Raw genomic sequence first — 144,179 nt, forward strand, 5'->3', positions numbered from 1 at the left:
CCCCAGAGGAAGTATTATATCCCTTAATAGCAACACTGGCCCTGCCTGAGACTGAACAATCACAATTAACCCTTGTAGACCAGGCTGTTCTTGAGGTTGTACCGAATGATTTATGGTCAACATCAAAAACAGACATAGGGAAACTCCCCATGTCTCCAATCACTGTGTATCTTAAGCCAGGATGTCATCCCCCTCAAGTGTAGCTGTACCTTCTCAGTCGTGCCCAGGAGATAGCAGTGGCCAGTCAAATTGATGCTTTTGTCCAGGCCTGTGTATTGATAAAAACTGTATCTACCGCTAATACCCCGCTGTTCCCAATAAAGAAGAAACCAGTTTAGGGACAGCCTGTCATTTACAGGATGGTTCATGATCTTAGAGAAGTTAACAAGGTGACAGTTTTACAAACTCCAATAGTGCCAAACCCACATAAGTTTCATCCACTGCTACGTGTTTCACAGTGACAGACCTGGCAAATGCTTTCTTTAGTGCCCCTTTGCACCAAGAATGTCAGTATCTGTTTGCCTTTACATTTTATCAAATCTCTTTTTATTAAGATTTTCAGTTTCTCAAACAAAGTGATACAAAGATGAAAAATTCACTTCTTGCCAATCAATAAAAGCTCAATATATCCGGGGAATGAGTAGGAGTATGTTGGGAGAGGGAAGGGGTGGGGGGGACACACATACTTTGAACAAGGGGGGGGGGGTGTAACAGGGACAAATAGTCATGGACATTTTTCTTTTGCAGCTGATACATAGCCATATATGAGGTGACATCTTCGTTAAGGCCTGGACAAAGGCGCAGACCTCAGAAAAGGCAAGATTCCATGACATAGGCAAATGCGGATGCAAAGGCAGAGGCAAAAGCGACCAAAGTGGACACAGGCACACATCTCCCACATACTGTGGTGGAGCTAAGCTAATGAAGTTGTCTAAAAGCTTTCCAGGGGTTCCAGAGCCTAACATACTTAGCGTGTGTTCTGTTGGCCCAGCCAGCTAACTCCTCCATCATACATATCTGGTCCACTTTGTCAAACCACTGTTCTAAGGTGGGAGGGTTAGTGCTCAACCACTGAAGTGGAATTTGTAGTTTAGCTGCTTGGATAAGCAAAGTGGGCAGATCTGCAGATGAGGGATGCCAACCTTCAGAAGAGAGCCATAAAAGCACCAACCAAGGTGATAGTCTGATAGAGGTTTTACAGATCTCATTGACCTTCTGTTCTACCTGATTCCAAAATGTGTGAAGCCCGGGGCACGACCACAAAATGTGGGTTAACGTACCGCTGTGTTGTTTGCATCTCCAACATGTGTTAGATTCAACATGTGTTAGATTCAACATGTGTTAGATTCAACTCTTTTTTGAAAAGTTTCCTAGGGTCATTGTACCACCTTTTCATGGTTATATAAGAATGCTCTTGGATCTTTATACACCTCGAAAACCCATGGGACTTTTGGTGGATTTGTCTTATGTCACTCGAGGAGAAAGATTCCCCTAGATCTTGCTCCCATTCCTTAATATAAGCCGGGGGCACTTCCCCAGGGGCGGTGTTTAGAGATTTATACAAGAGTGACATGATATGTCGTGGGATTTTTTCTCCCATAGCTAGTTTCTCGAACCATGAATGAGGTGAAGTGGTGGTGTATTTTCTGGCTAGTAGCTTGCAGCTGCATGTTAATTCTATCGTAGCTAGAAAGTTTCCCTCCCTGGCAGCCCAGGTACATATATGGGGTAACCTACCCTGTTCTCTGTAGAGTTCTAATATTGTTGAAGTTGGTATGTGGCTTAAGCGTTTCCAAAATTGTGGGATGGGGTTTTTTGGTATTTGAGCTAGGTACGGGATGAGATCAGCGGTCAGATGTTTTGGCGGAACAGAGAATAGGGGTGTCTTGGCGTGTATAGAGCGCGTCATCAAGAAGACCCCTCTAGTGAGACCTCCTGGAGCATGCGTCTGATGGCCTAAGCCCCATAGCCCTGCTAATTGGTTATCCGTTAATAATGCTAGTTCTATGTCTGCTCCTAAGGCTCTATATCTAGGAATACAGAGTTGAAACCACCTTTTGAGTTGAATGGCCCTATAGTAGATCTTTTTGCCTTTAAATTTAAGGGTAACCAGTATACTTGGACCATCCTGCCTCAGGGAGCTCAGAACTCCCCGACCATGTATACACAGGCTCTGCAATCTGTTCCTACATCATAACGGGTGTAAAGCCTTAAAACAGAAGCTGCAGTTTTGTAAAAACAAGGTTGTATTTCTAAGACATTGCCTCTCCCTTGGAGCTCGCCACTTAACCCGAGAAAGAAAGGAGGCTGTTGAAAGGATACAAGTGCCCAAAGGAGCACAAAGCCTAAAGGTGTTTTGGGGGCTGGTGTCATACTGTAGCCCCTGGATTAGACATTCCTCCATGTTAATGCAGCCTCTGTATGATTGTCTGTCATCTGACCCATTTCACCTTACAGAAGAGGCAGTGAATAATTTCCATACATTGAAGCTGTGCATAACCTGGGCCCCAGCCCTGGCTATTCCAAAATATGACGAGGAATTTAACCTGTTCTGTTCAGAAATGCAGGGTCACAGCATGGCTGTGCTGACTCAGAAACATGGTGACCGCCAGCGGCCAGTGGCGTACTTTTCACCCAGATTAGATCCTGTCGCCAGAGGCGCCCCCTCCTGTGTCAGGGCAGTAGCGGCAGTGCAGGCAATGATAGAAAAAGCCTCTGAAATTGTGTTAGGCTACCCGGTGATTGTAGAAACACCCCATGACATACAGGGCATATTAACACAGGTTTAACCTAAGCATATTTCTATGGCCAGGCAACTCAGACTTCAATGTGCACTCCTCATGCCTGCTAACATTTCTTTCAAAAGATGTACTACTCTGAATCCTGATACTTTGTTACCAATCACAGATTCAGAAATGGGGGAAGGGAACATAGGAGGTACAGGCAGCCTCCTAAATGACATGATGGAACATGACCCCAATGACTGTGTACAATTAATGCAACAAGAAACAACCGGATTTAATCATGTACATGAAAACCCCCATTGTGAGTATTTTGTAGATGGAAGCAGGGTTATGGGAGAGGATGGCCAGTTCCACACTGGATATGCAGTGGTCACACAGCATGAGGAAGGGATAGCTGAACCACTCCCACCTCACATGTCAGCGCAAGAAACGGAGCTGAAGGCACTCACTGAGGCGTGTAAATTGGCCAAGGGGAAGAATGTGAACATCTACACTGCTCAAGGTATGCTTTTGGTACTGCATATGACTATGGACCCATACGGCAGGATAGAGACTTTTTAACATCAGCAGGCCAGCCAATTAAAAATAAAGACTCTGTACTTGAACTTATGAACTCTCTGTTATTACCAGAGGAGATTGCTATTTTTAAGGTAAAGGCTCATACAAGATGTACCATGGTGGAAGCAAAAAAAAGGCAATGATCGAGCAGACAAGGCAGCCAAACAAGCTGCACTCCAGCCACTGAATGCTGCACCCCGGTGAGAGCCTTGAGACCTGAGCACATTTCTGTAAGTACATTTCAAAGAATGCTCGAACAAGCCCCTCCTGAGGAAAAAGAACTTTGGGCAAAACAAGGGGCCAAACCTGATGAACATGGAATTTGGAGAAACAAGGACAAAATTTGTCTACCCCCCCTCCCCCCCTCTATATGCAGCTATGGCTCAGGAGGCCCACGGGCCCACTCACCTATCAAAAGGTGCCATGGTAAGTGTGGTTAATGCAGGGTGGATTGCTCCAGGATTTTCTACAGTAGGCGGTCGGTTTGTACAAGGATGAATGGTCTGTGCATTGAACAATCCCGGTCAAGTGGTGAAGACTCCAAGCAAGCACACCCCCAGGCCACTTTACCTGTTCCAGAGACTGCAGATAGACTATATACAACTGCCTAAGGTAGGAGTATATAAACTTGTCCTTGTGTGTGTTGATCTTTTTTCAGGGTGGCCGGAAGCCTTGCCAGTAACAAAAGCAAATGCAAAGAACATAGCAAAGAAGCTGGTCAGTGAACTGGTGTGCAGGTATGGTGTCCCTGAAGTTATTGAATCAGACAGGGGTTCCCACTTCACAGGAGAAGTAATGAGGGAAGTGATGCAGACTTTAGGGGTCACCCAACCTTTCCATACAGCATACCGTCCCCAAAGCAGCAGCCGCATTGAGCGCCTAAATGACGCACTCAAATTGAAAATTCAGAATGCCATGCAGGAAACTCAGCAGCCTTGGCCAGAGTGTTTGCCTTTGGCCTTATACTCAGTCAGGACCACTCCAAACAGAAAGACAGGATTATCCCCATTTGAGATTCTGTTTGGAAGCGCCCCCAGATTAGGATTGTATTTTCCACAACAGTTACAAATGAACTATAATAGCCTAACAAGCTACATGCGGGCCCTCACAAAGAGGCTTGAGCACACCCATAAACAAGTGTTTGCTTCCCTTCCAGATTCAGTAGAAGGGACACACAGTCTGCAACCGGGAGACTGGGTGGTGATAAAAAGACATGTGGGGAAAGGCCTGGATCCCAGATTTGATGGTCCTTTCCAAGTCCTGTTGACTACTCATACAGCAGTAAAGGTTGAAGGAAAGCCTAACTTGATACATGCTTCTCACTGCAAGAAAGTTCGGACACCCAAGGATGAGGATCCTCCTGCTGATGGCCGCTCCAATCCTGGGAACAACGGCCCTGTACCAACAACTGAAGAATAACTGGGACAATGCACTTATCTGACACCACCAGGTTCTGTTAGGAGGACTCAATGACACTGACAGTAAAATTAAAGACTGTTGGATCTGTACTCACAGTCCCATGAGTTCAAGAACTCTGCCTTATCTGGCAATCCCTTTGACTTTTAATTATTCATATGTCTTGTTGGTTTCAAGACCAGGGCCTGATGATCAAAAGTAACTCCACTGCAGTCCCTCTTCCCATAGCAGGGTGTGTGGCAGGCGCAGTACTATGAAGTGCCTTTTGCACTGTGGCATCAGAAGAATTTTGGTATCTCTGACTTTTAGTCTAACCAGACTGTCTATTACTCTGTAATTCCTCTAGTGCTGTTCCATGCAAACAGAAGGTTTAAAGAGCACACCAAATGCTTGAAATAACTTCTTTATTAACTTCAATTTTTCTTCATATATAACACTGCCGCCTCCGTAGCAGATAGTCCATGTATATAAAATGTGTTGAAAATATATCACAAAATGGCAGTATGCATAAGATGGTTCAACTGTTCAATCTTGTCATTCAACATAAAATGGTAGATATATTTATCTTGAGTATCTGTACTTTGTAATATAGTAATATATACTTTAAGTTATTTAAGCACTTTATTTTCTCTCTGAGAGGTATATCTGAGGTCTAACTAATAGTTCACTTGCTGAATTTGGTTGCAATTTGCAGTTAGCAGTAACTATTTGCAGATTGGTTGAGTATGATCTGGTATGGTTGTATGCAGCTTGGATTGCAATATGGAATTTGAATTGCGAACTTTGTAGTTTGTAATTGGTGGAACTGTAAGTAAACACATATAACTGGTTCAGTATACAGTTCTAATCAGTATATTAAAAGTAGGAACATTATATAATTGTTTTTAAATGCCTATTTTGGCCTCTCTGCTTCCATAAAACACAGCTCTTAGTGGAGTGAATGTCTGTTCAGCTTCTCTCTCTGGTGAATAATAATTTCTAGCAGCTCCTGCTAGTGAATTTCCCACACTGGCTGTGATTGGTCTAGACTCCTGCCCAGCAACAACAGTTTAACAGTTATATGACATCCAAACATGAAGTCACTGTAAATAACTCTGCTTTTGTCTTTAACACACAAACATAGGAACTGTATTAAGGTTATTGGCAGGTCTAACTGTATAAACATATAAGCTATGTTAGCAACCTAGGACAGGTCTTAGCTGGCCAGCTACAGGGTGGGGTGAGGCTCCCTGGTGGCAAGACAAACAATAAGGCTGGGTTCACACCTGAGCGTTTTACAGCGCGTTCCTACGCGCTGTAAAACGCTCAACAGGCAAAAACCAATGATCCCCTATGGGCATGGTTCTCACCTGAGCGTTTTACAGCACGTACGAACGCGCTATAAAACGCCCTACACCCCAAGAAGTACAGGAGCTTCTTTGGGGCGTATGGTCGCGCGTTCCCACACATAGACTTCCGGGAACGAGCGACAATGGGCGTTTGCTTGTTTCCCTCCCGCGTATGTAAACGCCCGATAAAATCGCGCATACAGTGTACGCTCAGGTCTGAACCCAGCGTAATGCAAGTAGTGTTTATTATAATAGTAGTATATGCTGTGATTAAGCTTATGTTTATGTGCACCAACAGGTTTGGTACCAAAAGGAGAAACTACCAAGATTATTGAGAGGTCTTGGGAACTGCATCAAGACATGAGGGAATCTGGCCTCCGGCTGGCAGATGGACCTATCCCAACTAAAGTACCTCTGGGTTAATGGCGGAATTGTCAGGGATGAGAATCCATTTTGTATAAACATGTCCTCCATCTTGTGCATATGTGGAAAAATTATAAACCAGCTGGCAGGATGTAGGGAGTCTCTGTGTATATAGATCAAATGTGTTCTAGCTACAAGGCCAAGGTAAGCAGCTCCCTCTCTCCCCTTATCAGAGTTTGACATACAAGAGAGAGTTATGTTCCTTCTGAGTTCGGGATGCGCTGCTAACGAATACTAACTTTGAGATAAGATGCTGCAGAAACCTTTTAATTACTATAATTCTGTTAGTATGGTGTGGAAGTATTACCTTTTATGAATAACCAATAAAATCATTAGTTTCGCTTTCCACCCCTTTGGTGGTGTGCCAGATTTGTCTGTGATTATCTGTAGTGTTATAAAAACGTATGCTTGTGTGGAATAAATTAAAGAGAATTTGATTCAGCAAGTGTGTCTGTGTCAGATCTCCAAACGCTCATAAAGAAAACTTCAATTAGGACCCCGACAATCATAGAGGTGAAGGTTTTGCCCCAACACCACTTTTAGGTTATTTTTCCGAGAACCACTTTAAGTTCCCAGCCCACCCCTGCTCACCAATATATGTGTGCATACTGCATGGACAGCATCTAAGCCAGTGGTCCCCAACCTTTTTTACACCGAGGACCAGTTTTATGCAAGACAATTTTTCCAGGGTGGGGGTGGGGCTTAAGGGTGCTGGTCGGCGCTGACTGATTCACGCGCATAACAAAACACCAGGTGCATCCCCCATTCACAGTATTTATTTCCCTCTTTCAGCAGCTAGCCACCCATTCACAGTAGTTATTAACCCTTTTCAGCAGCCAGCCACCCATTCACAGTAGTTATTTCCCCCTTTCAGCAGCATTCCCCCCTTCACAGTAGTTATACTCCCCTTTCAGCAGTAGTCCCCCTTCACAGATGACCAGACAGTAGGAGTACCTTGGACGGACCTGCGCACTCCGCGTACCAGCGGTCCTCACAGTCTGTTCCCGACTTGTGTTCCCGCGCCTGCACAAACCAGAATTGACTGGCGCATGCGATGCAGGCAGCGCCGGACATGTGAGTGTGACGTCGGTGCGCTGTGTTTGGGCGTGTGATGTATTGTGATCCAGATGTGACAGGGAGGCCTGCTAACTTACTTAAGAGCCTGTACCCGCCAATAACCGCAAAAAAGGAGGACTTCTGGCCGTCCGTCCTGGCCTTGTGCCGGACGGAGGACCAGGAGTCTAAAAACCGGACGTCTGGCCACCCTAATTGCCGCGGCCCAGCAAACAATCTTCCAGGGCCCGGTCGTTGGGGGCCGCTGATCTAAGCCAGTGAAGGCGCAGTCATTAGGTCCTAGAGCTGTGTATACTGGAGCCAGTCCCTCCTTTTTCTGTCAGCAGTCCCTTGGAAAGGTTTTGTTGTCTCTCTTGAGCTCCCTCATTTCTCTCCCACTCACACCTCTCCCCAGATCCCCTCCATTCTCCTCATTTGCCATATCCTATAAATAATCACACACGGCTATGAGTCACACACAGTCCCCGGAGTCAGCCTCCTCCCCCTCTGCCCGGTGCCAGTGCCTTGTACTATCCCTGGCATATAGACCCTGTCATGACTGGCACCAACCGGCAAAGGCTGCTCATTAGCACAGCCATATGGTATTCACAAGCATATAGCTAGCTGTACAAGTCTAGGAGTTAACTCGCTGTATACGCCTCCCCTCCCTCCATTAGGACACACGGAGAATCTTCTCCTCTCCCCCCTCCGGGGCCTGTCACAGTCACGTGCCCCGAGAATGGGCGGGCTTTCTTCTTCTGGCTTCATTCATAAATCCTGAGGCCGGTGACTGAGCTGCAGCTTGAAACCGGACCGGTGGTGAGACTCGGGCATCGGGCGCCAGGCCAAGTCAGGGAGCAGCGCACCGGTGCCAGCTGTGGGGTGTGTAGAAGAGCCGGAAGGTTAGAGGTAGGCACTGCCCGCCTGTGATTTTCCATCACTTTGCCCCAGCATCCTATGGGCACTCCCTAGGTATCATCTGGGTACCGCATGTGGGTTGCTTCAGCATGGACTGAGCTCATCGTGACAGAAGGATGCACTCTGTGGACATGTCATCCCTGTGATGTAGACCTTGCCTCCTCTATGGATACTTACCGAACATCATCTGGGCATCACATTAACTGGGTGCCACCATGAACCAAGGCCATACTTGGTGGGTTCTGTGTAATATCTATGTGGCAGGAGGTAGGTGGGGCATTGTTAATTTACCTGATGGCAGTAGTAGAATGTGTAGATTTTGAGATTTTGCTCAGTGATTGGAGTGGGCACTGCCCTGGTGCCATCCAGACATCACACCAACTTGGATGCTGGCCTGTAATGATGAGAAGTGCCTGACGCCAGTGCTGCCTGTTTAGCAAGCTGGTTTAGATCATCTTACACTGTACATAGATGTTGTTTGATTGACTTTTGTTGTGGACAACTCACTTGTCCTAAAAAAAAAAAAACTGGCACCAACTGGGCACTGATTCCATACAGCTTACTGGAGAAGTGGAACTCTGCTTGTGCCCATCACAAGATCCGGCAGGTCCTACACAACAATTTTACAATGAGAACATGTTACAGTTTACAATGAGATTAAACGTTTCTCTAGGTCTCAATGCTGGATTCTCCAACCCACCCTACTTTTTATTTCTGCAGGTGCCAGATCATGAGCGATGAGTCACCTGTATGGGAAAATATAACTGACAGTTCTACGGTGAGAACCTATACTAATAGTGCTACCTACTATTGATCTAGCCACAGGGGTTTGAAATGTGCCATTGATTCCAGCCATTTGATCACTTGCACAGTTCTTGTTTTCTTTCATGTTCTTATTAGTGATTTACATTATGTAACTTGTATTCACACTTCTACATTGCCGGTCTCACTTTTATTGTAGATGTTTCTATTCGGAACCTGTCAGGTGGAACATGGTATCTGAGCTGCAGGCAGCATGTTATAGAGCAGATTTATATGTAGTTTTATGGGAAAAGATTCATTAAAACTTATATTTCATTAATTTAAATCCCTGCTCATTCTGGGCTTTGACATCAAGGATGTGGTCCTATCAATGATTGACAGCTATCTCTGTATATACAATCATAGAGGGAAGGCTGTCAGTCACTGACTGAAGACAAGGAGGAGGTCCTATCAGTGACTGACAGCCTTCCCTCTATGACTGTGTATACAGAGATAGCGGTCAGTCACTGACTGAAGACAAGGAGACAGTCCTATCAGTGACTGACAGCCTTCCCTCTATGACTGTGTATACAGAGATAGCGGTCAGTCACTGACTGAAGAGAAGGAGACAGTCCTATCAGTGATGACAGCCTTCCCTCTATGACTGTGTATACAGAGATAGCTGTCAGTCACTGACTGAAGACAAGGAGGAGGTCCTATCAGTGACTGACAGCCTTCCCTCTATGACTGTGTATACAGAGATAGCTGTCAGTCACTGACTGAAGACAAGGAGACAGTCCTATCAGTGATTGACAGCCTTCCCTCTATGACTGTGTATACAAAGATAGCGGTCAGTCACTGACTGAAGACAAGGAGGAGGTCCTATCAGTGACTGACAGCCTTCCCTCTATGACTGTGTATACAGAGATAGCTGTCAGTCACTGACTGAAGACAAGGAGGAGGTCCTATCAGTGACTGACAGCCTTCCCTCTATGACTGTGTATACAGAGATAGCGGTCAGTCACTGACTGAAGACAAGGAGGCGGTCCTATCAGTGATTGACAGCCTTCCCTCTATGACTGTGTATACAGAGATAGCGATCAGTCACTGACTGAAGACAAGGAGACGGTCCTATCAGTGACTGACAGCCTTCCCTCTATGACTGTGTATACAGAGATAGCTGGCAGTCACTGACTGAAGACAAGGAGACAGTCCTATCAGTGACTGACAGCCTTCCCTCTATGACTATGTATACAGAGATAGCGGTCAGTCACTGACTGAAGACAAGGAGGAGGTCCTATCAGTGACTGACAGCCTTCCCTCTATGACTGTGTATACAGAGATAGCGGTCAGTCACTGACTGAAGACAAGGAGGAGGTACTATCAGTGACTGACAGCCTTCCCTCTATGACCATGTATACAGAGATAGCGGTCAGTCACTGACTGAAGACAAGGAGGAGGTACTATCAGTGACTGACAGCCTTCCCTCTATGACTGTGTATACAGAGATAGCTGTCAGTCACTGACTGAAGACAAGGAGACAGTCCTATCAGTGACTGACAGCCTTCCCTCTATGACTGTGTATACAGAGATAGCTGGCAGTCACTGACTGAAGACAAGGAGACAGTCCTATCAGTGACTGACAGCCTTCCCTCTATGACTATGTATACAGAGATAGCGGTCAGTCACTGACTGAAGACAAGGAGGAGGTCCTATCAGTGACTGACAGCCTTCCCTCTATGACTGTGTATACAGAGATAGCTGTCAGTCACTGACTGAAGACAAGGAGACAGTCCTATCAGTGATTGACAGCCTTCCCTCTATGACTGTGTATACAGAGATAGCTGTCAGTCACTGACTGAAGACAAGGAGGAGGTCCTATCAGTGACTGACAGCCTTCCCTCTATGACTGTGTATACAGAGATAGCTGTCAGTCACTGACTGAAGACAAGGAGGCGGTCCTATCAGTGACTGACAGCCTTCCCTCTATGACTGTGTATACAGAGATAGCGGTCAGTCACTGACTGAAGACAAGGAGGAGGTACTATCAGTGACTGACAGCCTTCCCTCTATGACTGTGTATACAGAGATAGCTGTCAGTCACTGACTGAAGACAAGGAGACAGTCCTATCAGTGACTGACAGCCTTCCCTCTATGACTGTGTATACAGAGATAGCTGGCAGTCACTGACTGAAGACAAGGAGACAGTCCTATCAGTGACTGACAGCCTTCCCTCTATGACTATGTATACAGAGATAGCGGTCAGTCACTGACTGAAGACAAGGAGGAGGTCCTATCAGTGACTGACAGCCTTCCCTCTATGACTGTGTATACAGAGATAGCTGTCAGTCACTGACTGAAGACAAGGAGACAGTCCTATCAATTACTGACAGCCTTCCCTCTATGACTGTGTATACAGAGATAGCTGTCAGTCACTGACTGAAGACAAGGAGACAGTCCTATCAGTGACTGACAGCCTTCCCTCTATGACTGTGTATACAGAGATAGCTGTCAGTCACTGACTGAAGACAAGGAGACAGTCCTATCAGTGACTGACAGCCTTCCCTCTATGACTGTGTATACAGAGATAGCTGTCAGTCACTGACTGAAGACAAGGAGGAGGTCCTATCAGTGACTGACAGCCTTCCCTCTATGACTGTGTATACAGAGATAGCGGTCAGTCACTGACTGAAGACAAGGAGGCGGTCCTATCAGTGACTGACAGCCTTCCCTCTATGACTGTGTATACAGAGATAGCTGTCAGTCACTGACTGAAGACAAGGAGACAGTCCTATCAGTGACTGACAGCCTTCCCTCTATGACTGTGTATACAGAGATAGCTGTCAGTCACTGACTGAAGACAAGGAGGAGGTCCTATCAGTGACTGACAGCCTTCCCTCTATGACTGTGTATACAGAGATAGCGGTCAGTCACTGACTGAAGACAAGGAGGAGGTCCTATCAGTGACTGACAGCCTTCCCTCTATGACTGTGTATACAGAGATAGCGGTCAGTCACTGACTGAAGACAAGGAGGCGGTCCTATCAGTGACTGACAGCCTTCCCTCTATGACTGTGTATACAGAGATAGCTGTCAGTCACTGACTGAAGACAAGGAGGAGGTCCTATCAGTGACTGACAGCCTTCCCTCTATGACTGTGTATACAGAGATAGCTGTCAGTCACTGACTGAAGACAAGGAGGCAGTCCTATCAGTGACTGACAGCCTTCCCTCTATGACTGTGTATACAGAGATAGCTGTCAATCACTGATAGGACCGCCTCCTTGATTTCTAAGCCCAGAATGAGCAGGGATTTAAATGTATAAATTACAAGTTTTACAGAATCTTTTCCCATAAAACTATATATGAATCTGCTCTATAACATGATGCCTGCAGCTCAAATACTATGTTCAACATGACAAGTTCCCTTTAAAGTTTGATGGCTACATTATTTAGAGTTATGAGACATCTATCCAATGGTTCTTTCTGCTGGTCCTGTACTGAAGTGGACTTGTCATTTACAAACATTGGGTGCAGCCATTTTGGATGGTTAGAACAGCAACAAGTGAGCTTTGACCAAATATCTCTCGGGGCTTACAGTTTTTGCCAAAAACCAGGACCATCACTGAAGTCTTTTGTATATCAATACAATCCTGGTCACCACTGACCTGGGCATTTGTGTGAATATTACTGTGGCATAGTCTCTACAAGTAAATTTTTCCCTGGAATAATGAATCTGTATTCTGCATAGCAAGTGGGTAATAATAACAGTACCCTCTGCGGTCCTTTTACATACACCATTTCTTCATGGAGCATTTGTTAGATCTTGCACTCCGCTACTACAGAGTGGTCTTTATCAAAATGGGTGGCAACTGTAAATATAGTAGAACAAAGATTTCAAAGTTTCTTCATTAGCAGTTGATAGAGACATGTCAGAAGGTTACCTAGGCCTCACACTGATCGCCAAAACAAAGGGGACCCCGTTGCGACTCATAGCTAATATTGTTGAGGCTCCCAGATTTCAGTGGTATTGTAATGCACATTACAGTGTTATGACTTCCCATGGCAGGGAAGTCATTAAACTGAAGGAACCTTAAGGAATGTTCCAGGAGCCACTTACTGAGTGATCACTAGTGATGCACGTACATGGATATCCACTGATGGAAACTTCTGATAAGTCACTCACAATTAATGTCAAAAGGTTTTTATTTTTAAATTGAAGGCATGCTTTAAAAACCTATTTGAATTAGGTTGAGCAGGAGCACCTGAAAAGCACACCCTGTGTGGCCACGGTCACAGGACATTTCGTTTGTTATCCCTAACATACAGGGAGTTCAGGAGGACACTCAGTGGGTAAAAGTGCAACCTTATGGCTTGTTTTTCCTTCCGTTAGGCTTGTATTAGACCAGCAGATATCTTGCAGGTAACCATTATAGTACAATTGCGATAACTACCTTTACTTGTGGGGGGCAGCTGATGCTGCCACCCTGCCTGATTTTTTAAAATATTACTGCCGCCCCCCGCAGTTTTCGCGCTCAGTATGCTAATACTGAGCATCGGTACAGGGAGGAGGAGATGCCAGGGTTTCTCAATGGGCGTCTCAGTCTCCCTGGCTGTGCCACAATCCAATCACATCGGAGAGCCTCACAGCCATGGAGAAGTTGAGGTTTTTTTTTCTCCCCGACTGTGACGCTCTCCACTGTGATTAGATCGCGGTACAGCCAGGGAAAAGGAGATGCCCCTTGAGAAACCCTGGCGTCTCCTCCTCCCTGTACGATGCTCAGTATTAGCATACTGAGTGGGAAAACTACAGGGGGTCACAGCAGGGCGTAGGAGCGATATTTTAAAAAATAATAATCTGACAGGGTAAAGGTATTTATCGCAATTAATACAAAACCATGAAAGGTCCTTTTTAAAGTGGTATTCCATTACAAAAAGTTATCTCCTGTCCAGTGCATAGGGTACGACTGTTCGATCGGTGGGAGGGGGCAACCACTGTGACCCAACAATCACATAAATGGGGCCACCGTCCCGTTTTAATGGAGCAATGGTCAAGAATGCCCACTGCTGCGCCATTCAGTCTATGGGTCTGCTGAAGAAAGCACAGCACATAGAGTCCTATAACATTTGAATAGAGCAGTGGTGTGCATGCTTGACTATTACTCCACATAAACAGAAGATAATACTGTGAATACATCAACAGCTCTAGACAGAGTTGTCATGGGATTATTATGCATAATGGCCAACTATCACTTCAGAGAGCCAACAATCCAAAAGTAACCTTTAAGAGTGACACTCTCATCTATCCCTGCAGGCTACACCCGGGGCACCCACTCAGGATGGGTACGTCTTGCTCCTGGTTCTGTTGTCCATCTTCATTGGAGGAACACTCCTCCTCATTATTGGGGTCTTGATCCTTTGCAGGCGCTGTTGTGAATCACGTCTTAGACTATCCAGGTACATAACCTGTATTTTGAGATACGTTGATGTAGATTTTTGCTATGCAAGTTGGTTATTATATACTTCTTTTTTAGACCCAGTGATGATGCAGAAAAAACAAACACTTCCTATGTGGATGAATCCCAACCCTCACATGGTATGAAAATTATCCAAAACTCTTTCAGAGCCATTCCACCCAATTACAAAATTCACACTGGATAATATGCATCGTGAAGTGGTTCAGTAGTGACTATTCTCGTTAAGTAGTTATCCATTTTTAAAGGAAAATAGAATTTGACATATTTGTAAATTCATCCATAAATGCTCATTTGGTAGAACTGTCCTTTTAGTATCAGTCTGGTTTTTATACTACTTCTCTTAATTTGACAGATATAACTATCAGGATAGAGGATGCAGAATCTCTTTCAGCATCAGGCACCCGGGATGTGGAGACAGAGAGATTCCTAGGCACTGTGTCTAGTGGTCGACGGGTCTCATTCAATGAGATAGCATTATGTGGACAAGAAAAGAGAGCACGTGAAAGAGGAAGGAGGTAAAAACACGCTCAAAAATGAAAATATACTTAGATATGGGCAGATGTTTAAAGGGGTTATCCCACTAATTAAAAGATCTGGAGTAATGAACACCATTATTTTTATTATATAAATGCCAAAAAATATGCTGCTCTCTGCTGTAATTTTTATCTTTTTCAGCTTCTTTACTCACCCCTCTGCAGTTTTGGTCTCCTCACTTTCTGTGGATGGCCACCTGCTTTAAGTGCACTGCAGTCAGCTCTTTAACGCATTCCCTATCATCCTTCCCTGCATAGAGAATACCCCTTAGCACACAGCCCCAGTGATTCCACTAAGGGCTCATGCACACCAACATATTTTCTTTCCGTATCCGTTCCTTTTTTTTTTTTTTTTTTTTTTTTTGCGGACCGTATATGGAACCATTCATTTCAATGGGTCCGCAAAAAAAACAAAACAGAAGCTACTCCGTGTGCATTCCGTTTCCGTATGTCCGTTCCGCAAAAAAAAAAATATTTGAACATGTCCTATTATTGTCTGCATTACGGACAAGGATAGGACTGTTCTATTAGGGCCCAGCTGTTCCGTTCCGCAAAATACGGAATGCACACGGACGTCATCCATATTTTTTGTGGACCGCAACATACATACGGTTGTGTGCATGAGGCCTAATAAATAGCACTATGGTATGTAATCACCCCTCCCCCCCCCCCCCCCCCCACACACACAATTCTTTTCTGCATTGTGTACAGAGTGAGGGCTCATGCACACGACAGTATTTTGCGTTCAGTATACTGGCCGTTTTTGTAGTTCAGTATGCGGAACATATACTGAACCATTCATTTCAATGGTTCAGCAAAAAATACTGAAGTGTCTCCGTGTGCATTCCGTTTCAGTATTTCCGTACCGTGAAAAGATAGAACATGTACTATTCTTGTCCGCAAATCACGGTGCTTGGCTCCATTCAAGTCAATGGGTCCGCAAAAAAAACTGAACACATACGGAAATGCATCCGTATGTCTTCCGTATCCGTTCAGTTTTTGCTGAACCATCTATTCAAAATGTTATGCCCAGCCCAATTTTTTCTATGTAATAACTGTATACTGTATATGGCATACGGAAAAACGGAAACAAAAAAAGGAACAACGGATCCGTAAAAAACGGACCGCAAAACTGAAAAAGCCATACTGTCGTGTGCATGAGGCCTGAGACACACCTAAATACATCTATGAATTTCCCACTTAACTATAAGATTACTACACCTGCAGTGAGAGGAAGCAAGGAAGCTACTGAGCATGTCTAGTCCACCAGTGACTGCAGTAGAAGCTAGACTACAAGAGAGACAGCTACCAGAGAGGAAAGCTGTCATTTACTAAGACCAGTATTTCACATCAACCTTCGTAAAAACCCTTTTTTTAAAGGATGAAGGCAACTTCTGCTGTTTGTGTGCCAGAAACTGAAATCTACTGCACCTAGGAGCTGGAGCAGATTTCAGTTTTAATACACACCAGTTTTCTGGCATAAATGATAGTAAATGTGTTGGGCAGTGGTGGCCCTGCCTTTTCTGCTAAGTCCCGTCCACCTTTTAAAAAAGCAGTGAGGCGCTGGAACACAAAGTTGCTAAATTTTTGCACAAAATGTCCAATATTTTTTATCACATGCTTATTCCAGTAATGTTTCATTTGAAATACCATATTCATTGCATAGTAATACTTTTGTTGGGATAACCATAGTTAACTTAAAAATAATTAATAATGAGCCTTGTGACCCTTTTTTTTGTTCCAGGTACACTTTGACAGAGGGAGATTTTCACTATCTAAAGAATGCCCGACTGACACTCCCCCCTCTTCCTTCATTCCCGCCAACTGCCCTGCACATTCTAACAATACATGAAAGCGAAGGCGGTGAAAGTAGCAGCAGCGGTGGAGCATCAGACATACATCCCACCTCTCCAAGTAAATCCAACATTTCCATATACCAGGTTAGTTTTGTACAATGCACTCATTCAACCTAAACCAATTTGGAGACTTCATTTTATTTTTTACCACTTTCTTTATTAGCCTCCTCGAAGTCCTCCTGCACCTCTTACTAGACTTTCACTCAGCTTAACATCTGCACTTCCTGGAGATTCATACAACTCTGTTGCAGATACAAGTTTTATGGAAACTGCAACCCGTAGTCCATCATCCACTAGGCAGAGCCCTACCAACACCAGGGTAAGTGCAAACAGTTGACGAAAGCTATAAGAGTACGGCCACACGGTCAGGTTTGCTGATGCAGTTTTGTAAGCCAAAACCAGGAGTGAGTTCAAAAAAGAGAAGTCATAGCTGTCCTTTATAATGACCCATTCCTGATATTGGCCTCCAAAACTGCATCGGGCAACCCGATCGTATGTCCATACCCTACAAGTGCCCAAAAAAATTGGCCAGAGATATCACTGGAACTTAAATTTTACACCTTCTTTCCATTTTCCAGTTTGACCTCAGCAGTCATCTCCCTCAGGGTGGCACTAGCTTAGATGCAGGTGGCACACGAAGTCATGGTGCTGTGCTTCACTTCTTCAGTCGTTTACGGCGTCATGCAAGCTTAGAAGGAGCGAGCCCCTATCTAAAAATGAAAAAATGGAAACTGGGCAGTGTCCAGAGAGCGAGCAGCCTAGACACCAGAGGTGAGGTTGAGGAATGGTCTGGATGCACAAGATGAAATAGAAGCGGCCTGTAACCTGAGTCACGGATGGGGGCAACCTGGATTCCTAAGGTGATGGGAGGGGTGTAATTTGGATAATAAAAAGTATGGTGGTAGCAGGATATCAGTCAGGGGTCAGAAATGCAGTGTTTCACATAAAAAGACAAAAAGGCTAATTAAATGTTGATTCATTAGATGAAATGGAAGGCGGTATAACTGAGTGGGTGGTGAGACAAAACACTGTAGATTTTTTTGTTAGACAGCTCTTTTACTCAAACCAGCAGAAAGAGTTAGACTGTGGCTGTTGATCAATAGATGTGTGATTACTGATAGTTTATTCACTTCACAGGTTCTCCAAAGCGGCATCAGTTTCAGCGACAGAGAGCAGCAAGTGAAAGTGCAGAACGTGATGACATCATACAATACATAGCCCACACACAAGATACTGGTTTCACCTCAAACCAAGGAACTTTCATCCAGCAGCATGGCACTCCACCACATTCTCTCGGCAGGTATTCTTCTATTACCCGCTCAACTAAAAAACTAGGACTCCCATCTTACACACAATAAATAAATGTAATTCCTTTTCAGATTCCTCCTGGTCTTAGATGTATAGGAAAACATTTACCACTTCATTGTTCTCCTTACCATCTTTTTTGTTTAACCAGGCTAGACCATGGAGATGATGGATCACTGGCTGATGTAGGAAGCACAGAACATGGTCAACTTCCTCCTCAGTGTGACATCTGGAGCCTACGTGCATCACTGGAGCTTTGTGCCTCTGATCAAAGTAGTAGCAACAATGATCGTGATTCTGTTCGCAGTGATGCAGAAAGCATTAGCTCCCTGAGTGGACTCCCTAGCCTTCCTTCCCAAGATCTGCCTCATGTTAAGTCAGGAAAGGGACAAGAACCAGAAACTGGATCTCGAAAGCTTTTACAGATGGACAGTGGCTATGCCTCTATTGAAGCTCCTTGTCGTCCACCAGAGGAGTCATGCAGCCCCCATCGGGACAAGACTGCATCTGAAAAAAGACTGTTTTTCACACACACAGGGCGAAAAGGGACAGTATTTGAAAGTCTGGAAGGTCGTTTATATGACCAAGGTGCTTCAGGTGGAGAGGAAGACAATTGGTTTCCACAACACACTCCATCCCTCAGTCCACGTGAGACACTTTCAAGACGAGATTATAGCATAGATGAAAAAACTGATGCCTTGTTTAATGAGTTCCTTCGGCATGACCCACAGTATGATGATTCCCCCCTCCGTATTAAGCATCGTTCTCGTGCTCATGTGCGCAAACAGTGGCAGAGGACGAAGCAGTACAGTGATCCAGGTATCCGTTTCCCTCCTGCTTTGGACAGACACCGTGCTTCCCCTTTACGTCGAGGAGACAGCACTAGCTACCTTCCAGACACACGATACCATAGTACACTACCACGAATTGCAAGTACTACAGATGAGGAAGGACCAGATGGCTGTCCACTAAGCCCAGCCTCACTCACACCTGAAGACAAAATTCAGGCTATTGAGGAGGAGCCAAGTGAGCATGGGCCTGCCCCTGAGGAACTTAGGCCTCCTGCAGAAAACCCTGATCAAGATTATGGCTATGGCCCTCAAACTACAGAACTGCTAGACAAAATAGGTGCAGGACTTGAGGAACGGTTGTACCCAATTGTGCAGAGGACAGCACATAGTCCTGAGAGGCTTTGCACAGTGGCACATATTTCACCTGATCACAGTCCTGTGTAGGAGGAAAAATGTCTGTCTTCAGATGACGGGAATACGTGACTGAGCTGTAAAGCGGAACACTTCCTGTATAGCGCAGTGCCAAATGATACCAACCCAGTCACTCATTTTATCCACTGCTACATTATGTGCCATACAAACACAAGCATGGCTGTAAATACAGGCAGCACATATAGAACACACTTCCACAAACAGCATGAGCATACACACTACATTATTCACAGTAACATGTACAGTTATCTTCCAAGCAATATGAAGTTTCTTCTTGAAAGCCCTCAGGGACCCTGCATTTGGAGGAATGGGGGCATAGGATTGATATATTGGCTTTCAGTGTGGTTGCTGCAGATCCATTACTCCCTACCCAAAAACTGAACGTACAGGCACAAAGAGTGAGATTGATGTAGGGTCTATGAAAAGTTGTGTGGATCTTAATATTTATTCATTAATTTATTTTATTTATTTTCTAAAGCTGCTTTGTTCCTAGGAGATGGTGCAATCTTGCCTTTGTATTCCAATGTAGCACACAACAAGGTGCAAGAATTTTTTCTGCTCTCCCCATTACTGCTGTGCATTTCCCCCTTATTAAAATGAGACAGCACATACTAATTGACAATGACTGAGCGTACACCGCGTGTATCACAGAGACAGGCTGTATCGATAAGTAAGAAACCACCGTAGTTCTTCAGATTTGCATTCCATTGTGAACTGTTATACCGATCCTGTTACACCTTTCAAGTTTGTAAGATGTAGCAAGCAACATCTAGGAGTGTTTTTTATGAACTACCAGCCCGCCATCGCGTGCTAGTCAGTCATCACCTTTGGTTCATACCCATCGCTCAGGAACCAGAAACTAGTGGAAACCAAATAAACGTTTAATCACTAAGGAGAAAATAAACAACCCGTGGTAGGTAACACATGGCTCCTTTTCTCCGAATGCGCACACACAACTGATGGGTTTGGATAAAGGAGTATGGTGCTCCCTTTCCTTCCCCACTTTTGCATTTTATTGTGTATGAGGGCTCAGATAGGGCTGATGATGGGCTCTCCACCTCTTTTATGTATAATACATATGGTATGCAGCCAGACAAACAAAGTGGAGCAAGAAGTAAGTTCAAGTCATAAAGTGCAGCAGATGCTGGACACTGTGCAAGTCCTAGAGGTCCAGAAGGGATAAGGGGAGAGGAGAACAATTAAAGGGCATTTCCCTTTACTGCAGCAGTTCGGCTGTAGCATCTGTTGGGTACAATCTCTCAAGGGTGAAATTTGGAGGAGGCTGCAGGAACGGATCACTGTATTAAGAAAAAGAAAAAGCAGTGAGAGTAATATTTTTATACAATTATTTGCACCGTTTTAATAAAGTAGTGACAAGAATTGTGAAATCAATCGGAAAGAAGACCAGTGTAAAGCATGCGGTACTTTTAAAGGGCATCTGTCAGCAGATTTGTACCTATGAAACTGGCTGACCTGTTACATGTGCAGTTGGCAGCTGAAGACATTTGTGTTGGTCCCATGTTCATATGTGCCCGCACTGCTGAGAAAAATGAATTTTTAATAATTGCAAATGAGCCTCTAGGAGCATCAAGTTACACCTAGAGGCTCTGCTCTCTCTGCAAATGCTGAGCCCTCTCCACTTTGATTGACTTTAGGAGAAGTCAGGGAGAGGTGTGACCATGCTTACAGTGCCTGGCCCTGTCAAAGTGCAGAGGGTGTGGCAGAGGAAGAGACAGCAGAGCCCCTAGGTGTAACGGCAACGCCCCTGTTGCTCCTAGAGACTCATTTGCATATATAAAAACTTACATTTTTCTCAGCAATGTGGGCACATGTGACCAACACAGATGTCTTCACCTGCCAAGTGCACATGCAACAGGTCAGCAGTTTCATAGGTACAAATCTGCTGACAGATGCCCTTTAAGTAAACATGGCTGCCATTGTACTGCATTTCAGCCAACCACCATTTGGAAAATGATTTTACACAATGGCTGACAGCAGACTGTGTCTGCCAAAGATTTGATCAGCCTGGTTGTACAATTAAGTCCGAAACGACATGTTTATTGTATGATCAGATCATTTGCCATTTTAGGCCTCCTGTTCATGACCCTATCTGTTTTTCGGCCCGCAAATCGCAGATCCGCAAAATATAAATGTCCATGTGCATCCCACAATTTAAAAAAAAAAAGCCTATTCTTGTCTGCAAAACGGACAAGAATAGGACAGGGTCTATATATATGCGGCCTGGCTGCACGCCTGCAGACAGAGCAGAGTTGATATCCGCGGAAAAAATGCAGATCGGACACAAACAAAAACAACTGTTGTGTACATGAGGTCTTACTCAAGGAGCAAGGAGTCTGTTTAGTCTGGCACACAACTATATATATCACATATGACCGGTTGCGAACCAGCTCTCCTTTTTCAGCGCGCATTTCTGTCATCCATGGCGTGTTTTATGACTGTGACAACTGCAAAGACCCTTGAAAAACTAAAAGGGGTTGTCTGGTTTAGAAAGCCTATTTTCAAAAACCTTATTAGGAAATTCAGAGTTAATAGGATGGATCACATGGACAGCACAAACCATACCAAAAAACATAGTGCTCATACCATTTGCATCTGTCCCCTCTTTCAATCCCATGGTAAAATAAACTTTCAACTAATGAAGACGTCTTGAAAGGGTTTTTCCCATCTCAACATTTATGGCATATCCACCTCTGGGACCCGCACACATCATTAGGATGAAAGTCTCTGACCCCCATCTCGTGGCTACCGTGGAGAGGTGGTGGCAAGCATGCACAGCTGTGGATATGCCATAAATGTTAAACACACAGAACAGGGACAACCATCATTTGAAACAGGCAAGACTTATATACCAATTTTTTAGAAGACAACTAAAGAACATAAAAGAATATCCATCTGAATAAACAAAAGAGGCAGCAAAGATGGCTGAAGCAGTAGCGTGTACAACATCTTAAGAGGTCTTTGCACACGACCATATTGTGTACAAGTTGATTAGGTGCAATTGTGGCTTATCAACTCACGCATGACCACGTTTGATGGTCTGTGTCTGCCAAGTCTGTTTGATGTGACTTCAATTACAATTTTATTGCTATATTGAGGAGTAGTTGACGCATTTGTTTTTCTTCAAGGCCAGTAGTGACTAGTTGTCTGATACCGCGTACAATCTGATGATTTATTCCTGACTGTACTGTAGTGCAATGCAGTAAAGCAGTTTTAGCATTTCACGGTAAAAACACTGTTGAACCAGAACGTCACATTGCAGTCAAAGCAATGAGTAGGTGCTGTATTACTGAAGTACACGTGCGGATTTACTTTCTAGCAGTGCCTCTCTGGGGTAAAGTACAGTTCTATGTGTATTTGACTACCGTCTACGTGTGCTAGGATGAGCTGCAAGATCTCCTTTTTTTGCACTTGTTACGTTCTATATTTTTATTGGGGGGGTGTTGATGTTTTGGCGCTTTTGAATTATTAGTTTTCCATAGAATTATGGTCTAAAGTTATAAAGAAGGCACAAACTACTTAGGGCTGTTTCACACGAGCGGATGCCGTGCGTGACATCCGCTCCGTGAATGACAGCCAAGACCCGATGCAGACTGCAGAGGCACGGAGCATTAACATGACTGATAATGCTCCGTGCCTCTCTGTGATCTCTTTACTACGAAATCACGGTGACAACTTTATCTCACTCTGATTTCGTAGTAAAGAGATCACAGAGAGGCTCGGAGCATTATCAATCATGTTAATGCTCCGTGCTTCTGCAGTCTGCATCGGGTCTTGGCTGTCATTCACGGAGCGGATGTCACGCACGGCATCCGCTGTTGTGAAACAGCCCTTAAAGGGAGTCTGTCACCAGGAAATTCACTGTTAAACCAGGCACAATACCTTTTAGGGCTAGCTCAGCTGAAAGTAATGATACCAGAGAACCCTTGCTTCATTCTGGAGAAAAAGCACTTCTAAGCCATAATCAATTGAGCAGTTAAGTGCACCTAGGGTGGACCCAAACCGCTATGTGCACTCTTGCTCCTCCTGCTTCCTCTGCCAGCTCTCTTTCTTCCTGGTGGCCAGGTGAACTGACTATGCAGGAACCTGGCTGGCCCTGTCAATCAGGGAGAGGGAAAGGCTGGCAGAAGAAGCAGGAGGAGCAAGGGTGGCCTTTGATACACCTAAAGGGGTTGTCCGGGTTCAGAGATGAACCCAGACATATCCCCAGTTTCACCACTCCGGCCCCCCTGACATGAGCATCAGAGTATTTCACGTAGAGCAAAGGATTTTTTGTTTATATTATTACACTGCTACATGGAGGCATCCGCCTAGCAGTGTTCCCGGCTCTAATGGGCGGGCTTTAGCGCTGCCCTAGCCTAAAAAAGCCCGCCCATTAGTGCCGGAGACGTCACTGGGCTCACTGCTAGACGAAAGCCTCCGCCTAGCAGCCCCCATGGAGAGCCTGGTATGTCACCGGATCTCCTAAAAATTCCTCTCTCCTGTGTGATCCAGCACAGGGCAAAGGAGAGCATTTGAGCATGAAATGCTCATGTTAGAGGGGCTGGGGATATGTCCGGGTTCAGCTCTGAACCCGGACAACCCCTTTAACTGTTTGTTTGCATGTGAATTCACCACTTAATGGCTGCCGATATGGGTTTCTATGGCAGTCATTACTGGGCTTTATTTTAGGCCGCTGTGGAAATACGGTGGCCTAGAATAAATGCTACACAGGTCTACAGTGCAGCAGAGAGAGGGGACTTGGCTTTCACATGAGAGCCAGACTCCTGCTCTAACAGCCTGGACTGGCAGAAGTGCCGATCCGGGTCCTTTAGGCTGAGTTCACACGGACGTTGCGGGAACATGCATGTTATAAGGGAAAATAATAATGATCGGGTCTCCATCCCGATCGTCTCCTAGCAACAGTGCGTGAAAATTGCACCGCATCCGCACTTCCTTGCGGATGCTTGCGATTTTCACGCAGCCCCATTCACTTATATGGGGCATGCGTTGCGTGGAAAACGCACAATATAGAGCATGCTGCGATTTTCACGGAACGCATAAGTGATGCGTGAAAATCACAGCTCATGTGCACAGCCCCATAGAAATGAATGGGTCCAGATTCACCTCCCGCATTGCACCCGTGCGGAATACTCGCCCGTGTGAACTCAGCCTTAACCCTTTAGATGTCAATAGTGACCAGAGCATCTAAGTGATTTCAAGAGAGGAAGCTCCCTCTGTCTCTCATTGCCATCCCGTGAATGACATTGATGTCTTCATGAAGGCACCAGGCTTGCCTTATATGCACATCAGGCTGCGCCCCGATGGTGTCTGTAAGTATAGCAGTGACAGGATAATACTCTGTACTGCATAAGCAGCGTTATATAAGCAATCAGATCGCCTGTTGAAGTCCCCTTGAAGGACTAGTAAATGGTTAAAAAAAAAAAAAAAGTAAAAGTTTTATTTAAAAAAAAAAATTTCACTTTTTAACTATAAAAAAAAGTTTTTTTTATGAAAAATAAAAACCCCTCGAATTAGGACTCGACCGTGATCAGCCAAGGAAATGCGGTCTCTGCATCTGCCAGATCTCCCGGGCTGACCTCGGCTCCCATGAACTGACTTTATCATAGTGTTTCATAGTCAATTCATATCCGATTGCGGATCTACTGTTCTGAACTTTCCCCGGCCCATCATGATTGTGTGCATGAGTTCTTATCACGCAATTTATCTTGCACAGTGAACGCCGTACAAAAAGTATTATACAAAGTATTATTATTAGTGTTTTATTTCCATTCCTCCCCCAGAAAGCATTAATAAAAAGTTATGTGTACCCTAAATTAGTGACATTAAAAACTTGTCTCTGGTGCAAAGTAAAACTGGCTTGGTTGCCCATAGAAACCAGATTCCACTGTCATTTTTCAGAGCTCCTTTGGAAAATGAGAGGTTCGACCCGATGGGTTGTTATGAGCAACTAAGCCAGTTTTCCTTTGTACCAGTTTTGATAAATCTCCCCCCTGTGCCTGGATTAACACTGAAATTCCTGGTAACAGACTCAGACTCCCTTTAGGAGAAACACTAAAAGTAGAAGTGAATGATACAAGTAATCAGCAGATAATCTTAACAATCCGTGAAATAACTAAAATTTCAGAGGTCTTGGAAAATCTTCCGCTGATATGTGTCAATTTTGGCAGGGGGATGATGGGATGATCGGCAGCCCCATAGAAATGAATTGAGTGCGCATGCGCAGTGCGCCCTCTGTTCATTTCCCCACTCTGTTCTCATTGTAGGTGCGGGTCCCAGTGGTGGGACCCGCACCTATCACACAATGGGGGTATATCCTAGCGATATGTCCCCATCGTCTGAGATGGGAAAACCCCTTTAATGCATTACCAGCAGCGTGCAGTAAAAGTACAGTCTGATACCAGCAGCATTGACTGGACAGAGTAAGACACACCCACTAATGGTAACGCCCAGAAATAACTTTACTGCAGACTGCTGGAAATGTATTTGTAAATTTCTAGCAGGAATAATACAGGAATGGCACAACAAAGAGTCATAAGAATAGATGCTCCAGAATTGTTATTACATGGTGAATGCAAGTACTTCCTAAAACTGACATCTCAGGAGAGGCGGCAGATCCTCCTTAATAAAAAATGCAACAGGGCACTTCCAAATAATGCTTCACTTTTATTTTATGAAATCCTTATTTAAATACCCCATCTTGCAAAAGGATAAAATCTGCAAAGGAAAAAGTCTGCATGTGGACTTGGTGCAAGCCAAGTCCAAAACTTTAAACATGTAATCCACAGAGGAGAATCATGTGTGATCACAAGCAGTGTGACGTTTTGGGGTTCGCTCATTCCTCAAGCACTTGTCTTGCAGCTTTGGACTCTGTTGACATGTGGACTTTTTCCTATGTGGATTTATGCTTTTCTAATGAGGGATATTCAAAGAAGGATTAATTAGGGTACTTTCACATGCGGCAGGACGGACCCGACAGGCTGGTCACCATGTCGGATCCGTCCTTCCGCTATTTCGCCATGCCAACGGACCGCCGCTCCGTCCGGCGCAGCACGGCAAAAGCCGCCGGACTAAAAAGTCGGACATGCAGGACTTTAGTCCGGCGGCTTCTGCTATGCTGCGCCGGAGCTCCGCCTCGTCCCCATTATAGTCAATGGGGACGGAGCGGCGGTCCGGCGGCATGGCGAAATAGCGGAAGGACGGATCCGACATGGTGACCAGCCTGTCGGATCCGTCCAGCCGCAAGTGTGAAAGTAGCCTTACATAAGCGATGTAATGGTTGGAAAAGTCCTGTTGCATTTTCTAGGGGTTTTATGTACATGAGTAAAGGTAATCTTGGTTGCTGGTGTTCTGATTTATTTGTGAAAGGAAACTATACTTCCCTGCTCCCCAACTCTTGGTTCTGGCTGTGTGGGTCTTGTGCTGACTTCTCTACTCTTTCGTAGAAATAAAAATGCAGGAACAGCACACAACGGTCCTTACTTCTAACCGGAAGATGCAACAGCCCCGCACCAGCCGTGGATCCAGTAAGCCAGAAAATATGTAGAAATCAAACAGCGGTGGCAGCATCTCCCATTAATGGGAGATTCTGCCACCGCTGTTTGATTTCTTCACTACTCTTTCGGTCCACCCATGTAAACTTCTTGAATGGATGGGGTCACGTGCACTGCGGCAGCTAAGGCTCCTTTCACACAAGCGAGTTTTCCACGTGGGTGCAATGCGTGACGTGAACGTATAGCACCCGCACTGAATCCTGACCCATTCATTTCAATGGGTCTTTGTACATGACAAGTTCCCAGGCAGCACATGAGGCCAGTTATTGGCTACAGCTGTGTATGTGACCCCAGCCGTGCAGGAAGTTTACTAGAAGGGACGGAAGTGGCAGGGAGCTGGAACTAAGTGACGGGGAGCAGGTAAGTATAGGTCCCTTCACAGGACTCGCTGGCTGGGGTGGAAGTACCCCTTCAATACAGGACAGTGAAGAGGAGGAGAAGAAGGGTGGGATGGCTGATCTAGAACACAGAGAATTCAGTCTTTTATACCATTATCAGTTTTAATTGTGATGGGAAGGAAGAGACTAGGAAAGAACATGCTGTGATTTTGGTTTTATTGATTTTTTTTGCATTTTCTATGTTTAGAGTGCCTTTAATGGTTGCCTCAGGCACACACAAGGGCATGCTCCACTTATCTAGAAACAATAAAGCACAGCAACCATGTGGGCAGAATCAGATCAAGGAACTGGACATACAGTCAACGCAGAATAAAATATAGGGTGGAGGTTAGGCTAGAAACGGACAGTGATTGCAGACTGAGACCGGGAATGTGCGCTTCAGATAGATCAGAGGAAAGGGAGAATGGAGAGAAACATCACATGAAATTGCACTGGATGCAGAAAGTGAGAGATAGCGAGAGAGGATGGGAAAGAACCCACGTCAGAGGAGACCTGCTGTCATTGGCAAAGCCTATGACTCATTCACTGCAGGATATGAATGAAGACACCTCTTTATTCAGCCCTCATTATCTCTCCCAATATCTCTCAATTCTCCTGCCGCCCACACGCTGTCTCTGCGTTGGGGCACAGAATGTAACCCTCCCCCACACTGTGGATCTACTTGAACAGTAAGGTGATACCATCATCAAGTGCACATTAACTCGTAAGCCATTCAAGGGGCGTATATAGGAAGGGCCACATTACAATGGGGGTAATCTCATCTGTGCTAGACTGAGAGAATGCAAATGAATATTAACCATTATATGATGTGCCAGTATGGAAACCTGTACATTTTTGTGACCATGTTTTCTTGTCGTGTTCTGAATGGGATACACATAAAATAACCAAAACCATGACAGAAGTAGATTATGTAATGTCTCCTTATTTTAAGGCATCCTTTCACTCTGGAAAATACAATACCTTGCAGCGTAGACTCCTCGGTCACTGTTGTTTGCAGGCTGACAATTTACGTACTTTGCCCCCTGATGTGCTAGCCTTGCGCTGGGATGCAGAGCTCACTCTCCTTTCTGACTTTAGCTGGTTCTCTGTGCCATTCATACATAGCTGTTTAGTAGGTCCAGTGGCCTGTGTCTGTGCAAACATGTCCTCTTCAGGTACCTGCCCTAATTTGGGAGGAAAATGGAGCTCAAAATAAACTTTCATACACAGGTCACATACAACATGAGGAGACCCAAGCAGGCATTGCAGCAACAATGTAAGACATTCAGTTCAGTTTCCTAAATTGTACTGGAGGAGTTTAGCTAACTGATGTCGGAATGCCTTCATTTATATATGGCTTCCACTAGAAACTAGAATCTCATTGAGGCTGAAGTCCGGAATGTCCTATGTGATAAAAACAGCATGACAAAAAACTTCATACCCTCTAGAAGATGACAACTATAGCAACATGAAATCTGGGTCATCTTCACCTTGGTATCAAGGTTGGTTTACATTGCCCGATATTGGGGCCAATTATCAGGAACTAATTTTCCGATGAACAATTCTGCTCCAGAATCTGTCCATCAAAAGGTGCTGCAGGTCACCCGATGAACGGGCGAAACGCTCGTTCATCGGGTGAAACAATCGTTCGTGCAGACACCCAAATGATCTTTTCTGGCCAGAAACAATGCAGGTGGATGAGGAGGACAGATATCAGTAGCCATCACTTGTACTCATAACTGTGGAGGTGATTGCTACATGTAAATGTAGCGCTTCACCGCCAATGATGAGCTGGCGATTGTCAGGAAGAAGGCGTTGCTTGTCGCCCCTGTGTAAATCCAGCATTAGATCACGGTCATAATGAAAACAGAAGTATGCATTTACTGTCCAGCAATTTCCTAAAAAGCATGGGAAATATCTGACACTCACCATTACAGAAGTTGGCAACAGCACCGAACTAGCAGATTGTTCCTGCAAATCTGGATTTTCCTGGGCCAAAAATGGATGGCACTTATGCAAGCCCCACCCATAAATGGGCAGTCGTACTCAATTTGGGGGTTTTACTGGGAAAAGTCTATTTGTCCCTAATTTACCAACTGCAGTGTTGGTAAGTATGCACTGCCAGTACCATAAATTACTGGGGATATCCAGTAATCAATATTGGTGACCTATCTTTAGGATGGGTCAACAATATGAGATCGGCGGGGGTCAAACGCCCAGGACCCCCACTGGTCAGCTGTTAGAAGAGGCCGGCACTCCATGAGCGCTGCATCCTCTTCCTAGGCCATGAGACATCACTGTACATCGGTCACATGGCCTAGTTGCAGCACAGCCCCATTGAAGTGAAAGGGGCTGAGCTGCGATACCCAGCACAGCCACTATGCTATGTATGGCGCTGTGCTTGGAGCCGACTGCACTCATCTGTCATCATTATCCATTCCTGAATAACCTCTTTAACAGTGGCAATATAAACCAGTGTGAGTCTGCATGCTCTACCTGGAACTGTAAAGTCTTGAGTATAGATTATTTCATCCTCCAAGTCACAAAGATCTTCATCCTCACTATACCCGTGTAGATCCTCCAGGTAAGGCACAACTGTCAGGCTTCTCCAGCGGTCCTTGGTTTCTGAGCTAGGGGGAATGGGTACAAGACGATCCAACTGCGGGTGCTTCTTGCGGAACCAGCTGCAAGAAAGTGGAAAATGTTGGAAATTAGGATTTTAGTGAGATAAAAAAAAAAAGTCATATTAAGTCCGCAAGACCAATTAAAACTTTCTTTAATTTCTTAGACCACAAAATGACTCTTAGCAGGACCTTAAGGCTTCAATCACATTTCCATAATGAGATCCGGCAGGCTGTTCTGGCACAATGCAGCCTGCCATATCCTCTACTTCACTGCCAGATCCACATTGAATGCAATATATAAATGCTGAGTCTCGGCCAGACAAAATCAGTTTTTTGTCTGGCCGACAGCTGGCATTTGCACCGGATCTCCGAAACAGAGATGTGAACGCCGCCTTACCACCATGCCTACCAGTATATTGCATGATTCCATGCTATTAGTAGCCTTTTTACATGGGAGTAGGAGTGGGACTATTATCGAGGATGAACGTTCATACAAACGCTGGTTCCCAATAATTGTCCCCTGTAAAGGTGCAGCTGATCACCCGATGAAAGGGTGATCTCATCTTTTAATCAACATTTGCAGGCAGCACATTTAAAACCGGGATGCGTGGCTGACAAACAATGAATCTGTATGGAGATGAATGATTGCTTCCCCTATACAGAAGCAATGATTTTTCCATGCAACTGCAGCTGAACAAGTGGGCAATTATCGGGAACAGGGAGTTTGCTCCTGATCATTGCATTAAGTATCAATTAGGGTCCTTAGTTTTGATATCATTTGACAAAAATATTCATGCATACCTTTCATTAGGGAGTACGATTCTTTTTTTTTAAAGTTTCCCTTTAATCACTGACACCTTGGCCACTTTGACTAATGGTCTATGGCCATCTATTTTACATCAATGTCTTGCATTTGCATGTTTTCTGACCCCTATTTTTATTCAACCATCCTTCGTTCGCCTTTCACTAACTCTATTTCTAGGCCTCACTGTCTTCCTTTAGTAAGCAGCCCCAGTGTTTAATATCTATCCCTCGCCACAATAATAAACTAGTGGCTGCTGACCTCATTCACATGGTCCTTTTGTAGGTGTGGAGTAGCCAGCTCTAGACATTCCCGTTTCTCGTTACTGCTCATTTTGTCTCTGATGGAGTGCAGCACATACAGAGAGGTGACCCAGTTGCTGTGGCAACCAGCTGAGGATGAGGGGGGTGCGCGGTTACTCTGCACATCCCTCCACACTCGGTGGATGAGTCACACAGTGTCTTATAAGCACTCTGCCACCAAGGGGGAAGAAAACCATAGATAGCGGGAGGGTGAAGGCTTCACAAAAAGGTGGGGTGTGGAGAGAAGCTAGGGACAGGAGAGCGGAGAGAGATGTGGTGAAAGAGATGGCATATGGCGAATATAAGAAACTCCTGAAGAGGAAAAAGAATATACAATAGAAGAGAGAGAGAACACAGAGTAATTAGCTAGCAGAAAATGGCGTATAAGAGGCAGCCCAAGCTGTTGTGATATACCAAGAACGACAGTGCCTGCAAGCACAGCAGGCAGAAATCCTGGCAAGGAGGAGTCAGGGGAAACTAGAGGGAGAATTTAGAGCCGCGGGCGCATGTAACACCTAGCGGTGGAAGCAATTATGTAAAATCATCACTGACCCACATGCTGTAATTACAGGACTGTAATAAAAGAAAATGTATATATTGTATTATACCTACGCAACTGTGCGCATCTGTTGTCAAATGGAAAAAACGGAGGAGAGGTCACCAAGGCACGGTGCGGATGAGCATCTCCCCCACAGTTAGAGGTAGGACATGACAATATCTCTTTCTATTGGTTCTGCTACTACTACTACTATGGGCTGATGTCCACCTTCACAGCTGAAGAAAAAAGGCCCATTTTAGTAACAGGTTGGACATCAGGGGCACAAGCAGAAATGATAGGGCCCCATAGCAAATTTCCTAATGAGCCCACCCTTCCCCCCCAAATGAATGCTTGTTAATGTGGACAATTTTTGACTTTCGGCTTTCTTTTTTTTAGTCTGCATTGCAATCATTTGCACCAAACCCCCCCCCCCCCCCTCCCTCGGTTTAGAGAATAGAAAATGAGAAAATAAATATTTTCTACTTAATAAAATTTCCCTGGTAGTTTAATGATATGGTGGGGTCAATGTCAGTAACATAAAGAGTCTAGGGTAGAGAGGGTTAATAGTTTACAGTCAGCTCCTGTGCCATCTTTTGACCATTGAAGCAAACAGCAATGGCGCATGTGGTGACCATGATGGGACATAACCATACACATTACTAGTTACAGTGTACAATACAGTACCCACTGTGTAGTCCTCCTCTTCTTATTGGTCTGACCCCTCCCACTGGTGACATCATCAAAGGGTCTTTAAAAGTTTTTTTAATACTGATGATCTGTCGTCGAGGTAGGTCATCAGTATCTGATCAGTGGGGGTCTTACACCCAAGACCGTTGCCAATCAGCTGTTTGAGAAGGCAGTGGCGCTAGTAATAGTGCTGCGACCTTCTCTCTGCTTTTCCTAGACCAGCGACGACGCGTTCACCGTCCTTTTCATGAGCTTAACAATCGTTCATTCTCCTCTCTTGCCTGCACGAATCACCTGGATCGATGTCGGGCAGGGGGAGGGGGAGGGAGAGAGGGAGGGAGGGACAGAGAGACAGAGACAGAGACAGAGAGAGAGAGAGAGAGAGAGAGAGAGAGAGAACAGTGCAACTGCACACCTCTTTTACTGATCCAGCAAAGTGCTGTATAAGAACTCTGCTGGATCATTAAAGAGGTTGTCCCACAAAAAATATTCAGCAGTTTTCAAACCAGCACCTGGATCTGAATACTTTTGTAACTGCATGTAATAAAAAATGTATTATAGGTACTGAGTTATTCAATGAAATCTGTATAGCGCCACCTGCTGTTTGCTCTTTTTCTAATTTCTCACTCCTGCTCACAGAGATGAAATATGCTTAATTCCATCCTTCAACGGTCACAAGCTGCAGTAGAAAGGACACACCTCTGAGAACAGACATGCCCCATAAGTTTGGAGTGCCGGGAATTTTCTACCTCATAACTTTGGGATATTCCCCATCACTGAGCACTAAAAGTGTATCCATAAGTGGAGTGCTAGCCATTTGATCGCAATGCCCCATAAGCTGAGTAGTACTGCAGATATTTTTTATTTTCCTCCCCCGCTGTCAGCTCTGAGAGCTGCATTAAAATACATGCATGTGCACACAAGCCCTTTCTATTATGTTAGAATAGCACAGCAGTCCAGACTCTGTATTTCAGTGCAGCTTTGAGTGCTGACAGCAGGGGAAGCAAGGGCATTAGGAAAAAAAAAAAAAAAAAAGTGATCTGGACTCCTTATCGGAAGTACTACACATGTATTACTGTAGACTTAGAGCTGGCAAAGGCCACTGAGCCAAAAAGCACACCAAATGTGAAGAAAAATACCTTAAAAGGGGTTGTCTTATCACAAGAACATATGCCCTATCCATAGCGGGCATGGGACCAAGCCTCTTCCAGTCCAGCAGGAAACAGAAGTGGCCGAGAAGAGGGCCGGGGTTGTAGACAGCAATTTGATCTACAACCAATTATGGCCACAAAACACACTAAAGGAGTATTCAGGGCTATTTATTTTACCCCTTTCCAACATGTGCCAAACAGCCCAATAGTTCTTGCAACACGCCGTACGTGTACCAGGCAGGCACAGAAGTTGTGCTTGGTAGATCACGACAGGGGCCTGGCTGTGACTGACAGCCATGCTCCTGCTGGAACGTCAAGGATCGGAGATAACTCCGATGCAAGCCATTCAACCCCTTTGATGTGGTGGTCAATGCGGACTACCGCCTCTAAGGGGTTTACAGAGGGAGAGAGCTCATTCTCTCACCTCATCGCTTTCTTACGATGCGACTGCAGTGTGCAGATGGTTGCTATGGCAGCCAAAAGCCTTACTAAGGCCTCCGGGTCTGCCAGCTACAGAAGCATTTAAAGCTCTGGCACATGCATAGTCTGACAGGGTTAGTGTCAGTGTAAGGGCTTGTTCACGCGACCGTGCTGTATTTTGCGGTCCGCAAATTGAGGACCCGCAAAACACGGATGCCGTCTGTGTGCCTTCCGCAATTTGTGGAACGGAACAGGAGGCCCATTATAGAGATGCCTATTCTTGTCCACAAAACAGACAAGAATAGGACAAGTCTCATAATTTTTGCGAGGTCACGGAACAGAGCAACGAATGCGGACAGCACATGGAGTGCTGTCCGCATCTTTTGTGGACCCATTCAAATGAATGGTTCCGTACACGGAATGCAAAAACGGCCCGTATACGGAAAGCAAAAAACGTTTGTGTGAACAAGCCCTAAAACGGACAGGTTCAATGCATTACAATAAAGTATGCATTGTAATGCATTCTACCAGCGATCATGCCATCAACCAATCAGTTCCACCTTTCATTCTTGACAGCTTCTTTGGAAAATGAAATGAGGAATCTGATTGGTTGCTATGGGCAACTAAGCCAGTTCTACTTTACACCAGTTTGATAAATGACCCCACAAGCGGTTTAGAAAAAAATAAAATAAAAAGTCCAAGTAAAAAGCATTTTGCCATTGTAAAATTATTTTATTTTTAAAAGGACATATTCGGCATGCCACATCTGTAACGACATGCGAATATCATATGATCTATTCTGTCAGGTAAATGTCAAATTTATAAAAAATAAATTTAAAAAAAACATGCCAGAACAGCCCCTTTTTTAGTCACTTCGCAAAAAAACATATGAAGTGATCAAAATGTTGTATGTACCCCAAAATGGTACTAATGAAAACGTCAAGTCCTCCCGCAAAAAACAAGCCCTCAGACAAGACCATTGACAGAAAGATAAAAACAATATGGCTCTCAGAAAATTGCAAAAAATTTTTTGAAAAAAATGCATTGTAAAAGTAGTAAAAATGACAAAAAAATAAAAATAAACAAAAATAAATAAATAAATTGTGGTGAAGTCTTCCGGTTCTACCCCCCAGAGATGTAGGAGCAAAGTGCAAGATGCTCCCTTGTAGTTATAGTATATATAGTTCTTCTCTCTCCCCTGCAATCCTGACACCAACACCTCCAGTGGGTGGCATGGCAATTCCTTACCTGAGAGGGCATCTTATGGATCATTTTGTTATCAAAAAGGGGTCTAACTTAGCTTCTTCCCATCACCACTCTAGATAATCAAAGACACCCAAGATGGCACTGCCTACCCAAATCAGTATGGCAAAGCTCCAAGGCGGTCCTCCATGTGGATTCCAAAATGTCGGAAGTGGGCGGTTAACAATATGTTCCCTTAAATTATAAAAACTGGAGATTTCATTCGCCAAACAATTAACACTAGACATCCAAGACACTTTGGCCAAGACTGTGATGTCCACCCTACAGTGCATGCAGCGTGACGTGCAAGAATATTGAACACCGAGAACAATGTGGAATATGCCAGCACCAAAATACATGACATCCTAAAAGATAATCGAAAGTTATGGAACAAGGTCAATGACTTAAAAAAAAATGATCCTGCCCAAACAATCTCCGGCGGAAGATACGAAAGAACTGTACCTGCTAATATCACCGCTGCACGGTCTACAAATAATCACGGCACTCAGCTGATGTCATCATCCCCCAGCGCATGCGAGCTAACAGAACATAATACCTGAGGTAAGATCGCTCTAAGCCGAGTGACACGTGGGATGCCACGGCCGGCATGAGTCAGATCCCTCAGCAGCTAACTGAGTCAGTGCGTATAAACTTATGTGGATAAAAGAAATGGGAGATTGCCGAAATATATGAATGAATGCAGCGAAAATATTAATAATAATACTCTAGGCTGGAAGTAAACTGAAAGTAAGAAGGATTTTGGACATAAATTAATTTTATTGTGAATATCCCATATTTTACTGATTATATATATATATATATATATATATATATATATATATATATATATATATATATATATTACACATATACACTGCTCAAAAAAATAAAGGGATCACAAAAATAACACATCCTAGATCTGAGTTAATTATATTTTCTTCTGAAATATTTTGTTCTTTACATAGTTGAATGTGCTGACAACAAAATCACACAAAAATAAAAAAATGGAAATCAAATTTTTCAACCCATGGAGGTCTGGATTTGAAGTCACACTCAAAATTAAAGTGGAAAAACACACTACAGGCTGATCCAACTTTGATGTAATGTCCTTAAAACAAGTCAAAATAAGGCTCAGTAGTGTGTGTGGCCTCCACGTGCCTGTATGACCTCCCTACAACGCCTGTGCATGCTCCTGATGAGGTGGCGGACGGTCTCCTGAGGGATCTCTTCCCAGACCTGGACTAAAGCATCTGCCAACTCCTGGACAGTCTGTGGTGCAACGTGACGTTGGTGGATAGAGCGAGACATGATGTCCCAGATGTGCTCAATTGGATTCAGGTCTGGGGAACGGGCGGGCCAGTCCATAGCATCAATGCCTTCATCTTGCAGGAACTGCTGACACACTCCAGCCACATGAGGTCTAGCATGGTCTTGCATTAGGAGGAACCCAGGACCAACCGCACCAGCATATGGTCTCACAAGGGGTCTGAGGATCTCATCTCGGTACCTAATGGCAGTCAGGCTACCTCTGGCGAGCACATGGAGGGCTGTGCGGCCCTCCAAAGAAATGCCACCCCACACCATTACTGACCCAATGCCAAACCGGTCATGCTGGAGGATGTTGCCGGCAGCAGAACGTTCTCCACGGCGTCTCCAGACGGTCACGTCTGTCACATGTGCTCAGTGTGAACCTGCTTTCATCTGTGAAGAGCACAGGGCGCCAGTGGCGAATTTGCCAATCTTGGTGTTCTCTGGCAAATGCCAAACGTCCTGCACGGTGTTGGGCTGTAAGCACAACCCCCACCTGTGGACGTCGGGCCCTCATATCACCCTCATGGAGTCCGTTTCTGACCGTTTGAGCAGACACATGCACATTTGTGGCCTGCTGGAGGTCATTTTGCAGGGCTCTGGCAGTGCTCCTCCTGTTCCTCCTTGCACAAAGGCGGAGGTAGCGGTCCTGCTGCTGGGTTGTTGCCCTCCTACGGCCTCCTCCACGTCTCCTGATGTACTGGCCTGTCTCCTGGTAGCGCCTCCATGCTCTGGACACTATGCTGACAGACACAGCAAACCTTCTTGCCACAGCTCGCATTGATGTGCCATCCTGGATAAGCTGCACTACCTGAGCCACTTGTGTGGGTTGTAGACTCCGTCTCATGCTACCACTAGAGTGAAAGCACCGCCAGCATTCAAAAGTGACCAAAACATCAGCCAGGAAGCATAGGAACTGAGAAGTGGTCTGTGGTCACCACCTGCAGAACCACTCCGTTATTGGGGGTGTCTTGCTAATTGCCTATAATTTCCACTTGTTGTCTATCCCATTTGCACAACAGCATGTGAAATTGATTGTCACTCAGTGTTGCTTCCTAAGTGGACAGTTTGATTTCACAGAAGAGTGATTGACTTGGAGTTACATTGTGTTGTTTAAGTGTTCCCTTTATTTTTTTGAGCAGTGTATATATATAGCAGAGGAATTATCTAAATGGTCGTTATAGTTTTCTTTTAGTTAACGGTGGGAGAGTGATTTTCCTATGTAGATCTTATATTATATTAGTCCTTGGCTATTATGTGGGGGATAGAGGATAAGATTCTTTGACTTTAATTGACCATCATATAGATTAAAGATGTCATTATCTTTCTCTTTTACTAGTATGCTCTTCTTTTTTTTTTTATCTTATGTAGGGAACTGTGGAGAGGGGAGAAATTGGTCCAGACCCTGCTAATACATTGGTTATTACTAGTATTAAGTGAAGTGAAGCATTCAAAGCGGAATTCAGTAGGAAAATTTAGACTTGTAAACAAAGCCAAATTTCCTCACGCTTCATGGTAACTAGCATGGTAATCTTGCTGAAAATAACGCGAGACTTGCTTTACCTCACGTCTAGGACATTGCACTTCCGTTATGTACAAATACATTATATAAATTACTCTTTCAAAATCTCAATAACGAAGCAGAGTTCAGCTTCGGATTTTAAAACAGTAATTTATGCGCATAATCGAAGAATAACGTCATAGACGCGAGAGGAAGCAAGTCTTGCGTTATTTGCAGCAAGATTTTCAAAGCCTCAGCAGAGCCCATACATTTTAGCGCACTATGGAGGACATATTGCAATGAAAGTTTTCAAACAAATCAGGTTCGGATAGAGCAATCTGAATCCAATTCGCTCAACATTAGTGGTAACTAATCAGGTTTTCCTAAAATGGCAGCTGCACGTGTTATAAAACGAAAGTAAGAAGCCCGGGAATGCCAGATAACCCATAATGCCGTGCAGATAGGCATCCCCTGTGATGTAACAGCCCTATAAAACCCTCATTCAGTGCGGTTGCTGCCATTTCACTGTGAGCTGAGCATAGGGAGAGATGTGGCAAGCACTCTTGCTCTAGTTACTGACAGCGTTGCTGAAAACGGTTTTAAAATGGAATAGTGGAGAGGTAGAGTGCGGGGAGATCGTGGGGAGAGTTATTTGAGACTGTAGGGAGAGAGCATAGGGAGACAACAAGACTGCAGGTTGAGTGTAATCGCTATGTGCAATACGTTCTGAGATAATGTTATTTTAGTGATACAGGTAGTGTGCCTAAGTATTAACCCTTTCGCTACCAGCACCATACATGTACAGCACTGGAGTGACAGGCAAACATTGCGCCCGCTGCACGTGCGAGCGGGCCCCATCTTTGCCTGTCGCTCCAGCGTAGTACATGTAAGGTGTTGGTAGCGAAAGGGTTACTACGTACATGGCCGGCAGGTCTCTGCTGTTTCAATAATGCTGATCGCGGTAATTAAAGCCTTTAGATGCAGTGATCAAGAGTGTTACCGGCAACCCCTGCAAACAATGGGAATGCCGATAATTGGTTTGAATGTGCTCAGCATTGCTGAAGAGGTTGAGAACATTGAAACTTAAAATTCTTATTTTGGCCACCGGGTCGCAGGCCAACATAAGAAATGAGCAATTCTCAGTAATAAGTCCTATTTAAAAATCCATGATTCTTCAAAATAAAAAAATTAAAAATGCATTTTATATGCTCATATATGAGCTTCAAAATCATTACAATTTTTTTTTTTTAAGACATATAAAAGTTTAAGACATCCCCCTTTCCGTATAATAAAATAATAAATACCTAAATAACAAAAAATAAAAACATCATGAGTATCACCACGACCGAAAACGCCCGTACTATTAAAATATAAAAAAAATTCCAATACGGTGAATGGCGTAACGAAAAAAAGGGTCAAAATAGCCAATCTGAAATTTTTTCGTTGCTGGTCTTACCAAATTTTTTTTATAAAATGTGATCAAAAAGTCACACACACTCCAAAATGGTATCAGTAAAAATTACAGATTGTCCTGCAAAAAATGAGCCCCCACATAGCTCAGTAGATATAACAATAAAAAAAGTTATGGGGGTCAGAATAAGGTGGGAGCATGCACATAAGCCAGCAGGGTGGAAGGGTGCCTGTAAGACAGCAGGGTCGAAGCAGTGGGAGATCTGTAGCCAAACACGCGACAGGTACACCCATCAACTTCAATGTCGTCTATTGTTCCTGATGCTCCTCCTTCTCCTCGTCACTTGTTTCAGCAGCAATTGATCACCGAGGCGATTGCAAAAAGACAACAGTATGCGTGCACTCATCCAACGGCGCAAAGCTGAATGTGCAACTTGGCCAGGTAACGGAAATGCCGCCTCTGCGTTGTAATTGTGGGATTTCTGCACCAATGTCCTCCTCTTCCTCCACCTTATCCTCACCCTCCCTTCTAGGCACAGTTCACAGTGGTCCTCTATCATATCATCTATGCAAAACTAGGCATTGTAACGTGGTTCTGTTCCTAGTCAGCCTTGGCGAACTGAGCCACATCAGGGAGGAACTGCTCGGCGTCATCAATAAAGAAAGCAAACACTGGCTGTCTCCTCGCCAACTGGAGATAGGAGTGTCACGACCATGGTTATGGTCGTGACTCCTGATCCGCATGCGGTTGCCTGCGGTTTGGTTTTTGTCAATCACATGGTGAGGGCGGCTGAATTGTTGCCTCACATGTGGTTGCCGCTGGCAACATGTTTGTGCTTGACAGCTTGCTGCAATCTGCATGCGGTTACACCTGGCAACCTGTCTTTGTAGGTGTGCCGTTTTGTATGTCTGGTGTGCACAGGGTTTTAGTTATCTGTGCACTTTCTCCTTTAAGTGGCTGTTTTCCCTTGCCTGGTCTAGGAAGGGTTAACTCCCTTCTGTGTGTGTGAACACTGGGTGTGTCTGCGTGGGTGTGGCTACTTGGGCCTATTTAGCCTCTGCTGAGAGCAGTAGTCAGAGGGGTACTTCAGCCATGGTCTGCTGGAGTCATCATCCTACTTTTATACCACCTGCCAGTGAGGGCCACCCTTGTGGTCATAAGCAAATGTTGTTATGTGATGTTAAGTTTATGTGTATGTGGTGTCTGTTATTAGTGCAGCTATGGTTCTGGCTTCCTGTGTGTTTATGTGTGCTGTGTCCTTTTATGTCTGTGTGTGGACTTCAGCACTTGTGTCCAGGGATCCAGTCAGTGTGTCTGTGGCAGGTAGGGGTGGAAGTCTTTCACTCTCCTGCCATATCCATAGTCTGTTTATGTTTATATCCCCTTGCAGCCCGGCCAGTTTAGACTCCTGTTTCTCCGCATCCAGGAGGAACAGGTGGTCTACCCAGCTCCTAGTTCAGGGATCGGCGGAGGGTGACTAGGGATCCGAGGTTCCTGAGCACGAGCCCTCCTACATTCAAGGTCGGCTCATGCAGCTAGGAGTTAGGGTCAGATTAGGGATGCAATAGGAGGTGACCTGCTCCCTTATTCTGTTGTCCTGGCCGAGCAGCGACTAACATCTCGTGGCATCGCACGGCTGAGGGTTTTCCCCATCCTCAGCCGTGACAAGGAGCCATGGTTACTGAGAATGGGAGCAACATTTTGTCTGCGCTGCATCAGGGAGGACTGACTCATGTGCCCTGCATGGCGCACATCTTCAATTTCGTTGTCAACCGTTTCCTCAAGTCTTCCACTGAACTGCAAGAGCTGTTAAAAATGTCCATGCACTTCAGCTAGTCTTACAGTGGAAAACACGCCCTCCTTGAGCTGCAAAGGCAAAATGCTCTTCCACAATATCGCCAGATGTGCGACATTTCCACTTGTTGGAACTCAGCAGACGAGCAGAGGAAGACGTCAACGATTTCTTAATGCAGCAGCTAGGCAAGTCTACTTCTCGGTGTAACTTCCATGTTGGCCAGTGGCAGCTTATGCGTGTCATGTGCCATTTGCTCAGGCCTTTTGAAAATGCCACTTTATTTGTCAGTCAGCAGAACTACAGGATGAAGGATGTCATTCCACTCCTTCACATCCTGGAAGGAATGCTGAGAAATATAATTGATGAAGGGACAGAAGACATGGCGCCTACATCTCACGGCCACCCAAGCTTTGAGGAGGACATAAACGCCTAGGAATTTTATACACAACTAGGTGGTTTATCTGCCCAAGTGACAAGAGAGGAGCAGGAGGAGCTGGAGGGCGATGATGAAGACAATAAAGATGACCCCGACAGATTGTGGCAGTATGAAGTAGAGATGGAGGCAAGGAGGCCCTCAGAGTCCCTTGTGCAAATGGCCAGAAGCATGCTTTCTTGTTTGTGTAGTGACAGCCGCATTGTCAGGATTCAGCAGAGGTAAAAAAACAAAACAAAAAAAAAAAAAAACGGAATTAGTACTTACCGGTAATTCAGTTTCCATGAGATCATCACGACGACATACAAGGAGATTGACCCCTGACCTCTGTAGGGGGCAGGAACAGAGAAAGGATTAAATTCCCCCCTCTCACCACCAACACCAGTGTTTTCAAAATCATACAGAGTAAACAAGAAGGTGGCGAGAAGGAAAAAGATTAATGAATGAAGATATTACGTCATACCTTCTGGGGGCCTCCAGAAAAAAAAAATGGGAGGGAATAACGTGCCGTCGTGATGATCTCATGGAAACTGAATTACCGGTAAGTACTAATCCCGGTTTTTCCATATCATCATCACGACGGCATACAAGGAGATATACAAAATATATATCAAGGGGGGGCAACCGCCTGAAGGACTTTACGCCCAAAAGACAGATCAGAAGCCCCGGAAAGGTCGAGTCTATAATGTTTGACAAAAGGTATGGACGCTGGCCCATGTGGCCGCTTTACAGATGTCATCAAGGGAGGCACCCGCCCTCTCGGCCTGAGAGGATGACATAGCTCTGGTTGAATGAGCCCTCAGGTTAACAGGACATGGAAGGTTCTGGATCTCATAGCATAGGGATATAGCGTTTTTGATCCATCTGGCCAGAGAGGATCTGGAAGCTTTCTGGCCTTTGTTTTTTCCCGCGAACAGGACTAAGAGATTGTCGGATTTTCTAAAATCTTTGGTAGCTTCGATGTAATTTAATACGGAGCGTCTAACATCTAAGGAGTGGAAGCTTAACTCTTTGCCATTTGAAGGATTTTGACAGAAAGAAGGTAAAATGATCTCTTGGCTGCGATGGAAGCTGGACACAACCTTGGGAAGGAAACCTGGATCCAGTCTGAGAATTATCCTATCGTCTAAGATACGAAGATAAGGTTCTCTGAGGGATAGCGCTTGTATCTCCCCCAGTCTACGGGCGGATGTTATCGCAATCAGGAAAGCTGTTTTTAGTGATAAATGTTTAATTGAGCAGTCCGTTATAGGCTAAAAGGGAGGTAGCATCAGTCCTAAGAGTACGACGTTGAGGTCCCAGGAGGGGACTCGTGATTTGATAGTTGGACGAAGTCTAGAGGCTGCTCTCATAAATCTTCGAATCCAGCGGTGGCCTGCAATATCTTGATAAAAAAAAGCAGCGAAGAGCGGATATTTGGACTTTGAGGGTGGAAGGTCTCAGTCCTAAGTCTAATCCCTGCTGTAAAAAGTCCAGAATTTTCTGGATGTTGGTTTTTTTAAAATTTGGAGCCACGTCCCCTGACCAGGAACAGAACTTCTTTAATATTTTTAAATAAATTGCTGAGGTCACCTTCTTCCTAGAGGCTTTTAGAGTATTGATTACTTTGTCCGACAATCCCTGTCTTTTCAGGAGCTGGGTCTCAGGATCCAGGCAAACATTTTTAGGAACTGTGGATTGGGGTGTAGGACTGGACCCTGACGCAGAAGGTCCTTCCTGATGGGAAGAGGCCAAGGTTCCCGGATGGAGAGTTTCTTGAAAGAAGAGAACCAGCCTCTTTTTGGCCAGAACGGGGCTATTAAAATTAGTGTAGTTCTGTCCTGATGTAACTTCTGGATTACCTTTGGAATCAATGGGAGTGCAGGGAAGGTGTAACAGAGGCTCCAATGCCATCTTGTGGTGAATGCATCCAAGGCCCAAGGGTTGTCCCTGGGGTTTAGGGAGCAAAATACTTCCGCCTTCGAATTTTCCCTTGAGGCGAAGAGATCCACTTCTGGATTTCCCCATTTGTCCACCACCATCTGGAATGTGTCTTCGTTCAGGGACCATTCGGTTTGGTCTAGTCTGTGGCGACGGAGGAAGTCTGCTTCTTGGTTTAATACACCTTTGAGGTGAACTGCTGAGATGGAGCTCACCTTTTGCTCTGCCCAGGTGAAGATTTGGGATCATAGTGACTGAAGAGTCGCTGACCGTGTCCCACCCTGATGTGAGAGATAAGCGATGGATGTCGTGTTGTCTGAGAGGATCTTCACATGGTGACCCTGAAGAATCCTCTCCGTCACTTTTAGGGTCTCCTAGACTGCCCTCAGTTCCCTGTAATTTGATGATTGTGACTTGATTGGGGCCAGGTTCCCTGAAACAGATTGTCTCCTACCTTTGCGCCCCGGCCTGAAAGACTTGCATCTGTGACGACTTGAATGTAAGGGATCTTCTGCCACGGTGTCCCCTTGGACAGGTTTGAGGAGAATTTCCACCAATCTAGGGACTTCTTTACTGGAATTAGGATAGTCACCTTGCGGTCTAGCAAGGATTGTCGTTTGTCCCAGACCCCCAGGATCCAGTTTTGTAAAGGGTCTGAAATGATTCTGACTCCAGGGTACTGCTGGGATGCATGAGGTTAGGAGACCCAACAGGCTCATTGCATCTCTTATTGAGCATGTTGTTTTCCTCTGGAATGTTCTGATTTTCTGTTGCAGAGCTGAAATCTTGTCTGGGGGAAGAAAGGTAGCCTGGGCCTGGGAGTCTAGGATCATTCCTAAAAAGAGTATCCTTGTAGAAGGCGAAAGGACAGACTTGTTTCTGTTTACCATCCATCCCAGTCTGTCTAGTGTTGACAGAAGGGTGTCTAAGTATAGTCTCAACTGACGTGGACTGTCGCTGATTAGAAGGAAGTCGTCTAAATACGGGACTAGCGTGAGGCCTGCTTTCCTTAGGAATGCCACCATCTCCACTACTAACTTTGTAAAGATCCTCGGGGCCGAGGAAATCCCGAACGGGAGAGCCCTGAACTGATAGTGGTGATTCGGCCTCTGTCATCTCTGATGGCAAACCGGAGGAACTTTTGGGAATTGGTATGAATTGGGACGTGATAGTATGCGTCTCGTAGATCTATCGTACACATTAGGATATTTGGGTTTAACAAAAGGTATTGTCGACATCAGGGATTCCATCCTGAATTTCCAATACAAGATGAATTTGTTTAAGGGTTTCAGATTTATTATCATGCGGAATGACCCCTCCTTTTTCTTTACCAGAAAAAGGTTTGAGTAGAATCCCTTCCCTTGATGTAGTATGGGAACCTGAGTAATTACATCCTTTTTTAGAAGGCCTTGAACATCCTGCCATAGATTCGTCTGGAAGCGCGTTATTGAAAATCTGTTTGGGGGTTTTGAAGACAGCTCTATCCTGTATTCTGAGCCTATGATTTCTTTTGTCCAAGCATTCTGGGAGATCAGTTCCCAGGAAGTTTGAGAGCCTTCCCCCCAATGTGGTGTCATAGTTTTTCGTTGGGTTTAGAGTGGGAAAACCCCTTCCTTTACCCCCTTTGGGGTAGCTCCAGCGCCCGGTCTTCCCTTTCCCTCTGTAAGGTCTGTCTTAATTTGAAGAGGAACGAAAGGGATAGCGGCGTTTATAGGGCCGATCTTCAGGAAAACCTTTTTTATCGGAGGCTTTTTCGAGGATTTTATCCAATATGGGCCCAAATACATACTCTCCCGAGAATGGTATGGAGCAGAGTTTCATTTTAGATGTTTTATCCCCTGACCAGCATTTCATCCAGAGCGATCTTCTGGCGGCGTTGGAGAGGGCACCATCCCTAGCTGAGAAACGGACCGACTCGGCCGAAGCATCAGCCAGGAAGGCAGTGGCTGATTTGAGGAGGGGTAGGGAATTTAGGATCTCCTCCCTAGGGGTTTTATTTTTAATATGATCCTCTAATTCACTAAGCCAGAGGAACATGGATCTGGCCACGGAGGTTGCCGCGATATTAGATTTGATGTTAAACATGGCGGCTTCCCATGACTTCCTTAAGAGGATGTCTGCTTTCCTGTCCATGGGATCCTTTAACTGGGAAGCATCCTCAAAAGGGAAGGGATGTTTTCTTATTCACCTTTGCTACTTGGACATCGATCTTGGGGATCTCATAAAATTTTTGGGACTCCACAGGATCAAATAATAATCGATTCTTGAAGGCGGTGGAGACCCCTAAACGTTTCTCAGTGTCAGACCACTCCTCCAGAATCATGTCCCTAATATTCTCGTTAATAGGGAACACTCAGGTTTTCTTAACCCGTAGGCCCCTAAACATTTCCTCCTGGATAGAATGATTTCTCTGTACATCTTTCCTCCCATAGTTGATCTAACAGCTTTTAGGAAATCAGACATAACCTCCATGGAAAAGTAAAACCTACGGTTACTGTCAGACGAACCTGCGTCCGAGTCCCACTCCCCCTTCTCCTGCGACTTGACCGACAGAACGTCATCTAACACAGCCTCAGAATCGGAGGATGAGGGGGATCTGGGTCTCTTCTATATGGGGTGGGGAGTGTCCACAGGATTGGAAGATAAATGAGACAAAGATCACCGTATCTCTTCTTGAATCATTGTTCTAAGTTTGTCTTTTAGAGAAGGAGCTTCATCACGGACAATATTGGAAATGCAGGCTTTACCTAACTTCTTGGAGCAATTATCGGGAAGCCGGGCATTTCAAAAAATGCACTTAAGGGATCTCTTGATTTTCTTTTATGCCTCCTTGGAGACCTAAAAGAAAGACAGGGGGGTTCCATGAGGAATAAAGTTTGGGGGCTCGGGGCCCCCATTATAGGCGCCAAGGAAATATTGCCCATATAATCCCACAGCCAGAGGAGAGGGGGATCAAAGAGACTCCCTGACCATAAATTAGGAACTCTTTCCCCAGAGGGGAGCTCAAAGTTGCTGGCAGTAGCGGGTCCGACTCTTTGAGAGAGCGCTCCGTTCCGGACATTTTGGGGCCGGGCACTGCTGTAGGACACCTTCGTCGTTCTGCTGGGTGCGCGGCTTCATCAAAACGCTGTGCTCGGCTATTAGCCGGCCGGAACGGCGCATCCTGCCCACGTCACTTCCGGTCGACGGAAGTGACGTTGTAAGAAAAGCGCCCGATGCGCAAACCCGGCTAAGCCTACCGGAGGCAAGGCGGGAGACGTCGCCCCGGGAGCAAGCTCCAGATAGGACCAGAGCGAGTCCTCCCGATCCTTCCCCTGCCCAGCGTTAGTACCAGGACCGCGGGAGGGCAGGGGAGAAATCCTGAAAGGTAACATCGTAAGCTTTATCTCCCTGCATACAGGGAGATATTTCTCTGCCCTGTCCTCTGTAGGGGACAGGAAACACTGGTGTTGGGAGGGGGGAATTTGATCCTTTCTCTGTTCCTGCCCCCTACAGAGGTCAGGGGTCAATCTCCATGTATGCCGTCGTGATGATGCTATGGAAAAATTGGGCATTTTTTAGACCTTCTGAGAGGGATGCAAAAATGGACTACTATAGAAACATGATGTGTAGTCGGATGGTCGCTGCCTATGAGCACTATCGCCTGTCTTCAGGAAGGCTTGACCCTCTGCGCTCATGCTCCACTGTCATGACTGGTGGGGGGAGGCAGGACCAGCACCAGCTCCATAAGCAGCAACTTAAAGGGCTTCTGTCACCCCCAAAACACATTTTTCATTTTTGGGCTTGTTAAAATCCTTATTGAACGACTATTCCCTATATAGGGCTCTTACCTTTGTCTGTGGCTTCGTTTCATTAAAAATGTATCTTTTAAAATATGCAAATGACTTCACTACCAGCAAGTAGGGCGTCTACTTGCTGGTAGCCGCCGCAAAAAAACGCCCCCTCCTCCTGTTGATTGACAGGGCCAGCGAGCGCTCTCCTCCTCCGGCTGGCCCTGTCAGCATTTCAAATCCAGCGCCTGTCTTCATTCAGCGCAGGCGCTCTGAGAGGAGGCTCGCCTCCTCAGCACTCCCTCAGTGCGCCTGCGCCGATGACGTCACCGAAAGAGAAGACGTCATCGGCACTGAGGGAGTGCTGAGGAAGCGAGCCTTCTTCTCTCAAAGCTCCTGCGCCAAATGAAGACAGGCGCGGGATTTGAAATGCTGACAGGGCCAGCTGGAGGAGGAGAGTGCTCGCTGGCCCTGTCAATCAACAGGAGGAGGGGGCGGTTTTTTGCGGCGACTACCAGCAAGTAGATGCCCTACTTGCTGGTAGTGAAGTCATTTGCATATTTTAAAAGATACATTTTTAATGAAACTAAGCCACAGACAAAGGTAAGAGCCCTATATAGGGAATAGTCGTTCAATAAGGATTTTAACAAGCCCAAAAATGAAAAATGTGTTTTGGGGGTGACAGAAGCCCTTTAAGTCTGGAGTCTCTGATGAGCAGTTTTCTTCAACCGCCTTCTGAAGAAACCACCCCGCAGCAGTTGTTGGACATGCAGTAGAACCTAAACCAGCAGGTGGTGGTATACTTGGACTGCATGCTGTCACCCATGATCCAAAATCCCCTGGACTAGTGGGCATAGAAACTTGAAGTGTGGCCACAACTGGCCAAGTTTGCCATGGGCATGCTTTCCTGCCCAGCCAGTAGTATGGCATCAGCGCGGGAGTTCAGTGTGGTGGGGGGCACAGTTACCCATAAGAGAACTCGCCTTTCCTCCCAAAATGTCCCAAAAACTAACCTTCATAAAGATCAGGCGTGGATCATCGAGGATTTCCAGACACTGGTGCCTGATGCAACAGAATGGATAATTCTGCCACTAATGATCATACTGTAGTGTGCTGCAACACTTGAATATCGTGCAAAATGGGCCATTACTGCTGCCGTCTGCCTGCTGCCTCTACTGCCATTCCTATAAAGAGGCTTCATGGCCTACTGATCTACTAATATGTACATGTTAAATTATTACAAGGAGATACATACTATTTGCCCTTGCTATCACACTGCTGTTGTTGGGTTCTGCTACTACTGTGATCTGCCACTGCTGCTGCCTCCCCTCCCCATTCTGTCATGGGGCCCCTATTCTTACTGTTACTGCCACTGCTGCTGACCTCCCTCCCACTGTTTTGCCGTTGATCCGTCAGAAGAACAGGAAAAAAAAAAAAAAGTATCCTGTATTTTGAGCATCCGTAAGGCCTCTTTCGCACGGTCAGTATTTGGTTAGTATTTTAGGGTTCTTTCACACTTGCGTTGTCCGGATCCGGCGTGTACTCCATTTGCCGGAATTACACGCCGGATCCGGAAAAACGCAAGTGAACTGAAAGCATTTGAAGACGGATCCGTCTTCAAAATGCGTTCAGTGTTACTATGGCACCCAGGACGCTATTAAAGTCCTGGTTGCCATAGTAGTAGTGGGGAGCGGGGGAGCAGTATACTTACAGTCCGTGCGGCTCCCGGGGCGCTCCAGAATGACGGCAGAGCGCCCCATGCGCATGGATGACGTGATCCATGCGAGCACGTCATCCATGCGCGTGGGGCGCCCTGACGTCACTCTGGAGCGCCCGGGGAGCCGCACGGACGGTAAGTATGCTGCTCCCCCACTCCCCACTACACTTTACCATGGCTGCCAAGACGCTAACCATTCAGAAAAAGCTAAACGTCGGATCCGGCAATGCGCCGAAACGACGTTTAGTTTAAGGCGGGATCCGGATTAATGCATTTCAATGGGCATTAATTCCGGATCCGGCCTTGCGGCAAGTGTTCAGGATTTTTGGCCGGAGCAAAAAGCGCAGCATGCTGCGGTATTTTCTCCGGCCAAAAAACATTCCGTTCCGGAACTGAAGACATCCTGATGCATCCTGAACGGATTTCTCTCCATTCAGAATGCATAAGGATAAAACTGATCAGGATTCTTCCGGCATAGAGCCCCGACGACGGAACTCTATGCCGGAAGAAAAGAACGCAAGTGTGAAAGAGCCCTTATCTGTATTTGTAAAGCAAAAGCAGGAGTGGGTCCAAAACAAAGAAAAGAAGCAAATATTTACATCACGTTTTATCTTTGTTTTGGACCCATTCTTGGTTTTGGCTTACAAATACTGGTCAAATACTGATGAAAAATACTGACCAAATACTGACCATGTTATAAAGGGCTTACGGATGCTCAAAATACAGGATCTGTTATTGTTTCATTTTTAGGTTCTTCTGAATGGAAAAATAAATGGTGATGTGAACACAGCCTTACCGCCACTGCTACTACCACCGTCCCCAATTTGTCATGGGGCAACTGCTGTCACTGCTACTGCCACCCTCCCCACTCGGTCATGGGGCCACTAATATCACTGCTACTGCTGCCACCCTCCCCACTCTGTCATGGGGCCACTACTTGAATCTTGGTGCACTGCACAGTTAAGTCCACAGTAATAAATTAGACCTGATGATAACATTGACCTGTAATACTGACAGACAGTAATTCGACAGCTAAAACAAAAGATTAAAAAGCATGTGTTTGGACTGCCACAACATGGATTAGAAGAACCTCTCTTTTCCCTTCCCCCATGACAGCACCACAGAGAGAGAGGATCCTCCGGCACCCTGGAGTGGGAGACCTGCAGTTTTCTTTCAGGTACCGCTGGTCTGGAAGTCCCAGAGATGTTCTGGAGGGCTATGTGGTAAATAACTGCTGGGGTCTATCGCCATATGTTGGGCTCGCAGGACCCTAGGAGCCGGTGGGGGTCCGGGGCTTCCGTCTGGTTCTTCCAGTAAGATGTGCGTTCCACGTGACCTACTTCCAGTTTAGCCGGAATTTGCGTTCTAATTGCGCATAGCTTCCGGGGGAGGGGGGCAGTAATAAGGTGCAAATACCCGGGACCCTCGCCGATCAGCTGTTTGAGAAGGCAGCGGCGCTGCTTACCGCAGGCCCAGTGACGTCACAACTAGTATCAATGGCCAGGGCGGGGCTAAGCTCTGTTCACTTAAATGGAGCTTAGCCACGCCCAGGCCAGTGATACTAGTCGTGACATCACTGGGCTTGCGGTAAACAGCAAGAAGGCAGCGGCGTTGCTGCCAGCGCAGCTGCCTTCTCAAAACAGCTGACCGGCGGGGGTCCTGGGTGTCGGACCCCCACTGATCAGATGCTGAGGATAGATCATCAGTTTAAAAAACTGCAGAACCCCTTTAAAACTCCTTACATTCAAGATACTTCTATTGGTGGCTTTAACCTCTGCAAGAAGAATCTGTGAGATCCAGGCTCTCTATCTCTCAACCCAGGCTCTCTCTCTCTCAACCCCTCCTCTGTCAACCAGATCCTTCCTTTTTACAAAAGGTTCCATCAAAATATAATAGACTGCAGGAGATAGTTCTTCCAACTTTTTTGATGATCCCTAAAAACGAGAAAGAGGGAGTTCCACTGTCTAGAGCAGTGTTTTCCAACCTTTTTTGTGCAAAGGCACACTTTTTTCATGAAAAAAATCACGAGGCACACCACCACTTTTTTGACTTAGCTATAAGTTCAGCAACGTGATAGCTAGCTTTAAGAGCTCTTTCATTTACCTTTGTGGTTTTTCTCATGAAAGTTGCCTGTTTCTCTGTGTTTTCAAGCAGGCGAACAAAATAGTCCGCATTCTTGTTTTGAAGCGAAGGGTGTTTCGTTTGGAGATGGCGTTTAAGTTTACTTGGGACCATAGCACTGTTAGATAGCTTTTCACCACACACCAAGCACAGTGGAGTTGGTTTCTTTGCATCTCCGGTGAAAGTAAATCCAAATGAAATATAGCTTTCGCTATATTGCCTTGTGCCAGAGAATTTGCTTGAGCTAACCATCTTTGCTTTCTTTTGATCCCCACTCATACTTGGGCTCTCATCTGGCTCCGAATTTTGTTCAGGGTCCAGTTCTTTCCTTTTCAAAAACTTGTCCATCACTGTATCTGCTCCTGTCTCACTGTCACTCAGTACTTACTGTGCTTGTCTCCTCCAGATAGCCGCTGTCCGTCACACCTAAGGCGCGCTTCTCCATCCAGATCCATTAATCAGCGCTCTTCTGCTCATGTCTCCTCCAGATCCATCACTCAGCGCTCCTCTGCGCTGCGACGCGATAATCAGATCCATCGGCGCTCTTCTGCGCATCGGTGATCTACTGCGATGTCTCCTCCTGTCAGACTGTAACAGGACAGTGACACCGGAGCTATATAGTCCGTAACATGCGGCTTCAGCTCACAAATAGACCAAATTGGAATTTTTCCCCACGGCACACCAGACAATATCTCACGGCACACTAGTGTGCCGCGGCACAGTGGTTGAAAAACACTGGTCTAGAGGTTAGGAGATGCCTTTTACGTTACCTAGAAGTCACCAGAGATTGGAGAAAATCCTCAGCTCTATTTGTCCTTTTTTCAGGTGTAAATAAGGGCAAGGTAGCTTCAAAGACTTCTCTAGCCAGATGGATTAAGACAGTTATTTCCCTAGCTTACACTTCGTCTGGAAATTCTCCTCCTCTCTCTCTTAAAGCACATTCTACTCGGGTAATCTCCACCTCTTGGGCAGAAAGATCTAATGTCGCTATTGAGCAAATCTGTAAGGCGGCCATGTGGTCCTCTCCTTCTCGTGGGGGGAGGGGGGGGGGGGGAATGATGATTACATTTACCCTTAATCGGATTCTCCACACCCCACGACAGCACCCTTCCTTATTCCCTCCCTGGTGTTTCATGGGTTCCTCTTTATTGCACTGGGTGTAGCAAAAAAATGGAAATGTTATATATTGGTTAAACTAACTTGGGTTGGAGTCACTCTCACGCTCTGTAAACCACTGAGGTAGGAGAGAGGCTCCACCTTTTTATTCTGCAGGTTTCCTGTCCCTAGGGGCGGATCCTCTCTCTCTCTTTGGTGCTGTCGTGGGGTCTGGAAAATCCAATTACCGGTAAGTGTAATCATCATTTTCACCACTATATTGCCACTGCCTCCATTTCTTTATTTTGTTCCAGCCATTTGGACACAGCTCCTGCAGGTGCGCATACTGTTTTTTTGCTTTATTAAAGGGTGCTGTATGCATTTCCTTTTGTTTAATACAGGGGATTAGCTATGAATCTTGGTGCACAGTTACATTGACCTGTAATACTGACACACAGTAAATCTACAGCTAACAGAAGGGGATTAGCTATGAATTTTGGTGCACTGCACACTGCACCTCTTCCTGCAGTTTAAGTTCCAAGCTTTCACACTAAGATTTGGCCAAGTGGGAAGAATATGATTAGGCAGATTGGGCTGGGTATACCAGCCATCTATAGCAATTTGTGGCAAACTCATTCTGATGGAAATGAATTTCTTGGTGAACTTCGGCAAAGCTGCCGAATCAAATTTTTTTAAAACTTTGTTTATCTTTAGTTATTACCATTTTACTTCACATATGATCTTTGGTCAGTCATACAGGTTATCTCCTTGAATGTGAAAGGTCCCTGTATAAATGCCTGATGGTACTATGACATCTGAAACACCTTAAGGCCTCATGCACACGACCCGTGTGTGGCCGTTCCATGCATTGGGGACCGCAATTTGCGGTCCCCAATGCACGGGCAACATCCGTGCAGCGGCCGGGACAGATCGAGACCCATTCAACTTGAATGGATCCGTGATCCGTCCGCACCGCAAACAATAGTGGTGTTCCATGCCTCCGTTCCGCACTGCAGCTCCAGATTGCGGATCCATTCAAGTGATGTGGAAAGCACACAGCCGGTGCCCGCATATTGCGGACCTGCTGTTTGCAGGCCGCAATACAGCCACAACCGGGCAACGGCCGTGTGCATGAGGCCTAAAGCAGACGTTGCTATGCTCCAAGAGACACATCTCAAGGCTTAAGATTTCATCAGAATGCAAAAGTTATGCGTGGGGAGTGTGGCAGGTTCTCCAGCCACACAGGGTTAGGCCCCCTGCACACGAACGCGTGCTTCCCGTCGCCGTATTGCGGACCGCATTTGCGGATCAGCAATACACGGGTGCCGTTCCGTGGGCACTCTGCATCATGGATGCGGACCCATTCACTTGAATGGGTCTGCAAATCCGGAGATGCGGAACTGAAGCACGGAATGGAACCCTACGGAATTAAAATGAATGGGTCCGCGATTCACTGCGGCTGCACCACAGGCTGTGTTTGTGCATTGCGGCACGACCACGGGGTGCACACGTTCGTGTGCAGGGGGCCTAAGGAAGGAATCTTGGTTTTATTTCATAAGAACTCCAAAATGCAAGGGGAGGAATGAGACTCAGAGGGCAGATTACTTAAATTACTTCGATGTACACCAGTAGGAAATGAGAGTCTCTACAACCTATATAGCCCTAATGATTCCAACTGGTTCTTCTTTTCAGTAGTCATAGCTATGATTTCCACTGATCTAACCCGATTTGAAATTGTGGGAGGGGATATGAATACCGTTTTTAACCGCTTAGAAGACAGAAGAGGTAGCACTGCACCACTGCCCAGGGCATGAGATTTGATCTTGCCCACTTTTCTAATAAATAATGGGTTGACTGACCCCTGGAGAAGTGATCACCCTGATGATATGGAGTTTACACACTACTCACACTCCCATTTATCATCGATTATCTATTTGTCAGTGCTCCCTTGGAGAGGAAGGAACAACCAACAACTATAGAAAATCTTTTAATATCTGATCACGCCCCCATTTGTATGGGCATGCTGGATGATATACCCAGAGGTTCTGAATTTGTCTGGCGATCACCCTCCTTCCTTAGTGAAAATGATGACTTTTGGACACAAGTACATAGCTGGTGGTTAAAATATTCTTCTGACAATGCAGCCCATCTGTAATGACCGGCGTCACGCAAAGGGAGGGAAATGGGAAGGCCCTGTCCAAGGGAGAGGGAAAGGTGGTGACCCCTGACTCACCTTGCGGCTGGCACCTGACTGCCCTGACGTCCCTAGACGGGTTCCTCACCCGTACGCCGGTCACGTGCCTAAACCCTGGCTTTCCCTAAGATGAGCCCTGTGTAGAGAACGGGGCGGTGGGATCACTAGTCCGCACCACTGACACTAAAGGAAAACACCAAGGAGAGGACAGACAATACAGACAAAACATATAATCCCAGGTGGGCGACAACAGCAGACCACCAAGGCCCACAGGGATCCGGAGGGTAACACTCTGGAACAACAAACAGGGAACACAGTTACACAGCTCCAGTGGGTCAGTATAGAAGTCCAGGCAGGAAGCTCTATATCTGGCAACCAGAGAAGTGAGAGAGGGGAATATAAGGAGGTTGGTAGTGCTGGACAAGAAACAGCTGAGGAGAAGGAGCTACGGATCCCTGAGTGAGCCAAAAAGGGTTCCAAGGCAAACCCAGAAAGCTACCATAAAGAAACAGCACTATGTTTCTACATAGAGCGCGCAGCCACCCGCTGCGACTTCCTGACCCCGGGTATAACGGAGATAGGCGTGGCTCTTGACACTCTCGTGACACCATCAATCCCATCCATCCCTCTATTGGGAAACTTTGAAAGTGGTCCTCAGAGGATGCTTGATCTCTCATGTTGCCCATTGGCGTAAGAAATCACAGGTGCAATATCTACAAGCCAGTGAAGCTCTCAGATCAAACACATACTATCTGATAGGGAACAATTCAGGCATTCAGTTAGAGACACTAAATATTTTAGGTATTGGAATAAAATGGGGAAATGATTAGCTAGATTAGCAAAAGGAATACAAGAAATCTGGCCCATTACCCATTTGAAGGATTGTGCCAGACAACTAATAACTAATAATTAATGATACCTTTCACTCTTATTTCCAGAACTTATACTCTGTGGACCCTTTCGACCAGCTGGCAGCGAATGCTTTTCTGGATCAACGTTCTCTATCTTTAGTATCTCAGATGCAACAAGAGATCCTCAAAACACCAATTACATTGGAGGAGGTACAGGGGGCTATAAAGGCACTTAAGTCAGGAAAGGCACCGGGACCTTACGGGTTTGGTGAATATTTTAAAATATTGTGTGCACAGATAAGTACAAGTCTGGTGTCCTTATTTAATAACTTTAAAGAGACACACCCAAATCGCAGAGCGAAGGAACGCCCGGTATATTGCTGTCCTAACTAACTATGAGTAAATACCCAAAACTAGACTCAGAACAGCATGTAATATAGAATCACAAAAGTTTTTTTATTGGACATACACTTGTAAAAAACATAGAAGTCCATATACATTAGCAGCATTTAATCACACAGGATAGATGTCCACAGGTCTGTCCATTATAATACATATAACTTGCAATAAAACTCCCGGGCTGTGAGAAGGGGTAATCAATCACAGCCCACAGTTAGTATATAAAGTGAATAGTGCCACAAAATTACAGATAGCCTATAGGAGATCAATACAGTCAAGATAAATACCGACCAAGACAGTCCTGGATCCAAACACGTGTTTCGCGGTCGCTTTCTCAAGGGATGTAATTTTGTGGCACTATGCACTTTATATACTAACTGTGGGCTGTGATTGATTACCCGTTCTCACAGCCCGGGAGTTTTATTGCAAGTTATATGTATTATAATGGACAGACCTGTGGACATCTATCCTGTGTGATTAAATGCTGCTAATGTATATGGACTTCTATGTTTTTTACAAGTGTATGTCCAATAAAAAAACTTTTGTGATTCTATATTACATGCTGTTCTGAGTCTAGTTTTGGGTATTAACTTCAAAGAGAGTAACTGCCACAGTCAGCTACAGCCCAAAACCTGAATGAGATATTTGACTTTAAAGGGTTTCTGTTACCCCAATTTTCGCTATTAAACAGGCTGACATTATAGATGTGAAAATGTCACCTGAATTTAACTCTACATTCCTTTTATTTAAGTATACCCCCGTTTTCGTGTAATTTTAACTTTTATTATATGCAAATGAGCCTCTCGGAGCAGGGGGGGGGCATTGCAACTACTCCTAGAGGCTCCGTTCGCCCACCTCATTTCCACGCCCTTCTGTCTTTATTGACAGGGCCAAGCCAGCGTTCTCCTGCTGGCCCCGTCTGCCGTGTAAATCTCGCGCCTGCGCCGTCCCATTCAGTATTCGGCGCAGGCGCAGTGAGAAAATTGGGGTAACAGAAACCCTTTAAGGATTTGAACCCTTTAAGGATATTAAACTACAGGCAGGTGGCTCAGTGGTTAGCACTGGTGTCTTGCAGCGCTGGGGTCCTGGGTTCAAATCCAACCAAAGACAACATCTGCATGGAGATTGTAGGAACTTTTCGTTCCTTATTCTGTAATCTATATAAAAGTCTACACAAGCCAGTGTATATACAAACGGATTCTTGTCCCAGCCCTTCCCCTTAGGCAAAGTCACATGACAGGGTTGTCCCTTGTTCACCCTGTTTGACTTGGCTGTTCATTTACTAACAAATGGTAGCGTCTTTGAAGATATATCAATCGGGGTTCAACAGTCCACTTAGCTTTTGTTTGCAGATTATATCCTCATGTTTATGAATAATCTCTCCAGGGACCTCAAAACAGTGTTTAAAACACTAAAGGCTTTTGGTCATGTATAGGATTTTAGCGTGAATTCCACTAAATGTGAATTACTATGCCTGAAAACGAATCTCAAAACCAGGAATCATTCCATGGACGAGTTCCACTTCAAGTCTCTAAAGGTTAGGTCATCAATATCAGATTGGCAGGGGGCCGACCAACGCCCTATGCTCTTACCTCCCTAGTAAATGATGATGGTACCTTTATCAAACGCGTTTCGCCGGGTGTAGACTCGGCTCGTCAGGGATATTGGTGGACAGAGCACCGGATGCAGTGGCTGTGCGTCTGTTCTCTTCTTCTGGCAGTGGCAATGTTTGATACTCCCGCGTCTCCTTTTGAACGCGCCGCTCCTCCCACATGTTGCGTCACTCATCACATGTCTCCTCAGACGGAGACACCTATGCCGAGATACCGCCCCAAGCTGAGTACGGGCTCGCTGTGCTCCGTCACTACCTGGAAGTGACATGTACTGTGGGAGTGGTGAGTTACTATGGGGATCTGACTCCGCGTCCCCGGCTGCCTTACGTGCAGCAAGTCTCTATTGATGATCGCTGTTAGGCGATCTTGATGCCAGCTGGATCAGAGGACAAAGTAGGTTGTTGTATACGTATTGCTTAGTGGACCAGAGATGACGCTCAATCACCCTGTCCTGCTCCGGACCGCAGTGAGAGCATACAGGTCCAGTCCACTTAAAGATTACTACCGCAGTATAGTTACGTTTCATTGCAGGTTTTTTAGGTGCTGGTCAGATCATAGCAAATATATATAAAGTACTGGACTACCATATGTATATCACACAGATACACCTGTACATAACCAGCATCAGTGGACATCTGTGCACAGAGTAGATTTGCACAGGACGCTGATCATGACAGTAACGTTATCTCCGTGGCATATACAGAGGCTCAGTGTACCCAGACATAATTAGTCCTAATATATATAGTATTTTAGATGTATAGATTATCCCTAGGCTGGTGGTAATAGTCCAAAATTGTAATAGAATTTTTTTTTTTTTTTTTAAAGTGTGATACCCCTTTAAAGAGAACATCCCATGCAATTCAAAATGGATTGTTTGGTGGGATAACATTTTTTTGTTTCCTTTTTAGAAAAGGGACAGAAAAAAAAAAAAAAATTAAGAGACAAATTGTTCACCTCACTGATCCCCTATAGCTGGTCTCCACGTCTCGACACAGAGGACATGGCAATATAATGTCTGCTCAGCCAATCACTGGCTAAGCCGGCATCTCCTGCAGAGCAGCTGACGATCACAGGGCAGAAATGTATTCCTATTAACTCCCCTGGAGTGAAAAGGGGATCGCTATACAGAGACCTGGCAGCAGGGAGGGAGACTGAGCATGTGTGACCAGCAGTACTTAGCTCAGAAGCCAACATATATCCTGACCACAAGATGGCGTCCTACTATGTAAAAAAAAAAAAAGTTATACCATCATATAAACGATAAATATGCTTGATTTTTCTATGATCTATAAAATGAATATGGCATGTAATGGTAGGACAACACCTTTAATCATTTTAAGTAAGGTTATAATATTTCTTAAGATACATTGCTTAGTTGCTGCAATTTTTTTATTATTGTACAGAGAGTACAGCTTCAAGATATTAAAGTTGTCCTTTTTGCAGTTATATAAGTAAACATTTTCAATAAGACAGTTTTTTTTTTCTAAAAACACAAACCAACTGATAAATGCAACTGGATGGTTGAGAGGTAGATCTCAGGCTTACAAGTAAAAGAAAAACCCCTTTCTGCCTCTGCTACATCCCCTGCATGTTCCACAGTGAAAAAAGCTGTTCTCATCACACAGAGTCCCCATAGGACTAACCATGACTCCGAGAGAGCGTGGTTAAGCAATGCAGAAACAAATGTAGTAGCATAAGTAGAGGAAGGGAGAACAGAATGAAAATTATATGAAACAACAGGGTGTTTTTTAAATTTAAAAAAACCTCCGAAACTGCAATAAAACAAAGATAAGGCTGTGAAACATGATCACAGCCTAAATTATAGGCCAACGGTATTCCAGGTATACAGTTAATACTGGCACTGGCTTCCTGATATTGAAGGGACGTCCAGGATTGAAAAAACATGGCTGTTTTCTTCTAATAACACCACCCCTATCCATGAGCTGTATGCGTTATTACAGCTCAGCTCCACCGAAGTCAATGGGGCCGAGCTGCAATACCGCACACAACCTGTGGACAAAGGTGGTGCTGTTTTTGGAAGAAAGCAGCCATGTTTTTCTAATGCTGGACAGCTCCTTTAATACCGACTGTAAATTAAAGGTCCTTGTGTTAGTCCTCCTTTAAAAGCAAAGTTTAGATATACCGAGTCCACTTATCTGTATAACCATTTTCCATTAAACACGGTTGACAATTAGAATGGAAGAAAAAAAGAAACTTGACTTACTTGTGTCGACGAATCTGCTGTATTGAAAACCTCTTGGTTGGGTCATATTCCAGCATTCCTAGAAGAAAAGAAACCGTTTTAAATCTGAAGACCTGAAGCCATAAGTACATTCCATATTTATCATAGGATTTAAAGGGGTATTCCGGTAAGGCAACTTCATTTTTGAAAAACTGCATTAAGGCTGCAACCCGTGACCCAACCAGAACCCATACCTATAGATATAACCAGAGCTTCACTTTACCTTGCAATCCATTTGTCTAGCTCCTGTGTGAGCCTGCAACACACAGAGTATCATGGCGCCTGATCTTCCCTCAAAAAACTACAATCCCCACAATCCCTAGCTTTCTGCTGTGAGTGTTAGTGTTTATTGATTGGCTGCCTGATAAGTCAGTGGGAAGAGACAGGACCAAGAAAGAAAGTAGTCTAGAAAAAACAGAAAAAGAAAGGAAGACCATCAGCATCAGGCAGCAAAAAGGAGTTTATACTCCTGGGTGTCTTGAAATGCCATCCAGCTTTTCCACGGTAGGCTGGGTTCACACCTGAGCGTATTCGATAAGCGCTTTTTACAGGCGTTTTTATCAGGCGTTTTTGAGGCGTATTTTGGGGCGTTTTTGTATTTTGGAAACGCTCGTAGTACACGCGTTTGTGTGATTAATCCAATGAAAAACTGCCACAATACGTGCGACAATACGCCCCAAAGAAGCTCCTGTACTTCTTGGGGCGTAGGGCGTTTTACATCGCTTTCGTACGCGCTGTAAAACGCTCACGTGAGAACCATGCCCATAGGGAAACATTGGTTTTTGCCTGTTGAGCGTTTTACAGCGCGTAGGAACGCACTGTAAAACGCTCAGGTGTGAACCATTCTCAGTGTTTTGTAGTGAATCAGTTAGATCCTCCATCCTCATGATCTCCTGAATTTTACATATTAGGTAATTATTGATTATGAATTAGTCTTAAACAGTGATGCCCAACCTGCTGCCCTCCAGCTGTTGTAAAACTGGACCACTGGATATATAAGCAATACATTGACTTTAATCATTCATGAGTGCTGACTCAGTTTTCTTCTTTCTTAGTATCTGGTACACTGCCCGTTTATGGGATCCCAAAAGGCATGGCACGCAAGAAAGCACCATGGTCCTTTCATTCTAGCAACTGGTAGAGGTCTCAGCACCAAGACGTCATCAATCACAGCTTCTGATTATTCACATTATGAAGCTGAAGTCTCCAAGTCTTTTAAATGACTTCCATATTTCATTACTATTTTTTGGTGTGCGTCTGACTACAGCATGTGCTTTTTGATAGAGTTCTAGTTTTGCGTTTGCAAGCAGGGCAGTGGAATTGTGGCCTGAGGAATTAGCTAGTAATGTCAGTTGTGTATCATTTTGGTGCATTTTTTGCATATATATTTTTTCCTCTGCACAATGTATCATTCTGTGCAAGATGTCCTTGTGGTGCATGCGGTCCGCACCGGCATCCTCCATTGTACGCATTTTTTGCTGGGGATTGCCATTGTCTGCGGACCGCATGCAGAGGAATTGCACCCCCCGGTTATAGACGCGCTACAGTGTCTGGGTTTGGAGCATTTCCACCCGTTTAGGCCACTTTTTTCAGTGAGTTTTTGTCTTTATGTGTATGGAATGTACCACTTCATTTTGTTGGTAACATTATTTTGCACCTGGTAGCTTCTGTGTCACATGGTCTGATGTGGGTGTGGCTTCTGTGTCACATGGTCTGTTGTGGGTGCGGCTCACAGCTTTATCCTACCTCACACTGCATTTGTGATACCACTATGGAGGCATGTGAGAGTCTGGCTGTGAGTTGGTTCAGACCCTGTTCACACACCACGGGCAGTTGAGTGGTAGGACCCCATGCGTGCTGAGACACCGTGTCGTGGTGCATGAGGGGCTACGATATGTTCCTGACTGGAAGATATTGGCAAAGTTCTCAGCTTTTAACATCGGCCTGAGGAATTAGCTAGTAATGTCAGTTGCGTATCATTTTGGTGCATTTTTTGCAGTGATTTGTGTACGTATATTTTTTCATCTGCACAATGTATCATTTTGGTGCATTTTTTGCAGGGATTCAAGCAGGGCAGTGCCCACATGCATTTGAGTACAATGTTCTTGACCCATATACTGCAGCTGAGGGGGTTTGAAATGGTGAGTATACCTTATATTATTTTAACACCGTCCCTGCCTTTGATTCTTTATTTTTTGCTTGGAGAACCCCTTTAAGAGTTATACTTAAAAGGGTATTCCCATCTCAACATTTGTGGGATATCGCTAAGATATGCCACATATGTCACATAGGAGCGGGCCCCACTGCTATGTCCAGGATGGGCCCTCTAAATGAAACGAAGAGCAGTTGCACATCAGCGGTCACCCTCCATTTCACCAGTAGGGGAGTTACGAAAATAGTTGAGTGCTAGCTCGGCTATTTAAGTCAGTCCCATAGCGGTGAATGGAGAAGTGGCCGCGCTTTGGAAGCCTGTTCTGCAGATAAAAGTGGTTCCCAGAGGAGGGACCTACACCTATCTGACATTTGTGGCATATCCTAGAGATTGGAATACCTCTTTAAAACAACACTCCTAGCAAAAACTGACGCACTCCGTTATGCTTGGTGCAGGGCCTGAAGCAGCAGTACACAACTTTAAAGAAAACCAAAGAGAGAAGTCATGCACTGTCCTACAGGCCCTACACTAAGACTAACACAGTCTTTCTTTAATATGGAAAACAGGAGAATGAAGTTTAATGAAGGGTAGCATGGTGGGTAACTTATTAGCACTGGGGTCCTGGGTTTAAATATGATGAAGGGCAACATCTGCATTAACACCAACCAAAAATGTACCTCCAGATCACTCAGTAAGGATACTTTCACATATGCAATTTCCTATCCGGTTTGGAGATCCTTCAGAGGATCTCAAAACCAGAGGAAGGGGACAAAACTAATGTATGCATTCAAATGGATGCATTCAGTTATTTTTTGTTGTCTTGTGACCAGACACAAAAATGCTGCAAACTGCAGTTTTGTGTCTGGTTTGCAAAACTGAACAAGCCGGATCCAGCACTAAAAACAATGCAAGACAATGGTGCCAGTGCCGACTGAATTACAATAGTGTTCGTGCCTGATCCAGTTTGTTTACTTGCGGTTTAATACAACCGCATCCGAATGGAACGGATGCAGCCGATTGTATTAAATGAAACTGAAGCGTTTTCCTCCTGTTTTGAGATCCTCTGCCGGATCTTAAAACCAGAAAGGGAATCGCATATGTGAAAGTGGCCTAACATGAAATATATATCCAATAAAAATCCAGAGTTTGATCTTAATTTAGATTAAAAAAAAGTGAGCTGTCAAGGAACTAGAGATAAGGGCTACTGATCAAGCCGTCAGAGCAGATTTCGGGCAGATTCACTGAGAAGGAGATGCAAAATTCTGCAAATACACAGGGACCGAAAGTTGTAGAAGACAGTTTAAAGTTTAAAGGGGTTGTCTCACTTCAGCAAGTGGCCTTTATCATGCAGAGGAAGTTAATACAAGACACTTACTAATGTAGTGTGATTATCCACATTGCTTCCTTTGCTGGCTGGATTCATTTTTCCATCACATTATAAACTTCTGGCTTCCATGGTTGTAATCCATCAGTGGTGGCCGTGCTTTCACACTATAGGAAAAGGTGCTGGCCGAGACAGTGGGAGCGCACATAGTGTGTAAGCACGGCCACCGCTGCTGGATTACAGGGTGGTCGTAAACATGGAAACGAGCAATGTATAATGTGATGGAAAAATGAATCCATCCAACAAAGGAAGCAATATGGATAATCACATATTGACGACCCCTTTAATAAAGACCACTTGGAAAAGAAATTATTTTTAGTATAACATAAGTAGAATGTATTATTAATAAAATAAAAAGTCTCCAAATAGCCTTTAATTCAGAAACTGAGACAGGAACTGGCAATATAAGGCTTTAAAATGGGCAGCTATACACACCACCCATAGATGCATTTGTGGATGATTTCATCATAACAACCAATCCACGCATGACTCTCCCATGCCTTGCCAACATCTAAACACTTTAGTAAACTGTCACATTTCTTGTCCTCAAGCCTTGATAGATAAATTGGCCCACATACCAGCCTCCCTTCTTTGCATTGGCTCCATCTTATTTTTTATTTGATGCACTTATATAGCGCTGCCATTCTGCAGCTCTTTACAGACATTAGCATCACACTGTACCCAATGGGGCTCACAACGTAAGGTCCCCATCAGTATGTCTTTGGAGTGAGGGAGGAAACCGCAATACCCGGAGGAAGCCCACGCAAACCTGGGGAGAACATACAAACTCCATGCAGATGTTGTCCTTGGTCAGATTCGAACCTAGGACACCAGTGCTAACCACTGAGGCGCCCATCAAACTCCACTGGATAAACCTGGCGGCCTCTGCAGCGCTATGGTATGATCATAATTATGTCACACTATTGATACAAATCGATCTCGCCAACTTTTCCTTTGTGTCATTAAAAACACACATTTTTTTTAATAGGCATGGGGTGGCTGTAAACTTAAAAGGATATTCTAACACCTTAGCTCTTCCCAAAAAAGTTGCGACTTCAAGACATTTGCCCACACAAGCATGCCACACAGCTTTCCCCCATTACTGAATAGTTTGACACCTCTTCCCCTAAACAATATGTGCCAAAGGAGGAGGAAAGAAATTGCTTGCCGAGACTCGCATACACCCTTACCTCTCAAATGATGTTTCCTCTATACAGGCCGCTTGAAACGGCAATTATCAGGACCAAACCTTTTGTTTCAGGTAACAGCCTCATTTACATGCAGCTATCACCCCCGCTGTATGACAGGAGCGATCGCTCGTCACCATACACATTCATTGTTACAGAACACAGAATGATCTGCCACCCATAAAGAATAATTTGGGGTGCCAACAATGCTTTCATCAGATGAACAAAATGCTCGTTCCTCGGGTGAACGGTGATCACTCATGAGTGTGTATGTTTACTGCAATGGGGAGAGGGAAATAATCCACTTCTAGCAGGGTCTTATCTCTTGCAAAAATCCAATTTCCTGCAGAACTCCATGGACAGTCATGAGGCCCCTATACACATCAGAGCGACGAGTCTGGCCATGACAATACATATTTCTAATACAAACAAAAATTTGTATTCTCTAAAGACGCGGCTTTCCACTTTTTTCTCGTGAGTCCATAAATCTAGGTGGTCTTTTGAAAACGTAAGAAGCATTTTTGAATAGCACTGGTTTCTCTTTTTTGTAATCCCTCATAAGCACCACAATCTGTCAGTTCCCATACACCTTCAATTGCTGTTGACCGAGAACTCATTTGGCTACTCATATACATGCATGTTCGGTTTGGTTGAGCATGCATCTGTTTTCAGCATCAAAAAAAGGAGAACGCTTATCTACTGCCAGAACCTAAAGCATGGAGCATTGAAATTCAACTTGGCACCTTTGGAAAATGAAAGGCGGGATCTGATTGGTTGCTTTGGGCAACACAGCCAGTTCTACTTTACACCAGTTTGATAAATCTCCCCCATAGTTTATAAGGCTGTAAAAAGACATTTGTCCATCCAGTTCAGCCTGTTATCCTGAAAGTTGATCCAGAGAAAGGTAAAAAAAAAAAAAAAAGCCCATTAGGTGAAAGCCAGTTTTCCTCAATTTGGGAGAAAATAATATTTTCCCGACTCCAATCATGCAATCAGAATAACTCTGTGGAGTTAGTATGTACACTGTTTGTGTAGCTAAGATTCATATAGAGGCATCCGTTGCTACTACTGAACCACGAGAAAATACTAGTTTCTGTCCATCATGACATGGAGAATTATGACATGGAGGGCAATAAACTCCTTTTTAAACATTTCAACAGCTCCAGTCCAGGGGAGGACTGGCCATAGACCCTACAGGAAAATATCCTGGTGGGCCAACACCCAGAGGGCCACCCAAGCCCTCCTCATGGTTGCTGGCCAGTACATAATGATCTGATGCTCTCAGCTGTAAATAATGTAGGAGCATCAGGTACTTATTCACCTGACCAATATCCACAGGTCCCCTTCTGAATTCAAATGCATCACCATCCTCAGGGCTGTGATACAGTTGAATTCTGTGGTGAGGGTGGCAGTATGTTGTGCTGCACTGTGGTATTTGGTTCTGCTGGGGCGGTATTTTGTGTTGCACTACGTTACTGCTGGCCCTGTCTACTTCTGTTGGCCCTGTCTACTTGTGTTGACCCACCATTAGGAGAAATAAAATGTCTGTTGTTCTATTAGTGTACACCCGAAACCTGTCCTAAATCACACAGCAGGACAAGTTACTTCACTCTAAACTAAAGAGCTGCCTCATCCTTCTCTCTGCTCTGCTGGTCAGGGATCAGTGTGATTAAGGACAGCAGCCATTTTATTTCTTCTAATGATTGCTCCCTAAACAAAACCAGCCATTCTAACTAATGAAGGGTATTTGGCAATGTGTTTATAATAAAGTAATATTATCATATTATTTTCATTTTGTTAATTCACAGAGAACCCCTTTCAGCTCCCAGTCTGTCCTTGCTGCAGTTAGGTTAGTTTCACATCTGCGGCATAGATTCTGGCAGGCTGTTCCATGTACCTTCCTCGGCCTGTTTACTATTTCTGACCCTTCGCTGCCTGACCTGTGCCCCATTACCATATTAAACTTTTGATGATCTATCCTGTGCTTAGTGAGCAGAGAGTGGTTATTAATGGTACACACTCAGATTGGGTGACTTTCACTAGTGGGGTACCTCAGGGGTCAGTATTGGGCCCTATTCTCTTCAATATATTTATCAATGATCTTATGGAAGGCTTGCACAGTAAAATATACATTTTTGCAGATGACACTAAACATACAGTTAGGTCCATAAAAATTGGGACATTGACACAATTCTAACATTTTTGGCTCTATACACCGCCACAATGGATTTGAAATGAAACAAACAAGATGTGCTTTAACTGCAGACTGTCAGCTTTAATTTGAGGGTATTTACATCCAAATCAGGTGAACGGTGTAGGAATTACAACAGTTTGCATATGTGCTTCCCACTTGTTAAGGAACCAAAAGTAATGGGACAGAATAATCATAAATCAAACTTTTGGTTGCAAATCCTTTGCAGCCGATTACAGCCTGAAGTCTGGAACGCATAGACATCACCAGAAGCTGGGTTTTAACCCTGGTGATGCTCTGCCAGGCCTCTACTGCAACTGTCTTCAGTTCCTGCTTGTTCTTGGGGCATTTTCCCTTCAGTTTTGTCTTCAGCAGGTGAAATGCATGCTCAATCGGATTCAGGTCAGGTAATTGACTTGGCCATTGCATAACATTACACTTCTTTCGCTTAAAAAACTCTTTGGTTGCTTTTGCCGTATGCTTTGGGTCATTGTCCATCTGCACTGTGAAGCGCCGTCCAATGAGTTCTGAAGAATTTGGCTGAATATGAGCAGATAATATTGCCCAAAACACTTCAGAATTCATCCTGCTGCTTTTGTCAGCAGTCACATCATCCATAAATACAAGAGAACCAGTTTCATTGGTAGCCATACATGCCCACGCCATGACACTACCACCACCATGCTTCACTGATGAGGTGGTATGCTTAGGATCATGAGCAGTTCCTTTCCTTCTTCATACTCTTCTCTATCTTGGTCTCATCTGTCCATAGGATGTTGTTACAGAATTGTGAAGGCTTTTTTAGATGTCGTTTGGCAAACTCTAATCTGGCCTTCCTGTTTTGAGGCTCACCAATGGTTTACATCTTGTGGTGAACCCTCTGTATTCCCTCTGGTGAAGTCTTCTCTTGATTGTTGACTTTGACACACATACACCTACCTCCTGGAGAGAGTGTTCTTGATCTGGGTTTGTTTTGTTTTTTCAGCCTAATGATGGCTTGCTTCACTGATAGTGACAGCTCTTTGGATCTCATCTTGAGAGTTGACAGCAACAGATTCCAAATGCAAATAGCACACTTGAAATGAACTCTGGACCTTTTATATGCTCATTGTAATTGAGATAATGAGGGAATAACACACACCTGGCCATGGAACAGCTGAGAAGCCACTTGTCCCATTACTTTTGGTTCCTTAACAAGTGGGAGGCACATATGCAAAGTGTTGTAATTCCTACACCGTTCACCTGATTTGGATGTAAATACCCTCCAAATAAAGCTGACAGTCTGTAGTTAAAGCACATCTTGTTCGTTTCATTTCAAATCCATTGTGGTGGTGTATAGAGCCAAAAGTGTTACAATTTTGTCGATGTCCCAATATTTATGGACCCAACTGTAGATGCCCGTGATGATAACATAGTCCTACCACTTTGGAAACCACTAGTCAGACCACACATGGAGTACTGTGTACAGTTCTGGGCTCCTGTGAGTAAGGCAGACATAGCAGAGCTGGAGAGGGTTCAGAGGAGGCAACTAAAGTAATAACTGGAATGGGGCAACTACAGTACCCTGAAAGATTATCAAGATTAGGGTTATTCACTTTAGAAAAAAGACGACTGAGGGGAGATCTAATTACTATGTATAAATATATCAGGGGTCAGTACAGAGAGCTATCCCATCATCTATTTATCCCCAGGACTGTGATGAGGGGACATCCTCTGCCTCTGGAGGAAAGAAGGTTTGTACACAAACATAGAAAAGGATTCTTTACGGTAAGAGCAGTGAGACTATGGAACTCTCTGCCTGAGGAGGTGGTGATGGTGAGTACAATAAAGGAATTCAAGAGGGGTCTGGATGTATTTCTGGAGTGTAATATTACAGGCTATAGCTACTAGAGAGGGGAGTTGATCCAGGGAGTTATTCTCATTGCTGGATTGGAGTCGGGAAGGAATTTTTTATTCCCCTAAGGTGGGAAAAATTGACTTCTACCTCACAGTTTTTTTTTTTGCCTTCCTCTGGATCAACTTGCAGGATGACAGGCCGAACTGGATGGACAAATGTCTTTTTTCAGCCTTATATACTATGTTACTATGTATGTTATGCTGGAGACCAAACTACATATATAGTAAATACTCACAATTGTTCTGATACTATGGGGGAGATGGATCAAAACTGGTGTAAAGGAAAATTAACTTAGTTGCCCTTAGCAACCAAAATGCAGTAGCCTAAATGCAGCCGTCTCCTCCTAAACTTCCTGGGTCACATGCACTAACATTAGAGGGGAAAAAGACATGGTTACAGCCAAAGATACAATGCATTTCTATTTTATTTTTCATGCTCTACAATAGAGATGAGCGAATCAATTCCTACAAGTTGACTTGTTCATCAAACAGAGTTCTTGAAAAGTGAGGGTCTGTCTTCTCTTCTCAAGAGGCTTCCCCCTTTTATTTGATTGACAAGGCCAGAAATCTCAAGCCTGCGCCGCTGCTTCGACTAATGGGGCAAGAACAAACGCTTCTACTGGAGCAGCAACAGTCCATGCACCACTACTTGGAAATGTAGCAGCGCATGCATAGTTGCTTTTCCAGCATCAGCAGCAAAGCCTCTGCGCTTGCACCTCCGAACGCGCAAGATTGTCAGGGCTGGGCGAGATGTCTGGCTTTGTCAATCAAGAGGCAGAGGGGAGAGCCTCACTGCTCAAGAACTCTGATCGACTAATCGATTCGTACAAACTGATTCGTTCTTCTCTAGTCTGCAATTGTGATATCGGACAAAATAAGGGCAAGAAAAATCTGATGTTAGGTTTTTTGGCTTTTGATTAATGTTCCTTTAAGACCTACATGCAAAGTGATTCACGATCAAAGGATTTTTATAGCTCTTGCTATTTCATGCAGCAAAGGAGTGCAGGACTTTATTTGCATGGAAAGCTCAGATCAAATTATTCAGGAAACCTATTTAGATTCAGCAAGCGTAAGGGCTTCTCTCTCAGTCTCCAGCCTCTGTGATCCTAGGCTCTCCTCCTTCCTATCCAAGACACCCACACAAAGACACGCAGCTCTGCACCACTGAATGAAGGTTTACATTAATAACCTCTGTGGAGTTTGCCATGAATGAAAAGACGTCAGAGCTTCTCCTGGACAGACTGTGGAGGGGGTTTGATCGCATATTAAACATTTGGGTAAAAACTGCTATGATGAAGCAGCTCCCCCCACTGTACAGCAGAGGTAGTGCAGACATCTCCCTTCTGTTTAGCAATCAGATGGTGGTGCATTGCTGCTGCATTGAGAATAGTGGGAACTAGAACCCTGAAGCTTCCTTCATGGCTCCTCAATATCATACTCAGTATCTCTTATCTCATTTTCACTGTAGAAATAAAGCTACAGTTTACTTATTTATCTTATGATGGGGCAGAAAAATCTATTCTGCCCTAGATTATTTGCATCTGCTCCCCTCTTTCTGTGGCAGCCAGTGCATTACATGGATTACTCTGTTACTTTTTGTGTATATTCACCTTCCTCATACCTCTACCTGTCATTGAATGGCCTCTCAAAGTATTTATTCTCTTCATACTATTCACTATATACTCTGAATACCCGCCGACTAATTGTGATTATGGCCAGTTAAGGCTAATTCCACACTTGCGTTGCTAAATCCGGTACGTGAAAGTGTGAAAGTAGCCTTAATCATATGAGCTATTGCAGGAATTCAGTCGGGAAACCAGACATCTGTGGAAGCCCATGACAAAATATTGAATGGACTCAACCTACTTTTTCATGAAAAGGGGGGGAAAAAAAATAGAACCTGCCACTTAAACACGGAAAGAGTCCGTTAGAGAGGGTTCACATTAAAGCAATGAAGCAAGTCTTTGATAAGAGTGTGTCTGAAGGTTCTCATTCATCAAGGTCATGGTAGATCTGCAGTAATAAGTCAGAGCAACTGCACTTCTTGGATTTTCTCTTGAAGAGTTCTCTAGTCATCCAGCTGGCTCTCTGGGAAGAGTAGTCTTGCAAAATGAATGTCATGTTTGATCACAGAAAGAACCGTGTGGATGTTAAAGGGGTTATCCCATAAGTAATGTAAAAATGAAACTCACACATCATATAGTACTTGACAGCCTCTTTGTAACAAAGAACCAGCCCTGTACCTCACATGGATCCAGAGATCTCCCCATTCATTGCCGCAATTACTCGGTTATATTTATTTCAAGCTGGCAGCTCAGGGAGCGTGTGTCTTTTCTGCTGCAGCTGGCGGCAGTTGAAGGATGGAACTGGGCATGAGCGTCCACCTCAGTGAGCAGGGCAGAGAATTTTGAAAAAAGTACAAACAGCAGGTAGCGCGATAGAGATAGATTTCAGTGAATAACTCACTGGCCATACTAGGTTTTTAATTACATGCAATCATAAAAGAATTCAGATCCAGATGCTGGTTTGATAAATGTAAAATATTTTTAATGGGACAACCCCTTTAAAGGACTGTACAGTCCTCCTGCTCTGATCACAGGAAATGCAGATAACTGGACTGAACCAAGAGCCTGAACTACAACCACGTTGCTTTACACTATCCCATTGCTTAGACCACAAATCTTTTATAATTTGTTCTTTTATTTCACCCTACACCCAGTTTAGCTAACATTCCTCCATTGTCACTACTTCATACTTCTATATGGCTGTGTGACGTATCCCTGTAATATCTCGTATAGGACAGGAAGGATGTAGCGTTTAAAGGTGCACCAAGCAGCCAATAACTAGCTAGCCTATACACTTCTAGTGCAGGAGCACTGCAGCAGGCAATACAGGGGGCCCTAAAGGGGTGTTATAATACAAGGAGCATTACAGAGGGGTTATAAATGCAGGAGGGCATTAGAGCTACAAGCTGCAGTATAAAAAAAGAAGGCACTACAGAGGGGCATTAATAAATGCCAGAGCACTACAGGGGCATTATAAAACAACTGGCACTACGGGGTATTTTAATGCAAGAGGCACTAAGGGGGTGGAGGGGAGTTATAACTTCAGGAAAGCATTAGAACTACAGAGGGCACTGTAGGGTGGCATTATAAACACTGAAGTTACTACAGGTGGCATTATAACTACTGGAGCTACTACAGGGGGTCTTCATAAATATTAGGGCCACTATAGGGACATTATAACTAAGGAGGACACTAGAGGGGGATTTAAACACTACTGGGAGCTCTTAACCCCTTAAGGACTCAGCCCTATTTTACCTTAAGGACTTGGCCATTTTTTGCAAATCTGACCAGTGTCACTTTAAGTGCTGATAACTTTAAAACGCTTTGACTTATCCAGGCCGTTCTGAGATTGTTTTTTCGTCACATATTGTACTTCATGACACTGGTAAAATGAAGTCAAAAAAATTATTTTTTTTGCACAAAATAATACCTAATTTACCAAAAAAATTGAAAAATTTGCAAATTTCAAAGTTTCAGTTTCTCTACTTCTGTAATACATAGTAATACCCCCCAAAAATTGTGATGACTTTACATTCCCCATATGTCTACTTCAAGTTTGAATTGTTTTGGGAATGATATTTTATTTTTTGGGGATGTTATAAGGCTTAGAAGTTTAGAAGCAAATCTTGAAATTTTTCTGAAATTTACAAAAACTCAATTTTTAGGGACCAGTTCAGGTCTGAAGTCACTTTGCGAGGCTTACATAATAGAAACCACCCAAAAATGACCCCATCTAAGAAACTACACCCCTCAAGGTATTCAAAACTGATTTTACAAACTTCGTTAACCCTTTAGGTGTTGCACAAGAGTTATTGGCAAATGGGGATGAAATTTGAGAATTTCATTTTTTTGCCTAATTTTCCATTTTAACCAGTTTTCCACTAACAAAGCAAGGGTTAACAGCCAAACAAGACTGTATCTTTATTGCCCTGACTCTGCCGTTTACAGAAACACCCCATATGTGGCCGTAAACTACTGTACGGCCACACAGCGGGGCGTAGAGTGAAAGGTGCGCCGTTTGGTTTTTGGAAGACAGATTTTGCTGGACTGGTTTTTTGACACCATGTCCCATTTGAAGCCCCCCTGATGCAGAGTAGAAACTCCATAAAAGTGACCCCATCTAAGAAACTACACCCCTCAAGGTATTCAAAACTGATTTTACAAACTTTGTTAACCCTTTAGGTGTTGCACAAAATTTAATGGAAAATAGAGATCCAATTTACAAATTTCACTTTTTTGGCACTTTTTTTCCAGTTCCAAAGCAAGGGTTAACAGCCAAACAAAACTCATTATTTATGGCCCTGATTCTGTAGTTTACAGAAACACCCCATATGTGGTTGTAAACCGCTGTACGGGCACACGGCAGGGCGCAGAAGGAAAGGAATGCCATACGGTTTTTGGAAGGCAGGTTTTGCTGGACTGGTTTTTTGACACCATGTCCCATTTGAAGCCCCCCTGATGCACCCCTAGGAGTAGAAACTCCAGAAAAGTGACCCCATTTTAGAAACTACGGAATAGGGTGGCAGTTTTGTTGGTACTAGTTTAGGGTACATATGATTTTTGGTTGCTCTATATTACACTTTTTGTGCGGCAAGGTAACAAGAAATAGCTTTTTTGGCAGTTTTTTTTTTTTTGTTATTTACAAAATTCATCTGACAGGTTAGATCATGTGGTAATTTCATAGAGCAGGTTTTCCCGGACGCGGCGATACCTAATATGTATACAATTTTTTTAATTTATGTAAGTTTTACCCAATGATTTCATTTTTAAAACAAAAAAAAAGTTTTAGTGTCTCCATAGTCTAAGAGCCATTGTTTTTTCAGTTTTTGGGCGATTATCTTAAGTAGGGTCTCATTTTATGCGGGATGAGATGATGGTTTGATTTGCACTATTTTGGGGTGCATATGACTTTTTGATCGCTTGCTATTACACTTTTTGTGACGTAAGATGACCAAAAATTGCTTTTTTTACACCGTTTTCATTTTTATTTTTTTTACGGTGGTCATCTGAGGGGTTAGGTCATGTGATATTTTTATAGAGGCGGTCGATACGGACGCGGCGATACCTAATATGTATACTTTTTTTAATTTTTGTAAGTTCTACACAATGATTTCATTTTTGAAACCAAAAAAATCATGTTTTAGTGTTTCCATAGTCTAAGAGCCATAGTTTTTTCAGTTTTTGGGCGATTATCTTAAGTAGGGTCTCATTTTTTGCGGGATGAGATGACGGTTTGATTGTTACAATTTTGGCGTACATGCGACTTTTTTGATCACTTTTATTATCTTTTTTTGGGAAGTAAGGTGGGCAAAATTTAAATTTCATCATAGTTTTTAATTTTTTATTTTTATGGCGTTCACCGTTCGGGTAAAGTAACATGACCGTTTTATAGATCAGGTCGTTACGGACGCGGCGATACCAAACATGTGTAGGGAATTTTATTTTTTTCATTTTTATTCAGTGATAAATGTGTTTTTTGATTTTTACTTTTTTTGACTTTTTTTGACTTTTTTTTTTTACCCAGACCCACTTGGTTCTTGAAGATCCAGTGGGTCTGATGTCTGTATAATACAGTACTGTACTCTATATAGGGTACTGCACTGTATTTTACTTACACTGAACAGATCTATGCTTTTAGCACAGATCTGTTCAGCACCATGGACAGCAGGACGCCTGAGCAGGCGTCCTGTTGCCATGGGAACCTTCCCCGTCTGCTCAGAACTTCGCAGACGGGGAAGGGTGAGCACGGGGCTTCGGGGGGCTGTCTGGGGGCTCTCTCCCTCTCCATCGGGGGGCTGCAAAGGCACTGCAGCCCCCCGATCGGAGAGGGAGGGAGCTCCCTGAGCTGTTAACCTTTTCCATACAGCGGTCCGTACGGACCGCTGTATGGAAAGGGTTAAACGGCTGACATCGCATCACCGATGTCAGCCGTTTATACCAGGGTGCCAGCAATGTGCTGGCACCCTGGTATACCCACTGAACACCAATTATTATTAAATGGGAGGCGGGCGGGGGATCGCGATCCCGCCTGCCGCACCGCCCGCCTCCCGCAACGCCCCCACCGCACCTCCCACCGGGCTAAAATCATTCAGAGGTGCAGGGGGGGTGATAAATATATATTTTTGCAACACTAAAGTTTCTGATCGCCGCGGTCAGGGACCGCAGTGATCAGAAACTGCAGAAAGCGCAACAAACCGCAGGTCTGAATTGACCTGCGGTTTGTTGCGATCGCGGACATGGGGGGGGTCACGGGACCCCCCCGTGCATTTAGCCAAGGTGCCTGCTCAATGATTTGAGCAGGCACCGGGTTCCGATCACTGCCAGCCGCACGGCAGTGATCGGAACAACACATGACGTACCGGTACGTCATGGGTCCTTAAGGACTCGGGAAACATGCCGTACCGGTACGTCATGCGTCCTTAAGGGGTTAAAGGATGCCTTATAGAGGAGCTTTGTTACTTCTGTATAGGGGGGCCTTATTTTTACTTGGGCACTATGGTGGCATTATTACTACTGGGGGTGCTGTGAAGGCACTATTATATAGAGAACAATGCTACTAATGGGGGCACTCTTGGGGAATAGTATCACTATAAGGGGTACTGTAGAGGGCACTTTTACTATTGAGAGCAGTCTGGGGGCACTATTACTATGGGGCGACTGTATGGCACTATTATTTTTGCAGTATTGTGTTTGTGGGCATTGGGAAGCACAGTTGGCACATGACTGGGGTAGAAGCAGGATGACAATTTTGGGGCACCAGGAGGGGGGAGGATGATAGAAAAGTGAAGAATCTAAGATGGCTGTGTGCCAAACTCTGCAGAGATGAGGCGTGGCTAAAAGAAGTCATCAAGGCGGTCTGCTCTGAATGAAAAATGAAGATGAAGAAAGAAAACATCACTGGATGTAAGAGGTGTGTGTGCTATATTCTATTAATAATAATTTTTCATTGTATTGTATTTTAAATGAACACTGCCCATCAATTGGAAATTTTTTCTACGTGCACCCAATATATCGGGCCATGTTTGATACCAACTAAGAAGACAGGTTGGCATTAGCAGGAGGTGCTCAAACCCACATGCAGTTGTGCATATATATAGGGGAGCAAATCCTGCACTTGTGGCCCGTTGCTAATGGCAATCCTCAGCAAAATGCATACGGTGGAGGATGCCCGCGGCGAACCACAAGTGTAGGATGTCTATTGTGGTACTTGTGGTTCGCCAAGCAATCAAAAAATAAAACTATGGCTCTCAGACTATGGAGACAATAAAACATAATAGTTTTTGTTTAAAAAATGATATCAGTGTAAACTTACATAAATAAATAAAAAAGTAGACATATCAGGTATCGCCGCGTCCGTAAGAACCTGCTCTATAAAAATATCACATGATCTAACACCTCAAGTAAACACCATAAAGAAAAGAAAAACGGTGTAAAAAAAGCAATGTTTTTGTCACCTTACATCACAAAAAGTGTAATAGCAAGCAATCAAAAATTCATATGCACCCCAAAATAGTGCCAATCAAACAGTCATATCATCCAGCAAAAATGACACCTTACCTAAGACAATCGCCCAAAGACTGAAAAAACTATGGCTCTCAGACTATGGAGACACTAAAAGATGTTTTCTTTTGTTTCAAAAATGATATTGTCTAAAACTTACATAAATAAATAAAAAAGGTAGACATTAGGTGTTGCCACGTCCGTAAGAACCCGCTCTATAAAAATATACATGACCTAATCACTCAGGTGAACACTGTAAAAAAAAATTAAAAACTGTCAAAAAAGCTATTTTTTGTCACCTTACACCACAAAAAGTGTAATAGCAAGCGATTAAAAAGTCATATTCAACCTAAAATAGTACCAATCAAACCGTCATCTCATACCGAAAAAATACACAAGACTCTACACAAGACAGTTGCACAAAAAAAAAAAAAATCTTTATTATGTAAAACTGAAACAACCAAAAAAATTTTTTATTTGGTATTGTTGCGTCTGTAGCAACCTGCTCTATAAAAATACCACATGATCTAAGGGCTCTTTCACACTTGCGTTCTTGTCTTCCGGCATAGAGTTCCGTCGTCGGGGCTCTATGCCGGAAGAATACTGATCAGGATTATCCTAATGCATTCTGAATGGAGAGAAATCCGTTCAGGATGCATCAGGATGTCTTCAGTTCCGGAACGGAACGTTTTTTGGCCGGAGAAAATACCGCAGCATGCTGCGCTTTTTGCTCCGGCCAAAAATCCGGAACACTTGCCGCAAGGCCGGATCCGGAATTAATGCCCATTGAAAGGCATTGATCCGGATCCGGCCTTAAGCTAAACGTCGTTTCGGCGCATTGCCGGAGCCGACATTTAGCTTTTTCAGAGTGGTTACCATGGCTGCCGGGACGCTAAAGTCCTGGCAGCCATGGTAAAGTGTAGCGGGGAGCGGGGGAGCAGTGTACTTACCGTCCGTGCGGCTCCCCGGGCGCTCCAGAGTGACGTCAGGGCGCCGCAAGCGCATGGATCATGTGATCACATGGATCACGTCATCCATGCGCATGGGGCGCTCTGACGTCACTCTGGAGCGCCCCGGGAGCCGCACGGACTGTAAGTATACTGCTCCCCCGCTCCCCGCTCCTACTATGGCAACCAGGACTTTAATAGCGTCCTGGGTGCCATAGTAACACTGAACGCATTTGGAAGACGGTTCCGTCTTCAAATGCTTTCAGTACACTTGCGTTTTTCCGGATCCGGCGTGTAATTCCGGCAAGTGGAGTACACGCCGGATCCGGACAACGCAAGTGTGAAAGAGGCCTAACCTGTCAGATGAACGTAGTAAATAAAAAATAAAAACTGTGCCAAAACAGCTATTTTTTTGTTACCTTGCCTCACAAAAAGTGTAATATAGAGCAACCAAAAATCATATGTACCCCAAAATAGTACCAACAAAACTGCTACCTTATCCCGTAGTTTCCAAAATGGGGTCACTTTTTTGGAGTTTCTACTCTAGGGGTGCATCAGGGGGTCTTCAAATGTGACATGGCCGTGTCTTCTGCGCCCTGCCGTGTGATCGTACAGTAGTTTACGACCACATATGGGGTGTTTCTGTAAACTACAGAATCAGAGCCATAAATATTGAGTTTTGTTTGGCTGTTAACCCTTGCTTTGTAACGGGAAAAAATGGATTAAAATGGAAAATCTGCCAAAAAAATAAAAAATTATGAAATTTCATCTCCATTTTCCATTAATTCTTGTGAAATACCTAAAAGGTTAACAAAGTTTGTAAAATCTGTTTTGAATACCTTGAGGGGTGTAGTTTCTAAAATGGGGTCATTTTTGGGTGGGTTCTAAAAAGTAAGCCTCAAAAAGTGACTTCAGACCTGAACTGGTCCTTAAAAAGTGGGTTTGGGAAATTTTCTGAAAAATTTCAAGATTTGCTTTTAAACTTCTAAGCCTTCTAAACGTCCCCAAAAAATAAAAGTAAGAATTAGTCTTACCAGTAATGATGTTTCCAGGAGTCCGACATGACAGCACTACATGGAGGTTGTCTCCCCCGCCCACTATTGGGACAGGAAACAGAGAGGTTAAAAGCTCCCCCCCCACCATCACCAGTGTTTTATAGATTATCACACAATAATGGGTAACATAGTGAAAAAAAGTAAAGGAAGATTACTCTAATCATTAGGGAGGGAACTACCAGTGCTGTCATGTCGGACTCCTGGAAACATCATTACCGGTAAGACTAATTCTTACTTTCCAGGACATCCTCCATGACAGCACTACATGGAGTAGGAATACCAAATTAATCCAAAAACTAGGGAGGGACCGCAGCCTGAAGAACTTTACGTCCAAAAGACTGGTCAATATTCCCTGACACATTTAGTCTGTAATGCTTACAAAAGGTTTGGGAGCTTGCCCAGGTGGCTGCTCTACATATCTGGTCGATAGAAGCATTCGCATGTTCGGCCCATGAAGCCGAGACTGCTCTCGTTGAATGAGCCCTAATCTCCTGGGGACAGGGAAGCTCCTGGCTCTGATAGGCCTCTTTAATGACTATCTTAATCCATCTAGCTAAGGTTGCTTTAGAAGCTTTCTTGCCTTTATTGCGGCCTGAAAATTGAACAAACAGATTTGAGTCCACTCTAAAGGAACTGGTAACGTCTAGGTAGAAAAGGAGAGAACGTCTGACGTCTAGAAGATGGAACTCCTTCTCCCTTTCGGTCTTTGGGTCTGTGAAGAAAGTTGGTAGTACTATCTCCTGGTTACGATGAAAGGAAGAAGCTACCTTCGGTATAAAGGACGGGTCTAGTCTTAATAGGACTCTATCTTCACAGATTGTAAGGTACGGTTCACGGATGGTGAGGGCCTGGATCTCCCCTAGCCTACGGGCTGATGTGATAGCCACTAAGAACATCATCTTTAAGGTCAGGTTTCTTAGGCTACTGTCGTGTAGGGGTTCAAAAGGTGATTTTGTTAAGGCATTAAGAACTAGCGACAGATCCCAGGGAGGGACCTGGGACCTTAGTGTTGGCCTAATCCGTGTGGTTGCCTTTAAGAACCTGCTTACCCATCGATTTTCTGACAGGGAGTAGTTTAGAAACCAACTTAAGGCTGCAGTTTGGACCTTAAGGGTACTGGGCCTGAGACCCATGTTAAACCCTTCCTGGAGGAAATCAAGAATATCTCCCACACTCGGGAGTAGAGGATTCTTCTCTCTCAGCGCCATCCAGGAGCAGAATTTTTTCCAGATTTTATTATAAATCGCCGAGGTCACCTGTTTATGGCCTCTCTGAATAGTGGCTATTACTTCTTCTGAGAAGCCCTGTAATCTTAACAAGTCCCTTTCAGAAGCCACGCTGTTAGTTTCAGCCTGTTTATTTCCGGATTCCATATTGGACCCTGATGCAACAGGTCTGGCCTGAGAGGGAAGGGAACCGGTTCTTCTTGACTCAGGGAGGACAGGACCGGGAACCAGGCTTGTTTTGGCCAAAAGGGAGCTATGAAGATCACTTTGGCCGATTCTCTGCTGATCTTCTTTAGGGCTACTGAAATCAGAGGGAAAGGAGGAAACGCATACGCCAGCTTCATGTTCCAGGATTGAGATAGAGCGTCTACGGCCGTGGGGTGATCGGCAGGATTCCGGGAGAAGAAGGAGGTTGTTTGAGTATTCTCCCTTGAAGCAAAGAGGTCGATGTCCGGATATCCCCATGAGGCTGTCAACTCTAGAAACACCTGTCTGTTCAAAGTCCACTCGTTTGGATCTATAAAGTGTCTGCTGAGGAAATCTGCTGACTGGTTTTTTGAACCTTGTAGGTGTACGGCTGAGATTGACAGCACATTCTCCTCTGCCCAGGAAAAAATCTTGTTTGTTAGATTCTGGAGGAGAGGGTATCTTGTTCCTCCCTGATGTCTGAGGAAAGAGACTGCTGTCATGTTGTCTGACAGGATTCGTATGTTCTGTCCACTCAGAAGATCCTGACTCTGTCTCAGAGCTTCCCAAACGGCCTGAAGTTCTCTGAAGTTTGAAGACCTGTTTTTTATGGTCTGGCTCCAGGTTCCTTGGAAATAGTAGATTCCAACCTTTGCCCCCCAACCCTGTTGGCTGGCATCTGTAGTTACTATGACGTACGGATTTAGATTCCAGGAAACGCCTTTTGATAGGTTGCTTGATGTCTGCCACCAGTCCAGGGATCTTCGAGCATTCTCCTTTATAAGGATCCTCCGGTCTATGGATCGGTGGTCTCCGTCCCAGACCGATAGAATCATCTTCTGCAGGACTCTCGTGTGATGTTGACTCCACGGTACTGTAAATATGCAAGATGTCATCAGGCCCAGGATGCTCATGGCATTTCTGATGGTGCACACTGATTTCCCCTGAAATGCTCTCAATTTCTTGACCAGGTTTTGTTGTTTTTGAGGTGGAAGAAAAGACCTCTGTAGGTTTGAATCTAGTAGTGTTCCCAGGAAGATCTTCTTGGTCTCTGGTAATAGGTCCGATTTTTCCCAATTTATGATCCAGCCGAGATCTTGTAAGAGGGATATTGTTGTCTGGGTTTGTGACGCTAGAACCGGTGCAGAGTCTGCGGTCAGGAGGAGATCGTCCAGATAAGGTACAATCTTTATTCCCTTCAGCCTGAGGAAGGCCACTATCTCTATTATCAATTTTGTGAACACCCGGGGGGCTGTTGATATCCCAAAGGGCAGGCACTGAAACTGATAGTGGTTTACTCTGCCTGCTTCCCTTACTGCAAATCTTAGGAATTTTTGGTGGTCCGGATGTATTGGTACATGGTAATATGCATCTTTTAAGTCTAAGGTGCACATTACCGCTCCCTGAGAAATGAGGGGTGTTGTTGATCTTATTGATTCCATCTTGAAACGACGGTACTTTATGAAGACGTTTAGAGGTTTTAGGTTGATTATAGTTCTGAAAGAACCATCCGGCTTCTTGACCAGGAATAACCTTGAATAGAAGCCCCTGCCTTCCTGACCCGCAGGGACGCGAGTCACTGCACCTAGATTTTTTAGTTTTGCGACGTCTTTTAAAAGATTTTCCTGTTGTGTACCTCCTCCGTACCCTGTTAGCACAAATTTGTGTTGCGGAATAGATATGAATTCTATCTTGTACCCTTCTTGAATAATTTGGAGCACCCAAGGATTCTGAGTTACCTGGCTCCATGCTGGGAGAAAGGATCTTAATCTCCCCCCGACTGGTCTGGCGTCATTGTTTGTCCTGGGAAGTGTTGGGGTTAAGCAGAAATCCTCTGCCCCTACCCCCTTTAGGATAGGACCATCTCCCTGATTTCCCCTTATCCTTATACGCTTGGTTTTTTGGCTGGAATTTTTTACGAAAAAACTGCGTCTTCTTAGTTTTAGTCTCAGGAAACCCTATCTTTTTATCTGAGGCCTTCTCCAGAATTTTGTCCAGACTAGGGCCGAACACGTATGATCCTGAGAAGGGGATTGCACATAGCTTATTCTTTGAGGTGAGATCACCAGACCAGTTCTTCAGCCACAAAGCCCTTCTTGCGGTGTTCAGAAGGGCCCCGCCTTTAGCTGCGAACCTGACTGACTCTGCTGAGGCGTCTGCTGTAAAGGCTGTCGCCATCTTTAGGAGCGGGATAGTCTCCAAAATGTCTTCCCTGGGAGTTCCCATTGACAAATGATTCTCCAGCTGACATAACCACAATAAAAGGGACCTAGCCACTGAAGTAGCTGCCACGTTAGTAGACATTAAGGCCGCAGAAGCTTCCCAAGATTTCCTCAGGAGACCATCGGCTTTGCGGTCCATGGGGTCTTTCAGCTGGGAGGAGTCTTCGAATGGGATCGCTGTTTTTTTAGCTACCCTTGCGACCGGGGCGTCGATTTTGGGGATTTCTTCCCAAATTTTAGTGTCCTCTTTGTCGAAGGATAAACGGCTTTTAAATTCTCTAGGAATAAACAGCCTTTTTTCTACATCCTCCCATTCATCCAGGATCATTTGTTTTAGGCTAGAATTTAAGGGGAACACCTTCCTCTGTTTTGTAATCAGGCCAGCAAACATCTCCTCCTGAATGGATCTCTTAGCTGGTTCGTCTGAGATATCCATAGTCTGTCTAACTGCAGTTAGGAGGGAATCCATATCCTCAGTTGAGAAGCAGTACTTGCGTCTCTCCTCATGGGATGAGGAAGGTAAGGACTCCTCTTCTTCCTCCTCCCCTGAATATTCCACCTCTATGACCTCTGTGTCTGACTCCAAGATTTCCCTAGGTCTTTTAATCCCGGTGGTCTGTTCAGCCACCTTAGGCGTTATTAAGGAGGAAACTGACGCTTTGACCTCTTCCTTAATGATGGCTCTAATGTCCGTTAAAAGGGACGACTGTTCCTCTTTCATCATTTTGTTAATACAATCGGTACAAAGCTTCTTTGTATATGACTCCTGAAGCCTTTTATTGCAAATAGCACATCTCCTGGGCTTCTTTTTGATGTCCACCTTTAGGGTAGGATCTTTCTCTCCCTAGGAGACATGGTGATAGAAAAAACAGGCCATAAATCCCTGAGCCTATCACTATCCCATACGCCAGCTTCACCACATGTAGTGCTGGGTTACTCACATGTCCCTGGGCAGGAGGGTCTGGGGACTGCTCTCTCACACCGGACGAGTCCATGACTGAGGGACTGACACCTAGCCCACCAGACTTTTAAATGCCACTGGCACTTACCCCTCCTGACGTGGATGCTCCTCCCACAAATTCTGGATGGACGCGAGGCCGTTCGCTAGGCCTCCAGCGTCCCTCGCCGCTTGGGGATCGTCCGCAGGGCGCCGCCATGCTGGTTCCGGCGTCGGAGGTCACACGCATGCGCACTCCTCTGCCGGCGCTTAGTCGTCACTTCCGGTTCAGCGCCGAACCCGGAAGTGAGAAGAGAAGCGCTCCGGTTCCCGCGCGATCCCTCCTGGAGGAGCGTCCTGCAGCCCAGAGCCCCAGCGGGGTTGCGGCTACCGTATCCCAGCCCCTGGTATACCCGCCTCCAGCCGCGAGTCGCGTGACCCACAGGTACTGGAGAGGGCTGGGAGGCTAAGGGACCCCAGCATAGGGGTTTTAGCCCGGCGAAATAGAAAAAGAAAAAAGGATTATACAGGTCTACAAGAGACCACTCTCTGCCCTGTCCATTATTGGGACAGGAAAAAACACTGGTGATGGTGGGTGGGGGGGGAGCTTTTAACCTCTCTGTTTCCTGTCCCAATAGTGGGCGGGGGAGACAACCTCCATGTAGTGCTGTCATGGAGGACGTCCTGGAAAATGGCATTCACAAAATGATCCAAACATGAAGTAGACATATGGGGAATGAAAAGTACTAACTATTTTTGGAGGTATTACTATCTATTATAAAAGTAGAGAAATTGAAATTTTTCAAAATTTTTGGTAAATTTGTTATTTATTTATTTTATAAATAAAAATGAATTTTTTTTTACTCAATTTTACCACTGTCATGAAGTACAATATGTGACGAGAAGACAATCTCAGGATGGCCTGGATAAGTAAAAGCGTTTTAAAGTTATCACCACATAAAGTGACATGTCAGATTTGCAAAAATTTGCCTGGTCCTTAAGGTGAAATATGGCAGGGTACTGAAGGAGTTAAAGGAGGAAAAAAAAAATCAGAGTGCAGAATATATTTATCATATGCTCCAAAGACACAGAAATTGAGCTTATTGGTGACACTCTTTAATTCATTCACTTATCTTAACACCTTTTTACTTACCCCTCAGCAGGTCAGACAGCAGCGGCCCACATTCTTCTGGAACCGAGTAGTCTCCCTTTCCAATATTCTCAAACAGTTTGTATATATTATCCCCTTCAAAAGGGTACAGCCCAGTAGTGATATTATACCTGTGCATAGAAAGGGAATACACCATTCCAATAAGCCACTTTAATATCATTGTAGGGGCTGGGGCTGTCCCATCATAAGAAATGATCACTTAGTCACAGTATTTGATCGCTGATCACAAGAATGGGTTAAGGGGCCCAAACAGTGAATGGAGTGGTGACCACACATGCACCCTGGGACTGACGGAGATAGATAAGCATTATATTCTACGTTGGCAGTCTTATAGGTGCGAATGGAGCAGCAGTACACATGACTGGCTATTGCTCGATTCACTACGGGTACTCAGGGACCCAGTTCTTGCGATCAATGAGGGTCCCACCGGTTAGATACTTATCAGCTATCCAGTGCATGCATAATAAGTTATTATGGTGGGACAACCCATTTAAGGTTTTGGGTTAATGGATAAGAGTGTGCAATGTTAGGGGTAAATCCATAATGACAAACTCACAAGGTAACGCCTGCTGACCAGATGTCCACTTTAAACCCTGAGAAGGTGTCCAGGCCATTTGCAATTTCTGGAGGCTGAAAGGCTGGGGACCCCTGGCTGGTCCTGCAAGTATCACCCTCAGCAAATGGGTGTAAGGCCTGTGGAGAGCGAGAGGTTATTACCAGATACTGTTTTACCTAAAGCTGGGTTCACACGAGCGGATGCCGTGCGTGACATCCGCTCCGTGAATGACAGCCAAGACCCGATGCAGACTGCAGAGGCACGGAGCATTAACATGATTGATAATGCTCCGTGCCTCTCTGTGACCTCTTTACGACGAAATCACAGTGACAACTGTGATTTTGTAGTAAAGAGGTCACAGAGAGGCACGGAGCATTATCAGTCATGTTAATGCTCCATGCCTCTGCAGTCTGCATCGGGTCTTGGCTCTCATTCACGGAGCGGATGTCACGCACGGCATCCGCTCGTGTGAACCCAGCCTAACTGGTGCAGAAATAATCTCCAATACTCACAACATACCTCCGCAACACCCAGATCTGAGATTTTGAGCGTCCCATCTGTTGTGAGCAGCAAGTTACCAGGTTTGATATCTTTATGCACAATACCTTGACTATGGAGATACTCCAGACCATCCACAAGCTGGCAAAAATACCTTATGGAGAAAGATGTAGAGATGATTATTCAAGTGTAGCACAAAATATGGGGAATATAAAGCACAAAAACATGAAAAGCTAAAAAATAATATTATTATTATTATTATTATAATAATAATAATAATTATAAAATAGAGAAGTAATTGGAGGGCACTCAAATATCTGACCACATCCACGGCAGGATATCAGTAATCCTAATTTATTGGCATTAATAACATAATTAAAATATACTTAAAAACTTACACACTTACATATAATATAAAACATACACATATAACCGTAGAACCAATAATAAAACTCAATATAGCTATTGCTTAAATCGATCCTGTGACCATGTATAATCGCCAGGTCTGGCGTATGGATCGCTTGTAAGTGTCAGCACTTAATTGCCCGTTCAGGCGTCCGTATGCAATGAACGTCACGTATATATAGTGTAGTCACATAAACCCTGTAGGGCGGAGTACTTTACCCCTCTTTCGTTCCCGTAAGCTCAGTGAGGCTAATATTACTTGGTCAATCCTGTGACCATGTACAATCGCCAAGTCTGGCATATGAATTGCTTGCGAGTGTCCGCTGTTAATCGCCCATTCAGGCGTCTATATGCAGTGAAAGTCACATAAATACTGTATTCACATATACCCCATAGGGCAGAGTACTTTACCCCTCTTTACCGCCGCGTTTGAGACCTACGGACCACTCGGGACACCGGGTGAGTCTAAGCGGCTGCTGGAAGACTATCTGACGGGAACAGATGAGGGGTAAAGTACTCTGCCCTATGGGGTATATGTGAATACAGTATTTGTGTAACTTTCACTGCATATAGACGCCTGAATGGGCGATTAACAGCGGACACTCACAAGCAATTCATATGCCAGACTTGGCGATTGTACATGGTCACAGGATTGACCAAGTAATATAGCCTCACTGAGCTTACGGGAACGAAAGAGGGGTAAAGTACTCCGCCCTACAGGGTTTATGTGACTACACTATATACGTGACGTTCATTGCATACGGACGCCTGAACGGGCAATTAAGTGCTGACACTTACAAGCGATCCATACGCCAGACCTGGCGATTATACATGGTCACAGGATCGATTAAGCAATAGCTATATTGAGTCCTATTATTGGTTCTACGGTTATATGTGTATGTTTTATATTGTGTTTTTGAGTATATTTTAATTATGTTATTAATGCAAATAAATTAGGATTACTGATATCCTGCCGTGGATGTGGTCAGATATTTGAGTGCCCTCCAATTACGAATGATGAGGCAGCACTTCCAGTATAGAGTGAACGGGTGAGGACCCCAAACTTTATTCAAGCAACGTTTCGGCCTGCTCAATGGAGGCCTTTCTCAAGCTCATTGAGCAGGCCGAAACGTCGCTTGAATAAAGTTTGGGGTCCTCACCCGTTCACTCTATACTGGAAGTGCTGCCTCATCATTCGTTTGATATATTCCGTGGAGGAAGAGCCGACCTCTCTGGGGATTTTGCACCCGGTACATCGTATCTGACTGTGCTGCTGCATTATTTGTGTATGTGTGTGTGTATATATATATATATATATAATATTATAAAAAAAGAAATGTTTGGGTACCTACCCATGTGCCTGAAAGATGGGAAATCGTTTCTCTGGTACACTGTCCAGCATCTCCTGCATCCCACACACGCAGTACTCCATCACCATATACGTACAGTTCAAATTAAGGTTTTATGCACCAATATAAAGTGAGCCTTCATTGAAATGAAATTTTAAAATGTAGATCTTCAAAAACCATAAGTAAAAAAAAATAAAAAATCCCAGTGGCACCTAAATTCGGTGAATTAGTTAAATTGGTGCTGGCTGCCTAATTCGCGTACAGTGTTTCATTAAGAAACATTCCAGTTTGTCATGATGGAAAACAAATGTATATGACTGGGTAACCTGCTCTTAACTCCTTATGGACATGGCCTATTTTGGACTTGAAGTTTTTTTTCCCCTCATCTCCGAAATTCAAAACCTACTGACTTCCTCCCACCGTTGTCTTCATGGCTGAGTGGTCTGTGGCATTTTTTAGCTTCCATACAAGTGAATGGGAGTTAAAGACACAATGTAGCACATTCAGCTAAGCGGTTTTTGTAATTCAGGAACTACAGATATAGAAACAGTGTAGCACAGCCAGCTATGCTGTAACTCCCTTTCACTTGTATGGAAGCTATGAAAACAACATAGCACAGTCCTCTTGGGTAACTCCATCATTCCAAGCCTAGACGGTACATTCCAGGGGGGACCAGTTCACCATTCTAGAGACCCGGAACAGTATCCATCAGACATTTCTGTTATATCTTGTGGATGTCATAAATGTCTGAGATGGGAATATGTCCTTAAAATACTGGGATGTTGTAGCAACTGTAACCACACTTTCAATTCACCAGAATCTTACATAGTCAGTACCTGTCTAATGGTCAGCGCTCTCTGCCAATCTAAACACTGGAGGTGCCAGTGCCACAAACCAGTTCTCAACTACTACATAGTCATTAAAAAGAATAACAACCAGATCACAGACTCCACCAATGTCATCTTGTCTATATATCATCACCATAAGGCTCCATTCACACATCCGTGTGTGTTTTGCGGATCCACGGATCCGCAAAACATGGACAGCGGCAATGTGCGTTCCGCATTTTGCGGACCGCACATTGCCGGCACTAAGAGAATATGCCTATTCTTGTCCGCTATCGCGGACAAGAATAGGACAGGTTCTATTTTTTTCAGGAACGGAATTGCGGACCCAGAAGTGTGGGTACGCAATTCCGGATCGGGGCCGCCCGTCGTGCGGCCCCATAGAAATGTATGGGTCCGCAATTGCGTTCCGCAAAATGCGGCATGGACTTGCGGATGTGTGAATGGAGCCTAAAGGTGGTAAAGAATACAATTTCTGGATGACAAACTGAACTTATTTAGAAAGGACTGCTGTAAGGCTACTTTTACACTTGCGGCAGGACGGATCCGACAGGCTGTTCACCCTGTCGGATCCGTCCTTCCGCTATTTCTCTGTGCCGCCGGACAGCTGCTCTGTCCCCATTCACTATAATGGGGACGGGGGCGGAGCTCCGGTGCACTACGGCAGTGCATGGCGAAAGGCCGCCGGACTAAAAGTCCTGCATGTCCGACTTTTTAGTCTGGCGGCCTCTCACCGCGAACTGCCGTACTGCGCCAGAGCTCTGCCCCATCCCCATTATAGTCAACGGAGACGGAGCAGCGGTCCGGCGGCACGGCGAAATAGCGGAAGGACGGATCCGACAGGGTGAACAGCCTGTCGGATCCGTCCTGCCGCAAGTGTGAAAGTACCCTAAAAAGCTTGGATATTGATTAACACAGAAAAGGCAATAGATTGTATGGAAAGAACAGTGTTGTTTCGTCGAGGTAAGAGCCTGTGAGTAGTCTCAGCCATGAAGTGTGCCCATACACATGTCTGGCTGATCCACCATCTTGTTAGTAGTACTGTCATTTGACTTTATTTCTAATATACCGTATTTTTTCCCTGTAAGGCTCATAAGATGCACCTAGGTTTTAGAGGAGGAAAATAAGAAAAATATATATTTTTCATGAGACCTCAGATCAGATCCCCAATGTTATTAAGACCCCGAATCAGACCTCAGATCAGACCCTAATGTGCATAGGACCCCTATTCAGATCAGACCTCAAATCAGACAGCATTGCAAAAGAAATCTACTTACCTCTCCTTCACCGCTGCTCACATCCAGCACTTTTTCTGCCACGCGTCGTGCTGTGACCCGACGTGAAGAGCGTGAGGTCACAGAGTGCTGACGTCCTCGCACAGTGCGCAGTCACAGCACAGCGAGCAGCCAAGAAAGACCAGGAAGCGGTGAGTACAGAGCCTGGGGAGCGCTGCATTCACTGCTTTCTGGTCCTCCTGTACTAAAGAGCGCTTCCATAATGGAAGGGCTCCTTAATAATCATCACATAGGACACACTGACATTCCCCCCCACCACTTTAGGGGGCAAAAGGGCGCCTTATAGGGTGAAAAATACAGTAGTGTATGGACAGGGATGTGAAGAATTTTTGTAGTATATTTTATTAGGGAAAGGGGTTTGTTTTTTACTACAAAATAGAGTGCAATGAGTCTTCTTAGCAACACTGAGCATTGCCAAGGAGAATCCATCTTCGTTGTGGAACATACAGATCTTATCTAACTACCTCAGCCCCCGACTCCTTAAATGTGGCATAACTATTACTGCTGTGTCCATAGCTATATGACTTGCTGCCAGTGCTATCCTCTGGCAGCTCGGTACGTGTCTTTCTTCCCTGTGCTTTGCTCTTACTTACTGAGGGCAGGGAAAAGAGCGGAGAACAGGACTGCCGGCATTTAGTGGTCACAGAAGGTTTACAGGAAAATAGGACACAGCAGTGATAAATAAGACGCAGGTAAGGAGGCAGGGGTAGTTAGAAAGGAGGCATGCTGAGATGCCTGCCTCTGTCTGTTCCACACAGTCATCTTCATAGCTCAGTAGAACTGAAGACAGACTCTCCTTAGTAACGCTCAGAGAGAGAGTCTTTACTCCTGGTTTTGTAGTAAAAATAAACACTTTTCCCTAATAAAGTATATTACAAAAATATTTCACATCCTTGTCCTTACACAATATTAAAAATAAATTGAAACACAAAATTTTAATGTCCCAGGCCAAAGCCATTCTAACGGAGATACATGTTAATGGAGGCCTCAAGTGTTGAAATGTCTAATGTGCGCAGTCCATGCCTTGAATGTGACATTTAGGACATACAACGGCTCAGTAGCTATAGCCATCTTAGGTGAAAAACACTTTCTGACCTGTTGTGATTGCGTGTGTTTGGCTTGATTTACACGTTGTGGTTAAAATATTTTATATATATATATATATATATATATATATATATATATATATATATATATAGTAAAAAAAAATTAAAAAAAAGACAAAGTGCATCATAAGAACAAAGTGCGTTTTTGCTGCGATTCAGCAAAAAAAAAAAAAAAAAACATTAAATAAAAGTGATTTTCACCTGTAAAAACCACATTGACAATTACCACATCGCAAAACTATGTGCCACTGCAGTAAAAATGCATGGTGTTTTTTTTCTTTCTATAATGTAGTTTTACCTGTGTTTTTTCACTGCAATATAGGAGTAAATGGGTTGCCATGGTTTTTCTGAAGACATCAGGGCAGATTTACTAACTACCGTAATATTTAGAAGGGAATGCGTCATCAGAAAATGACCTATTGTTTAAATCATGTTTAACATATATTTTTTAATAATTTTTGATGACTTTTTTTATTTTTAAACAAAACCCATAAAATCCTGCAGTTTTCGCACTGGCCACTGAACTAATTAATATGTGCCACTTCTTGGTCTGTATAGATCACTTTACTGCAGTTACCTGTTTATCTATACACAGAGGTGATATCATTACAGGCAGGATATCATTATAGGGGATTATCAAAGCTATTCCTTCCTTGTACATTGACCTCTGCACAGGTCACAGAACATGCCTAGGAAATTCTCCCAAAGAAGCCAATGAGGTCCCCTCCTGACCATTGTGTCTATGGACCATAGGGCGCCGTAAAGCAATTTTCTTAAAGGGGTTGTCCAGGTTCAGAGCTGAACGGGGACATAACCCCTTCTTCCCTCATTCAGCATGAATGAGTGGAGCATCGGAGCATTTCATGCTCCGTTGCTCCCCCTTGCCCTGCAATGCATTGCACAGGGCAAGGGCTTTTTCTTTACCACTAATGATGTACCAGGCTTTTCATGTGTATGCTAGGCAGAGGCTTCTGCGTAGCAGTGAGCCCAGTGGCATCACCAGCACTAATAGGCAGTCTTTAGCGCTGCCCTAACCTGTAAAACAGCTTAGGGCAGCGCTATAGACCGCCCATTAGTGTCGGTAATGTCACCAGGATTCTCCGACTAGCAGTGTGACAATGTAACCAAAACAGCCCTTGCCCTGTGCTATGCAAAGAGGAGCAATGTGAGGGATGAGAATCCATTTTGTATAAATATGTCCTCCATCTTGTACATATGTGGAAAAATTAACGAACCAGCTGGCAGGACGTAGGGAGTCTCTGTATATAAATCAAATGCTCCTAGCTGCAAGGCAAGCAAGGTAAGCAGCTCCCTCGCTTCCTTATCAGAATCTGACATACAAGAGAGAGTTCTACTCCTTGTTAGTTTGGAATGCGCTGCTAACGAATACTAACTTTGAGATAAGATTCTGCAGAACCTTTTTAATTAGTAGAATTTTGTTAGTATGATGTGGAAGTATTACCTTTTATGAATAACCAAATCATTAGTTTCGCTTTCCACCCCTTTGGTGGTGTGTCAGTGTCAGAAAGCAGGGGGTTTTACCCCTACTCAGGGACCGCGGGCACGGCGCAGGACACAGGTTCCCCTTCAGCTCGGTAGAACACCTGGTGCCCAAGGTGCGTGTGCGCAGGCTGCGCGCGCATTCCCGGGTGCATAGCGTTCCTGCATTATCCGGCTGTCAGGTGTGAGCCTTGCTGGGGGAGGTTCCCAGTACACACCTTCCTCGCCTGCCATTGGTTCCCGGGGAGGGAGGCCTCCTGGTTGCCTTGGGGACCAGGGGGTGGTTCCTACCTTCCCTGGCTATAAAGACCTGGCCTGAGCTCTGGCTCATTGCCGAGTTATTCCACCTTATGGTGAACACCTAGCCTCCCTGCGGATCCTCCTATTTGCCTGTTGTTTCTTTGTATCCTTCCCGGTTACCGACCCTTGGACTGTCTTCCGCCTTTGAACCTTCGCTGCCTGCCTCGACCCGGATTGGACATTGACTACCCCTCTTGGATTATCCCTAAACTTGCACCACGTTTCTGGGCTGTCAGCTGCTTACTGCCAGTGGGTTCCTCACCCAACTACTGGCTGCCTGGGACGTTTGACAGCCAGATTTGTCTGTTATCTATACTGTTATAAAAAAGTGTGTTTTTATGGAATAAAAGGAGAGCAGTTGATTCAGCAAGTGTGTCTGTGTCAGCTCTCTCTGAGCGCTCATAAAACTTCAATTTGGAATCCCAACAATCATAGAGGTGGGGGTTTTGACCCAACAAAACTTGGCGCCTCAACGAGGGGCTCGACTAAAGGACACTTCATTGATCTCACGACAACTTGGATAATCCAGACCGGGACGGACAGATATAAAAGACAGCGCTGCAAGGTAAGAGACTTTATCTTCCATTATATCTGTGCCTCCCTGACCGGTTGTCTGTCTCGAGGGATTGTTAAAGGAACGTACGTATAAAAGTTATTTTACAGTCTAGTTCATATTGATAACGAACCTTGAAAGTTGAAAATACCTATGATTGTTGGGTTTAGTTTCTAATAGGGATCGACCGATATTGATTTTTTAGGGCCGATACCGATAACTTGTCAACTTTCAGGCCGATAGCCGATAATTTATACCGATATTCTGGGTATTTTTATTTTTGAGAAATCTGCTGAAAATTTATATGTTTATTGTTAACGTGTATTATTATTTATTTTTTTAAATATTTTTCATTTATACTTAATATTTTTGTGTTTTTTTTTTTTTTTTTTTACTAACTTTTAGCCCCCTTAGGGACTAGAACCCTTGTCCCATTCACCCTGATAAATCTCTATCAGGGTGAATAGGAGCTCACACTGTCCCTGCTGCTCTGTGCTTTGTGCACACAGCAGCATGGAGCTGAACATGGCAGTCAGGGCTTCAATAGCGTCCTGGCTGCCATGGTAACCGATCGGAGCCCCACGATTACACTGCTGGGGCTCCGATCGGAGGAGCAGGGGAGAGGGGATCCTGTGGCCACTGCCACCAATGATTAATACTGGGGGGGTGGGCTTGGGTGGGGGGGGCGCACTGCGCCACCAACGTTTTTACTATTGGGATGCGGGGCGCACTGCGCCATCAATGATTAATACTAGGGGGCTTGGGGGGGGGGGGCGCACTGGAGGCGGGAGCTGGCTGCAGAATCACATAGCCGGCTCCCGACCTCTATGAGCGGTAGCTGCGATCCGCGGCACCTAAGGGGTTAACTACCGTGGACCGCAGCTGCCGTTCATAGAGGTCGGGAGCCGGCTATGTGATTCTGCAGACAGCTCCCGCCTCCTGTATATGAATTAATGAAAGACTCATCTTCATTGGTGGCGCAGCGGCCACAGCCCCTCCCCTCCTCTTGTCTCCTCTCCTGCCATTGGCGGCGGCGGCAGCAGCAGCACAGGGGGAGGAGACACTGCTTCCTTCTCCCCTGTGCTGCAGAGGGAACACAGAACGCGCTGAGAGCAGCGCGTTCTGTGTTCCCAATACGTTATCGGAATATCGGCAAAATAGATGCCGATACCGATAACGTTCAAAATCCTCAATATCGGCCGATAATATCGGTAAAACCGATAATCGGTCGATCCCTAGTTTCTAATCATGAGTAACTTTGATTGGGATGTTTTTGGTCTGGCTTTAGGAGTCATAGTATAAGTTTTGTTTGTTCTTTACTGTGTTTGGAAAATTGCAGAACATTATAGAAAGGGAAATCAAAGTCCATGGACTCCGATGTCCGGTTTGTAGACTTGATTTATATAATAAATCTCAGTACAGAGTACACTAGGTAAATAGGGAGGAAGCTCTGGGGAAAACTGAGGAAAAACAGATGTCTGTGAATTTTGTTACTTTCTACAATTGTTCTGGAACAGTTGAAGAGCAATGGAGAATAATTTTAGTATACCTGAAAAGCTATAAGACAGCCAAAACACTGGTGGAAGTAAAGAGGGCCTGAAGAATGTGGACAGAGTGTTGGAGAAGGCAGGGATGAAGTATGGGAATCTTAACTTAGAAGTATGGAAAAAACTCAGGACGCATTGTTGTTGGATAAAGGATCATGGATGTGAAGAAGTGGTTGATATATGGATAAAAGCAGCTTTTGAGGTTGAAACTGAGGGATTGAGAGCCTGATTTTGAGTATTTTGTAGAAAGCAAGTTCATGGGAGAGGACAGCTGGTTACACACTGGATATGCAGTGGTCACACAGCATGAGGAAGGGATAGCTGAACCACTGCCACCTCACATGTCAGCGCAAGAGGTGGAGCTGAAGGCACTCACTAAAGGCGTGTAAATTGGCCAATGGGAAGAATGTGAACATCTACACGGACTCAAGGTATACTTTTGGTATTGCACATGACTATGGACCCATATGGTGGGCTAGAGACTTTCTAACATCAGCAGGCCAGCCAATTAAAAATAAAGACTCTGTACTTGAACTTATGAACTGTCTGTTATTACCAGAGGAGGTTGCTATTAATAAGGTAAAGGCTCATACAAGATGTACCACGGTGGAAGAAAAAGGCAATGATCGAGCAGACAAGGCAGCCAAACGAGCTGCACTCCAGCCACTAAATGCTGCACCCCGGTGAGAGCCTTGAGACCTGAGCACATTTCTGTAAGTACATTTCAAAGAATGCTCGAACAAGCCCCTCCTGAGGAAAAAGAACTTTGGGCAAAACAAGGGGCCAAACCTGATGAACATGGAATTTGGAGAAACAAGGACAAAATTTGTCTACCGTGCCCTCTATACCCAGCTATGGCACAGAAGGCCCACGGGCCTACTCACCTATCAAAAGGTGCCATGGTAAATGTGGTTAATGCAGGGTGGATTGCTCCAGGATTTTCTACAGTAGGCGGTCGGTTTGTACAAGGATGAATGGTCTGTGCATTGAACAATCCCGGTCAAGTGGTAAAGACTCCAAGCAAGCACACCCCCAGGCCACTTTACCTGTTCCAGAGACTGCAGATAGACTATATACAACTGCCTAAGGTAGGAGTATATCAATTTGTCCTTGTGTGTGTTGATCTTTTTTCAGGGTGCCCGGAAGCCTTGCCAGTAACAAAAGCAAATGCAAAGAACACAGCAAAGAAGCTGGTCAGTGAACTGGTGTGCAGGTATGGTGTCCCTGAAGTTATTGAATCAGACAGAAGTTCCCACTTCACAGGAGAAGTAATGAGGGAAGTGATGCAGGCTTTAGGGGTCACCCAGGCTTTCCATACAGCATACCATCCCCAAAGCAGCAGCCACATCGAGCGCCTAAATGGCAAATTGAAAATTCAGAAAGCCATGCAGGAAACTCAGCAGCCTTGGCCAGAGTGTTTGCCTTTGGCCTTATACTCAGTCAGGACCACTGCAAACAGAAAGACAGGATTATCCCCATTTGAGATTCTGTTTGGAAGCGCCCCCAGATTAGGATTGTATTTTCCACAACAGTTACAAATGAACTATGATAGCCTAACACGCTACATGCGGGCCCTCACAAAGAGGCTTGAGCACACCCATAAACAAGTGTTTGCTTCCCTTCCAGATTCAGTAGAAGTGACACACAGTCTGCAACCGGGAGACTGGGTGGTGATAAAAAGACATGTGAGGATAGGCCTGGATCCCAGACGGTCCTCTCCAAGTCCTGTTGACTACTCATACAGAAGAAAGGTTGAAGGAAAGCCTAAATGGATACATGCTTCTCACTGCAAGAAAGTTCTGACACCCAAGGATGAGGATCCTCCTGCTGATGGCTGCTCCAATCCTGGGAACAACGGCCCTGTACCAACAACTGAAGAATAACTGGGACAATGCACTTATCTGACACCACCAGGTGCTGTTAGGAGGACTCAATGACACTGACAGTAAAATTAAAGACTGTTGGATCTGTATTCACAGTCCCGTGAGTTCAAGAACTCTGCCTTATCTGGCAATCCCTTTGACTTTTAAAGAACTTATTCATATGTCTTTTTGGCAATTTGTCTCACAAAGAAGACCATGGCCTGATGATCAAAAGTATAACCCCACTGCATTCCCTCTCTCCATAGCAGGGTGGGTGGCAAGAAAAACAATAATGCAAGTAGTGTTGATTATAATAGTAGTATATGCTGTGATTAAGCTTATGTTTATGTGCGCCAATGGGATCTGTACCAAAAGGAGAAACTACCCGGATTATTGAGAGGTCTTGGGAACTGCATCAAGACATGAGAGGGAATCTGGCCTCCGGCTGGCAGAGTTGGACCTATCTCACCTGAAGTACCTCTGGGTTAAGATGTCAGTTCCAAGATATCTCAAAATGGGGGAATTGTGAGGGATGAGAATCCATTTTGTATAAATATGTCCTCCATCTTGTGCATATGTGGAAAAATTAATGAACCAGCTGGCAGGACGTAGGGAGTCTCTGTGTATATAGATCAAATGCGCCTAAGCTGCAAGGCCAAGGTAAGCAGCCCCCTCGCTTCCTTATCAGTGTCTGACATACAAGAGAGAGTTCTCCTCCTTGTTAGTTTGGAATGCGCTGCTAACGAATACTAACTGAGAAGATTCTGCAGAACCTTTTTAATTAGTAGACTTTTGTTAGTATGATGTGGAAGTATTACCTTTTATGAATAACCAATCAAATCATTAGTTTCGCTTTCCACCCCTTTGGTGGTGTGCCAGATTTGTCTAGTATCTATACTGTTATAAAAATGTATGTTTTTATGGAATAAAGGAGAGTAGTTGATTCAGCAGTGTGTCTGTGTCAGCTCTCTCTGAGCGCTCATAAAACTTCAATTTGGAATCCCGACAATCATAGAGGTGGGGGTTTTGCCCCGACAGCATCAGAGTATGAAATGCTCCAACGCTCCACTCATTCATGTTGAATGAGTGACGAAGGGGTCAGGCAACCCCTTTAATGCTTTGTAAATGCTGGTATGAACAACTCAGGCAAGATTACAGCCTCCATAGTCATGTTCAGAAAACAGAATAAATAAATCTGCAATTAGAAAATAGAAACAGATTGGAAAAAAAATTATGTGTGTTAATTTCTGGTTTTAACTAGCAGTTAACATTTTTGGTGTCACATTTCCCTTGACGTAGACAGGCAAATTTATCACAGTAGCTGATGCTGGTTGATAAATTTAGTGCTTCTTTAGACAATTCTGTCTAACTTTTCTTTGCACCAAGTGTTGCCCTAATGGCTTGCCAGTGAAAAAAGGGTCATTTAAAAAGGATATATTTTTTGCTTCTCTTCATTGTATAAAACATCCACCAGCTGAATGACGTTCCGATGCCTTAAGCGCCGCAGCAGCTGAATTTCTCTAATCAAAGGGAAGACAAAAACAATAAACCAGAAGAACTCTTAAAGGCAAGTGAGAAAAACAAGTTAGTGATGAAAAAACATAAAGCAATAACAGTAATGTATCCACATGTACAGTAACAGTGCATATCAAGTCAAACAACAGAAGATATAAGGGTGGGGGACAGATCAATAACCTGTAGAGGGATTGTGGCCGATGCTGAGCAGATTGATATATAGTTTTGTGGTTAACAATTACAAGTTATACTGAATCTTTTCCCACAAAACCATATATCAATCTGCTCAGCATCTCCTGCTCTATAACATGCTGCCTGCAACTTAAAAGGAGCTTTTATAAGTCCAGACATTATGAAATAAGTAGCAGGTTACGTAGGGAATAGTTCATGGATGTATGATCTCTTACTAGCTCCGTTCGCCCGCTGTGCCCCCCTGCAGTTTTCTCACCAGGTATGCTAATGAATAGCATCGGTACAGGGAGGAGGAGACTGCTCTGTTTCTCCGTGGGCGTCTGCTTCTCCCTGGCTGTAGAGCGGTCCAATCACAGCGGAGAGCGTCACAGCCAGGGAGAAGGAGACGCCCATTGGGAAACAGAGCAGTCTCCTCCTCTCTGTACCGATGCTATTCATTAGCATACCAGGCGGGAAAAGTAAACAGGGGGCACAGCGGGCGAACGGAGCATCGCCCAGACAAACTAGTAAGCGATATTACATCCCTGCACTATGCCCTACATAACCTGCTAGTTATTTCATAATGAAACCATGAAAGGTCCTCTTTAAAAACCATGCTCAACCTGACACGTCCCTTTAAGATAAATTTCCTAGCAAATAAGTAAGATTTCAGTCTAATCAAATACCTATATATACACACACACACACACACACACACACACACACACACACCTTATGTTGAAACAGTTCTGAATGTAAAAATCTACAAGCTTAAAAGGGCTTCTGTCACCCCACTAAAGTCATTTTTTTTTTTTGGGCTAGTTAAATTACTTATATTGCGATATATGAAAATATAATGGTGTTACTTACTTTGATTCAGCAGTTTCTTCTAAAAACGAACTTTTATAATATGTAAATTAGGTCTCTACCAGCAAGTAGGGCGGCTACTTGCTGGTAGCAGCTGCAGAAAACCGCCCCCTCGTCGTGTTGATTGACAGGGCCAGCCGGGATCTCCTCCTCCGGCCAGCCCTGTCGGCATTTTAAAAATCGCGCGCCTGTGTTCATTCTGCACAGGAGCTCTGAGATGAGGAGGCTCGCCTCCTCAGAACTCCCTCAGTGCGCCTGCGCCGATGACGTCTTCTATTTCGGTGATGTCATCGGCGCAGGCACACTGAGGGAGTTCTGAGGAGGCGAGCCTCCTCATCTCAGAGCTCCTGTGCAGAATGAACACAGGCGCGCAATTTTTAAAATGCCGACAGGGCTGGTCGGAGGAGGAGATCCCGGCTGGCCCTGTCAATCAACGCGACGAGGGGGCGGTTTTCTGCAGCAGCTATCAGCAAGTAGACGCCCTACTTGCTGGTAGAGACCTAATTTACATATTATAAAAGTTCGTTTTTAGAAGAAACTGCTGAATCAAAGTAAGTAACACCATTATATTTTCATGTATCGCAGGATAAGTAATTTAACTAGCCCAAAAAAAAAAAAAAAATGACTTTAGTGGGGTGACAGAAGCCCTTTAAAAGGGGCTGTCTCATCTCAGATTATGGTTGGGCAATATACCCCTCCCCATTGTAACGTGGCTGCCACTGTGTCACCAATAAGAATAGTACTGAAAAGGAGGGGAGGGGCTGTGGCCACTGCACCACCAATGAATATAATTAACCCATTAATAAAAAATGTGGGCAGCGGGTGCCGGCCATATCACACAGCCGGTACCAGGCCTCAATGACAGGAAGCGTCGATCCCGCCGAACCCCGTCAATTAATCCCTCAGGTGCCGTTATCTGACCAGATTCAGCGGGATCCCTGTCATTGAGGCCGGGTAACAGCTGTGTGTTGGGAGCACCAAAGATAGCTGATGGCTGCTACCTCCAGCAATCCCATAGAGAATGAATGGAGCAGCAGGGCGTATGCCCGACAGGACCGAACCTTGTTCTTGGCGGGGCAACGAAGAGATATTATTGTATAGGGGCATCAAGGAGACATTATAATGTAAGAGGGCAACAAGGAAACATGAGTACATGTTTTGAGCGTTTTTTTTTATTCTAAATGGGCATTTATCGGGATATATATCGTGATAAAAGGTCTTAATATTGTTATTGTGGGAATATTTTTGATATCGCCCAAACCCCATCTCTGACAATAGGGGCATATCACTAGGATCTATATCTGCATATATCGAGAACGGAGCCCTGAAAGTGCTGGTGGGCGCCCTGTGCATGTGCAACCGCTCTCTATTCATTTCTATGGGGCCGCCATGGGAGTTGTGGCCGGTCATGCGCGGTCCGCTCCCATTCACTTCCATGGAAAGATCGCTTGGTGGTGGCGGGAGTCCTCCAGCCACCACTTTGAGGGGCTCTGTTTAGGAGATGCCTAGCGATATGCCCCCATTGTCTGAAATGAGATGCCCCCTTTAAACTTATTATGGTTCCTCTTGCAGAAACAAAGTTTTGTAGACCGCTGTGGCTTCTTCAAGTGTTGCTGATTTCTTCAAGCTTTGATGATATTAAAGGATAACTGTCACATTTAGACCCTAATTTCAATTTTCAGATATTTCAATATTCATTCATGTAGTTACTAATAACATGATATTCCAGAATCAGTTACTATTAGACTGACTTACCACATATTTAATAAGATTCAGCCCTTAGCAACCAGTCTGCATAAAACTGCAATTTCACTATTCAGTTAAGATGGCCGCCACTGCCCTCACTAGCCAGTAACAATAGCCCCCTAAAAGTGCCAGTAACCAGAGCCCTCCCCCCTAAAGGGTTAATCTCCTGCAGCACAAAGGGGTCCTCTTACCACATGTTGCTTTCATTTATACACTGAGCAGACGGCAGATCTCCCTTCCCTGTTGTGCACTGCTCCAACTCTGCATTCTCCAGCTCTGCTGAGTGAGGGAGCGTCTGCCAAGTGCAGGGACAGGGAGAAGTGCACACAGCCCAGGCACTGTTATCAGCTGCTGGGGAGGACCTGGCTTTAATCATTTACTTACAGTCCCTGGCTGTCAGTAATGTGAGCCTGCACCGTGCTCGACCATGCCTAGCAACCCTATTTTAAGCACAGGTAAAAGTAGGCAGTACAGGGAACAAAAATGTGGAATTAAGGGGTAATTGAATACACAATGAAAAGTTGAAATAGGGCCACCAAGGTGGTATTAATCACCACAATCCAATACTCCCAAAAAATAAATAAATATATATACACACACACACACACACACACACACACACACACACACATATACATACATACATACACACGACAGTTATCCTTTAAGGTTAGAAAACTGCCGCCTTCACAACCATGAAAGAGCAAGACCCTGATAAAGCTGAGTTCCTGCTGGATAATCTCAAAAGAAAGTCATCGATCCAATGGACACAGTGTAATAACTATTAGTATGCATTGACATGTCACTGTCAAGTCAGGTTTGTAGAGGGGGGGGGGGGGGGGGGGGGGGGGGAGATTAAAAAAAAAAAATAATATGACTTTTGCTCCTCTACCGGATACCCGATAAAGCCCTATTTTGAATATGCAGATTTTATTTGGCAATTTACTGAAATTGATACAATTGGTGATCATACATAAAAGCAATAAAATGATGGCTATATTCAGGAACAAGAATAAACACATTACCAGTGAAAGGGGATACAGGAATGACATCTGCATATGTAACTGTGGACAAATAGCGTTCATGCACAGTAAAACTTCCCTATGTCCTTATATAATCTCATTACCATATCTATAGCAAACATAACTAAACTAAACCACAAAGCAACCAAACTACTTCCAAGAAACAACCACTTCACAAAATAGTTCTACCCACTGACAAGTAAAAGAACTGAAATGTGATTAATAGTAAAAAAAGACATGAAATGGCCATTATGAAGCGCCATACCCAATAATATAGTCCCATGCTCAGAGAACAACCATTTCTGATCCTTTTTATGCGGATGCCAAATTATGGTCTGGAACAGAATATACGGTAGAGTGCATTCGCAAAGTCTTCAAACCCTTTCACCATTTTCACATTTTGTTATGTTGGGCTAAAATTTAAAAAATGGGCTAAAAATTCATGTTTTCATAGGTCCCGCTGCTCCTCTTCTCCCTCACCCACAGCGGGCCAGGCTACCGGTGTTTTCTGCTGCTCTGGCAGGACGCAGCCTGGGCTTTAATTTTTAGCCTGGTTTCTACACTCGTAGGGCACATACACTTTCTGGCTTTTAAAGGGCCAGCACCTGAACATCATAATTCTATAGCTGGCTGTCCCTGGGTATTTAAAGGGAGTCTGTCACCTACTGGCCACGATTTAAACAGATTATATAGCTCTGTGGGACACAAATACATGATGCTAATGTTACCTTTGTTTCGTTTATGAGAGTCTCCAAAGCGCCAAAAATCAAGTTCTAAAGATATCCAAATGAGCTATTGCAAGTGCCCAGGCCCCACTGGCTTTACTCCTTCCCAATGTATCCTCCAGCCAGCCCTTTATGCTTGTGACATCATTCTTTTTCTGCAGCTGAAATCCAGCGCCTGCCCATTGTGGGCAGAGGCATAGTGATATACACTGCGATATATAGTGATATACAGGCCCGGAGGTGATGCGAGAAGGCGCCAGATTTCGGCTGCAGAAAAGAAAAATGATGTCACAAGCATACAGGGCTTGCCAGAAGATATACAAGGGAGGAGTTAGGCGCGAGCAAGGCCGCGGGGGCCTGGGCACTTGCAGCAAACCTGCCGCCCCTGGGCACTTGCGATGGCACATTTGCATAGCTTTAAAACTTGATTTTTGGCGCTTTGGAGACTCTCACAAACTAAACAAACGGTAACATTATCATGTACTTGTGTCCCACACAGCTTTATAATCAATTTAAATCGTGGCCACTAGTAGGTGACAGACTCTCTTTAAGACCCTTCACCAGTGGGAGAGTGCCTGTGCTTTCAGTATTCTAGCTTGCTAGTCCTAGTTCCTTTGTACTTTTCTGTACTCTGCCCGTTTCCCATCTTGACCCTCCACTGCTTGCCACGAGGCCAGGGGACTGCCAGGAAAACACCCATAGGTCTGGTCCTAAGTCAGTCAAACTGGTTAGCTCAAACAGTGCTTCCATACCCACTGTCTATTACATCTGCACTCAATACCCCATAATGAAAAAGTGAAAACTGCAGTTTAGACATTTTTGTGAACTTATTAAAAAGGAAAAACAAACATTTCACAGACATAAAAGGGGTCATTATCTTTTTTACGCCACTTTTAGTCATATTTATGTCGCAGATTTGGTCGCAAAAGGTGGTTTGCAGCAAAATTTTAGACTTTTCCCCACTAATGCCACTTTTGCAAAGTGGCGAAAAAAAAGGGGGGGGCCCATAAGCGGGGAAGAGGTAAGGACAGCAGGCCCATCTCATTCATCATTTTCCACGCCAGTTAGTGGCATGGAAAATTATCTTAATCTACACCAACAAGGGAACTGGGGTAGAATAAAGCATGTCGCACGGCTGGCAGCAACAAACACCCAAGTTATGTAGAGGCTGCGCCTCAACATAATTTTGACACATCCACCAACAGCGCACAGGGATTAACACTGGCGTATCAATTGCCGGTCCTTTAAAAAAATCCAAAGTATTCAGACCCTTTGCTATGACACTTGAAATTTAGCACTTTAGTCCTCCTGTGGTAGACTCAGTTGATTGGACATTATTTGGAAAGACACACCCCTGTCTATATAAGGTTCCACCACATCTGACAATACATATCAGAGCTAAAAACCAAGCCATGAGGAGGAAAGAACTGCCTGTAGAGCTCAAAGACAAAGAATGTTTGGAGCCACAGATCTGCAGAAAGGTTAAAAAAAAAAAAAAAAAAAGGGTCTCCAGCACTGAAAGTTCCCAAGAGCACAGTGGTCTCTATAATTCTTAAATGGAAGAAGTTTTTAAAAACAGGACTGGCTGCCCCACCAAACTAAGTAATCAGGGGAAAAGGGCCTTGGTATAAGAGGTGAAGAGTACCCAATGGTCACTCTACCATTATTTAATGTTTACTTTACTCACTAATATCGCTCCGACATAGTCTGCAGCGTTTTACAGACATTATCATGACTTGCTGTCTCCAGTGGCGTACACAATCTCTCAGTATCTCTTTAGAGTGTGGGAAGAAACCAGAGTACCCCAAGGAAACACATGAAAATACAGAGAACACACAAATTTCATGGTGATATTGTCCTTGGTCAGATTTGAACCTAACCACTAAGCCATTGCCTATAAATGCAGCACATAAAAGCCCACCATGAGTTTGAAAAAAAATACAAAACAAAACACCTAAAGGACGATGACAAGCAAGAGCTTCGGCCCATAAACTATGTGCTGCATAGACAATGAAGTTACTCGATGAACGAGCGCTTTGGGTGACTGGTGGGACCTTCACATGGGCTGATTATCTTGCTAAAAGGTCAGTGGTAACAATACGAATAGTTCTGATCAACTGAAACATGTAATGAAATTTAAATACAGGCATTGACAAAAAAAGAATAATAATGCACCATGAAGGAGTTTTTGGAATTGAAGGAAACTTTATATATGTGAATGTAATGATATATGGAAGTGATTCTCTGGTCTGATGAAACTAAGATTGAACTTTTTGGCCTCAATTCTGGAGGAAACCAGGCACTGCTCATCACTTGCCAACCCCATCCCTACAGTGAGGCATGGTGGTGGCCGCATCATGCTGATGGAGGTGTTTTTCTTCGGCTGGAATAAGGGAGACTGGTCAGGGATGAAAAAAGCTGAGTGCTCTGGACCTCAGACTGGGCAGCAGGTTCCCCTTCCAACAAGACAATGACCCAAAGAACACAGCTAAGACAACACAGTAGTGGCTTAGGGACAACTCTGTGAATGTCCTTGAATGGCCCAGCCAGAGCCTGGACTTGGAGCCAATCGAACATCTCTGGAGAGACCTGAAAATGGCTGTCCACTGACAATCAAAGCTGACAGAGCTCGAGAGGATCCGCAGAGAATGACAGAAAATCCCCAAATCCCCAAATCCAGGTGTGCAAACCTTGTGGCATCATACCCAAAAAGACTGGAGGCTGTAATCGCTGCCAAAGGTGCTTTAACAAAGTACTGAGAAAAGGGTCTGAATGCAAGCTTTTCGTTTTTTCTTTTCAATAAATTAGCAAAGATTTCTAAAATTCTGTTCTCACTTTTTCGCCATTTTGGGGTACAAGTGCAGACTGATGGGGAAAAAAAAACTTGAATTTTTTTAATTTATTTAGTTTTATTTTAGCACAAGGCTGCAAAATAAAAAAAAATGAAAAAAGAAATTGCCGGTCTAAAGATTTTCCGAACGCATTCTACACAAATCACTACCTATGGGTGAAAACCGCAATTTTTTTTTTTCCACATTCGCTGGTTTTCACATCTATGCAGGTAAAAATTCAGGCACACAGGGTTTAGTTAGCGGTAAGAGCTGCATTTACACAGCAAGAGCTTCGGCCCATAAACCATGTGCTGCATAGACGATGAAGTCACTCGATGAACAAGTGCTTTGGGTGACTGGTGGGACCTTCACATGGGCCGATTATCGCGAACGAGTGTTCGTAATAATTGGCCTAACAATTTCTAGTGTAAATCCGGCATTAGTTTTCCCAGGAAATATGTTTTTGTTAATAGACAGGTGGACATAACCCACAACTAAAAACCTCTGACAAACACTTCTCTCTACTGAAATAAACATACATGCTGGGCTTTTGCCATCATGCACTGAGAGGTACAGCAGCATACCTTCAACGCACTGCACAGTACTGTCATACATTTGACGTATGTGGTGGGGCTTTCCTAGCGCATGCAGAAAACGTATACTGCGGATGCAGTATAAAAGTGGCCATATTTGCATAAGTCTTGCTAAAAACAGGAATAGAACCCAGTAGAGGAAAGCAAGAAAAGCTGCAATGATAATTTGTAGGTCAGTGGTAACAAAACTGATAGTTCTGATCAACTGAAACGTGTAATGCAATTTAAATACAGGCATTGACAAAAATAATAATAAGAATAATAATGCACCATGAAGGAGTTTTTGGAATTGAAGGAAACTTTATATATGTGAATGTAATGATATATGGAAGTGATTACAATATTAGAGCGAAGGGATAAGTTTATTGGGGAACCTGTACAATAAAAAAAGGAGGCTCTAGTACCCTGCTGGGCCACCTCTAGCCTGAATACAACATGACATACAGGTTCTGAATGGTATCCTGCGCACATTTGCCCACAGAAGTTGCAGCTGTGCCTGTAGATCCTGCACATTCATAAGCTGCCAAAGCTGGACCCATAATGCTTGACTGACAACAAATCTAAAGACCGAGCATGCCAAGGAATTGTTGTAATCTGGTGGAGATATTCCTGATAGGAAGCTACTGCTGAGTGTGGGTGAGCATTATCCTGCTGAAAAATACCCGTTGGAAGCCCTGCCATAAGTGGTAACACATGTTGCCGTTGGATGTCCTGCACATGTCGCTGAGCTGTCAGTGTCCCTTGGACTGTTATATGTGATGGCTCCCCAGATCATCACACCAGCAATTGGGGTGCTGTTTCACAGCAAAGGCAGAATTAAAGTGCTCACCATGAGGCCTCCAAACTTTAACCCGACCATCGTTGTATCTCAAAAAGAACCTGTATTAGTTGATAAAGACAATACGGTTTCAATCTGTAGAAGTCCAGGATGAGTAATTGGCGCCATAGCACCAAATGTCATGCTAAGCACTTGGAAATGGTCTGGGAAGAGACAGAGGTGTGTAATGGAAGTGCCACCTGTGTCTGGATTGTGGACAACAAAACCGCGGAAGCTGCTTGTTGGCAGATACAACAATCCTCTCTACTGGTGGTCTATCTGGGCTGACTAGCGTTTGTTCACAGTGTGTGCATGCCCTCACATAACCACTACTCCCAACAACTCATATCAACTAGGTGAGAATGGAATAGATGACAGACAATTTGTTGTAATGACTATCCTGCTCCTCTCAGTCCAATGATGTGCTCCATCCCAAAGTCTGTCAACTGGGCAAAATGTCTTCAAGTGCGTCGTAGGGGCCTTTCTAGCATTCAAGAGGTACTCTACCCAAAAGTAGCCTCTGAGAGCCTTTTTATAGGAAAGCAGGTGAAGCACTTTTACACCCTCTTGTGGCAAGATCCAGTGTCTAATCAGTCCACCCCTGTAATCATTTACATATCTGCATGCCAAGTTCTGCAGCAATCCAATATTTCTCTCTGGTGCATTATTCTTTTTTGCCAATGATTGTAACTAGTTGTAATACTAAAACTCACACATTGACTAGTAATATCTTGCAGCAGGACAATGAATGCACTGTCCGGGAGTTCTCAGTAGACCATCATACAGGAACATCTTTTTCTATGCGGGTAATCATTTCTTTATAGGACATTCAGTTGAAGTGGATGTCTCTTCACAGATTGCTAGGACATGCCTCCAGCGTCCGATCAGCAGTGAGCTGCCTAATGTGCTCCAGCCAAATCACCCAAACAAAGTGGGAGCAGTGCTAGGAAAGTTCCCCTGCAACTCCTACCAACTAAACCACAAATGTCTTTGAGGAGACAACCTTTCAAAGGTTTCTTGCGTTAACAAAATACATTAACCAGGGACACTACCATCAAAATTAGATCCTCACATATTAACAGCCATCACGTGAATATTATTTGTAATCTGGTTGTATGGCTTTCTGGATATAATTTTTTGAAGTCACTCCATATAGTCTACTTCCTATCCTGGCTCTTTAACTACACAGTGGCCGGAGCTACTCCTGAACAGCTCATCAGCTGTGTTGCGGGCTGTTAGACTCCTGCCGGTAATATCCTAGGGAAAAGTCAATTGCTAAATCCTGGAGAACCAGCCTAAGGCCTCTTTCACACTACCGTTTTTTTTTTTTTTTCGTTTTGCGGGACGTTTTTTGCGCTCCGTATACGGAACCATTCATTTCAATGGTTCCGCAAAAAAACCTGAATGTGTTCCGTATGCATTCCGTTTCCGTATTTCCGTTGAAAGATAGAACATGTCCTATATTTGGCCGCAAATCACGTTCCGTGGCTCCATTCAAGTCAATGGGTCCGCAAAAAAAACAGAACACATACGGAAATGCATCCGTATGTCTTCCGTATCCGTTCCGTTTTTTTCGCAACCATCTATTGAAAATGTTATGGCCAGCCCAATTTTTTCTATGTAATTACTGTATACTGTACATGGCATACGGAAAAACGGAACGGAAACAAAAAACGGAACGGATCCGTGAAAAACGGAACGCAAAACACTGAAATCGACATACTGTAGTGTGAAAGAGGCCTTAAAGACAGTAGGCCTCAGAAAGTTGTCCAACACAAAATTGTCATAGTTGTGCATGGCAACCAATCACAGTGCAGCTTCAAGTTTCAGAGATGAGATGTGTAAAAAATGAAAGCTGAGCTCTAATTGGTCGCAGTGGGCAACAAGGCTAGTCTTTTCTGTTAAACAATGAAGGTCCATGTCTCTATAAATAAAATCCACAGGTAAATTAAGTCCATGAGTTGTCGTCTTCTGTTATATTAAAATGTCCGTTTTCCGTTTCATAGTTGTATCTGTTCCAGTAAACCTGGTTAACAGCCAGTATTGCGGCCACTAGCGTTTAAAACTACGTCCAACTCAAACCCAAAAACGATATGTAAGTCAGTACCTAATACAGGGTACTTACCTGCTATTTGTTTCCCCAGTTTTTTCAGCCTGGCAGCTTATTAGGACATAGCTTTGATCTGTGATGACGGCTACAGTGCCTACGGGGATTCTGAGATAGTCTGAGACATGCCTACTTTCTCATGATTGGGTCTCCCTCCCTTCTCTTCAGCTCTTTAAGTCTCACCACACACAGACTCACCAAGAAGTCATCGCATGGAGAGCCGATTTCCAGAAAGACAAGGAAAGTATGGTTATGAAGAACATATTACTGACTAAGGCCACTTGCACACGAACGTTGTGCATCCGATCCGTGCATTGGGGACTGCAATTTGCAGTCCCCAATGCACGGGCAAAGTCCGTGTGGCAGCGGGGACACCGCATGGGGATCGTGGACCCATTCACTTGAATGGGTCCGCGATCCCTCCGTTCTGCAAAAAAATAGGAACATGTTCTATCTTTTTGCGGTGCGGAGGCACGGAACGGAACCCCAGGAACCACTCCGTAGTGCTTCCGTAGTGTTCCGTTCCGTGCTTCCGTTCCGCATCTCCGGATTTGGGGACCCATTGAAGTGATGCGGAATGCACACAGAACAGTGCCCGTGTATTGCGGTCCGCAATATGGCAACAGGCATCACATGTTCATGTGAACGAGCCCTATAACAGAGTAATGAGCCTTGGGCCTCTTTCACACGTTTGTGAATCACGTATGTGTGCTGTTCGTGTTCTCCATGGATAGCGCACTTACCCATTGATCTTAATTTACACATCAATGATTTTCCACTGAAACCACAGAGACATGCGCTACTTTGATCCGTGATGGAGACCAAACGTCCATTGAAGTCTACAGGTCTGTGAAAACCACTAACACAACACGAATGGCATGTATGTTCTGTCAGTGGTTTCCACTGACCATTGGTAGGAGAAGCTCTGTAAACTAATTTTCAGCCTAGCAGTGAACATGGAATACAGAGGAAGTACCGATCATCTTGTCACAGACGTGTGAAAAAGAGGCCTCAGTAAGGAGGTGGGGGGTTCTGGAGGGTCGCTGAAACTTGCTCAGAGGTACTGCTTAGATATATTTCTACTGCTTGACATATCTACCATGCTGGACACTAGGAAAGCGGGTGACAATCGAGTTGGATCAGTAATTATGGCCGTACTGGTAGTCACTTAAGTTTCCTCTAAACGTATTTAAGAAAGAACATACTGAATGGTATTTTGAACAGAAGAGAAGTCATGAACCTATACTTACTGAAGATTAGAAGATTTTGGGGGGAATCGTTCCTTCAGTACATCCTGACTAGTGTTGAGGGAACTTCTGTTTTCAAGTTCGGCGTACAAGGTTATCCAAGAATTCCGTTATAGATTCCGCTACCAAGGACCATAAGTTATGCTCCGTGGAAGAGGAATCCATAACGGAATTCTTAGATAACCCGAACCTTGTACGCCAAACTTGAAAACAGAAGTTTGCTCATCCCTAATCCCGACGTCCTCTCTACACAGACAAAAACTAGCCGGCAACGTCTGTCAGATCCACCATACCCCCTGGACAAGAAAAACATCAACTCACTTCTTGACATTCGCCTCTCCATTCGGGATTCTCCGCAATTTCTTCTTTTTGAGGATTTTCACAGCTCGGCGGCACAGAGTGTCTGAGTCCAGCATCTCCTTTACCTTGCCATAGGAGCCCTCACCCAGCAGGTCTCCCATTAGGTATTTCCCCACCAACTTTGCACGTTTTCGGCGTGGCTGGTATATAACCTCAGTGGAGTCTATACGGTGAATGAACGTGTCCATACCCACTGCCAGGTCTGGCAAGAACCCAATGTCTTGAGACTCCTCCTCATCCATACTGGGTTGGCACAAGCCTGACCCTTACAGTAGTGTCACAGCTTAGAGCAATGTTGTCACTGGAAGTCACGCCCTGACAAAACAGCTCAGAAGACCTCAGGCCAGGCTAATGCTGCCTCCAGATACTCACAGGATGACCCTGTGCCTGGGGTGGCACAATGCAGGCAGAACGGTCACCTCCTGACACCAACTCCCAGGGATTCCTGCTGTAGGATCATCACGGTAGATGCTACATCCTAGACAGCTAAAGGACCTTTGATGATGTCATGATCATGTGATCAGTCACATGGGCGGGCGGAGCCAAGCTGTGAGGTGTGCTGCTGTAGTAGGTGGAGGAGTTTCTCATGTGCTTGCTGGTGGTCATGTGTGCATGTATGAAGGGGCGGTTCGGTTGTACTGTATGCTGTCTGCTGGTGGTCATGTGTGCATGTATGAAGGGGCAGTTGTACTGTATGCTGTCTGCTGGTGGTCATGTGTGCATGTATGAAGGGGCGGTTGTACTGTCTGCTGGTGGTCATGTGTGCATGTATGAAGGGGCGGTTGTACTGTCTGCTGGTGGTCATGTGTGCCTGTATGAAGGGGCGGTTGTACTGTCTGCTGGTGGTCATGTGTGCATGTATGAAGGGGCGGTTCGGTTGTACTGTATGCTGTCTGCTGGTGGTCATGTGTGCATGTATGAAGGGGCAGTTGTACTGTATGCTGTCTGCTGGTGGTCATGTGTGCATGTATGAAGGGGCGGTTGTACTGTCTGCTGGTGGTCATGTGTGCATGTATGAAGGGGCGGTTGTACTGTATGCTGGTGGTCATGTGTGCATGTATGAAGGGGCGGTTGTACTGTATGCTGGTGGTCATGTGTGCATGTATGAAGGGGCGGTTGTACTGTATGCTGGTGGTCATGTGTGCATGTATGAAGGGGCGGTTGTACTGTATGCTGGTGGTCATGTGTGCATGTATGAAGGGGCGGTTCGGTTGTACTGTATGCTGTCTGCTGGTGGTCATGTGTGCATTTATGAAGGGGCGGTTGTACTGTCTGCTGGTGGTCATGTGTGTATGTATGAAGGGGCGGTTGTACTGTCTGCTGGTGGTCATGCGTGCATGTATGAAGGGGCGGTTCGGTTGTACTGTCTGCTGGTGGTCATGTGTGCATGTATGAAGGGGCGGTTCGGTTGTACTGTATGCTGTCTGCTGGTGGTCATGTGTGCATGTATGAAGGGGCGGTTGTACTGTATGCTGTCTGCTGGTGGTCATGTGTGCATGTATGAAGGGGCGGTTGTACTGTATGCTGTCTGCTGGTGGTCATGTGTGCATGTATGTTGGCCATGGAGCAGTGGCATGTGTCTATGTGTCCTGAACTCAATGCAACATTGATCAAATGCTACACATTGTTTAATAAGTTTGGCGCATCTTTAAAGGATTTGTTCACTCCTTGGGTTGTTTTCCATGGATGCCACTAGTGTGGCCGGATCCGTGGTGGTAGTCGTACACATACCTCCCAACTTTAGACAATTGCAAAGAGGGAAATATGTGCGCCTTGGCAATTTTTTCATAATAGACCACACCTCTAACTCCGCCAAAAGCATAACTATACACACCCTGTCCACTTAAAGGGAACCTGTCACCGGGATTTTGTGTATAGAGCTGAGGACATGGGTTGCTAGATGGCCGCTAGCACATCCGCAATACCCAGTCCCCATAGCTCTGTGTGCTTTTATTGTGTAAAAAAACCGATTTGATACATATGCAAATTAACCAGAGTCCTGTCCTGGACTCATCTCACGTACAGGACTCATCTCTGGTTAATTTGCATATGTATCAAATCGTTTTTTTTACACAATAAAAGCACACAGAGCTATGGGGACTGGGTATTGCGGATGTGCTAGCGGCCATCTAGCAACCCATGTCCTCAGCTCTATACACAAAATCCCGGTGACAGGTTCCCTTTAATTCCCCCACATAGTAATTATTCCTCGTTTATGCCAGAACACAGTAGTAATGTCCACATGTGCCCCCTTCACAGCATTCATGCCCATATGCATCCCTTCACAGTAGTAATGCCCATATTGTGCCCCTCACAGTAGTTATTTCTATACGTCCCCCTTCACAGAAGTAATGCCAACATAATGCCCCCTTCACAATAGTTATGCCCACATTGTGCCCCTCACAGTAGTAATGCCCACATTGTGCCCCTCACAGTAGTTATGTCCATATGTCCTCCCTTCACAGTTGGAATATCCACATTATGCCCCCTTCACAGTTGTTATGCCCACATTGTGACTTCTTAAAGGAAGTCTGCCAGCAGCCTGACCGGTTTTAAACCAATGGCATCGTTCAGTGGGACACAAAGACATGACACAGATGTAACCTGTTTTTAGTTTTTCAGATTTTCCAAGTCACCAAAAATTTGTTTTCATGATATTCTAATGAGCCATCGCAAGTGTACAAGGGCGGAGAGTTTACTGCAAGTGCCCAGGCCCCCCTGGCTTACTCCCGCCTAACTTTTCCCCTCAGTGTTTTCCGGCCAGCCCGTTGTCTGTGTGAGATCATTTTTCCCTGTAGCCCAAATCTCGTATCTTCGCGCATCAGCACTGGGCCCAGGCATGTGCAGTGCTCTGCCCACTGTGAGCAGAGGCACAGAGATATGCAGTGTGCATGCACCAGTGGTGCAAAATTGGAGTGACGGAAGTGGCGCCGCATGAGCAGACAGCAGGAACTAGCGCATACGCTCTGCATATCTCTGTGCCTCTGATCACAGTGGGCAGAGCACAGTACATGCCCAAGCCCAGCGGTGATGCGTGAAAGTGCGGGATTTGGGCTGCAGGGCAAAATGATGTCACACAAGGCTGGCTGGAGAACACTGAGGGGAGGAGTTAGGCGAGAGTATGCTCTCTGCCCCTGGTCACTTGCGATGGCTCATTAGCATATCATAAAAAATACTTTTTGGGTGATTTGGAGGATCTGAAAAACTAAAAAAGGTAACATCTGTGTCATGTCTTTGTGTCCCACAGAACTATGTTTAAAAACAGTCAGTTTGGTGACAGACTCCTTTTTACATGTGCCCCCTTCACAATAATTTTCCAAGATATGTGCCGCCTTCATAGTAGTTATGCCCAGATGTGTCCCCTCACAGTAGCTATTCCCAGCTGTGTCCCCTCACAGTAGTTATACCCAAATATGTGCCCCCTCATAATAATTATGTCAATATAGGTTCCCCTTCACAGTAGATATGCACAGATGTGCCTACTTCACAGGAAGTAAAAAAATATATAAAAAAACTATTGTAAATGCTCACCTAGTTCCTCCAATGATCATAGATCCCCACAGCAGCAGGATACAGTCTCACAACTCTCAGCTGTGTAGGAAGAGCAGAGGGTGGCTTTTGGGGAGCACCGTCAGCAGAGAGGAATGGTGAAGCAGGGAGTGGACTGTTCCCTGCTTTACCATTGCAATCAGTTGAGAGCGGGATATACCTCAACTGTTCTGACAGCCTCCCCCTCACAGACTCTCCCCATCTCCAATCTATATCTAATGCAATAGCCAGGGTCACCCATCTGTCCAACATCTACTCCAATGCCTCCTCCCCGAGGCCGGTCATTGCACTGGTTGCCCATACAGTATAGAATCCAATTTAAACTGCCTGTTCTCACCCCAAAGCTCTCCGTAGTGCTGCACCCCCTACATCTCCTCCATCATCTCTGTCTACCACCCTTCCCATGCTCTTCACTCTGTAAAGGATTTATGACTGACATCCACTGTAATCCGAACCTCAAGACTTCTCCCAAGCTGCACCAATTCTCTGGAATGCTCTACCCCAAGAAATCAGGTTAAATCACAATATACACAGTTTTAGGCTCTCCCTAAAAACATATCTTTTTAGGGTGGCCTATTAAATCCCCTGATCTAACTCCTCTCTATATATATACCATCTATCATTTCCTGAACCTGATCCTCCACCAAACTCTCCACCGCACCCAGAACCACTTCATATATCAGTTGGTGACTTGCTCATGCAGCTTTATATCTGCTCCCCAAGATGGCTGGACCATTGTACAAAACAAGCACTTTTACCGTTTGTGTCACCCCTATCTCCTCATAGATTGTAAGCTCTTGCGAGCAGGGTCCTCATTCCTCTTATTGTAAATATTAACTAGTTTGTTGCTATGTTATTTATGAATGTTTGTACATGAGCCCCTGAACTGTAAAGCACTGCGGAGTATGTTGGCGCTATATAAATAAAGATTATTATTATTATTAGTGGCAGCAGTAGAAGCATAGCATGGAACAAACAAGGCAGTAGATCAGCTGTTTGGGTAGTAGTAGAGGGGGATGCTAAGTGTTAATACTGGTGGCAGCAGAGGAGTAGCAGCTACAGCGGTGGCAGCAGCAGCCATATGGCACATGTTGGCAGGCATGCAGACAGCAGAAGTGGCATAACAGCAGCAGCAGCTGTATGGAAAGTTATGGTAGGCAGGCAGACAGAAGTAGTGCCATGATGGAGCACCATTAGCAAGGCTAGAGATTTTCATCGAGGAGTATGAAATTCCTTACAGATCCATGCCTGGTTTATTTTGACAAAAGTAATGTTTTGAACACTGTTGAAGGACAACTTAGTGTAACCACGCCCATTGCCACAGTGAAAACCCTGTCTGAAATGACACTGGAGGCTGGACAAGCAAAAAGACAGAGGGGATACTGGGCCAGCTTGGGCCACTGTTCTAGTTTGCCTTCCCAGATAACAGGGTATGCACTAAAGATGAGAGAGTCCAGGTAGGACTGAACCTGTGCATTGAGGTGGTAGGTCTGCCTTTGTTGATTTACCTCAGCCTAGTGCTGTATATTGAAAAACTGTTCCACCATATTGGAGGAGACTGAACTGGTTGCTGCTGCAGCGGCTTTTGCTGAGAGGGCAACAGGTGGGTGACGGAGAGGGGCCACCCTTTCAGAAACGTTGGCGGCAGGCATCTGCTTGCCGAAAGCTGCATACACAGTGTTTCCCGGTAATAAAGTAATTTCGCCTCCCGTTCAGTGAGAGGAAAACATACTGCCATTTTTCTTTGATACCGAGGGTGCAAAAGCATGCCTGCAGACTGCCTCCTGTGAATGATAGGCGCAATCAAACAGACAGCTCGCCATTCTGGCTAGTGTGCCCAAGGGGCCAGTTCTTTCCGGCTCTGCTCCCCACTGATACAACTGGCTGCGGTGGCTGGTGTCATCATCATCCTCCTGCTCCTTCGACTCCTCATCCAGTGGCAGCTCCTCCTCCTCCATGGGAGTTTCTTCTTGTGGGTCATCAACAGTCACAGCAACTGCACCACCAGCAACTTGGCCATGTGAGGGTTCAGCTTATAGACAAGCCAATTGCTGATCGATAATAGTTCTCATGGCCACATATTCTCTTATGCATGTCTCACGATGGAGTGGAGGACAACTAGGAGTCTGAGCAGGAGAAGAATTAGCTGATAATGATGACAAGAACACTGTATTACTTGGGAGCGCGGGCTGGCTGCAACAAAAAAAACCAGGAGAAGTATGACAGACTTGTTCTAATTGGGAATGCTGGCCAGTTCTATTTTCACAAAGGATCCTGTGATACCGTCTCATGTGCTGCAATAGAGCTCAGGTACTCATGTTTGTCTTGCATGTGACTGTAGTTTTGTGTGCCGGCCTTGCTGAGACAAAAATGCCATACAGGAATTACTCGCACAATAAAAGCAGATCTGTACATGGCAGTTCTTTTGGAGGTGTTGGCCATACATTGTCTCCACTCTTTATTGCCACCGCAGCCGTCCATCTCCTTAGATGTGTGCTCCTCCTCTTCAGCACCCCGATCTGGCTCCGGTGTCCTGTCCAACGCACAATCATTGGATTCCTCACCCTCGCCGCCACTTTTATCAGACTGTGATATCTCATAGTGGTGTCACGGCGGACGTGCACAGTATAACAGATAACACACCAACCAGGCTCTGAACGAGAGACAGGGGAGGGGTCACCTCCTAGTTTATCCCTGACCTCTTTTCCTGCACTGCTAAGCCCACAGACAGACCTTGAAGGTAGGTTTGCTGTGTCCTCCAGCCTGTACTGACAGAACCCTGAACTCCTTGAGATGGTGAAGTGGGGAGAAAGGAGCAGCCTGCTCGCACAGAACCTGGATGGGATAGATGACCCAAACAAGAAATGACACTTATCTTCTGAGAGCAGGAACTTCAAACTTCCCAGACCAAAATGAACAGTATAATCCGCTCAGAGCACTTAGCTGGAGACCATTTAAACTAAACTAATGACTCCACCCAGTGCACCTCATGCGAGGCAGATCCAGCACGGCATTAAAACAAAAACTAAACTCGTGCTGCAATCCTGGCTGACCTCCGCACATCGTCAGAGTGGGGCATGACAGTACCCCCCCTTCTACGGGTGACCTCCGGACACCCTGGACCAACCTTATCCGGATGGGACCTATGAAAGGCCCTCACCAGTCGGCTGGCATTGACATCTGACGCTGGAACCCACATCCTCTCCTCAGGACCGTATCCCCTCCAGTGCACCAGGTACTGGAGGGAACCCCGCAGAACTCTCGAGTCGAGAATCCTGGAGATCTCGAACTCCAAGTTTCCCTCGACTAGAACAGGAGGAGGAGGCAATGGCGATGGTACCACCGGTTTAACATTTTTTTAGTAAAGACTTGTGGAAGACATCATGGATCCTCCAAGTCTGCGGCAGATCCAGTCAAAACGCCACAGGATTGATCACCGCAGAAATTTTATACGGACCAACAAATCTTGGACCCAGTTTCCAAGATGGCACTCTTAACTTGATATTCCTAGTGGACAACCACACCAGATCACCCACACACAGGTCCGGACCAGTCACACGTCTCCTGTCAGCCATTCGTTTATACCTCTCACCCATCCTCTCCAAATTCTCTTGAATCCTCCGCCAGATAGAGGATAAGGCAGAAGAGAATCTCTCCTCCTCTGGCATCCCGGAGGAACCAGACCCAGAAAAGGTACCAAACTGGGGATGGAAACCGTATGCGCCAAAAAATGGCGACTTACCCGTGGACTCCTGCCTACGGTTATTCAATGCAAATTCTGCTAAGGACAAGAATGAGGACCAGTCCTCCTGATTCTCAGCCACAAAGCACCTCAAGTAGGTCTCCAGGTTTTGATTGGTACGCTCCGTCTGACCATTCGACTGTGGATGAAAAGCCGACGAGAAAGAAAGTTGAATGCCAAGTCGAGAGCAGAACGCCCTCCAAAACCTGGAGACAAACTGCGTGCCCCTATCAGAGACCACATCCGAAGGAATACCGTGCAATTTCACAATATTATCCACAAAAATCTGCGCAAGAGTCTTAGCGTTAGGCAGACTTGTTAGTGGTATAAAGTGAGCCATTTTACTGAAACGATCGACTACCACCAAAATCACTGTTCTAACGGAGGAACTCGGTAGGTCCGTAATAAAGTCCATGGACAAATGCGTCCAAGGACGAGATGGAATAGACAATGGAAGAAGTGAACCAGGCGGTCGAGTATGAGCAACCTTAGACCGAGCGCAGGTTTCACAAGCTGTCACGTAATTCTCAATACTCTTACGCAACCCTGGCCACCAGAACCTCCGGGACACCAGATCACAGGTGGACTTTTCACCAGGATGTCCAGCGAGAACAGTATCGTGATGTTCCTTGAACACCTTGTATCGTAGGCCCTCAGGAACAAACAACCTCCCTGGGGGACATGAACCAGGAGCCCCCTTCTGAGCTCCCAAAACCTCCATCTCCAATTCAGGGTACAGACCGGAGACCACCACTCCATCCGCCAAAATCGGCACTGGATCTTCTGAATCACCTCCCCCAGGGAAGCTGCGAGACAAGGCATCTGCCTTGACGTTCTTGACCCCTGGGCGAAAGGTAACCACGAAATTGAACCTGGTAAAAAACAATGACCATCTGGCCTGTCTATGGTTCAGACGCTTGGCAGATTGCAGGTAAGCCAAATTCTTATGGTCTGTATACACAGTAACGGGGTGAGAAGCCCCCTCTAACCAGTGACGCCATTCTTCAAAGGCCAACTTGATCGCCAACAACTCCCTATCTCCAACATCATAATTCCTCTTGGCGACCGAGAGCTTCCTGGAGAAGAAGGCACACGGGACCCACTTGCCAGGAGAGGGACCCTGCGAAAGCACCGCCCCAACCCCCACCTCTGATGCATCAACCTCGACCACGAATGGCTGAGATACATCAGGCTGCACCAGAATGGGAGCAGACGCAAAACGCTCCTTAATAGCCGAAAAGGCCTGCAATGCCTCATCCGACCAAACAGAGACATTAGCGCCCTTCTTGGTCATATCAGTAAGAGGTTTGACTAGCGTGGAATAATTCGAAATAAATTTTCTATAATAATTCGGAAACCCCAAAAATCGCATCAAAGCTTTCTGATTCTCCGGTTGGTCCCCCTCCAGAACCGCCCGGACCTTTTCGGGATCCATACGAAAACCAGAATCAGAAAGCATGTATCCCAAGAATGGAAGCTCTTGCACCGCAAACAAACATTTCTCCAATTTGGCGTATAACTTATTCTCCTGAAGGATCATCAAAACCTGTCTCACATGATCCTGATGGGTCTTCAGATCAGGAGAATAAATTAAAATGTCATCTAGGTAGACTACTACGAACCTCCCCACCAAATGATGAAAAATATCATTGACGAATCGCTGAAATGCCGCTGGCGCATTAGTCAAACCAAAAGGCATTACCAGGTTCTCAAAATGACCCTCGTGCGTATTGAAGGCCGTTTTCCACTCATCCCCCTCCTTGATCCTGATCAGATTGTATGCTCCTCTCAAATCCAACTTGGAGAACACCTTGGCTCCAACAATCTGATCAAAAAGATCAGAGATCAAAGGCAGGGGATATGGATCCCGGACTGTAATACGGTTCAGCTCCCGGAAATCCAAACACGGTCTCAGTGATCCATCTTTCTTCTTCACGAAGAACAAACTAACAGCCACTGGAGACTTAGATGGTCTAATATGACCCTTTGCCAAACTCTCAGCGACATACTTTCGCATGACCTCTCTCTCGGGTTGAGAGAGGTTGTAGAGCCGAGACTTAGGCAACTTAGCCCCCGGAATGAGATTCACAGGACAATCATAGTCACGATGAGGGGGCAATTCCTGAGCCCCACCCTCCGAAAAAACGTCCGAAAAATTCGAGAGATACTGAGGCAAGGCCGTAACGGACACTTCAGAAATAGATGTGACAAGACAATTATCCGAACAAAACTTGCTCCAACCAATGATTTGTCTCGCTTGCCAGTCTATAATTGGGTTATGTCTAGACAACCATGGCAACCCCAAAACTATTGGAGCTGGCAAATTCTTCATGACGAAACAGGAAATAATCTCAGCATGTGAATCACCCACCCTTAAATGAATACCATGAACAACGTGAGTAAGGCTCCCTTGAGAAAGTGGGAAAGAATCAATAGCAAAAACACGAATCTCGTTCTCTAAAGTGCAAATACTTAGTCCCAAACCCTCAAGAAACAGAAAGTCAATTAAATTTACCCCAGCACCACAATCAAGAAAAACATCAACAAACACATCTCTAGACTCTAGCGCCACCATAGCTGAAAGGAGAAAACGGGAACTGCAGGGAACTTGCATACCAGTCTGCTCCACCACACCATTCATACTACCAAGTGTGAGGGGAGTTTTTTTTCTTTTTCTTTTTTCTTTATCACTTCCCCCTGTGGTTCAAAATACGGACAAGAAAAAACAAAATGACCCCTCTTCCCACAATAGAAACATAAACTGTGCACTTTTCGAAAGTCTCTACTATCCGAATGGAAAGATATCTGACCTAACTGCATGGGTTCCTCCCCTACCCCAGAGTAACAAGCACTATCACCCTGGGCAGCTGGTGAAACAAAACCACACGCGGGAGGAATCCCCTGCACAGAGGGACCCTTACACCTCTCTCTGATACGTCTATCCAAACGTATCGCCAAAGACATTGCGTTTTCCAAAGTATCTGGGTATTCATGAAAAGCCAGAGCATCTTTCAACCTTTCAGATAACCCCTGACAAAACTGACTACGTAACGCGGGGTCGTTCCACCCCGACTCAGTAGCCCACCTCCTAAACTCTGTGCAGTAAACCTCAGCAGTATGTTTACCCTGTAGTAAGTTACGTCATTTTGACTCTGCCATCGAAACTCGATCTGGGTCATCGTAAATCAATCCCAGGGCTTTAAAAAAATTCCTCCACCGACCGGAGAGCCAGAGAACCGGGCGGCAGGGAAAAAGCCCAGGATTGTGCGTCCCCTTTCAGCAAAGACATGATGATACCCACCCTCTGATCTTCATTACCTGATGAAAATGGGCACAATCGAAAGTACAAATTACATGACTCTTTGAAACGGAAAAAATCATCAGTACCCCCTGCAAATTTCTCAGGAAGAGCGACTTTAGGCTCCCCAACAATTTGACCTGTACCTGAAGCCAACACCCTCTGACACTGTGTGACCGTACTACGCAGATCCGCAACCTCCAGGGACAAACCCTGCATGCGGTCAACCAGTGCATCAATTGACGCCATCATATAAACGCTGAGCAATGGCAGTCACAGTATGGCGGATTATAATGTCACGGCGGACGTGCACAGTATAACAGATAACACACCAACCAGGCTCTGGACGAGAGACAGCGGAAGGGTCACCTCCTAGTTTATCCCTGACCTCTTTCCCTGCACTGCTCAGCCCACAGACAGACCTTGAAGGTAGGTTTGCTGTTTCCTCCAGCCTGTACTGACAGAACCCTGAACTCCCTGAGATGGTGAAGTGGGGAGAAAGGAGCAGCCTGCTCGCACAGAACCTGGATGGGATAGATGGCACAAACAACCAAACAAGAAATGACACTTATCTTCTGAGAGCAGGAACTGACAGCCAACCTTCCCTCCAAACTTCCCAGACCAAAATGAACAGTATAATCCGCTCAGAGCACTTAGCTGGAGACCATTTAAACTAATGACTCTACCCAGTGCACCTGATGCGAGGCGGATCCAGCACGGCATCAAAACAAAAACTAAACTCGTGCTGCAATCCTGGCTGACCTCCGCACATAGTCAGAGTGGGGCATGACAAGTGGGCTTTTTCACCCTGTTCCCAATTCCCTGCTCAGTATGTGCCCCGACTGCCACTGTTGTTACCATTGCCTCTACCGCTAATATTGCAGCTATGGGTGTCAATATTACCAACACAGCTATGCATGAGGTCCCCAACCTCCCCCTAAAACTCCTCTTCAGAGCAGTCCAAACCCTGACTGCTCTCACACAAGTCATCAACAGGGAGACTCTCTTGACTATCTGCCAGAGTGTGTGGTGGGGTTTTGTTGCCTCTTCTTAGGAAAAAAAGACGCAATTGACAGATTTTTTTCTGGGGCTGCAAGGAGGAGGAGCAGGAGGAAAGCTACGCCCATCCACCCTTATCAGCAGCTAAACACAGAATGACGTTCTAGTCATTCTGCTAGGCCCACTGATTGGCTCACAGAGTGACAGACCACCTGAATGAGCCAATCAGGGCAAGCCCTCCTCCCCCCACACTTTCTCTCTGGGTCATGTGAGCATCCTTTTTCTTCCTCATGGTTTTTCCCGCCGACATGTAAAAAGGGGTTTGTCTTGTGGACAATTTTGTGGGTAGTTTGCGTAGGTTTGTATCCAAAACTAAAAAACACTACTGAAACACTGCAAGTAATTATACATAAAATATATTGGAACATTATATATTATGTAAGAATCAATATACCCTATATTATAATTATGTATACCGTATATACTCGAGTATAAGCAGTGGCGTACCTAGAGCATTTGGCACCCGGGGCGAACCCTTTGTTTGGCACCCCCCCCCCCCCCCCCCCAAGAAAGTTAAGAAAACATGCACAAACTTTTTTCAATGTTTTCAATAATATTTATAAATAAAAATAAAACCCCTCAATAAAATAAACCTCTGCACACCCCCTTAACGAAATAAACCCATTAACCCCCCTTAATAAAACCCATTAACCACCCCTTAATAGACCCTTTAACCCTTCCTTAATAAAATAAAAACCTGCACCCCCTTAAACCCCAGTATAATAAACATTGGTGGCGCAGTGCGCCCCCCCAACATAATAAACATTGGTGGCGCAGTGCGCCCCCCCCTCCCTAGTATAATAAACATTGGTGGTGCAGTGCGCCCCCCCCCCCCCCAACACCCTAGTATAATAAACATTGGTGGCGCAGTGTGCCCCCCCAACATAATAAACATTGGTGGGCAGTGCGCCCCCCCTCCCTAGCATAATAAACATATAAACATTGGTGGTGCAGTGCGCCCCCCCCCCAACATAATAAACATTGGTGGGCAGTGCCAATGAGGGTTAAAAAAATAAATAAAAATTAACTCACCACCTCCAATTAATCGCGTAGCAGCAGGTCTCATGTACTTTCTTCAGGACCTGTGGTGATGTCACTGAGCTCATCACATGATACATCACATGATCCATCACCATGGTAATGGACCATGTGATAGAGGCTGGAGCTCAGTGACGTCACCACAGGTCCTGAAGAAATTACAAGTAGACCGGCAGTAGCTACGCGATCAATTGGAGGAGGTGAGTTAATTTTTTATTTTTTAACCCTCATTGGCACTGCCCACCAATGTTTATTATACTGGGGGGGGGGGGGCGCACTCAATGTTTATTATACTGGGGGGGGCGCACTCAATGTTTATTATACTGGGGGGGGGGGCGCACTCAATGTTAATGAAGATAACTGACCTGTTAATACAAATGCAGGAGGCGGGTGCCGGAATCAAATAGCCGGCACCCGCCTCCTGCATTTGTATTAACAGGTCAGTTATCTTCATTGGTGGCGCAGTGGCCACAGCCCCTCCCCCGGCCCTGCCCCTCTTCTTATTGGCCGCGGCGGCAGCAGCACAGGGGGAGGGAGAGACCATCTGGAGCCCTGCCCCTATCACAGCGCCACGCCTGGCCCACTCGCCACATTATTTATTTTTTATTTTTTTTATCCTCAGTCGCGGCTGGCACCCCCCTTGTGAGTGGCACCCGGGGCGGGCCGCCCCCCCCTTGGTACGCCACTGAGTATAAGCCGACCCGAATATAAGCCGAGGCCCCTTATTTTACCCCAAAAAAAGGGAAAAATTATTGACTCGAGTATAAGACTAGGGTACATATAGCATCTTATGCTGGTCCCCCTCATGGCCCTATGTGTCCCCTGATGTGTCCTAAACTGCGCACATAACTGGCTTTGTGTGTAAAGTATTTTACTAGTGTGTAAAACAAGCTCTCTCCTATTGATAACATGGCCGCCTCTGTACTCACTGTCACTATGAATGCACTACAGCGAGCGGGAGCTAGCTGGCCGGCGCGTGACTGACGTCACTTAGTAACGCTCCTCCCACTTCAGGAAGCAGGAGCGTTACTAAGTGACGTCAGTCACGCGCCGGCCGGGCCGCTCGCTGCAGTGCATTCATCGTGAAAGTGAGTACAGAGGCTGGCCATGTTATCAATAGGAGAGAGATTGTTTCACACACTAGTAAAATACTTTACACACAACGCCAGTTATGTGAGCGGGGCCCCTTCATATATAATCGTGGCATTTTCGGGTCGGCCAAATCGCTCCTACTGGGAGCTTAACAGAGGTGCCGCGCGGACGTGCTGGGAGCTGACCGGAGCAGCTGTAAAGGTAAGTAACAGCTTCTCCGGCCCCCAACACGTCATGGTCTGTATTATGGCAATGTAAGCTGCCATAATACAGACCTAGACTCGAGTATAAGACGAGGGGGCTTTTTAAGCACAAAAATATGTGCCAAAAAACTCGTCTTATACTAGAGTATATACGGTAATATATAACTTATCATAATCATAATACCCCTTTAATAATAATGAGTGGTTACTGTGTGTTAAATAGGTGTTCCTATCTTTTCATGTTAGAGCACAATGGTAGTATATCATCGAAAAGTTAACTTATTTCAGTAATTCAATTCAAAAGGTGAAACGCATATAGATTCATTACACACAGGGTGATTATTTCAAGTTTTTATTTCTTTTAATGTTGATGATTATGGCTTACAGCTAATAAAGAACCAAAAGTCAGTGTCTCAGAAAATTTGAATATTATATAACACCAATAAAAAAAAAAAAAAATGTTGGCCTACTGAAAAGTATGTCCAGTATATGCAATACTTGAACAAAATCCTACATAAAACAAAAACAAACCATACCATATGTTGTACACTGCTCAAAAAAATAAAGGGAACACAAAAATAACACATCCTAGATCTGAATTAATTAAATATTCTTCTGAAATACTTTGTTCTTTACATAGTTGAATGTGCTGACAACAAAATCACACAAAAAAAAAAAAATGGAAATCAAATTTTTTAACCCATGGAGGTCTGGATTTGGAGTCACCCTCAAAATTAAAGTGGAAAAACACACTACAGGCTGATCCAACTTTGATGTAATGTCCTTAAAACAAGTCAAAATAAGGCTCAGTAGTGTGTGTGGCCTCCACGTGCCTGTATGACCTCCCTACAATGCCTGTGCATGCTCCTGATGAGGTGGCGGACGGTCTCCTGAGGGATCTCCTCCCAGACCTGGACTAAAGCATCTGCCAACTCCTGGACAGTCTGTGGTGCAACGTGACGTTGGTGGATAGAGCGAGACGTGATGTCCCAGATGTGCTCAATTGGATTCAGGTCTAGGGAACGGGCGGGCCAGTCCATAGCATCAATGCCTTTGTCTTGCAGGAACTGCTGACACACTCCAGCCACATGAGGTCTAGCATTGTCTTGCATTAGGAGGAACCCAGGGCCAACCGCACCAGCATATGGTCTCACAAGGGGTCTGAGGATCTCATCTCGGTACCTAATGGCAGTCAGGCTACCTCTGGCGAGCACATGGAGGGCTGTGCGGCCCTCCAAAGAAATGCCACCCCACACCATTACTGACCTAATGCCAAACCGGTCATGCTGGAGGATGTTGCAGGCAGCAGAACGTTCTTCACGGCATCTCCAGACTCTGTCACGTCTGTCACATGTGCTCAGTGTGAACCTGGCTTTCATCTGTGAAGAGCACAGGGCGCCAGTGGCGAATATGCCAATCTTGGTGTTTTCTGGCAAATGCCAAACGTCCTGCACGGTGTTGGGCTGTAAGCACAACCCCCACCTGTGGACGTCGGGACCTCATATTACCCTCATGGAGTCTGTTTCTGACCATTTGAGCAGACACATGCACATTTGTGGCCTGCTGGAGGTCATTTTGCAGGGCTCTGGCAGTGCTCCTCCTGTTCCTCCTTGCACAAAGGCGGAAGTAGCGGTCCTGCTGCTGAGTTGTTGCCCTCCTACGGCCTCCTCCACGTCCCCTGATGTACTGGCCTGTCTCCTGGTAGCGCCTCCATGCTCTGGACACTACACCGACAGACACAGCAAACCTTGCCACAGCTCGCATTGATGTGCCATCCTGGATAAGCTGCACTACCTGAGCCACTTGTGTGGGTTGTAGACTCCGTCTCATGCTACCACTAGAGTGAAAGCACCGGCAGCATTCAAAAGTGACCAAAACATCAGCCAGGAAGCATAGGAACTGAGAAGTGGTCAACCACTCCTTTATTGGGGGTGTCTTGCTAATTGCCTATAATTTCCACCTGTTGTCTATCCCATTTGCACAACAGCATGTGAAATTGATTGTCACTCAGTGCTGCTTCCTAAGTGGACAGTTTGATTTCACAGAAGTGTGATTGACTTGGAGTTACATTGTGTTGTTTAAGTGTTCCCTTTATTTTTTTGAGCAGTGTATTTTTCCTTTGAGGCCAAACTATAATTCGTGCCTATGGTTATAATTACATACGCAAACCTACAAAAAATTACCAGACTGCACACAATTACAATAGTGCATATACTTTATTAGTTCAAAATGTGCCATCATCGGAGGAAGAGGGACACAGACAGGACTGGCAATATTAGCTACCGTATTTTTCACCCTATAAGACGCACCTGCCCATAAGACGTTTTTGAGGAGGAAAATGAGAAAAAAAATATATTGAACCAAAAGGTGTGCTTTTGGTGGGTTTTGAACTAATGGTGGTCTGTGGATGACACCGTTATGGGGAGGGGGATCTGTGGATGACACCGTTATGGGGAGGGGGATCTGTGGATGACACCGTTATGGGGGGGGATCTGTGGATGACACCGTTATGGGGGGGGGGATCTGTGGATGACACCGTTATGGGGGGGGATCTGTGGATGACACCGTTATGGGGGGGGATCTGTGGATGACACCGTTATGGGGGGGGGGATCTGTGGATGACACCGTTATGGGGGGGGGGATCTGTGGATGACCATGCTATTATGGGATCTGTTCGTGCCACTATATAGCACCTTATGCTATAGGTGTCATCCACAGATTCCCCCCCATAACAGTATCCCCCAATACACCGGGCCCCGCCACTCACAGCAGTATACATATCTAAACAGTAATCCTTAACGTCGAGTAACTTTAAAGCAGCGCTATCCTGTTTACTACCTTACATTCAAGCTCCAGTAACAGGCAGAGCGGGAGCAGCGGCGTAACGTTACTTACTCATGTTACGCGCCTGGTTCATTCATAAAGTGGGAGGAGCAGGCACATGATGTGAGTGTGTGACGTTACGCCGCCGCCTGCTCTTCGTGTTACCGGAGCTTGATTGTAAGGTAGCAAACAGTATAGCGCTGCTTTAAAGTTAAAGTTACTCGAGGTTAAGGATTACTGTTTAGATATGGATACTGCTGTGAGTGGCGGGTCCCGTTGTAAGAGTACAGTGACTGCAACAGGCCCCGCCGTGCCGGCCTCCAGCCCCTCCTCCCTCCCCGCTGATACATTGCTGCGCTGTGCAGCAGCGTTAGCGATGTAAAAATGGCAGCATTCGCCCAATAAGACACACTGCCATTTTCCCCCCACTTTTGGGGGGGGATAGTGCGTCTTATGGGGGCGAAAAATACAGTATATGCATAAACGCAAACACGATATTCATTTGTGCAGATAAAAGGCTAATCATAAAATGCATAGAAAATCACAAGAATAATCCAATAATCTGCAAGTGGTGTGAGGATTTGCTCTGGTAGGCAGGGTAAGTGGACCCAGTACAGAGGCAAAACAAGTTCGTAAATCAAAATGTCAGTGTTTATTCACACAAAAGGCAAAAGAAAAACAACTCACAGTGTAACATCCCAGAGTTATGTTACTAAACACTCTTACCCCGCTACAACATGTTAAGTGTATGTATAATGTCATCCTGTGTAATTTATATCCCTTTCTCAATGATGTGCATTATCCAAGCCTGTTACATATATGTTTGCTGTAATTTTCATGTTCACCAGCAGGTGGCAGCAATGTATTCAGCAGGTCTTAGTACAGTTTAGTGTTTCTAGACTGGAATAGTACATTCCAGTTTAGCTCCCCCCTCTTTGAGGAGGTGTGGAATGTTCCCACATCCTGCCTCATGGGGAGGAAAGGAAGTATAGTTAGTGTACCAGCCACCCCTGCTTGGGGAAGGCTGTGTTGGTAGGAGCTCCCAGAAATAGGGATCCCAGACCAGGATCTGTCTCGGCTGAGACCAAAGATCACCCTTCCCAGACTGAGCCCTCAGCCTCAGCTGGTTGACAAGCAAGCAGCACCTCCAGTACTACAGATCTTCAAGAAGAAACATTCCCTGTGAGCAGAACTGTGAGTAACTTATCCAGAGACCAGGAGAAGCCAAATTCCTCCTAAGCTAGTCAGGCCCACACCAAACAGAAGATAGACAGAGCAGAAGACAGATTCCTGACATATTCTTCAGGCATATAGTATAGAAGCAGAAGAGATATTTATCCCTGCCATACATTGCCAGAAACCTGCTGGGACCTAAAGACTAATGCTGTACCTCGTATGGATTTATGCTGCCATTCAGTAAAGACAAGTTGAACTTTATCACAAGTCTGGATCTCATTCATTATTACCAAAATCCCTCAGTTACTCCTACTAGCAACACTCATTTTATTGCAAGTGAGCCAGGATCCAGGAGTCCAGCCGTTCCAAGGTAGGAGACACAGTTGACACTACATAGAGACATTATCCCCACTCTGGCATTCCTCACCTGGTATGTGAGTTACAACATCTTAAAGGGCCCTGCAACAGTACCCTGCGCACATTGCAATTGGCGTCACGAACAAACCATAGACTTATATACACAAGCTCTGACCCACTGCATAATTGGCCACCGTACCATGGTCCTGCTCATTGCAACAGTCTTGGTGTTAATTCACACAATGAAAAAGTCCATAGAACAGACATGTCACCTTGCTAGCCGTTTTATCCCCGGCAGTCCACAGCAGGTTTTAGGGGGCCCTTTTTCCCAGCGTGCAGCCCTCATGCGCCTCTCAACCGTCCAGAACAGCACCATGCTTCAGATCCCAAAACAGAGACTCAGCTGCTGAGCCCAGCTGCCTATTTAAAAGACAACCAGGTGCTGCCAAACCCCGGACCAGCACTTAACCACTTAAGGACCACAGGTTTATACCCCCCTAGTGACCAGGCCCTTTTTTTACAAATCGGCACTTCACAACTTTAACGGTTTATTGCTCGGTCATGCAACTTGGCACCCAAATGAATTTTACCTCCTTTTCTTCTCACAAATACAGCTTTCTTTTGGTGGTATTTGATTGCTGCTGACATTTTTCGTTTTTCTGATATTAATCAAAATAGACCGCAATTTTCTCAAAAAAAGTGTATTTTTAACTTTTTCTGGTAAAATTGTTCAAATATAATTACATTTCTATACAAGTTTGTGTCAGAATTTATTGTGCTACATGTCTTTCATAAAAAAAATCCAATAAGTGTATATTTATTGGTTTGCGCAAAAGTTATAGCGTTTACAAACTATGGTACAAAAATGTGAATTTACGCATTTTGAAGCAGCTCTTACTTTCTGAGCACCTGTCATGTTTCTTGAGGTGCTAGAATGCCAGGATAGTATAAATACCCCCCAAATGACCACATTTTAGAAAGAAGACACCCCAAAGTATTCGCGGAGCGGCATGGTGAGTTGATGTACGATTTAATTTTTTTTCACAAGTTAGCGGAAAATGACACTTTCTGAGAAAAAAATAATAATAATAAAGTTTCCATTTCTGCTAACTTCTGGCAAAAAAAAATAAAAAATCTCCCACGGACTCACTATGCCCCTCAGTGAATACCTTGGGGTGTCTACTTTCCGAAATGGGGTCATTTGTGGGGTGTGTTTACTGTTCTGGCATTTTGGGCGGGGCTAAATTGTGAGCAACCCTGTAAAGCCTAAAAGGTACTCGTTGGACTTTCGGCCCCTTTACGCACCTAGGCTGCAAAAAAGTGTCACACATGTGGTATCGCTAAAATGCCAGGGCAGTATAAATACCCCACAAGTGACCCCATTTTGGAAAGAAGACACCCCAAGGTATTCCGTGAGGGGCATGGCGAGTTCATAGAAGATTTTTTTTGGCACAAGTTAGCGGAAATTGATTTTTATTTTTTTTCTTACAAAGCCTCATATTCCACTAACTTGTGACAAAAAATAAAATTTTACATGAACTCACCATACCCCTCACGGAATACCTTGGGGTGTCTTTTTTCTAAAATGGGGTCACTTGTGGGGTATTTATACTGCCCTGGCATTTTAGGGGCCCTAAAGCGTGAGAAGTAGTTTGGAATCCAAATGCGTAAAAATGCCCTGTGAAATCCTAAAAGTACTCATTGGAATTTGGGCCCCTTTGTGCACCTAGGCTGCAGAAAAGTGTCACACATGTGGTATCGCCGTACTCAGAAGAAGTAAGGCAATGTGTTTTGGGGTGTATTTTTACATATACCCATACTGTGTGTGAGAAATATCTCTGTAAATGACAACTTTTTAAAAAATTTATACAAAGTTGTCAATTTACAGAGATATCACCCAGCATGGGTATATGTAAAAAGACACCCCAAAACACATTGCCCTACTTCTCCAGAGTACGGCGATACCACATGTGTGACACTTTTTTGCAGCCAAGATGCGCAAAGGGGCCGAAAGTCCAACGAGTACCTTTTAGGAGGACATTTTTAGGGATTTGGATTCCAGACTTCTTCTCACGCTTTAGGGCCCCTAAAATGCCAGGGCAGTATAAATACCCCACATGTGACCCCATTTTGGAAAGAAGACACCCCAAGGTATTCCGTGAGGGGCATGGCGAGTTCATAGAAGACTTTTTTTTTTTTTGGCACAAGTTAGCGGAAATTGATTTTTTTTTGTTTTTTCTCACAAAGTCTCCCTTTCCGCTAACTTGTGACAAAAAGTTCAATCTTTCATGGACTCAATATGCCCCTCAGCGAATACCTTGGGGTGTCTTCTTTCCACAATGGGGTCATTTGTGGGGTGTTTGTACTGCCCTGGCATTTAAGGGTCTCCGCAATCATTACATGTATGGCTAGCATTAGGAGTTTCTGCTATTCTCCTTAGGCCTCATGCACACGACCGTTGTTTGGGTCCGCATCCGAGCCGCCGGCTCACACGAGATGATGCCAATAGGCGTCGCTGAGCCTGAGAGAGCGGACGCCTATCGGCGTTACGTGTGCGGCAAGTGGTTAAACTCCGGTCCGGTATTTGATCTCACCTGGCTGGAAATTAGCCTAGCCGCCTATGTTGGGAGGAAAATATCTGGCTTCCCCCCCAAAAAAACCTTGCTATGTCACATACTTTTACTGGCACATTGGGGGGGCTGTTATTACTGGCACATCATGGGGGGCTGTTATTACTGGCACATCATGGGGGGCTGTTATTACTGGCACATCATGGGGGGCTGTTATTACTGGCACATCATGGGGGGCTGTTATTACTGGCAAATCGGGGGGGGCTGTTATTACGGGCACATTGGGGGGGCTGTTATTACTGGCACATTGGGGGGGGCTGTTATTACTGGCACATTGGGGGGGGGCTGTTATCGACTGTCTCCCCTTTGGCTAAACAGCCCTGTTGCTGGTGGACAGGACCGACTGTCCCTACCCCCTGTGCTGTGAGTGCAGAGACCCCTGGTACGTTAAGCTGCCGCTGGGGAATGGAGACTGGGCTCCCAATTCCCAACAAATCCTTCTGTTGCTGTGGGATGGAGACTGGGCTCCCAATTCCCAATAGATCACATTGCCGCTGGGGGACAGGACCGACTGTCTCTGCCCCCTGTAACACAGCCTGCCACTGGGGAATGGAGACTGGGCTCCCAATTCCCAATAAATCACATTGCCGCTGGGGGACAGGACCGACTGCCTCTGCCCCCTGTAACTCAGCCTGCTGCTGGGGAATGGAGACTGGGCTCCCAATTCCTAATAAATCACATTGCTGCTGGGGAGAGGGGGTAGCAAGCTCCTCTCCCATACATACTTCCAGCCTCTGGGGAGGGAAACCGACTGTCTCCGCTCCCAATACAGTGTCCTGTTGCTGGGGAAAGGAGACTGGGCTCTCTATTCCCTGTAGGACACTCTGCCGCTGGGGGACAGGACCGACTGTCTCTGCCCCCTGTAACTCAGCCTGCCGCTGGGAAATGGAGACTGGGCTCCCAATTCCCTGCAGGAGCGGTGGAGAGACCTCGGTCCCACCTCCACCGGCCACCTGGGGTTCTTCCCAGTAAATCTCCACAATATCTGCCCAGCTGAATGGGTCTGGATCCGGGTCTGTCATCTTGCTGTCCTGCTGAGCCTTCCCAATGGAGTGGAAGAGATCTCGGTAGTCCTGCTCCAGTTCCCACTCCAGGGTTGCTAGGTGAGCCAGGTCTTTCTCTACTTCATGGGGGTCATCCCAATCCTGCCTAGTCTCCCTCTCATAGAAAATGTCCTGAAGTCTGGACTGTGCAGGGCTCCCGAAGTCAGGCTCTGCAAAGGACTCCCATAACAAGCCAGGACCATCAAACTCCTCTCCCTCTGGCTTGTCATGCTCAGCTGTCCATGGTATATACTGTGCCATATACCACCAGAGTGCCTGGTAGGCATCCTCCAGCCATAGCTCCTGCCATACCCGGTGCTCTAGTTCCTTCACCCATTCCTCCAGGGGCTGCTCTCCCAGGAAGGGCATCTGCAGGGCCACTTGCTTCTGCAATCGCTGCTCTTCACTGGGGAGACTCTTGCCTCGCTGGTATTGTACATTATCCAGGACCTGGTACCAGATGCCTTTCCTTAATGTATCCCGGCCATCCAAGTCTTCCTCATCGTATGCGACTGCTGGTTCCATCCTGCTGCTGTCAGGGTCGCTGTACTGGGACATGCGTTGCCCTCAAATTGTAATTCCAGGGAATGATGTTACTTTGTAGCTGTCCTTCTGGCTGTGGGAACGATCCCGCCGCTTGCCACCAATTGTAACGGCATACAAGGGAATGCTCCAAACTCCCAAACGGAACCTCACGAATAGCTGCTAGCAGACGAATAGGAAACGCACCCAAGCGGCTTACACTCCTAGCAATCAGTCTCTAACAGCATACAGTGAATCCCCCCAATAACGAGACCAAGCTCTGTGTTGAGGGTAAAGCAGTGGACAGCCAGAGCTGTGTGTTTATTGTTCTTATATAACATTGTTACACACTAGTACCACCCACAGGAAGGGGTCGAGTCGAGGGGGAACGCGTGGGAACGGCGTTCCTGCACTTTTTTCATGGCAGGAACGCCGTTCCCCTTCAGCATGGTCTGTGTGCGACGGCAGGCACTGAGATGAGTGCTTCCATTGTGGAAGCGAAGCGCCCATCTCCATGGTGATCTGTTTCTGTTTATATCGCTGTCCTCAGGACAGCGATACAAACAGAAGGCTGCGGAGGAGCAGGGCAGGGAGGTGTGTCCCTTTCCTGTTCCTCTGATAGGCTGCCAGCACTACCAGGCCGGCAGCCTGTCAGAGGCCGGCGTAGGCGGCGCGATGACGTCTTCGCGCCGCCGGCCTGAGCCGTACAGCGCTGGAGTCAGGACACAGGCTGGAAGAGGCCTGCATCGCATCGCTCCAAAGAGGTAAGTATAAGTGTTCATTTTTATTTTTTTTAAACTATATTATACTGGCACATGATTGGGGAATTTGGGGGGGCCCTGGTATTATACTGGGCTGGCACATAATTGGGGAATTTGGGGGGGCCCTGGAATTACTGGAACAGATTGGGAGGGGGTGTCTGTTATTACTGGCACATGATTGGGGGGGTCTGGTACAGTGGCACATGATTGGGGGGTCTGGTATAGTGGCACATGATTTGGGGGGGGGGGGGTCTGGTGTAGTGGCACATGATTGGGGCGGTCTGGTATAGTGGCACATGATTGGGGGGAGTCTGGTATAGTGGCACATGATTGGGGGGGGTCTGGTATAGTGGCACATGATTGGGGGGGGGTCTGGTATAGTGGCACATGATTGGGGGGGTCTGGTATAGTGGCACATGATTGGGGGGGGGTCTGGTATAGTGGCACATGATTGGGGGGGTCTGGTATAGTGGCACATGATTGGGGGGTCTGATCTGGTATTACAATACTGCCACATGATTGGGTGGGTCTGGTATTACTAGCACATGATTGGGGGGGGGGATCTGGACCGTCTGGTATTACTGGCACATGATTGGGGGGCTGTTATTACTGGCACATGATTGGGGGGGGCTGTTATTACTGGCTGATGAGAGGCACTGGGGGGCTGATGAGAGGCACTGGGGCTCTTATCTGAGGTCTGATTGGGGGTCATTCATATTGGGGTCTGAGCTGAGGTGTGATCTGAGGTGTGATCTGAGGTCTTATTAACATTGGGGATCTTATTGGGGCTGTTAGCTGAGGTCTGATTAACATTGGGGGTCTGATTGGTGGTCTGACCTGAGGTGTAATGAAAAATATTTTTTTCTTATTGTGCCCACTTCCAGCCCGGAGCCCAGCTGCCCAGAGCACTGATCCGGAGCAGCTTGGAGAAAAAAGGCCTCACAGTCCCACACTCCTTCTGCTCGGCCAAGCCTGTCAGCACCCCTGAGGCCAAGCCTGTCAGCACCCCTGAGGCCAAGCCAGCCAGCACCCCTGAGGCCAAGCCAGCCAGCACCCCTGAGGCCAAGCCAGCCAGCACCCCTGAGTCTTCAGAACTGTAAGTAAATTATATATAAGGGGAGTTTTTGTTTTGTTTTGATCACAATGTGTACATTTGGCTCAGTCCGCAGCGGCACAAATTACAGCATGCTAGATTTTCTGTGCTTTTTTTTTTTTTACGCTACACGTAGCTTTCAAAAGGCCATTCACATGTATTGTATTTTAAAGGGGTTTTCCCATCTCAGACAATGGGGGCATATCGCTAGGATATGCCCCCATTGTCTGATAGGTGCGGGTCCCTATATATATTTGTTTATTTCATGTTAATTTTGCAGTTGTTTGTGTAAACTGGCACTTTACAATAAATGTTGCACTGAATTTTCAGCGAAATATATATATTTTTTTTGGGGGGGGGGGGGGGGGTTTGCAGTGGGTCTTGGGTGAGTTCCCACACTTTTTTTTCCCAGGACTTGACCCCTGTAAAAACAACCAATAAACACGTACAATACAGTAAAACACTCACACAAAATCCTCCCCTCTGCCTGTGATACAATTACCTTACACAATGGGTTGATGTAATTATCACAGGCAGGAGAATACACAATGTCTTCTGTCCTGGAGACAACTGAGGAGTAATTCAATTATCTCTCAGGACAAAGGGAAATCGCCAATACACACATGGAGACAATAGGACAGACATCACTACTCAAATATACAATGTCCCAACCATTACAGTAAACATTGACATTTAACATATCCCCAGATGGCTTGGATCTGAGCGCTCAATATCCAAACAGCGCTCAGATGCCACAAACACAGTCAAATCGCCATGGGGTTTAAGTTTAGCATGGGCTGATGAGAGGGCCCATAATCCTGGGGCAAGAGGCTGGCAACCAGGCTTCTCCAGCACCCAGTGGCGAGGTTGGTTTCGCCACACAGCCTTTCGAAGGGAGTCCACTATGGCCTGTACTTTGGGCAGGTGACTTTCCCAGTCGGTACTGTGAATGACAATATCATCCAGGTAAGCCGAAGCGTACCGCCGATGTGGACGAAGCACAATGTCCATTAGATGTTGAAAAGTGACAGGGGCGCCATGCAGACCGAAGGGTAACACCTTATATTAGTACAGCCCCTCTGGTGTAATGAAGGCAGTTTTATCTTTGGCAGCCTCCATCTAGGGTACCTACCAGTACCCTTTGGTGAGGTCCAAAACAGAAAAATACCAGGCTTGGCCTAACCTTTCAATAAGCTCATCCACCCGAGGCATGGGATATGCATCGAATTTAGATATTTCGTTCAGCTTACGAAAGTCGTTAAAAAAACATAACGTCTCGTCCGGCTTGGGTATTAAGACTATAGGACTGGCCCACTCACTTTTAGACTCCTCTATGACATTTAACCGCAACATGAGCTGCACTTCCTCCGAGATGGCTTGTCACCGAGCCCCAGGTACCCGGTATGGCTTTAACCAGACTTTTGCCTGAGGCTCAGTGACAATGTCATGCTGGATTGCGGAAGTGCGTCCAGGTAAGTCCGAGAACACATCCGTGTTCCGACTAGCGAACTCCCTGGTCTCCTGAGTCTGTTTAGAGGAGAGGCTATCAACAATTTTTACTGTGGCAACTGCTTCCCTTGCATCAGACATAGGATCCAGAACCTCTTCCCCTAGAAAACCCGGCCGCAGTCTGTCCTCAGTACAGGTCTCCCTATCTTTCCAAGGTTTAAGTAAATTAACATGGTAAACCTGCTCACTCTTCCGCCGCTCTGGCTGGTGTACCTTGTAATTTACCTCTCCAACTTTCTCGAGTACCTCGTAGGGCCCCTGCAATCTAGCCAGGAACTTACTGTCCACGGTCAGTACCAGAACCAAAACCCGGTCACCCGGGTTAAAGATCCGGACCCGAGCCTGCCAATTATAGATCCGACTCTGGGCTTGCTGAGCGGCCTCCATATGCTCCCTGACAAGAGGCAAAACGGTCTCTATCTGCTGTTGCATCTTGATTACATACTCCAGAACACTTTTATGCGGAGTGGGTTGCTGTTCCCATGCCTCTTTAGCCACATCCAACAGACCACGAGGATGTCTGCTATAAAGCAATTCGAAGGGTGAGAACCCAGTAGAGGCCTGGGGTACCTCTCGCACAGCGAACATGATAGGGCAGAAGAAGGTCCCAATCCTTCCCATCTTTAGACACCACCCTTTTTAACATAGTTTTAGTTTTGTTAAACCTTTCAACCAGACCGTCCGTTTGCGGATGGTACACGGACATCCGTAACTGTCTGATATGCAGCAACTTACAGAGTTCCCTCATGACCTTGGACATAAAAGGGGTGCCCTGGTCAGTCAGAACCTCTTTAGGTATCCCCACTCGGGAGTACATCTCCATTAACTCCTTAGCTATAAGCTTCGCCGATTTATGTCGCAGTGGCACCGCCTCCGGGTACCGAATGGTGTAGTCCAGGACGACCAAGATGTGTTGGTGTCCTCTAGTGCAGTGGTCCCCAACCTTTTTTGCACCAAGGACCGGTTTCATGCAAGACAATTTTCCCAGGGGCCGGGGCTTAGGGGGTGGGCGGGGCTGACTGATTCACGCGCATAACAAAACACAAGGTGCATATTAAAATATATAACACTATATAATGACTATATAAACTGACTATGGTCTCTGCTGCACTGTACCGTATTTTTCGCCCTATAAGATGCACCTAGTTTTAGAGGAGAACAATAAGAAGAAAATATTTTTCATTACACCTCAGGTCAGACCAGCAATCAGACCCCCAATGTTAATCAGACCTCAGATCAGACCCCCAATGGCTCAGATCAACCCCCAAACCTTTAGCCATCTATCAGCCCCCAATGTCAGCCATAAACCCCCCCCCAATATCAGCCATAAACCCCCCCAATGTCAGCCATAAACCCCCCCCAATGTCACCCATAAGCCCCCCAATGTCACCCATAAGCCCCCCAATGTCACCCATAAGCCCCCCAGTAGCCCCTCATGTCAGCCATAAGCCCCCCATTAGCCCCCCATGTCAGCCATAAGCCCCCTATTAGCCCCTCATGTCAGCCATAAGCCCCCTATTAGCCCCTCATGTCAGCCATAAGCCCCCATTTAGCCCCTCATGTCAGCCATAAGCCCCCCATTAGCCCCTCATGTCAGCCATAAGCCCCCCATTAGCCCTTCATGTCAGCCATAAGCCCCTCATGTCAGCCATAAGCCCCCATTAGCCCCTCATGTCAGCCATAAGCCCCTCATGTCAGCCATGATTAGCCCCTCATGTCAGCCGTTAGCCCCTCATTAGCCCCTCATGTCAGCCATAAGCCCCCCATTAGCCCCTTTATATCAGCCCCATGTCCCTCATGTCAGCCCCATGTGCCTCATGTCAGCCATAAGCCCCCATTAGCCCCTTTATGTCAGCCCCATGTCCCTCATGTCAGCCCCATGTCCCCCAGGTCAGCCATCAGCCCCCAGTGCAAATAAAATAAAATAAAAATAAAAAAACACTTACCTCTCCTGCTCCTGGTCACCATCGCGATCCTCTTCATTCTGCGGTCGGCTGGCTGTGTATAGCGGCGCACAGCGTGAGGTCACAGAGAGACCTCACGCTGTGCGCAGCCCTGAACAGCCGATAGCCGAGCCGAGGACCAGGAAGTGGTGAGTACAGATCCTTCACCGCTCCCTGGTCCTTCTGTACTAATGAAGCGCTTCCATAATGGAAGCGCTTCATTAGTACAGAGTTAAAGAGTGCCCTGATCGCTGCGGCCCGGCTAACAATCCTCCACGGCCTGGTCCTGGGCCGCGGCCCGGCGGTTGGGGACCGCTGCTCTAGTGGATTTCGGTACTGGGCCTACGATGTCCATAGCAATTCGCTCAAACGGCACCTCGATGATCAGGAGAGGTACCGAGGGACTGCGGAAAAGGTGCTGGGGGCTGGTTTCCTGGCAGGTCGGGCAAGACTTACAGAATTCTTCCACCTCCCTAAACACACTGGGCCAGTAAAACCATTGTAGTATCCGGTCCTGTGTCTTCTGCATTCCCAGATGACCCCCGAGAACATGCTGGTGGGCTAACTCTAACACAAGTTTGCGATAAGCCTGGGGCACCACCAACTGTTCAATGGATTCACCTCGCAGCTGGTTTACCCGGTACAACATACCCTGATGAACCACAAAGTGGGGGAACACCGACTCTGCCCCTGGTTGTTGTGGTTCACCATCTACTATTAAGGGTACTTTCACACTTGCGGCAGGACGGATCCGACAGGCTGTTCACCATGTCGGATCCGTCCTTCCGCTATTTCGCCGTGCCGCCGGATCGCCGCTCTGTCCCCATTGATTATAATGGGGACGGGGCGGAGCTCCGGCGCAGCACGGCGGTGCACGGTGAAAGCCACTGGACTAAAAAGTTGGACATGCAGGACTTTTTAGTCCGGCGGCTTTCGCCGTGCACCGCCATGCTGCACCGGAGCTCCGCCCCGTCCCTATTATAGTCAATGGGGACGGAGCGGCGGTCCCGGCGGCACAGCGAAATAGCGGAAGGACGGATCCAACATGGTGAACAGCCTGTCGGATCCGTCCTACCGCAAGTGTGAAAGTACCCTTATACATTTTCCCAGGCTCGGAATAGGGTTGGGTCCCGGTGTTGGGCGGTACCAAAATTATCCCCGGAGACATTGAGGTCTGCCAGCTCAGGACCCGGCGGCAAGTCCTCCATGTCTCCCACCATCACACTTAGCGGGGGTTGTCTTCCCAATTCCACCGAAGTGGCGGTCACCCCTACCGCTGGCCCTTCGGACTCAGGTTCCCAGGGTTCTGGTCTCCCCCCTGAGCCGGGCCACTCTGCTAGGGTTACCCCTATCTAATGAGTATCAGTCACCTTTCATAGCAGGCCACAGTGCTGGGAAGCCCGGGAAGTCTATCCCTTGTGGCCACCTTCTCGTACATCGCCAGGTAGGTTTCGACGTCATATGATAGTGTCATCTTGGGGATCGCCGCACGGACTACTTTCCGGACATCATGGACACTCTGGGACGCTCCTGCCGTCTGTAAAGCCATCCTGTGTTGTAACAGCAGCTGGTTTGTTTTTTGCTGGTGTTGGTTAGCCTCCACGAGAGCTTTCATTACAGCCTCCATTTTGTCACGTGACACAGGTTTGAATTTAGCTGGTTTAATCTAAGACATCCAGCCGTAACCTAAAAACAAAAATATTTCGGCATTTACGCCCGCCTCACTGCGTGTGCCCGCTCCAAGCCACCAACTGTGAGGATTTGCTCTGGAAGACAGGGTAAGCGGATGCAGTACAGAGGCAAAACAAGTTTGTAAATCAAAATGTCATTGTGTATATTCACACAAAAGGCAAAAGTAAAACAACTCATCACAGTCTTGGTGTTAATTCACACAATGAAAAAGTCCATAGAACAGACACGTGACCTTGCTTGCCGTTTTATCCCTGGCAGTCCACAGCAGGTTTTAGGAGGCCTGTTTCCCAGCGTGCAGCCCTCATGCGGCTCTCAACCTTCCAGAACAGCACCATGCTTCAGATCCTAAAACAGAGACTCAGCTGCTGAGCCCAGCTGCCTATTTAAAGGACAGCCAGGTGCTGCCAAAACCCGGACCGACACTGCACTTAAACTCCGGTCCGGTATTTGATCTCACCTGGCTGGAAATCAGCCCAGCCGCCTATGTTGGGAGGAAAATACCTGCCTTCCCAAACAAAACCCCTTGTTATGTCACATACCCCCCCTTTGTTCAACCCTGAGGGGGTGAACACACGCCAGACAGTGTACCCGGGACAGGGCATCCGAATTTCCCTGTAACTGGCCTGCCCTGTGTTCTACTGTAAACTTAAAGTTTTGAAAGGACAAGAACCACCTGGTGACCCGAGCATTACTCTCTTTGACATGGCACATCCACTTGAGAGGGGAGTGGTCGGTCACCAGACGGAACATTCTCCCCAACAGATAATAGCGGAGAGACTCGAGTGCCCACTTGATGGCCAGGCACTCTCTCTCTACTATACTGTACCGGGTCTCGGCTGGAGTGAGCTTACGGCTGAGGAAGACAACGGGATGCTCCTCCCCGTTTACTTCCTGAGACAGTACAGCTCCTAGACCTACTTCGGAGGAATCGGTCTGTACTATAAACTCCCTTTTGAAGTCAGGCGCCACCAAAACCGGGGACCCGCACAGGGCCGACTTCAAAGCGGAGAAACCCTCTTCCGCCGGGTCATTTCAGCGGACCATCACAGACTTCCGCCCCTTCAAGAGCCCTGTCAATGGAGCTATAGTGGCAAAATGGGGAACGAAACTCATATAATAGCCCACCATTCCCAGAAATTACTTTACTTGCCTATAAGTGACAGGGCGGGACCAATTCCTTATCGCCTCTATTTTAGATACTTGGGGTTTGATGACTCCGCGCCCAATGACATACCCTAGGTATTTGGTCTCCTCTAACCCTATTGCACATTTTTTGGGGTTAGCTGTTAGACCAGCCTTTCGAAGGGAGTCCACTACGGCCTGTACTTTGGGCAGGTGACTTCCCCACTCGGTACTGTGAATGACAATATCATCCAGGTAAGCCGAAGCGTACCGCCGATGTGGATGAAGCACAATGTCCATTAGATGTTGAAAAGTGGCAGGGGCGCCATGCAGACCGAAGGGTAACACCTTATATTGGTACAGCCCCTCTGGTGTAATGAAGGCAGTTTTCTCTTTAGCAGCCTCTGTCAAGGGTACCTACCAGTACCCTTTGGTGATGTCCAAAACAGAAAAATATCGGGCTTGGCCTAACCTTTCAATAAGCTCATCCACCCGAGGCATGGGATATGCATCGAATTTAGACATTTCGTTCAACTTACGAAAGTCGTTACAAAACCGTATGAAAAAGTTCATAGAACAGTCACGTCACCTTGCTAACCGTTTTATCCCCGGCAGTCCACAGCAGGTTTTAGGGGGCCTGTTTCCCAGCGTGCAGCCCTCATGCGGCTCTCAACCTTCCAGCACAGTATCATGCTTCAGATCCCAAAACAGAGACTCAGCTGTTGAGCCAGCTGCCTATTGTAGGACCGGCACTTAAACTCCGGTCCGGTATTTGATCTCACCTGGCTGGAAATCAGCCCAGCCGCCCATGTTGGGAGGAAAATACCTGCCTTTCCAAACAAAACCCCTAGCTATGTCACAGTGGTTATACAAAAATGGATATATGTGAAAAGAGAGCCATTACACTACACATACTGTGTCCTACACTCCAAGATGGCACCTACCCCAACTTGCATTTCGCGTGCCTTCGCCGGGGCCTTAATTGCATGCAGTCTGGTAATTTTTGTAGGTTTGTGCACTCAATACTTGGTTGGGGCCTTTTTTGCATGAATTACTACATTAATACGGCGTGGCATGGAGGCGACCAGCCTTTGGCACTGCTGAGGTGTTATGGAAGCACAGGTTTCATAACAATTACTGAAATAAATTCATTTTTCAGTGATATTCTAAATTATTGAGATGCACCTTGTAGAAAGGCGCAAGGGGCCATCATTGACGGAAGGTATGTGTCACCGAGGTTCCTGGCCTCGGTGAGGTAAGAGACGGTAATTTCAAGGGTCAGCGGCAGCTAGTGCTGATTGACACTGGTTGTGTCACGGCCTATGGTGTGCGCTGTGACACTGTTGCCACACTTGCGGTTGCCCGCGGCAACGTGTTGCTGTGAGAGCATGCGGTGGCAGTGTCTCGGCCTTCTGGGTGATTGCCGTGACATGGTTACCACGCATGCTGCTGCCGGTGGTAACGTTTGGCTTTGTTTGCTTGTGTGTGCACTTCCCCTTTAAGTGGCTTCCTTCCCTTGTCTGGTGTTGGAAGGGTTAACTCCCTTCCTAGTGTTTTGTTAACACTGGGTTTATGTGTGTGTGTGGGTGTGGGTGTGGCTGCTTGGGCTATTTAGCCTCTGCTGGATGCCTGAAGCTGAGGGGTACTCCAGCCATGGTGTGTGCTGGAGCTATGCTCCTGGTCTTTATATTCAATCTGTCCAGTGAGGGCCTCCCTTGTGGTCATAGATGTTCTTATGGTGTCTCACGTTTATTGCAGCTATGGATGTCCTGGGTTCCTGTGTGGTTTGTGGTGTGGACAGCAGCACTAGTGCACGGGTTCCAGTCAGTGTGTTTGTGGCAGGTAAGTGTGTTATAGGTCTCGCTTACCTGCCATCTCTATAGCTTTATGTGTTCCCCTCTCCTTGCAGCCTGGCCTCAGATAGAGACTCCTGTTCCTCCATGACTGGGATGAACAGGTTGTCTCTCCCCTGCTCCTAAGTGAGGGATTACCAGGGCGACTTAGGGTTTCTAGGAATCCTGAGTATGAGTCGTCCTACCATCAGTGTCCGCTCATACAGTGAGGAGTCAGGGAGAGGATTAGGGACGTGGTAGGAGGTGACCTGCTCCCTTATTACTCCTTTTGGCCAGGCTGATCCCCTTTACCCTTTGACACCGCACGGTGGGGGGTTTTCCCCACTCCCCGCCGTGACAGGTTGCTGTTAGTATGGCTGTAAAGCCGATCCGGGCCGGCTCTTACTGGGAGTAGCCAAAGTGCTGGGTGGGTGGCTTCTCCCCACGTTCCAGGCCGGGTCTTTACTGGCCTATATCAAACCGGCCAGCAGTCTCAGCTGGGTGTGGATTACTCCTCTCTGACGGTGGAGCGCTGTCAGTCTCTGTGTGTTTGGGAACTGAGAACTTGTGCCGTGCTAAAGGGCTGAGAGATGCCTACTGGGAAACAGGCCCTAAAGCCTGCTGTGGACTGCGGGTGGAAAAACTGCTGACCAAGTGAAGGCTTTTGTTTCGTGGACTTTTTATGGTGTGAACAAACACCAAGACTGCAAACCATTATTTTTTGTTTTTCCTTGTGTGAATAAAACACTGAACTGTTTAAGTTAAAGTCTTTGTGGTTGCCTCTGTACTGCGTCCGCTGCCCTGTCTACCAGAGCAAATCCCCACAATATATATATATATATACCAGAAAATCGCAATCGGTGAAGGTTTTACCTCTAGAGCCCCTGTCGATCCCAAGAATAGGAGGTCCTAAATCCCTTCATCTTATTTCTTGCACAGAAAGAAAACTGTGATCGAGCCTTCAGTGCCTTGCTAGGGTTGTGGACTCTTCATTCTGAGGATTGATTGGGGGTGTTGACAGCAGAAAATTACAAACACATCCACTACATAGCTAGGTTAGACTGTGTGGCCACAACCTCTACTACCTGCAGTTGCCAGTCGTCACACAAATTTGTAGGTATTTCTTTATGGTGATGGATCATGTGATGGACCATGTGATGACCGGAGTGACGTCACCACAGGTCCTTTTCCTGTACACAGCAAAGAAGACAGAAGAGAAGCCGGGCTGCGCGAGCAAGTGGATTAAGGTGAGTTAAATTTTTTTTATTTTTTTTTAACCCCTCCAGCGCTATTGTACTATGCATTCTGTATTAAGAATGCTATTATTTTCCCTTATAACCATGTTATAAGGGAAAATAATAATGATCGGGTCTCCATCCCGATCGTCTCCTAGCAACCGTGCGTGAAAATCGCATTGCATCCGCACTTGCTTGCGGATGCTTGCGATTTTCACGCAGCCCCATTCACTTCTATGGGGCCTGCGTCGCATGATAAACGCACAATATAGAGCATGCTGCGATTTTCACGCTACGCATAAGTGATGCGTGAAAATCACTGCTCATGTGCACAGCCCCATAGAAATGAATGGGTCCGGATTCAGTGCGGGTGCGATGTGTGAAGAGAACGCATAGCACCCGCACTGAAGCCTGACCCATTCATTTCAATGGGTCTGTGTACATCAGTTCTGAGTTGCGTGAAAAACGCAGCATCTTCTATATTCTGCGTTTTTCACGCAGTCCTGGCCCCATAGAAGTGAATGGGGCTTCAGTGAAAAACGCCCTGCATCCGGAAGCAAGTGCAGGTGCAATGCGTTTTTCACTGATGGTTGCTAAGAGATGTTGTTTGTAAACCTTCAGTTTTTTATCATGCGAGCGAAAAACGCATCAAAACGCATTGCACCCGTGCGGAAAAAACTGAACGCAATTGCAGACAAAACTGACTGAACTTGCTTGTAAAATGGTGCAAGATTCACTGAACGCACCCTGAACGCATCGGGACCTAAAGTGAAGAACAACGATTAATAATTGAGAGAGCCGAGTGAAACCTGTATCCTAATGTACATACTGGATTAATAAGAAATGGGGATATATTACTAATTCCCT

The 144,179-nt window shown here is 45.5% G+C and overlaps 2 protein-coding genes across 3 annotated transcripts; one reads left to right on the forward strand and one right to left on the reverse strand.

Moving 5' to 3' along the window:
* Positions 1-8,312: 8,312 nt before the first annotated feature.
* LOC120989456 (CACN subunit beta associated regulatory protein) lies at positions 8,313-19,616 on the forward strand. Of its 2 annotated transcripts, XM_040417566.1 has the most exons (11): positions 8,313-8,431; positions 9,161-9,218; positions 14,494-14,522; positions 14,604-14,636; positions 14,714-14,775; positions 15,009-15,171; positions 16,934-17,129; positions 17,209-17,364; positions 17,624-17,816; positions 18,183-18,345; positions 18,502-19,616. In XM_040417566.1, exons 2-11 carry the CDS (start codon positions 9,171-9,173, stop codon positions 19,583-19,585), a joined length of 2,127 nt encoding a protein of 708 aa, XP_040273500.1. In that variant the 5' UTR covers positions 8,313-8,431; positions 9,161-9,170; the 3' UTR covers positions 19,586-19,616. The 2 variants fall into 2 exon arrangements, with proteins under 2 accessions (XP_040273500.1, XP_040273499.1); XM_040417565.1 differs by having other exon boundaries at positions 14,494-14,636.
* A 2-nt stretch (positions 19,617-19,618) lies between these two features.
* STK11 (serine/threonine kinase 11) lies at positions 19,619-110,083 on the reverse strand. Its single transcript, XM_040417567.1, has 10 exons — positions 109,555-110,083; positions 97,029-97,112; positions 86,588-86,677; positions 84,852-84,984; positions 84,333-84,469; positions 83,759-83,886; positions 59,640-59,697; positions 30,018-30,205; positions 28,503-28,705; positions 19,619-20,871 (listed from the first exon to the last, which is right to left on the reverse strand). Exons 1-9 carry the CDS (start codon positions 109,833-109,835, stop codon positions 28,524-28,526), a joined length of 1,281 nt encoding a protein of 426 aa, XP_040273501.1. The 5' UTR covers positions 109,836-110,083; the 3' UTR covers positions 19,619-20,871; positions 28,503-28,523.
* Positions 110,084-144,179: the final 34,096 nt, after the last annotated feature.

This window comes from Bufo bufo, chromosome 2 (genome assembly GCF_905171765.1).
Source record: "Bufo bufo chromosome 2, aBufBuf1.1, whole genome shotgun sequence".
Taxonomy (NCBI): Eukaryota; Metazoa; Chordata; class Amphibia; order Anura; family Bufonidae; genus Bufo; species Bufo bufo.

Bases quoted from the DNA above. Each gene is read 5' to 3' on its own strand.
- LOC120989456 (XM_040417565.1), top strand. From the start codon at position 9,171: ATGAGCGATGAGTCACCTGTATGGGAAAATATAACTGACAGTTCTACG. The intron at 17,365-17,623 runs GTAAGTGCAAAC...TCCATTTTCCAG, and splicing joins AGAGCCCTACCAACACCAGG to TTTGACCTCAGCAGTCATCT. The intron at 18,346-18,501 runs GTATTCTTCTAT...TTGTTTAACCAG, and splicing joins CCACCACATTCTCTCGGCAG to GCTAGACCATGGAGATGATG.
- STK11 (XM_040417567.1), bottom strand. From the start codon at position 109,835: ATGGATGAGGAGGAGTCTCAAGACATTGGGTTCTTGCCAGACCTGGCA. The intron at 83,887-84,332 runs GTGAGTTTGTCA...TTCTATGCACAG, and splicing joins TGGTCAGCAGGCGTTACCTT to GTATAATATCACTACTGGGC. The intron at 59,698-83,758 runs GTAAGTAAAAAG...CTTTTCTTCTAG, and splicing joins GCTGTCTGACCTGCTGAGGG to GAATGCTGGAATATGACCCA.